General features: G+C 35.6%; 3 protein-coding genes and 2 long non-coding RNA genes across 25 annotated transcripts; 4 read left to right on the top strand and 1 right to left on the bottom strand.

Annotated features, from left to right (window-relative positions):
• Positions 1-1,035: 1,035 nt before the first annotated feature.
• On the top strand, positions 1,036-2,049 carry LOC130054768 (uncharacterized). The gene is made up of 2 exons (XR_008803098.1): positions 1,036-1,608; positions 1,701-2,049. It is a non-coding gene; the product is annotated as an uncharacterized LOC130054768 (long non-coding RNA).
• Positions 2,050-25,629: 23,580 nt separating this feature from the next.
• On the bottom strand, positions 25,630-96,207 carry LOC125650127 (tubulin polyglutamylase TTLL5-like). 21 transcript variants are annotated; one of them, XR_008803097.1, is made up of 38 exons: positions 96,095-96,207; positions 92,602-92,772; positions 85,127-85,239; positions 81,748-81,830; positions 78,522-78,692; positions 76,384-76,450; positions 72,545-72,627; positions 72,326-72,395; positions 70,054-70,138; positions 68,725-68,826; positions 63,239-63,330; positions 62,886-62,993; positions 61,534-61,615; positions 59,605-59,666; positions 59,382-59,470; positions 58,672-58,701; positions 57,116-57,151; positions 53,937-54,118; positions 52,131-52,193; positions 51,043-51,105; positions 49,298-49,321; positions 49,165-49,191; positions 45,490-45,535; positions 45,141-45,243; positions 44,337-44,560; positions 41,654-41,829; positions 41,183-41,297; positions 40,916-41,062; positions 40,380-40,516; positions 39,803-40,167; positions 38,958-39,146; positions 36,046-36,081; positions 35,716-35,763; positions 35,143-35,232; positions 30,530-31,373; positions 30,209-30,232; positions 29,288-29,376; positions 28,378-28,452 (listed from the first exon to the last, which is right to left on the bottom strand). XR_008803097.1 is itself a non-coding variant. In XM_048878107.2 (37 exons), the coding sequence occupies exons 2-36, from the start codon at positions 92,712-92,714 to the stop codon at positions 29,950-29,952; spliced, it is 4,284 nt and encodes a 1,427-aa protein (XP_048734064.1). In that variant the 5' UTR covers positions 92,715-92,772; positions 96,095-96,207; the 3' UTR covers positions 25,630-28,452; positions 29,920-29,949. The 21 variants fall into 21 exon arrangements, 20 of the variants coding, with proteins under 20 accessions (XP_048734064.1, XP_048734054.1, XP_048734061.1 ...); XM_048878107.2 differs by lacking the exons at positions 29,288-29,376; positions 30,209-30,232 and adding an exon at positions 29,920-29,968 and having other exon boundaries at positions 25,630-28,452; XM_048878097.2 differs by lacking the exon at positions 30,209-30,232 and having other exon boundaries at positions 25,630-28,452.
• Positions 96,208-100,546: 4,339 nt separating this feature from the next.
• Positions 100,547-130,210, top strand: LOC125650771 (uncharacterized). Its single transcript, XM_048879303.2, has 5 exons — positions 100,547-100,928; positions 103,055-103,118; positions 106,823-107,445; positions 118,610-118,672; positions 127,729-130,210. The coding sequence occupies exons 1-5, from the start codon at positions 100,839-100,841 to the stop codon at positions 127,855-127,857; spliced, it is 969 nt and encodes a 322-aa protein (XP_048735260.2). The 5' UTR covers positions 100,547-100,838; the 3' UTR covers positions 127,858-130,210.
• Positions 111,177-115,518, top strand: LOC125650782 (uncharacterized). Its single transcript, XR_008803096.1, has 2 exons — positions 111,177-114,733; positions 114,773-115,518. It is a non-coding gene; the product is annotated as an uncharacterized LOC125650782 (long non-coding RNA).
• Positions 130,211-131,632: 1,422 nt separating the features above from the next.
• On the top strand, positions 131,633-132,385 carry LOC125651013 (uncharacterized). The gene has a single exon (XM_048879615.2). It carries the CDS (start codon positions 131,633-131,635, stop codon positions 132,383-132,385), a length of 753 nt encoding a protein of 250 aa, XP_048735572.2.
• Positions 132,386-144,179: the final 11,794 nt, after the last annotated feature.

Raw genomic sequence — 144,179 nt, 5'->3', positions numbered from 1 at the left:
CTCAGCTTTTCTGGCTCAGTGGTTCTTGAAAAGAAGATTTTTAAAGATTTTCCCTATATATTTGTATGTAAAACTTTGATCCCCTATTGTGGCCCCATCCGACCCCCGGGGGCCATGATTTTAACAATTTAGAATCTGTACTATATCAGGAAGCTTTCATATAAACCTCAGCTTTTCTGGCCCAGTGGTTCTTGGGAAGAAGATTTTTAAAGATTTTTCCTATATATTTGTATGTAAAACTTTAACCCCCTATTGTGGCCCCATCCGACCCCCGGGGGCCGTGATTTTAACAATTTAGAATCTGCATTATATCAGGAAGCTTTCATATAAATCTCAGCTTTTCTGGCTCAGTGGTTCTTGAAAAGAAGATTTTTAAAGATTTTCCCTATATATTTGTATGTAAAACTTTGATCCCCTATTGTGGCCCCATCCGACCCCCGGGGGCCATGATTTTAACAATTTAGAATCTGTACTATATCAGAAAGCTTTCATATAAACCTCAGCTTTTCTGGCCCAGTGGTTCTTGAGAAGAAGATTTTTTAATAACCCTACCCTATTTTTACCTTTTCTTGATTATCTCCCCTTGGAAAGTGGCCTGGCCCTTTATTTTAACAATTTAGAATTCCCTTTACCTAAGGATGTTTTGTGCCAACTTTGGTTGAAATTGGCCCAGTGGTTGTTGAGAAGAAGTTGAAAATGTGAAAAGTTTACTGACGGACGGACGGACGCCGGAATACGGGTGATCAGAAAAGCTCACTTGAGCTTTCAGCTCAGGTGAGCTAAAAATGCTTTGTGTTGTATTGTGTTGTTGCTTGATTGTTGGGTCTGCCCTGCTTGACGACCCATTGCTGCTAATATATTATGCCACGACCAACAACGCCAAACAATAAATGTTTAGATATGTTTTTTTCTTCATTTCCTATTTAAGAAATAAGATATCATTTAAAAATATTTATCGGGATATAAATACGGGTTGGTCACGTGATCAAATTCCATAAAGCCCGAAGGGCTTTATGGAAAATTTGATCATGTACCAACCCGTATTTATATCCCGATAAATATTTTAAAATGATACCTTATTACTTATATTTACATTTTTGGTCGGCAACATTGCTGAATTGTGTTAACAACACGTTTCCATACATTTCAAATTGTTGACATCCACAACGAAGCGTCATAGATGTTCAAAATGACGACAACACAAAACAAAGTTCTATAAAATGAAGAACTGTTTTAATTATTAAGACGCTAGAAAGCAAGTATATCAACATATACTTATACATTAACTCGGGAGTATATAATGGAAAACTCTTCCATATGTCTAATTTTAGGGGGTGGGGGGAATTATGATTTACACGGGGATGCGCAGTGTTACACTTAGAGTTGTGATGCGCTTTGACTTTTGAAAAGTGAAGACGTTGAAGACCGACTTTGAAAGATATTCTGTGGATATTACGGAGTTAACAGAAGACTGAGATGGAGGAACATGAAGAACAGGGCGGCAGTCGTCAGGTGTAGGCAAATTATTTATAGACAGGACAGAGGACGCAGCTCAGATGAATCTCCGGAAAGAACTGAACATCGCAGAGAATGTGGAACTGCACGAAGGTAAGGGACGGTTTGGATTTGGATATGTAATTGTTGATAAACATGATGAGCTCACTGAACGCTTCTTTTGACTCGATAATTTTTTGTAATAGGTTTTTAACGACGCCTCGCTTCGATGTCCCGACATAAACTTGGAAACCGACATCAAGCACTATGGCTGCTGTGGCACGGAAGCAGTGTGGTGTGTAGGTCTTAATGCACTTTGACGACTTATCGGCCATACATCCTGTGAACGACCTTTTTGCTAAAGCCTAATGTCATCGTCTAGCAGTAGGTACAATTCCGCATCACCGATGACCAGGGTGAAGTTGTAGCAGACGAAATTTTAGACATACATTAGGCCTAGTAGGCTAGTAACTAAAGACATTGTTTACGGTTATGCTTTTATCAATTATTGATGAAAGTCCACTGCTTGGAATACAAATAAAACCGTCAATACATTTTGTGGTGTTGATTTCATCTATTGAAAGATTTCTGTAGTAAGTGAGAGCGATTGCTAGATGTGTATTGCCTTAGTAAAAGTAGTACCTGTTACCTACTTTTAACAAATGTTCATACGCACAACCGTGACCTCTGTTGAGCCCGTAGTAGATTTATCCAAAAATAAATACGTATTGCTCGTAATAGTGTTATGTAGGAGAAAACAGTTGCAAATGTAAATATATATAGATAATGGATTGATAATATCAACAATTGAATTGATGTGCACTATAATTCAATTGAAGAGAGCAATACTTTAATTATTGCGCGCATCAATTCAATTCGACATTTCGATAAAGTGATGACGTTTTGTCTGTTATCAATAATAAATTTCATTCATATGTCGATTTGATATATCCCTGTGAGCTCGAAATAAAGGACACCACAGAGTCGTCCACTTCTGCTTCATACTTAGATATTTTATTGAAAGTAGACATTAACGGCAAACTGACAACTCAACTGCATGACAAACGGGATGATTTCAGCTTCTCCATCGTCAACTTTCCATATCTATGTAGCAATATTCCATTATCGCCTGCATATGGTGTTTATATATCTCAACTGATTCGAGCTTGTTTTGCGTATAGTCAGTTTTGAAATCGAGGTAAGCTACTGACAAACAAGTTAATGGTACAGGAGTTTCAACAGTCTCGATTGAAGTAAGCATTTCGCAAATTCTATAGTCATTATAACGATCTAGTTCGTCAATACAACCTATCATTGGGTCAAATGCTGTCTGACGTGTTTCATACCGATTGCTAAGCCATTCTTGGCACACTGATTTTGACTGCGGATAACTCCGTTTACCTGATCAGGATATGGGGCTCACGGCGGGTGTGACCGGTCGACAGGGGATGCTTACTCCTCCTAGGCACCTGATCCCACCTTAGGTATGTCCAGGGGTCCGTGTTTGCCGTGTTTGTATGATTTGTTTTACCTTGTTTTATGTTATAATATAAAACCTTTTCAAACAGAGATACATTGTAGGATTAAACAAATTTTTTTTACCAAGCCCCTATTTGTACTCACGTAAACATCACTGCTATGAAGGAGAAACTCCAAGCGCATTGTTCCACAACACATCAAATGTGGATTCTCCAAAATTACAAATAACTTTAAGCACGTTTCAAATTAAAAAACAAAACAATTCCCAAATCAACAGCTTTAAGCCGTACATGTACGAGTTTTCAATACATTTCACCACCATTCCTCAGGGTCAGACCAGACTTTTTGATATCATAGAAGTAGTTTCTTCAATGAAATGGAACATGGGAATATTGATATCTTGTGATCAGTCATCCAAAAAATTACTAAGTTAAACACCACTGACTCTACGCATAAGTACTCTGAAGTTGATATCAAAAAGATGCTGGAGTTCCTCATTGACAATATATACACTGTCTTTGGTGATCAGATATTTAAACAGTCTGTTGGAATTTCCATTTATATACATATTGTGATCCAATATTAGTTGACCTATTTTTGTATTCTTAGGAGACATATTTCATTCAAAAGCTTCCACATGAGGAAGAAAAATATCTTGCTGTGGCCTTCAACTCGACATTCAGATATATCGACGACGTTGAATCTATTAACAAGATGAATTCTCATTCTTATGTCGATTCGATGAAGGGCGAAATATCCCAATGAACAAATACACCACAAAGCCTCCTATACCTGTATCTGCTTCACATTTGGATATTGTGTTAAACATAGATGAAAACTGCAAACTAACAACACGATTTTATGACAAACAAGACGACTTCAGTTTCTCTGTCGTCAACTTTCTATATTTGTGAAGCAATATCCCATTACCACCTGCATATGTTGTTTATGTCTTTCAAACGAAATCATGTTTTACATATGATCAATTTTTAAATCGAAGAATGTTACTGAAAAATAAGTTGATGTAACAGGCTTTCAACGGTCACGTTTAAAGTAAGAATTTCGCAAAATCTATGGTCGTTATAATGATAAAATTTCAACTACAAACTATCAATTTAACTATTATATCAAGCGATTAGTGTCCTACATAAATTCATATGCTCTACTTGTATATCTTATTTCCACTGCTGATTGATTTTCGCTATTTACACTGTAGGCCAAAACAGCAGTAAATGTTATCAAACTATAGGATACACTAGTATATAGAATTTATATAAAAACCGTAATTGAAAACAGCATGTAAACGCATTCAATCAAGAAACGGTAAAATTTTCCAAAAGCGAATTTGAAGTTATGTACAGTATATGATGCGTTGCGATCCCAAACTTTTGCTTCCTCGTGCGAGAAATCATTGTAATACTCATTCATCTTCGTCGAGTTTGCTTTTCTTTTCTTCACACCTTAAATAAAATTTCATCAAAGGTATATTTTCATCAAACTTCATCAAAGATAAACTCTGAAAAGGCACTGAATGCAAACTAAATTCCTAATCAATCTAAAATAATGAAATTGTTTCCTCGACGGTGACATTAATTCCCGTAATAACACTCCACTAGCGCTTAGAGTACACGGATTCATTATGTTGTGTGTAGCTCTTCTTTACGATTAAAATCAATCATTTCCCAATTACTGATCCAAGAATATTAATCTTAAAACAGACAATAAGTTGACAAATGAAAAATCACCGTGTAAGCGGCTTCACGACAGTTTTCAAAGACTCCGTGTCCCGTTTAATGAAAGCATTGATAGTCTTGTTTCCTTTGGGGTCTTTCTGGAAATAGATACGTTGACCTCCGGCTTGGGATACAAGATTGGTTCTGACTTTTAGAAGTAGTACGCTGAATCGTGAAAAAATATTTAAGATACATTGCAATCAAAGTGATAATTGTACATGTATAATATATTATCTATCAACGTTAACCAAATTATGAATATCCAACTGTGACAAAAACATTTGGTGAAATTTCTTTTGATGACTGCAATTCCATAAAAGGACACATCCATTTTCATAAAATTTGAAAAGTAATCCATCGGATCTGATACAGATTGTCAATCCGTTAATACCCTTGAAGTGGTAAATGGCAATCCGTTCCCTGGAATAGGGGATTTTTTTTTAGTTCTTCCATGTCCTTGAATATTCTACATTTTGTCACTATTACGTAATATTTTTTAACAAAAAAAAATTGCTAAATCAACGTGACTTAGGCAGATTCTAAAACACAAACTACGCACGGAACGGAAGAACTTGAAAATTCCGTATTACGGTTCCGTCGGATTAGACAATCTACTCCAGTTTATATTAGATTCATTAAGCGTTCACCCGACATTTCAATGCAAATACTAATTCTACGCTTTAATTCACTTCGCATTTTAAAATATCTCCATGTAAACGCGATGCAAATTTAAAATAGGATCTGATTCGTTTTACTTCAATGGCATGACTTACAGCGAGGTTTTATACTTCGTTCACATCACAAGATAGATTATAAATACATCGTACATTGTACACTAATCGTATACTAGTCACATTATCACTTTCAAAATAATATTTAATTTTGTGAAATAATGATGTCATCGGAAGCGAAACGCATAGTTTTTATTTTACTTTTTGCTGTGGCGTTTCGAAAACAAAACTTGGGAATGAAATATCAAGCTCCACCCTCAAGTGACGTCATAGGTTTTTACAAAATCTTTGTTCATGATATAACTATATTTTTGGAGGAATTTTATTCACTGGGTATATCTAAAAAAAAAAAAATTGTAAAATATTTGATATTGAAAAAGTTTATATTTTTATAAAGAAATCAATTTTCTATATATTTTCAAAAATATTGTTAAGGGTAATAAGTTCTTCGCTGGATTTTCTCTACTGTGTGTTTATTATACAAGGATTTCCCTGATATCCACAATTAGGTCATATATATTTATAAAGTAGAATTTTTTTCAAACAGTTAAATTGAAAATTGAAAATTTTGTCATGTTAACTAATATTCATAAATCTGTTTTCCGAAAATGTGCGATTTTCTAATGCTGACTTATTATTATGTTTATGTATATTTGACATCTTTAAAAAGGTGGCAACATATACATTTTTTTTTACTATTGATTAAATTAAACGATATTAAGTGGGGAATTTAAGTTTTTCTACTTTCAACCAATGATATTGATAAATCACATGAGGGTGGAGCTACCTTAAATCCAGTTCGTACACTGTATGCTTAAAGACGTAAAATAACGCTAAATAATTTTTTTCCGATTAAAATGTTCATTTGTTTTTCAACCTTATATCATATCAATATCTTTACATTCCAACATGATTTGGCAATGAAAAAAAAACTCTAAATAAAAATGCCGTGGATTATTTGACAACTAGCTAAAAATTACAAAATCCATTTCCCCTTGAAAATCATGCTATAAAAATAATCATATCCTAAAAAACTTTTAATCAAATATGACATAATGGGCCCTAACAATGAAATTTTCTCAAAAGAGGTAGAACTGAAAGTGCATTGGGGGTGGACGATTGGGGGGAGGGAGTTTTACTTGACCTTGATACCAATTTGTAGATCCCATCCGCCTTTTATTTCTGAAGATCCCATCTCTTTATCTGACCTAGTTCTAAGCAAAACCAAGTTTATGATCTAAGGTTAGAGGTCAAGGTCACTGGAGTCACTTGACCTTGATACTAATTTGTAGATATCATCATCCTTTCTGAAGATCCCATATCTCTATCAGACCTGATTATTAAGTATTACCAATTATATAGTCTTAGGTCAGAGGTCAAGGTCACTGGAGTCAATTGACCTTGATATCAATTAGTAAATGTTATCATTTTCTTATCATTTCTGAAGGTCCCATGTCTCTATCAATTCCAGTTCTAAAATTATATGAGTTTGTATGTTCAAGGTCACAGGTCAAGGTCCCTGAAGTCACTTGACCTTAATACAATTTGTAGATCTTTATCATCCTTTCATCATTTCTGAAGACCCAATGTCTCTGTCAAACCTGGTTCTTAAGTAATACCAGTTTTATGTTCTAAGGTCACTGGAATCACTTGATACTAGTTTGTAGGTCCTGTCATCCTCTTGCCATTTCTGAAGATTCCATGTCACTATTAGTCCCAGTTTTAAAATTATACCAGTTTTTATGGTCAGAAGTCAAGGTCATTGGGGTCACTTAACTTTGATACTAATGTAAGCCCTATTATTCTCTATTAATTTCTGAAGACCACTGGACTATATCTATCATATTTGTCAAGTTATATCTGTTGAATTTTGGAATAAATTTCCCCCCATAGAGTTCTAAGTTAAACTCCACCACATTTGATCCCCCCTAAATGTACCCTAACCCCCTTCAATCTGAAAACAAAAATATTTCTGCACATCTAGATACATTGGCCTATTATCTATTACTTTCATCAACTGGTTACGGAGAACGGTGTCGGACAGTCTTAGCCACGAGAAAGAAGCGGAGGAAGAAGAAGAACCGAGCAAAAACAATAAATCTCCACCCTTCGTTTGGGAGACTTAATAATGGTGGTAACCAAGTTCTTTACAAGCACTTTTATTCCTCTGACCACTCCATCTTGTCGATGAGGGTCAGAATTCTAGAAAAAAAATTACGATCATGTACAAACAATCCAACCTTAAGTACCAACAGGGCCGTAAATTAACCTTCAATTTGGAGAAGGCAGGAAATTAGGCGGGGGTCTGGGGGCCGCCCAGGCCCCCAGACGCTGAGCACATTTTGTGCACACTGAACACGTTTCGTGCAAAATCCTTGATTCTAGGGCCTTCTAAGATGTTACTTGACTAACTCATTCTAAAAGAAAGATTTGGAATGCTTTTTAAGGGAGGTATCATGTTCTTAGTTATTGGAAACAACATAAATTCTAATGAACTTTAAATTTTAATTTTTTTGGGCTCAAAAGTTGGAGGAGGCAGCTGCCTCCTCCGCCTCCATGTAATTTACGGCCCTGACCAATTCTCGTAGACAACGAGAAGATCACTGGTTCAGGACCCTAGGTACTGCATTTCCATATGGATGCAATGATAATGTATATGATGTGGGAACGTTGACTAGTCCACATGGAAATAACGTGTATGTGATGGGACTCTTTCCATATACTCAAGGACGGAAACGCAGTCATGGACATCGTTCATATAAAAGACCAAGTATAAATGATCAATCTCTACCCAGAGTTGTCGTTCCTTGCTTGTAAGGAACGATAACTCTGGGTAGAGATTGATAAATGATGTCACGTTTGATTCACTTTTACCTTACGTCAACAGACAATTAGGTCCACATCATATTCGTACAAAACTTTTACTCCGTTATATTGAGAGTTTTACGTGATTTACAGCTAGTCTATACTTGTATTTGTTGCCAATCACCAATCACAGGCTCTTTCAACCACCGCGGGTCATGAATGATATTCCTTCCGAATCATGCCACCAGTTCCTTAAGCTTAGATTTACAAACAAAGGAATATATGCCGTCAACATAAGCAACATTCTTCGTCTAAAAGAGTTCAGTCTTGTTTTCCAACTTATTTCAAGTTCAAGTCTACACCCTGTATTTCCTACAAATATACTTCTACTAAATTGCATTCAAACTTTTTAATTATAAACAAACTTTGCAGTGCCTAGACATTGACCATCTTATACGTAATCCACCTACTACATGCATAGTCCAGTTGGACATGTCATTACTGGTGATATTGATATAGTTGAAAATAGGATTTTCTAAAAGGTCCCAAATACAGAGAACTTCGGTCTATGCCAGACGATGGACTAAATATGAAAAAAAGAAGTGTTGGAGAAGGAAAATCCTGGTTTTGATTTAAAATTTGAATTGAATGATACCGTCAGCACGAAGTATGAAAATTCGGGCTTAGATTTTAAATCAAACCCACAGAGACGAAAAAATTCTCAGACCCTCTGTCAGAATTGGACATAAACTCGCTTATCATTTTCGTACTTCGTGGTGACGGTATCATCCAATTCAAATTTCAAATTAAAACCAAGATTTTCCTTCTCCATGTTGATGATATCATCTATGATACTGTCCGTATCTATATCAGATCCACTTATCTGAAAGTGTTCCGTGTTAGAAATATTTCTTCACCACTGTCCAATAATAGTTTCTCAAATCAGTACGAATTGATTTAATAACAAAAGATATGATGATGATATATAATAAGTACATGTATATATGCCAAAAATATGCAAATTTGGATAAAAACATGATTTTAAAAAAATGTATATTTCAACATATATGAACAAAAGACACTGGCGGATTTGAACTCGAGATATGCGGCCCAATGCTTTAACCACTGAGTTACGATGTGATGTCGATCGATACAAATAATTTCACAAAATATTTCAATCGCCATTTTGTGACGTAGTCTCATAAAGTGTAGTGAGCTGCCTTAATTAAATGAATGAAATGAAATATTACAGTCAAAAGACAAAAATAATTTCTCTTCCCTTTTGTCCACTTATTAGACAGTGTCCGGTGGAAAAATCATTCCTGCCTGAGTTCCCATGGTGTTATTATTGGACTGTTTCAGGTAAGTTTTGGACATTTAAATGGCAATGTTTTAAGTAAGATATACATGTATGCCGAATATTGTTCTATATGTAACGGGCCTCAAACAGTCTGATGATTTTACATATAGAACAGTATTCGGCATATATCCGTTACACATACACTGTACTTTACTCGCAGACAAACCAATGTGTTTTTGTTAAAAGGACTCGTGCTTTTCAGCAGTGAATTGACATATTCATTGGATTTACATACGAAAATAATTACCTCTTACGTTTCTACAGGAGCAGCAGAATTTGACTACAGTATTGCTTCCTTTCTAAGACTTGTAGGGAAAGCACAAAGATGATCGACACTTTTGTCATTTTCTGTAAAGAATAAAAATTGAGGGACAAAACGAACGGTTCACTATCAAAATTCAGTTGTTCTAAATTGTACAGGTGTTTTTAGATTAATGGAAATTAACAAACCGTAAACTGGTGTCCCGTGTCCTCGGTCAATGTCAGGGAAGTGAACGCCCTTCTCCTGGCATCGACATCATCTGTTCTCTGGACGCTCTGTCGCGAGAAGCTAACACGGGAAGTGGCCAAGTGCAGTGTTCTTTAAGAAAAGACTTTCATCATTTTGAACCTTTTTTGTCTTTACGCATATAATAACATACAAAAATATTTTTGATATATGGATTGTATAGAAGTAGATAACATTGTCATTATGAAAAGGGTGTTTTCATAATTATATACAATGTAGGCTATTTAAAATCTGTCATCTTATTTTAATAGCCTATGTTCAAGAGTTTGATCTTTTATGCAAAACTTCAGTATATACATCATTTTGATTTGGAAACGTGAACAATTTGTATTTAATTTTGGGTATAATGCTGCTGTTTATTTTTGCATTTAAAGTACTGATAATCAATTTTGTACATGTCTAAAGAAGAAAACAAGATGTGTTTGTGAAACACAAATGCCCCCGATAATGGCCAATTCCAAAGATGGCCAATGTCACAAGGACCAATGTCTTGGTACCAGTAGAAAGATATTGTCACAAGAAATGCTTATGTGCAATATGAAAGTTCTAATATTTACTATTTAGAAGTTATGACCAATGTCATTTTTTAAAGTAGGTCAAACTCCAAGGTCAAGGTCAAAGGGTAAAACATTTGGTACCCACGGAAAGGGCTTGTCACAAGGAATACTCATGTGAAATATCAAAGCTCTTCAAAAGTTATTAACAAGGTTAAAGTTTCAGACAGAATGACAAAATGACAGACAGGACAAAAACAATATGCCTCCCGATCTTCGATCTCGGGGGCATAAAAAGTCCTCATGATATTTCCGCATGCAAGAACTCTGCATGTTGAAATCTGACGTTTCAAGCAGACGTTATTTTAAATTAACTCCTTCAGAGTTGAAAATATGCTACACCTACTTCACAGAATTAATGAGGGAAACAAAATTTTCAACTAAGATTATCAATCGATTTAAAACCATACTCTGCGTCAACCGATACTAACGAATAAAACTCTGATTTATAACAGTACTTAAATTTTATTTAAAACATTTCTGTTACGCAATCCTTTGTCTTTTAGGCTTTTATATAGAAGAAAGTCCACTTGTAGTGAAAAGGTTACCTGTAGGTGTCCAATAAGTTGACAATTACTGTCCATCATTTTTAAGAATGGACAGATACTGTCCGTTCTTAAAAATAATGGACAGTAATTGTCAACTTATTGGACAGTGCCAGGTAAACCCAATAACTTATTAGACGTCTACAGGTAGGCTGGAAATAAAAGAAAGACAATACATTTGTCAAAGAGATACAAATTTAATTTTAAATTGAATCAACACCGATATCGGAAAAATCACTGGACTTTCTTGTATATAAAAGCCTAAAAAGACAAAGGATTGCGTAACAAAAATGTTTTAACTATGATTAACAATTCTACACTATCATTAACCCTAGCTTACAGTACCGCTATAAGTATTGAACATGGGGTGATGAAAAAAAAACCACTAATCAAAAGACATCACACAGAACCCTAAAAAAGGTCATGTCGGGATTTGATGACGATGGAGCTCACCTGCAAGTTCACCACTTTACTTTTCATTGGGTCATAAGGAAAGTTGATGACAGTTTTGACCAGTCCACGATAAGAGCATCTAGGCAAGGTTGGGGACCCCGTGGACTATCAATTCCCACCCTCAGTTTGGGGCTGTAGGACTACCACCTGGCACCTCCCGAAGGTGGTGTCCCTTCCCATGCCTTTATAATTATTGATTATGAGGAGATGGAATAAAACAAAACTAACAGATAGAAAACAATGCAGACTATCATATACGACCATTGAAAGTAGTCAAGAAGCCTATGGGAGCAACTGGGCTCGCCTGGAATTTCCTAATTTTACATCTCACGGGGTCATAATGGATTGGATGTGATATCTCCTAAATTAAGCTTTGACAAGTCCACGAAACGAGTGTCGAGGCAAGGTTTAGGGACCCTTTGGACTATCATTCTCCGCCCTCAGTTTGGGGCTGTAAGGCTACCACACGATCCTACTGAGGGTCACTTTTCATATTATCAAAATAGCGCGGTGGTGGGGGGGGGGGGGCGATATGTACTGATAATTATCTGATTAGCATCATAAGCTCCGTCGGTTGATGCTGACGGTCAGATTAGTCACATGACAAAGATCTAAATCTTTTACATACGCGTATTTCGTTGTCCACTGTCTATGACTAATCTAGCATAATCAAAGAAAGGTGTAAGGAGTAGAACATTGTTCATTATTAACGTTGTTAACTGGGTCCTTATTAACGTTGTTAACTGGGTCATTATTAACGTTGTTAACTGGGTCCTTATTAACGTTGTTAACTGGGTCATTATTAACGTTGTTAACTGGGTCCTTATTAACGTTGTTAACTGGGTCCTTATTAACGTTGTTAACTGGGTCTTTATTAACGTTGTTAACTGGGTAGGAACTTCCCTAATGGATTTTTCCTTATGTCTTTGAGATGCGTGGACGAAAGTATTTACATCATTTCACGACCCTCAGAACTTCTATTAGGGTATAAACTATATATATATATATATATATATATATATATATATATATATATATATATATATATATATATATATTCTTATTACTTTCTAGAAATATATTTTTTAAAAATTCAAGTTAAAGGGTCAGTTCTGTTATTGAGAAACAAGTACATTGTAACAGCATCAATTTTTTACTGACAAAATTACAGTAAATATTTACAGTTCTAATGTTTTTTGCTTTTGATATCTTTACCTAATGTACTTATTGCCATTTCCTCATGAATGCGAAGTAAATATGAAAAATGTGCGTATGAATCTTGATAAATATACAGTGTATGTAGCACGACTATTTCAACGACTGAGAATTCCGACAGAAGTGGAAGTAGAATGTAAATATAACAAGAGGCCCATGGGCTCACCTGAGTCACCTTGGCCCATATTTCAAGATTTTCCCTATATATTCATATGAAAAACTTTGATCCCTATCGCGGTCCCAACCTACTCGCGGGGGCTTTGATAATCTTGCAAGTATGTCCGGAAGCTTTCATGTAAATGTAAACTTTTCTGGCCCAGTGGTTCTTGAGAAGATTTTTAAAGATTTTCCCTATATATTTTTATACAAAAATTTGATCACCTTTTGTGGCCCCACCCTACCCCCGGGATGCATGATTTTAACAAACTTAAACTTGCACTATGTCAGAAAGTTTTCATGTAAATGTAAACTTTTTTGGCTCAGTGATTCTTCAGAAGATTTTTAATGATTTTCCCTAAATATTTGTATGTAAAACTTTGATCCCCTATTGTGGCCCCATCCTACCCCTGGGGCCATGATTTTAACAAATTTGAATCTGTACAATATCAGGAAGCTTTCATGTACTTTCCTAGCCCAGTGGTTTTTAAGAAGATTTTCAAAGATTTTACCTATATATTTCTATGTAAAACTTTGATCCTCTATTGTGGCCCTAACCTACCCCTGGGGCCATGATTTGAACAAACTTGAATCTGCACTATGTCAGGAAGCTTTCATGTAAATTTCAGCTCTTCTGGCCAAGTGGTTCTTGAGAAGAAGGGTTTTTAATGACCCCACCCCATTTTTGTGATGATCTCCCCTCTGAAGGGACATGGCCCTTTATTTGAACAAACCTGACAGCCCTTCACCCAAGGATGCTTTAGATCAAGTTTTGTTTAATTTGGCTCTGGAGAAGTCGAAAATGTAAATCTTTTACAGATAGACGGACAGACGACAGACAACAGGCGATTAGAAGAGCTTTCAGCCAGATGAGCTAACAAAACCTCAGTTTTGAAAATACATGAGGGTATGAACAGCAACGTTTCACGCCAGCCTACCTAATGAACTTCATGATGTATGCTGGCATAAAATTACTATTTCTCACCTGATATTATCAATACAGGATGACAAATTTTGGAAAGTGAATTTTAAATACTGTAGATATCTTAGAACCTACAATATACATAGATTATTTATGAAGGGTTATAAGTATTGTGTAATATACAAATATATTCCTGTCGTATCGTGGAGACCTCAACGTGAGTGACCATCGTTTAATACAACAATACGCATGACTACATAGTTACCGTTTCTGTGTCCCTTTGGACGCATTATGTGCTACCTGCTCCTGCCGCTAGCAACTTCAACCTCTCTCCAATAATCTTAGGATCTTGCTTTTCTTATGTATTTGAAGGTAGGCCTCCAGCTGTTTTCTAAGCAATTTGCGTTTCCGCTTTCCCTCTCAGGAGTTCACGTGTAATAGCGTGTAATAGCGAGATTTCAGGCTATTCATTGTGGTCGCTTCCCAGAAATAAGATATTTCCAGTTACTTTGTAGGTCACGATTTCGTGTTCTCCAGAAAGAAGAGACGAATTTCAAAGAAAACATGAACATATATCATGATATATATGCGAGTTCAAATGGTTTGTATCTTTATTAACCTTGAAATGCCTTTTAATGATTTGAAAAGAAAATGTCTCACCATGCCAATCTAAACTAATGTTTAAAGATATGTGGGACGATGTGACCCCACCCCAAAAAAAAACCCACTAAAAACTAATCCAAACTACTAATTAATTTTTTTTTCATGAAGCAACATCGGGATTGTATAAATTTTATGGCTACTTTCTAAGTATGCACACCACCACGGTGGTCTAGAAGTTAGAGCGCGAGCGTTCACCCCGCATGCGGAAGGCCGGGGTTCAAATCCCGGCCGCGACACACCTAAGTCGTTAAAACAGGTAGTGGCAGTTCCATCGCCAAACGCTCGGCATCAGGTGTGAATGTAAGTTACGGATCCTCGGAGATGACCTTAAAAACGGATATGTCCCCTGTCACAGTAGGTGTGACACGCTAACGAACTCTCACTGCTCAATGGATGTAAGCGCCGAGCAAAAGCCTAAATTAGAAACCCTTTACTGGTCTTGGTGACGTCTCTCCATATGAGTGAAATATTATCGAGAGTAACAATCAATCAATCTAAGTATGCAAGGGTGTTAATAAGTTTTGAATTAACCCCCCCCCCCTTCGAAAATTGTGAATTTTCCAAAATCATTGTTGAATTATGCTTTGTAAGTTTGACCTTTCTGCACTTAAAGGTCATGTACATGTAATAAGGAAACCACCCTTGATGACTATCAGGTATATGGTCATGTGGACTGACTGACTATCTCTCTTCTCTCTCTTTCTCTCTCATCCAAGCGATACAGTTGCATGTGTAAGGAGGGAGTTAAATTGAGTCTTTCGCTACTATTATTACTTGGAGTTTAAGGTAGCTCATTACACTAAAATTTTATTTAATGCCTCGTTAAAACACCTCTCATGAAGTATGATTTCACTATCGAAAGAGTGATACAAGCTCTCAATTATTTTATATGATTTTTTGTGATTAATCCCGGAATGATAAAAAGGGTGCTTTGTTTGCAAATAAGATACTCTAGAGTCCAAATTTTGCTGTGATTTGATGCATGATATGAATATCTCAGGAAACATCCCAAAGCGACTCAGATAGGCGTTCTAATTTTTTAAATAATAAAATATTTATGAAAATTAAAAAAGTTATTTGCTAATATTTTTTTTTAATCCATGGATAAAATCTTCAAAAAATATGTCAAATAGAAAAAAGATATATCGGAGAAATATGTTTTAAAAAGAAATTGAAATGAAATGATCAAAATTCAGAAATATTACGATTTTTCAAATTTGAACCAAGCCCGATCGGAATTATGAAAAAGTAGTCATAGAGAATATTGTAACCAGAAAACTACATTCCTTTGATGTAAAATGATTTACAAATTGAACAACTTTATAAAGAAAACTAATTTCTTGATAAAACAGTGCATACAATTGGAAACGATATGATTATTTTAGTAATTTCTATCGATTTTGATCGGGATCGGTACTTTTTTCTCTCGTTTGAATAAAGTGATTATATCTGAAACTTGGTCATTTCGTTTCAATTTCTTTTTATAATATATTTCTTCGATATATCTCTTTTCTAACTGACATAATTTTTAAAGATTTTATCCGTAGATTTAAAAAAAAATATTAACAAATAACGTTTTCAATTATTATAAAAAATTTTCTATAAGAATAGAACGTTTTTATCCTAGTCTTTTATGAGTGTTTTATTAGATATTCATATCATTCACCAAATCACAGCGAAATTTGGACTCTAGAATCTCTCATTTGTTAACAAAACACCTTTTCCTTCTAATATATCACTTATTTGCATTACAAAATCAAAAATAATGCACATTGTAAAAAAAAAAAAAAAAAAAAAAAAAAAAAAAAAAAAAAAAGAAGATCGTAGTGGCTATGTGGTGCTATGGACGAACATCTAGGCTAGCCCTACGTATGGATTACAAGCGTTAATGCTTTCTAGATACCTAGATATGTAGCCTATCAGCTAGACTACATGGGCTAGCCGCTACGCTCTGATAACGGGTGAATGATTGTATCATAGATATCATGAGATTCGCAACCATCATACCGCATATCCTTAAAACTGTTTTAAATTTATCAATTACTTGTATATTTGAAAACTAAATTATTTGATCCGCCAACTTAACTGAGTACAGCACGAAGCCACATGAATACATAATAAGTATCTTTAAGATCTGTATATCTTTCTTGGAAGAAAATCACGCCACTATCTTGTACTGTTATAAGATTTCTTTCCACTTAAATGCCTTATATGAAAATGTACACGTGATTTAACTAGATTATTGATTGATTGATTGATTAATTGTATAGGACTACAAAACAAACTAAACTAACATGAAAATTTTTGAAATGATTGATGCTCAGAAATTAATACCAGTAAGACAAAAGTAGTCTTTATATATATATATATATATATATATATATATATATATATATATATATATATATATGTTTGGTAATACATGTATTCAACGTGCTAACAAATATAAATATCTTGGTGTAATATTATCCTCCTGTGGTTCATTCAGGGAAGCAAATTCTGATTTATACAATAAGGTCTCATTCAAACTTTATAAAGGCATCAAATCTAAAGATCCACCCATTAAAACATTTTTACATCTTTTCGACCATTTGGTAAAACCTATTGCTATATGGCTGTGAGATATGGGGGATAAAGTATCTCCCATACAAGGGCGGATCCAGAAATTGCAGTTAGGGGGCGCAACTTTTATGAGGCAAGGGGTCTGGGGGCCGCCTTAAGGCCCACAGTGGCGAAAAAAATTAGCTACCAAAACAAACAAACAAAAAAGAGAAAGAAAACACCCACTGCGCTTTCTCAATAAATCTACGTTTAGAAAAGGAAATAATACACTTGCCGAACACTGCCGAAATACTTTGGACGCATCCAATGATGTACAGCATTTTGCAGTGTGTAAATGTTTACGTGGAATTTTCTATTATTTGACCGAACTATAATGTTTTATCAGTCATTAACACATGAAATGCGCCGATAGTTTTCTATAAATAGCTCTCGGGTGGACAACCTTGGTGCTCGGGATGGTGGTGGTGTTAGTTTACACTTACAGTGTAAACCATTTCCCGGTACATGCTCTTTCTGCTTGTCTAGTTTTTGCATTAAAGTTCAAAGGATAATTAAGAATTTTCTCAAAGCTCCTGAATTTATGCATTGAAATTGCAGGTAAAATGTAGGGAAAATAATCCTCTGAAACAACATTCACTGGCTAGGACTTGTCCCAAGGGCGGATCCAGACCCCCCCCCCCCCCCTGTGCGGACCGAAAAGTTTAAGATTTATTCAATTTTAACGAGTGGTTCCAAAGGTTGTCATAGCCGAGGGGTGGTGATGGGGATAAGCTCCAATTGTCTATAAAATGTTCCTCATGACGTGCGCCTCTAATAGCCCCTGACAACCAAGTCCAGCTCCTAGCCTGCTCGTGTGGTTTGCATCAAGCCCGGCGGAACTGCTACTACTGATAGGAGAAGGGGTGAAGGCGGGTTACCTGGCGCCTGAAAATCAGTGCTTTGTGTAGATGGGGCTCATCAGTCTGGGAGGACAGCTCATCTAAGAGAAGGAAAACTCTGATTCCAAACCTCTGCTGCCTTGCGACCATACCCACTTATGGGAAAGGCTAGGTGAAGGAAATCACTGATATATATCCAGGGATGGAAAGCAGTCTAGGAAGGAAACTCCAAAATTAAACCACCTTTCCTCGAGGTTATTAGAGGTTTGCGCAGGGCCAACAACCCTACCTATAAAAAAGTCAAGTTACAGAAGCATCAACGACAAACCAAAACCAACATAACCTGTGCCAGATTGGGTCTACTTCAAGGGGAACTCATCTTCACAAGTCAAGGGTTATTGATTCGTTACCTCGCACTAACCCTTGACATCAGTCGCTATTTAAAAGTTGGGCTCGAGAAGAAGGATGACGCAATACGCTAAAATTAATCAGCCAATGGGATTTCTTGTTTCAGATGAAAGTTTGGTAAGGGAATAAACAGAAAGTAAAAAATGGCGCCCGTTGACGAAAAGATATGTGAAAAGCATCAAATCGATCATTTGACTGAAAACCAAAAGCTTTCGATATCATGTATCAGAGAAGGAAAATATGTTTTTATTGGGACTAAAACCGGCAGTGGTAAATCGCTATCTTACGAAGTTGTTCCCATTATTTTGGACAATTTGTTAAAACATAGTCGACAAACGTACTTCGACAATCCATCATTTTCATTCGGCTCATACCCCAAAACCTCGTCTAATTGTTTCTTCAAGCAAAACGAACTCCCGAAAACCAATCGACGGTATCTGTCTTGTACTAATTGGCCACAAATTCTACACCATAATACCGTCGCCATGTGTGTTTACTGTTTAGTTTTGTTTTCGACCGATTATAAAAGCCGTTGTCTGATTGGTTTGCAGCTTGAGGCTGCAAACCAATCATGTGCTTCTTCTCGAGCCCAACTTTTAAATAGCGACTGATGTCAAGGGTTAGTGCGAGGTAACGAATCAATAACCCTTGACTTGTGAAGATGAGGGGAACTATGATGCTGTGCAATGAAAGCCGAAAGGAAGCTGCAGGGCTGACTCCCTTTCTGACACCCAGGAAAACCATCAGACTCGCTACTTGGAACATCAGAACAATGTATTAAGCAGGAAGAACAGCACAAGTAGCAAAGGAGATGAAGCACTACAACATTTGTCTCCTAGGACTGAGTGAGACGAGGTGGCTACAGACAGGACAGTTGAGGCTGACCACCGGAGAAACACTGTTGTATTCAGGACATACCACGGAGGGAGCCCCCCACACTGAAGGTGTAGGCCTGATGGTATCCCTGAAGGCACAACGCGCTCTTATCGGATGGGAACCTATCAACTCACGGATAATAACAGCTAAGTTCAGCACCAAGAAAAGCAAGATCAAATTGAACATCATCCAGTGTTATGCCCCCACCAACGACTCTGATGATGACAAGAAAAACGCCTTTTACCAGCAACTACAGGCAGTCTTGGATAACGCAGGGAAGAAAAACATGACAATACTTATGGGCGACTTCAATGCAAAGATCGGAGCTGATAACACTGGCTACAATGAAGTCATGGGCACACAGGGACTGGGCTACATGAACGAGAATGGCGAGAGATTTGCAGACTCCCTTAAAGGACACAACGCATGTTTCTAAACTTTTTCATTTTTTCAGCAAAATTAACTCTTTTTATGCCTAAAACTACTTTAAATGTGTTTTAAATGAAATATTTTGTGTAGTTTTCGAGTTTGAAAGCGATGAAATTCAAATCTTGCGATATGCATATTTTCTTTCGCTAGTTTACGCGCCATTTTGTGTGACGTCATATGCGCCCTCGGGTTTGAAAACATCTATTAGCCATTTCATAAACAGATTAGATTTAATCGACAAAAAACCAATTGTCACGTTAACGGCTTGTAAATAATAATGCATTAAGATGTTTTGTGCCGTGCTCGGGTGTACTAGTTGTCGGTAGAAAGGATTTAGACTGAGTATTTTTCAATTTTTCGAAGGAAAGTACGAGAAAAAAGACGTGGATAATTTTTTTGTTGGAGCAAGAACTTTACCTTAAAAAACACACCCAGTCACCTTTTCAAACATCGCTTGGACAGAGACCCTGATAAACTGCGAGAAAATGGATATATCGAAGCTATAAGCACTGGTAGGCCTATAGCATACATTCTGTTTTGCTCTTCAAATTCAATACACACTCGGATCAACTGACCTTCACCTTGTAACAACATATATCGACGATACAATGTAACTTCTACCAACTGGTAGATTTACAAACAAGAAAAAAAAATTAAAGATACAAAATAATTGAACTTTTAATTATACAAATAATAGAATATTGTATTTCCTAACTTTAAATTGAATTATAAAATTATTTCTTTATTGAACTCGTAGCATCTCGAGTGCGTCAGTAGGCTATAACGCCGTGCTCCCACTTCGTACTTCCTAAAGACGTGCCGATCACAATTCAAAAATAGTAATAAGATTGCTTTATCAAAATAAAATAATGTGATTACCACTTTAAATTTGAATATTTTTATTGATGTGTGTGTGTGTTGTCTTTTTCTTTCTTTCCGAAATGCACGCGTGACAATAGCTTGGCATAGGGCCTAGTTGTCAACAATTTAACGTATCATAATTTGTCTAATCCAAAAATAAATAATGATTGCACTGTTTATTTTAGAAAAACATCGCCAATTACAGATGAATAAAGGAATAACATCCCCAAACAGTTTGTAGACAGCGACCCATATAAACATTATTTACTCACAATTTTGCCGATTTCATACACGCTTTACTCGCTATGTTTGGGTATTTACATCGTTATTTGTGTGCACTGGTGGCGAACACATATAAAAGTCGGACAATTTATCAACATCGATTTAAATGTTGCCCATGGTAAATTAATTAGGCCCCTAAAAGTTGAGTTTTTAATAATATCTCGCAGTACTTTCACAATCCGAAGGGCGCATGTGACGTCACTGTATCACGTGACTACTTACCTAATTAACTTGACTTTTTGAAATCGGGGCTTAGATTTAAGTCTGTATTGTGGTTAATTATCGCAAAATTTCGGCGAACGAACTATTAGAATTAATTACTATAAGCATAAAGAAGACAAAATGCATGTAATATTGTATACTTTGAAAACATGAGATGTGTCCTTTAACCAGCTGGTAATAGGAGGAAGCATTTTCCCTCATAAATGGATTCACAAGGCCACATGGAGATCCCCTGACCATGTAAAGAGAATCAGATCGACCATATTTGCATCAGCAAGACATTTCGAAGAGCATGGAAAGATGTCAGGGTGATGAGAGGAGCAGACATTTCATCAGACCACCATCTATTGACGGCAGTAAGACTACGCCTCAAAAAGTTTAACAACACGACAAACATGAGGACAAGGTACAACGTGACTGTACTCAAAACAAAGGAAGTAAGGACAGCATTCCACCTCAGCCTGTCCAACAGATTCCAGCCGCTACAAGACCAGCTAGAAAACAATTATACCAACATCGAGAGTCAATGGCAGCACATCAAGAAAGTGTGGCAAGACACATGTGAAGAAGTTCTCGGCAGAAGAAAGGCACAACACAAAGAGTGGATATCTGTTGATACCACGAGGAAACTGGAGGTGAGGAAGGAAAAGAAAGCGGCACTGAACACAAGCCGGACAAGAACAGCAAAGGCAAAAGCTCAAGAGGACTACACAGCCACAGATAAATAAGTCAAGAAAAGCATCAGGAAAGATAAACGGGATCATATAGACAATCTGGCCAAACAAGCTGAATAAGCAGCGGGACAGGGAAACTTGAGAGAACTGTATATGGTCACAAAGAAGCTCTCAAACAAGTTCCAGCAAACAGACAAGCCAGTGAAGGATAAGAACGGGAATCCTCTCACAACAACAGAAGAACAATTGAAGAGATAGGTAGAACACTTTGGAGAGCTATTAAATAGACCAACACCAGATATGCCTCCAGACATACAACCAGCCAATACAGACCTCCCGATCGACAGCGACAAGCCAACAAAGACAGAGATCAGGGGAGCAATTACCACACTTAAGAATGGAAAAGTGGCAAGGCCTGACGAGATACCAGCAAAAGCCATCAAAGCTGATCCAGAGACAGCTGTTAACATCTTGCACAACCTCTTCAAGAAGATCTGAGAGGAAGATAACGTCCCGGAGAAATGGAAAGAAGGCATCCTCATTAAGCTACCAAAGAAGGGTGATCTGAGGGACTGCAGTAACTACCGGGGAATTATGCTCCTGTCAGTGCCTGGCAAGGTCCTCAACAGGATCCTTCTTGAAAGGATGAAAGAGGCAGTGGACCCAAAGCTCCGTGACCAGCAGGTTGGTTTTAGACGCAACAGATCATGTGCTGACCAGATAGCCAGTCTGCACATCATCATCGAACAATCACTGGAGTGGAAGTCACCCTTCTATATCAACTTCATCGACTACGAGAAAGCGTTCGACAGCGTGGACCGTGAGACACTGTGGAAGATACCGAGACACTATGGAGTACCCGAGAAGCTCGTCTCCCTGATTCGTAACACCTACCAAGGCATGACATGCAGGGTTGCCCATGCTGGCCAGATGTCCGAGAGTTTTGAGGTCAAGACAGGAGTTCGACAAGGATGTTTGCTGTCACCATTCCTCTTCCTTTTGGTTATTGACTGGATCATGAGGACTACCACATCAGGCAGGAACAATGGTATACAGTGGACACTCCTGACGCAACTCTACGATCTCGACTTTGCCGATGACCTGGCTCTCCTTTCGCATAACCACAGTCAGATGCAGGACAAAACAACTCACCTTGTAACAACATCAGCAGGAACGGGACTCAAGATCAATTTGAAGAAAACAGAATTGATGAAGATCAACACCACTGTCCAATTGCCAGTCACAGTTGGTGGTGAGCCCATCAAAGAAGTTGAGTCTTTCATCTACCTGGGGAGTGTGATGGACAGACAGGGTGGTACAGACCGTGACATCAAGTCAAGAATCGGCAAGGCACGAGCAGCGTTTACCATGCTAAAGAACATATGGGCCTCAAAGAACATCCGCATTTCTACCAAACTGCGGATCCTCAACTCCAATGTTAAGTCCGTCTTGCTGTATGGAGTAGAGACATGGAGAATGACCAAAACAACCCTGCAGAAGATCCAAACATTTTACAACACCTGTCTCAGGTGCATCTTCAACATCCGATGGCCTGAAAAGATCACAAATGAAGAACTATGGAAGAGAGCAGGACAGGAACCTGTAGACATACAAATCAGACGTAGGAAGTGGGGCTGGATTGGACACACCCTAAGGAAGCCACCTTCCAGCACCACACGCCAGGCCCTGACCTGGAACCCGCAAGGCAAGAGAAAGAGGGGACGTCAAAGAAACACCTGGAGGCGTGACTCAGAAGTAGAATTAAATGGCCCATGTTCCTCGCGGAACAACAGGCCTAAGTAAGTAAGTAATTTTAACGAGTCTTTGAGTCCCAATAGATACTTGCATTACTCAAATTCATCAACACCAATATATCTTTTAATTCTACGATAAATAAGACCACTGATATATATTTACGATATATTCTTAAATAGTATATACATTTAACATAAAAGTTTGTTTACGAAGTAGACAATTTGAACGTGAAAAAGAAGTGTCAGGAAATTCTCAGAATGCAGGATTTTGCACAAGTTACCCCAGAGCTTCTGGGGGTCTAAACGGCCCCCAAGGATATTGGGAGAAACAATCGGTATGAAACACATCAGACAGCACCTGACCCAATGTCTATCAATCTTATTAGGAAAGGTACAAGCATCTTCTTCAGAGCCCCCCCCCCCCTCACCCCCCTTATCTTAACGATAAAACTTCTCATAACGTAAATAAAATAACCACATAAAAAGATTTTGTTTTACTTTGAAAGATATATCTTTGACAGAAAAATTGAACGGTTTTTGTTCTCGACCTTTTGTCTTCTCGTTTATTGTCTCTTACCTTTCTTTTTCATGTTTGATAATTTGTTTCAAATTATCAAACACTACATTGGGTGGGTGTGTTGTGTTGGTCTTACAGTCACACGTTCATTGTGATAAAATTACCACCACCACCACCCCCCCCCTCCCCACCACCCACACCGAACCTGCACTTTGAATATTTTCTCTAACGGAAATAATACACTCACAAAATATCATTGATGTAATATGCAAATCTTGCACCTGGAAGTCGTCAGAGGTCAAACGTTTCAAAATTTATCAGCATATCAATGTTATGAACAGAATTCCTAAAGAAATTAAAATTGTTCCATTAATTACAGAAAAATAGACACTGAAATTTATTGTTATATGAGGAATAGCCGAAAATATAAAAGATTACCATAATATATAGTTTAGAAAAAAATGACCTTTTAGAGTGAATTTGTTGGAAAATAACTCCAAGGTCACGATATTTTGTTGAAAAATAACCACAAGGTCTCAACATTTTGTTGGAAAATAAAAACCCAGCCCGAAGCGTGGTGACTAATTTTTTTAAATTTTATTTTCAAACAGTAATTCCGAGACCGTGGGTAGGGGCATTTCTGCATGGTAAACATGACGCGCAGAGATTCAGTATAAATCGTCTCATCTAATTACCTTTCACACTGGGGGTGGGGGTTAATTTGATTATTTACCGAGAAAATCTTCAGAAAAATAAACAATTTCGTTGAAACTTATCTATAAGTGTATATTTGTGCGCGATTGGTTTTTCTTCAGTCATTGTAGAATGAGTACTACTGGTGGTTTCCAAGCTTATTAGTTGCGTATTAAATAAAAATCCCATGCGATTTTCCATTCAAACACATTTTTCCGGGGGGCTTCGCCCCTATCAGGGCAAAGCTTTTAACTCATTGAGGGCTTCAAGGCAGTCCCCTCCCCCTGCAGGGGGCATTATAACCCCCTTGAGATTCCTGAAGCCTGCCAAACACAACGTTGTATTTCTATCGCTTGTTGGGAAATTATATATTCAGTTTAGTAAACATAAATTACAGTTCACGAATTCATATAAATTTTCTTATGTGCAGGAAATTCTCAAGTTATTGTCTTCATGGTTCAAACTTTTCTTCAAAGTCTTCGACTTTTCCAAAACTCAAGACCTTTTCATTGGGACATGTATATCATTCCCATATACACGGAACGTCACTTAGCAATGTAATGTATACAAATCTAATTAAAACAATAGTTCGTTTTAAATTTTATACACTATACAAATGAGAATTTCGTTTAACAATATCAACAGACTCATCGGAAAATGCATTAATCCAAGCATTTTTGGGGGGTGACAGAGCCTACAATTCAATGACTTTCAAACACCCCAACCTAAATTTCCGCGACTTATCTATTCCACACACAAGTGAATTCAAAGGCTTTCATGTTTTGTACGAACCATGTTTTTATTCACCAAATTTGGGTCGAGCAATAACCTGTCAAATGACAATACGAAACAAACTGCAGATTTAATAATTTATTAATCACATTTTTATACGGAATGTGAATATAGAACATAGAGGTATCGAATGTGATTAGAATTATCCTCCAGAACTTGTCAATAAAGAAGCATTTGAGCAGGAAATGGGGTTTTTTTTCTCAGCACCAATAGAATCTATTCACATAATGCAATTGATCTAGAAAACACCTTGTAGCAGTAAATCACTCTTGGTTTCCTATTAACACCAGAAACCTGCTATTTCAATATAAATTTATGTCACTCTTTTGGGCGATAAACCACAATCTCAATAAAAGTACAAAGCAAATGCTTTAATTAATGCCTACATTTTAATAAATTGAACATTTTAATTGCAATTCCAACACCTTGTGATATAGGCATGGCCCAGAATGACATGCAACCAGATCATATTTATATGCAGAACAAACATAAATTTGTTGAACTCGCGTTTTAGTAACAATTTATGATATTACATAAAACTTCGTTATTTTTGAAAGCTGATCTTTAATAACTATAAGATTTTAATGTCAATGACTTAATGATAATGAAAATGTGTGATATTTCTATTAAAACATAAAAACAATAGAGCCTCAATCACTTTTTGTGACATGAAAGACTGTAAAATTTGTAAGATCTATTCAATTTTGAACCGATATATACATATACATGTAGCTATATACCGGTATTTGATTCTAGCAAGGTACTGTAAACTTGTAGAACTTAATATTCTAAAAGTGGCTAGTCCTTGTAGTCCTCAGACAATGCTAACTAATACTGCTCTCCCCCCCCCCCCCCCTCTCTCTCTCTCTCTCCCTCTATCTCTTATAAGTCACCAATTCTTAATCATCAGTAATGCTGGAATGAACCAAGAAAAAATTCAGATTCATACTCTGAAGGCAAAATTTTCAAAATACAAGACCACAGAAATAAATTATATTAATGCTGTATATATGTAATAAAATAATTTTCAAAAAGATATCTAAAGGCATCCAATTAAAATAATTAACAGATAAAAAACAGAATGAAGGGACTCCTTGAAGAGGGCTGCAATGTAGCCCCTTAAAATCTACTTCTGTTTGTACAAGTCGTAGATTTCAAATTATTTTGTAAACAAAAATAACTGTAGACATGCTATCCCTAGGAATATGGTGCATCAAAGGTTGGCCTCAACAGTCTAAACAGTTTCAATTAATATATAAATCAAATAGATGAATCTTCAATGATAAAAAATAATCAAATTTTAGGATGGCTACAGACTTGACTTGAAGTTACGTTTAAAATGGAAGAATCAACTTATTGTTGATTTGGAAAATGACTTTAATATGACTTAAATAATGACTTAAGATAAATCCTAAGAAAGTTTTCATAGCATGCTTACAAGTGACTAAGTAAATAAAATCCCCACCAATCAGGAGCATTGAGACTTAAAAAAAAATACAATCAAAAAAAAAAAAAAAACAATAAAAAAAGAACAAAATAAGATTATCACAGTTGTTATATAACATCATAAAAAAACCCAGCTAGACAATAAAATATGCATGTACTTTTTAAGCAACAAACAAGATATTCTTTGTATGAATTAGAATGCATCTGATTAAAATATCAAAGTTAATTGATAAAATTAAACCTGTTTTCAGTTTGACATAATAAATATGATTTATTTATGATTTGAAGATATTTCCGTGCATAATAAAAACCCTGCCATGTCATACCATTCTATTTCCTTGGTTTAACCTTAGAATAAGTTATTTCACTTACTACAAAGACACATACATTATTTCAATCTACGACAAAGAATCAAAAGACTATATTTGGTACATTACTAATATCTGCCCCTGAAAACATAAATTTCAAATGATTTAACAATCTAATAAACTGTCTGTAACATGCATAGGTGTTGATAACAATGTTTGTTTATGACTCTTCTATGACGTCACAAAATGAATAGATTTTCATTGATTTCTCTAAAATAGTCCCAAATATTACCCACATTTTGATTAGAAAAATCACAGCTCGGGCATCATTAGACACCAATATCATTAATTAAACGTTTCTCTCATTATAGTGTAAAACGGCGTCTATCAAGCTCAGGCTATATATGATTCCCCAAAAAAAATCAACAAGGAAACATTTTTACTGAAATATTGTAACAAATAGAAAATTACATCACTTTCAAGTCATCATATAAACTATATGAGACATCACAATAGCAATGAATTTATACTGCTTTGAATCAATGTAATATTCTAAAGTTTCACATGGAAATTATATATAAATTTCCATCTCAAAATGTTATAAATGGGGCAGAAAATAGTCTCTCTTGCACAATGTTCTTTGCTTTTCGACTTGGGCAGCATTTCCATGAGAAAATACATTTCCTCAAGTTACATTTACTACCATATATATATATATAGTTCAAACCACATTTCTGAATCTCTCAATAAATAAAATTGATACACAAGACAACATAATTATGTCAACAATATGGACGGCTTTGTTTTGATAAATAAAATATCTAAATCACACTACCTTCAATTCTCACTCATATATTACATAATAACTTTCCACATAAAACCCAGGCAATATATTGTGCACAAACATACAAAAAATAGCTTTATCAAGTTTTCCACATAAAGTCTCTATTTTATACCCTAAATCACACAAACTGTATATTTTTGATATTATAAGTATATGTATAACATACAACAGAGCCAAAACCAAAGCCAGTCTTCTTCAAAACTTCCTTGATTCTTTTATTTATCAGTTCATCTATTTTTAGGAAAGTATAAATCTAGGATCTGCTCCAGAGGTTGAAGACTCAATACCCTGCAAAGGCAATCATGTCAGTTTAACACAGGTATGTGTATAGTAAGCAATAAAAACTTTTCATCATCTCCAAGAATTTTCACGAATTTCACATAAAACTGGTCTATAAATATATATACATATATATTCTAATAAGCATCTACAATATCTGCTCAAGCTACACAGAGCATATGATACAAGCCTCTACGTCATGCATATAATACTTTATTATTGAAATCTATTTTACCAAGGATAATCATGAATTTAGTATAGAATCTGAACTCATTGTAATACAAGTAACTTATGAAGTGAGTATTAGTACACAGTCAGTGTTACATCATTGCTGGCTGGTATCAGGAAGTGTTTACACACATACATGTATATAAATCAAATAGAGAAAATAAAATTGATAACAAAGCATTAATTTCCGATTAAATCATAAAGGGGATTTGATCTGTTTGGTACAATTTGATAAGCATTGTTTTGTAGTAATTTATATTTCCAATAAAAAATATGGTATACTTCACACAATATTGGGAAAACACAAGTTTTGGAGTTTGGAAATTCTTTAGAACAGTTATCCAAATTGCTCTTATAATGAAACTTGTTTGTTGATATTCATCACAAACATATTTCTCAATCATTTTGTTAAAAAAAAAAATGCCCTGACTGATAATGGAATTGTCCTACCAATGGATTGGCATTAAATCAATATCGAAGCCATTCCTCATAAAGTACCCTGTATACATGTATCAGTATACAAAATACATAATCCAAAACCTCCCCCACCCTAAACAATTTTGTGGTCTATTTTAATTAGTAAAACTAAGAGGTGGTGATAGTGTGTGTAGGGTACCTGGAGTAGATCTAGTGCGCCCGGTGTGTTGGTCAAACTGCAAGCTGTTGTAGAAATTGAAATTTAAAGATTCATCGGGCACTGCAGACCTGTGATACAAAATTAAACACTGTGATACGGTGCTGATAATATGAAGCTATTACCTACAGGCACTGCAGAGGTAAAGTACAGCAAAAATTACCCACATCACCTCGATACATATTGTGTAGGAGATAAAGCCCACATCACCTCGATAAGTGTCATGGAAAAGATGTAGCCCAGTACAACAAAACTGCAGTTTAAATTTTAGGATAGAAGCTCTATTGAGTAATTTTATGAAATTATCTATGTGAAGATGACAACAATTTGGTTACTTGGAAGTCATGTTTTGAAGTTTTCAGGTTACTAAATTTATGAATATTAGCATGTATTTTCTCTACAAAAATAGATCAGTCTTAGTCTAGTATTCACGATATAAAAGATTTTAGTTTTTCCCTGAATGTAAAAGAACCTTTTGCTCTGAAAAGTCTTTTAAAGATTAGTTCTGAGAATAGAGCTGAACACAGCAATGTGCTTGAAAAATAACAAAACGCTAGCAGCTAAATTGCCACACCCAGTTTCACTAGAAATGAAAGAATTCCATGTTTTCGTACATTACACAAAGCTGATTATACTTTGGTACTTCACAGTATCTTGATTGGGCTAAAAACAAATAATCAAAACAAAGAAAGATAACTCTAATTTCAAAATTCTCCACCAGAAGTTGTTAGAGTTGGAACATGGGTAATTGCATTTCTCTCATACCCTGACAGGGCAATCACACAATGTAACATGGGAGGGTTAATTAAAACAATAAAAACTCATATGTATGTACATTTAAGGAAAGGGTATCAAAAGGAAACAGAAAAGGTAACACATAAAATGATTAAATTTGACACTTACATTCAATATTGATATGGCACAGTCCTAAATGCATTAATTCAGTCCATTCATTCATCAAACAATTTTCAAATATCATACTAAAGCAAACACACTTGAATATCATGCAAGACAGGTTCACTCAAAATAATCATCCAACATTAAATTGCATTCCAAATTCATTTGTCTGTCAAACTGTTTCAAAGAGGAAATCTCAAGATACGGATTGACAGACTTGAACCCGCACAAGCTTGCACTTTTCTGCTGACCTAATAGCTTTTAGCAGCTCCCATTTACAGTCAATTTCAAACCCCTCAAAAGTGTCAAAACAGCCACCCTGCTTACCTTTGGACCCTGTGTGAGCTGGGCAGTTTCCTAGAGTGTGGGGGCTGGACCGGGGGTTTGGGGGCGTACTTCTGTATGGTGCTCTCTATGTCCTGGTCCAGCTTCTGTTGCTGTTGTTGGACGGACTTCTGCACCGCATGAGCTTGAGCAATCATGGCCTGGTGTTTGGCTTTGCTCTGCTCCAACATGACTTTACTCTGCTGTTTCAGAGCAGCCTGCTGTTGCATCAATTGAAATTGTTTACTAGACTGAGATGCTGTGTGATAGTTGCTAGGCAACACTCCTGTGACCTGGTTATAAGCACTTGCAAGGTCATTTTGCCAGGTCGTTCCACTAGAGTCTTCAATAAAACTATTAAAAGTTGCATTGGCACTTCGTAGGTTCACATTTGATTGGACAGGTTTCCTTGACCCTGGGGCCGATTTCACCTCCATCCTTCTACGACCTTGACCAGAAGGGGGCCTGTTTCTTAAATCCTCTGTGATCACATTTGATGAGTTATATTTGAGACTTTCTGTGGGTCTGGAGTAATGATCACCCCTGGATTGTTCTGTGTACACCGGTGTATTTGTCTGCACCCTGTCCCCTCCAGTGCCAATATACCCAGAGTTAGAAGGAACCTCTTTATCATAGCTACCGGGTTTGTTGACTGTGTATGTAGCATCTACTAATGAAGAAGTACTGCCATACTGGGGGACGTCACCCTGCCCAATTCTCTGAGAGGACGAGCTGCGCACCTCCTCGTTAATCATACTAGTCCCGTTAAAGGCCGAGTACTGCCGTGCCTGTTGGCGGAGAGCCAGTCTCTGAAGAGCATCATGGATTGCCTGGTCATTGTAGGAATCTGTCAAAAATGAAAAGATTGAAATAATGTCATTGTGTAAATTTGTTTTAGCATTGTCACTCATCTGAACAAAAGACCCATGGTTCACTTCCCTCAACAGAATTTTACATTTTCCCACAATAATCATTAAATCCCAATCATAGCCCCCTGGTGTGAATGTCATGGTATACAATCTTGAATCTACACTACATGTGGATGTTTGTATATCAAATTCACATAGAGATTTCCTCTATATATTCCTGAGTAAAACTTTGGTTCCCTCTAATGACCTTGCCCTGAACTCAAGGGTCATGATGTGAGCAGCTGTAATAATGATCCTTACACAGATAATTTTGTTACAAGCTTTGTCAGCTGCAACTAGTACATACACCTCATGTAACCTATATAACTCTTTCATTACTTCTGGTTTACTAAACACAGAAGGATAGATGGTTTGTATTTTTGTTCCAATGTCAGTGTGAACATTAATTGTAGGGTGAGCCAAAAGTGTCATTTTTCTGTCAAATAACATGCACATAAAGCAGTGTTTGAAACTTGCTGTAAAATTAGCTAGAGTAAGACATGCAGGGCTGACTGCTTGTAAAGTTATCAGCCCTGCCAAGATCTACTAGCCCTGAGGAAATAACTGTCATTTTTAAAATTACTTTTATTACTATCTACTTATTAAGGATGACGGGCCTAATTTATTTTACCATATTAATTAAAATTTTGATATACAGTGAAAAATGCATTAATGAATTAAAATCAATGAAAAAACATATGGTCAACTTTGATTTTCTGCAGGCATGGGTTGCTTCAAATGTAGGCAGTAAAAAATTATTTGAAATGAAAAAAAAAAAGAAGGAAAAATTTCCCATTTCAATATAAATCATCATAAGAAGACATTAATCTTAATAAAGAGCCCATGGGCCACATCGCTCACCTGAGTCACCTTGGACCATATTTAAAGAGTTTCCCCACATGTTAGCATGCAAAACTTTCATTCCTATTGTGGTCCCAACCTACCATGATTTTTACAAACATGAATTTGCACTATGTCAGGAAGCTTTCATGTAAATGTTAACTTTTCTGGCCTAGTGATTCTTGAGAAGAAGATTTTTAAAGCTTTTTCCAATATATCTGTATGTAAAATTTTGATCCCCTATTGTGGCCCCATCCTACCCCCGGGGGCCATGATTTTAACAAACTTGAATCTGCACTATGTCAGGAAGCTTTTGTATGAATTTAAGATCTTCTGGCCCAGTGGTTCTTGAGAAGAAGATTTTTAAATGACCCTTTCCTATTTTTGCATTTTTGTGATTATCTCCCCTTTGAAGGGGGTATGGCCCTTCATTTGAACAAACTTGAAAGCCCTTCACCTAAGGATACTTTTGGCCAAGTTTGGTTATAATTGGCCCATTGGTTCTAGAGAAGAAGTCGAAAATGTAAAAAGTTTACAGACAGACGACGGACAACAGGTGATCAGAAAAGCTCACTTGAGCTTTTAGCTCAGGTGAGCTAAAAGGTACAAGATAATTAAGAATGATTACTATCAAAACAGAACAGCTCATTTTCAGATAATAAGTATCGATCTTAACACAACAAAGTGCTGGTAGATTTACGGATTTCAGATAACCGCTCATGCAGTCTGGTATGCCACTGAAACGAAACCCAACTGTGTGTCACATGTAATGTCATGTCTAAGGCACTCTACGTAGATCAACCAGCACAATATCAGTATCCACGCCCATCTGGAAGTTATTCAAGTGACCCAACACCTGGGCTGCAAACCACACCACGATTTTGTTTCTACGGTCTTGAGGCTGATGTTCTTCCGTACAGCTGGAGATTTTGGGGTTAAATATTGTTTGAATATGGATATTTTGTCACATGTCAGAGAAATTTTTGTCCTGATGTGCCTTATGAACATTGAGCAAGGCAATTACATGAGTCTTACACAGATCACCTACATGTAGTAAGGATTTGTTTGTAATTACATGTGGGTGTATAAATGACAGCACTCTTCATCTTACAAATGGTTTACAAATGTTGTCTTCATCTTACAAATGGTTTACAAATGTTGTATGTGGGTATTGTACCGTTATTTTAAGCAAGTTAGAATTGCAGATAAGCGACGTTGTTTATACTTCGTATGTACAATATGTGTAATTTGTAAATGGTCCACATGAAATCATGTTCACAACAAAAACAACGAAAATTAATCCACATGAAATCATGTCCACAACAAAAACAACGAACATTTTTCCTAACAAAATTAAATACCTCTACAGTATATCAGGAAGCTTTTATATATAAATTTCAGCTCTTCTGGTCCAGTGGTTCTTAAGAAGATTTTTTAATGACACCACCGTATTTTTGCATTTGTCTCCCCTTTGAAGGGGGCATGGCCCTTCATTTGAACAAACTTGAAAGCCCTTCACCCAAGGCTGCTTTTTGCCAAGTTTGGTTGAAATTGGCCCAGTGGCTCTGGAGAAGAAGATGAAAATGAATAGACCCATAAGACTCATTTCCCATAACTTCGATCCCGATTCGTTAAAAATACCTAGAGATTGTTTTTATGAAAAACAAATGACTCCCCAGCTCCCCAAATTGGAAGTGCACCAAATGAACCTCCTCCCCATATTGTACTGCATTGTATGGAGGAGAAAGCATGACCAGGAACATAGACATTACGAACTCTGATAAGCCACATAGGAGAAGTGTTCAAAAACTGATTTACACCCTCCACCCCTCAGATCCATTATAACTTAAAGGATAACAATTTGATCCTCCTGTTCCTACAATATACACATCTACAAATGGCATTTAAGCATTGTACAAATTCTCAAGCCTCATAGATAAGCCAAATAGAAGAAGTGATCACAAGTTATTTTAACATCCTCCACCCCTCTTAGATCCATTATAACTTTTAAAAAATAATTGGATCCTCCCGTCCCACCAATATGCACTTCTACGAATGGCAATGAAGCATTGTACAAAGTTTCAAATCTATCAGATAAGCCATATAGGAGAAGAAGTGTTCACAAGTTATTTTACATCCTCCACCCCTCTTAGATCCATTACAACTTTTAGGAAGATAATTTGATCCTTCCATCCCGACAATATGCACATCTACAAATGGCATTGAAGCATTGTATAAAGTTTCTAGTCTACCCGATAACCCATATAGAAGGAGAATTGTTCACATAAAAGCTATTTTAACATCCTCCACCCCTCTTAGATCCACTTTAACTTTTAGTAAAATAATTGGATCCTCCAGTCCCAACAATATTGACATCTAAAAATGGCAATGAAGCATTGTAAAAAGTTTCAAATCTATCAGATAAGCCATATTGGATAAGTGTTCACAAGCTATTTTACATCCTCCATCCCTCTTACATCCATTTTAGGAAAATAATTGGATCCTCTTGTTTCGACAACATGCACATCTACAAATGGCAATGGAACATTGTACAAAGTTTCAAGTCTATCTGATAAGCCATATTGGAGAAGAAGCGTTTGTGATAGACATCCGGACGGACAGACAGAAAGTACAATAACAATAAGTCTCCACCTGGAAGAGGGGAGACATAATGACGAGGTCTGAATCTTGGCTTGTTACAACTTTGTTACCGATTTACAATAGATTTTATTTAGCAGAAATTTTAACACCTCCTGTCAGGCATCTACACCCAGAAATTTGTTCACCCGTGGCAAAATTCATGCGTCTCGAGTGGTCGGACGCATGGTTATTTCACACACTGCATAAAGTATGAAAAGTTCTACCTACCAACAGTTGGGTTAGTTGTAGCATAAGGGTTGGCTGACGATGGACGGTTCAGGGCGGACATAGGTCGGGTGAAAGGCTTGGTCATAACACCTGTAAACATGCACAATCTCTTAATATTTCATAATATTTCCGACTGAATGTAAAACATTTTCAAATGTTAATAGAATTAGCATTCTATAAGCAAATATATGTAAAATTGCATGCACTGAAGTAATTTTTCAAACTGTACCAACAGAAAAAACATTTTTTAATACAGAAACAGTTACTGGAAAAGGCGAATTTGAACTCTAAATGTAACCTCTCAAAATGGAAAAGTTCAAGAACAACAGGAAAGAATACATATATGCACAATTATGAAGTCAGTGCTTGAAAGGAAAAGGTTCAGGCATCAGATGAGAACATGCTGAGAGGACTTCTGTTAAGAGAAAACTTGGAAAGAAAACAATAGACATTTATTCCAAGAGTAAAATAAACATGTCAGGATTAATGGGTAAGTATAATTGAATATTTATTGGCTAATTATAGCCCAAAAATCAACAGAATTCTGCAGGTAAATGGTCCAATCTCTCCTACCTGGCACAGGTATATAGTTTGTAGGTGTGGGAATATGTATGTAATCCTCTATAAACAAACAGAATTTTAGAATTTCATATTTCTCAAAACATTGTGCAGAGAAGAGAAACTTTCATAGAATCTAAAGATTTTTTTAATATGAAATGTAAATTATTTTTTTAACCTATTAAAATACTTTGAGCTCTCCTATGATCATCATGTCCAGTCTATCAGTTAAAGCTCCATTTAAGTATTTGGATTAAGAAACAGAATGGAAATCAACAACAGCTCCTTGCTGAAAGAGAATTGAAGAACAAGAAGACAATCTCCATGACAATATTTATTGCCTACCTGAAGGGGGGTCTACAGAAGGTATGGGAGGTGGAGCTATATGGAGGATCAAAGATAAATATCGGGATCAATGTTCAAATTCAACATCTATGTACATTCACATTTCAAATACAAAATGAAAAAAACTCTTACACTAATAACATATCATTTTATACAGATTTAGTAATCTTTTAAGCATAAGCCATACCAATTTAATATACATGTAATAGAATTTGTCAGATTCACAGTATCTGTTTTTCGGAATTCAGATCAATTATATATTTGTAAAATATTTCAAACATCTCTAAAACCATCTAAATATTTATTTGAATTCAGTTTCTCTTAAATTTCTAGAAAATATAAAAAAAGTAATCATTTTTCCTGACTGAGTTCAATAATGAAACATTTCAATATGGAGAGGGCTTATATAGGCATTACACTAGCTTGCTGCCTAATCCTATTTATGTATGAAAGGTGAATATAACAAACTGTGATCATACAATCTCATAACTCTTATAAGCAATACAAAATAGAGAGTTGGATGTATTTTCTATATATTAATGAATAAAACGCTCTTAAAAAAAAAAAAAAAAACCCATTCAAATCAAATAATATCGATATATTACCTCCATAATATGAACAAACTATACATATATTTCTCGAAAGAAAACAATTTCACTGGAAGACCTACAATGTATGTCTGTCTCAAATTCCTTTTGATGTTTTGGGCAAATCATGTGGTACATTCCAAACAATGTATTTATTTTATCTACGGGGATGTCAATGAAGTATATCACATTAACAGCGACATTTTTCAAAAGCACTATGGGTAATCCTTATCATTTTTCAGCTGATGAAGAACAAATCACACGACTCAATTGTGTATAATTATTGAAGCAAGCTTGTCGCATCGCGAATTTCGCTTGCTATAAATAGAAGCATGGGGTTATTTTGTAAAATTGTTCAAGTTTCCATAATCCCTATAACATATATAACCAGCACAATTATTTCTTATTTTTAAATTCTGTAATTAATTGACTTGTTTTTACATCAAGTTAAAAAGCCAGTGTTTGCTTTTTACTGTGAAATAAAGTATGTTGAAACAGCATTCTAGTATCATTGGTAAAACAATGGTAAAATATCTTTAAATCAACTCTGCTAGGTTGATATCTGAACGAGATATGATAAAGTTGCCCAGGTTCTGAAATTCTAATATGTAAAAAATGATAAATTGTTTCAAATTGCTATATAACAGCCCATGAGAAATAATAATTCACTATTATTTGGCCAATATTAACTTTTGAAAAAAATATTCAAAACAGTTTCTTATGGACATACTTTCTATAAAATAACTTAAGCTTTCTCTGCCCATTCAATAATGCATACATGTAAATAGTAATAATGAAAGAAATGGGGGTTTCAGTTTTTTATTATCAATCTTTTTAACCTATTTTTTTTTTAAAATATATTTTTCATTTAATTTGATGAATACTTTTACCTTCTTCTCACTCCCCACCCACTGACTGAAAGTCATGTAAAGACAAGTCGATATGCACATAAACATTATATTTATTGTATGGTTTCTGCATGTCCATGGTACAAATATGTAAATATGTACAAGACAAGCATGTTTAGCATGAGTAATGCTTCCATCTAAACCAATTAGGTGCAACTTACACAAGCATGGGAAACTTTCAGATAATTGCAATGAAATCAGACTTGTTTGAGGCATATAGAATAATATAGAATATGCGACTGAAGACTGAATGGGGGGGGGGGGGGGGGGGGGTGTCTTTCGGATGAGACCGCAAAAACTGTGACCCCATGTCACAGCAGGTGGGGCACAATAAAGATCTCTCCTTGCTCAAAGGCTGTATGCACTGAGCATAGGCCTAAATTTTGCAACCATTCACCAGCAATGGTGACGTCTACATATGAGTGTAAAATTCTCGAGAGGGATGCTAAACAATTTACAATCAATCATAAAATGCATAGCTACCAAAGAAATGTATTTAGCTGTCAATCACTTAACTAAAGTTATTCTTTAAGAGACATTAAAATAGATACCCCTTTAAACAATTTGTATATGTAAATTTCATCTTGGGTCTATAGAACCACAAGCAATGGTATCGCTTGGGTTCGAAATTACTATTAAAGAGTACTAATAGTCAATTCAAACCCAAGCGATACAATTGTCAGTATATAGAACATATAGTTTACAGATATTGAGTCCATGAGACAAGATAATTGACCCTTATTTGGACCACTTTAGACCTAAATCAAAATTCCATAACTTTAATGCACATTTACGAGATTTGTCCAATCATATGCAAACAAAATGTTTTGCTACGGACAAACAGACAAGAAAATGTGAAAGGCGGACAAACGCAGGCAGATAACAACAATGCAACCCAACCCAAAACTTTCTTTCAAAATTGCAAATCTTGAACACTTTCTCTGGTGATGTTCAGCCAGCTAGACATTCAGCAGTGATACTTTTAGTCTGTTATATTTGTTTTCATTCTTATTATATATAAGTTTTTATCTCATTCCATGTTTTTTAATACACATATACATAAGGAATGTAGGGATGTTTTGGGGTTTTTTTTCTCTCCAAATGTCTTGCAATATATCTTATTTTGAAAATTTTCATATTTGTAGAAATAGTTCATCCACCCAGTTTTAGTGGTGAAAATCCAAAGACCTATTGTATAAATTGGTATGGCTATTATATACAATATTATATTAGACAGGAATCAAAATAGTTGTGTTATGGCTGTTTAAGAACTACAGGGAAGGGTATATACATTTAGAAGTGATGATGATGACACAAATAACCTCTCTTCCTGTACACAACATATGCCACAGCTAGAAAATCCTCCTTCCTCTTATAAAGAAAATCATGTTGCCTACAGCACACTTTCTTGAATTACCTGTCCTGTGTCCACCAGAGGTCGCTGACCGGGGTCGGTTGGAGGTTAGTTTCTGTGTGTATACCTGCACAGCATTAGCATATGAGGATTGAGAAGGTGTGTGGTACACGCGTGAATGTGGTGGCTCGCCAATCTGAGCGGTAGATCGAGTGTTCGTTGTGGTGGTTGTGGTTATGCTACTCTCGCTAGCTACAGAAAAATTTTTACAGGTGCCAAAATATGCTTGTTGTCCATCACAAAGGTGATCAAAGCTTAGTGGACATTTATCTTACATAGCTTGTCTTCTGATTCAATAGTGTTTTTTATATTTTCCTGAATTGAATAAAATACAGCATTTAAATTCAACACAAAAAGCCAAACACAAATAACCTTTCTCACTTCATCTACAAAACTTTATACATATATTTTTTAAGTGAAGACAAAACCAGATGTGTAGACAACAAACATTTTCAATATTTAATACATCTTATAACTTTCAGCAAAGCAATGGGAAAATGTCAGTATGAAATTGGAGTTTGCTAGAACAAATTTTTATATCAAAACCACGTCGAATTAATAAAAAATGTTTTAATAACACATTCAGGTATATGTGCATCTATATGCTACATTTTCAAAACTGTCAATCACTTGTGAATTACATTAAATTACTGTAGGAATTTATTTTTAAAGCCAATGCATAATAAGGAATGCATACTATATGAACTAACACTGTAGATAAAAGTAGCTAGAGTTATGTTATCTATAGTATACATCATACTGCTGATGATATTGTTATTAGAGAAGACAGGAGAGCAACTAGCATAATGCTGCATGTATTAGATAAGCTTAAAAACAAGCTGTCTTACCAAACTTAGGCGTGTCTTCCCAGCCATTTATCGTTTTAGGCGTCACTTCAATTGTCTCCTCGCTGTCTTTTTTCTTCCCAACATTTGAATCAGAAGTTGACGTGTTAGCTGACCGAGCCAAGTTCCCAGAGCCTGGCCTGTTTTGTAGTATGGAGCTCTGTCTAGAGATGGGCGGCCGGTTGGGGACAGCATTGGAGGAACGAGTGGGGCATCCAGAGGGAGGTCTAGAGTGTTGAAATGTTGAGGCAGGACGAGACTGACCATTATTATCAGTGACAGAATTCTTGGGATGACCTCCCAGAAATATGCTAGCTGATTTGTTTATCTTTGTGTAGGTTGTCAGGACTTCCTCCAACTCTCCTTCACTAAAAATCAAGACAAAAGTTACTGGAATATTTTGTGCCAAGTTTGGCAACAGTTTTGTCTCTATTATTTAGAAGTCATTAACAGTCAAACTGGTGTATTCCAATCACTCCAAAAAGAAACAATTCTTCCTCAGACTAAATGAAACTGGAGTCAAGTTTATGCACTAGAACATAAAAAACACGACACCATCATTTCCAACATAAATACTTACCTGGCGATATTGACGAACTTGTCAAACTTTTCCTCACACACAACCTGGGACTCCGCCTCTGCAGTTGTGGGGTGGACCTCTGCAATCTTACCCTGCTGTCTCTCCTGTTGACGCTTCAAATTCAACTGCTCGGTCTCCTGGCAGAGGCAAAGAAATTTATTTTTAACTACATCTAATAGAGTAATTTTCTATAAAAAAGAATTTTACTCAAATCATATAAAACCAGATAACTGACTAGTGCAGATCAGCAAGCTGTCTATTGTGATATGAGTGACTAATCCACAACAGGAATTTGTTTGTTTGTCGTTACTATCATCAACATCAGTAATCTGCTTATTTTGTTCTGATTGACCAATCCACAACAGTAATATTTTTGAATTGCATTTAATAGGGCTGACCAATCCACATCACTCATCTTTTTAAAGTTTTATATTGACCAATCCACATCAATACTCTGTTTACAGTCTTATATCGACCAATTATCATCAGTAATTTTTTTTTAATCAGTATTCTGTTTATTGTGTTTTGAGACCTACTTTGTTGTAGATATGGACAAAATCTCCGAGCTGTTTGGCAAGTATCCTTCTCCTGTCTGCAAGAGGGAGTTTCCGACTGGGAACTACCACCTTAAATGGCTGTTGGAGATTCACTGCTGCCCTCTTCAGAAACCTCAACACTAGGTCCTACAACAGTTCAACATAAAATGTTATATCCCTTCATTCTTCTTCCTTACATTAGTAGTACTTTGCAGGCTTTCAAAATGAAAAACAATATTTGAACCATAAAAACAAATTTTGGGTTACCATTTGTTCATTGAGAGCATCCGAGTCATCCTGATTGGATGGTCCTGCCTCCAATATCAAGCGTTGCTGAACCCGCACGAGATACATTGCAAACGCTCCTCTGGCCTGACATTTACTGCAAAAACAGGACCCATGAAAGATACAATAGCAATGAAAGCTACAATAGCAATGGAAGATACAATAGCAATGGAAGATACATAGCATTCATTCTAAATTCCAATGATACTGTGAATCACCCTCATTCATTAACTTGTAGATAACAGCCTTTCTGGGCTTCATTACAACTCAAAAATTTTAAACTTTAGAAAATATACTAAATTCTTATTTATTTCATAAAAGAGATCGTATCCAATACAATTTCGCATAACTTGGCTCGGATATTTACAGACTTTTACTATCACACATGTATGTCACAGTAACAAATTTGACAGGTAAAATTATGGAAATAAAGCCTGATGAGATGTTCTATACCTAAGTGTCCTGCCTTTCTGTAACAGTTCTACCACATTATACTTGGGTTCTGGAGGAGGGGATGGGAGTTTGGGGGGAGCCTCAGGTTTCTCCTCGGAGGGATTCTCCTGTGCCTTCTTAAGCGGCAATTTCACCTGGACTCGTTGGGGTTTGGGAGGCTTGTCCTGTTCTGGTTTCTGTAAAAGAAATATGCTAATATTAGCCTTGACTGAAGTTTTTGTGTGTGTAAAATGTACCACTGGTCATGATATACTCAAACAACACATAACTAATCTTTAACACATAGATAAGCAAACTTCATTTAGAAATACAAGTATACAATACATATAAACTAAATTTTAACATAGAGATGCAGTATCCTTCATTTACACAAGTAGGTCAACAACTCCATACCTACTCCCTACTGGGAAAAGAACTGCATAAAAATATGCCTTATATTTCTCTACTGATTTCTAGATTTACATAAAATGATCAGGAATAAATTGTACATGTAAGATGCAGACATTGAAATCTCTGAAACCCATGAGCATTGCTGATTCTTCTTTCTGTTTTGTTGTTGTTGTTGTTGACTTTTTGTTAGCGTGAGATGAACAACAAACAAGTGGAAGATCTGCAGCCTGTCTTTATACACAGTACCATATGACCCATGTATTATTGTATGTGCAACCAACATGATCTGTATGAGTTCCCTGCCATGGCTACAGTCCAGCATGATCTTAAAAGGGCCGAGTTAACATATCCGATACAGCATTGGCTCTCAAAAAAAGTTTTTATCAGAAGGAAACTAGATGTTAAAACTCTGGTTTTACATTGAAGGGCATCAACATAGAAAATAATTCTCCAGGCGAGTTTTGAATTTTTTTTTACCGGTATGTACTTTCAAATATTCACTAATTTACCCAACATTGAACCCTCTGGGCTAAATGAAAATAATACGAAAGACAATTATCAGCAACCTCGTGGTGAAAAGGTACCTAAAACAACGGTTATTAAAATCTATAACCAAAACTCTTTAAGCCAATTCAACTTAATTGATAGATTATCATCCCTGCCCGCCCCCTAAAAAATCGGCCCACCCCATATTTTTGTATTTTGCAAAACTTGCACTTTCCGGAAAATTTTCATGTCCGACTCCGGTATTTAACTTCTTCTTTACATTTCTGGTATAGCAACGTAAAAAGCCACGTGAAGAAAATAAATACGGTTTCCTTAATTTCTAGTGGTCTTAAGGACACAAATCTTGAAGAAGTATGGTATCTTTCTGTGTTTCAAATTAAAGCTTAAAACTTGGAATTCGTCTGTGAAATAAGCATAGATGTGACATTAAATGATGCACTTCTGGTGACAAAAACTCAATTGTCATTAATATATTTTTTCAGAAAATAGAAACTAAAAAATAAAATCCTCCCACCCACCCCATACTTTTAGGTGACCCTGGATGATAATCTACTAATTAAGTTGAATTGGCCTCATCTCACCAGACAAAATCAAATGAGATTTAATTTTCTCCATTCTGAAGCAAGGGACATTACTCCATACAAAATTGCTTCCATTCAATTATAATTATACATTGAATGATCAGAATATATACAATTTACAATTTACCAAATACATCAATCATCTGAAGTGTAAGAAACTTTTAATATTATGCATCCGATACTTAACATTAAATGGCATGTTCATGATCTGGCCTCTGATTTAGCACTTGTTCTGTGTTTGATTACGGACAGAGATTTTCATCATTAAGTGCAATGATAAATTAACGTTATGCTTCACCACCAAAGGCAATACAATAAAGTACACATAAAGGTCACTGTACAAAACAATTCATGTGGGAATTTTTAACAAATCGGTTTAAATTTTCACACATAACGTTTTCACTTATACCTAAAATGTTTCATAAACCTGCTAGGGACTGCTCTCAAGTTCGTAAAAACCGATCAATGCCAGGCCCAAGTTTTGCTCTAGACTCATTTCTATGATCAGAACAAACAATGAAACTCATTGTGAGTTTTACAGCTGTAAAGCACAAGTTGAGTAAAGTGAAAATTCACAAGATAACTCTGTTGTGAGGATCTTTGTGGCCCTTGGGACTTGTGAAGCTTGAATTGATCAGAGTGAAGTGAAAACTTACTAGATAATTTTGTACTGTGGACCTAATTGACCTTGGGACTCGTACAGCTTAAACTGAGGTGTGTGAAGTGAACGCTTAAACTGACGTGTGCGAAGTGAAAGCTTAGTAGGTTTATTACAGCTTAAACTGAGGTGTGTAAAGTGAAAGCTTAGTGGGTTTATTACAGCTTAAACTGAGGTGTGTAAAGTGAAAGCTTAGTGGGACTAGTACAGCTTAAACTGAGGTGTGTAAAGTGAAAGCTTAGTGGGACTAGTACAGCTTAAACTGAGGTGTGTGATGTGAAAGCTTAGTGGGACTAGTACAGCTTAAACTGAGGTGTGTGATGTGAAAGCTTAAACTGAGGTGTGTGATGTGAAAGCTTAAACTGAGGTGTGTGATGTGAAAGCTTAAACTGAGGTGTGTGAAGTGAAAGCTTACTAGATCGCTCTAAGCTGAGGACCTTTAGAGTAATACAGTCTATAAAGCTTGGATTGAGCACTCTGTGCTGACGACCTTTAAGGTCCTGGAGTCTGTAAAGCTTGAACTGAGCTGTGTAAAGTGAAAGCTTACTGGATCATTCTGTGCTGTGGATTTTTCCTGAGGGATCTCATCCCCATCTGTCACAACATCCACCTCTACCTCCACTTTATTTTTCTCCTCCTCCACTGGCGAGGAGCTCCGAGATTCCTTCTGCTTTTCCTCTTTCTCTTCATCATTTTCCTCATCAGATTCTTCAGCTTTATCCTCAACTTCATCATTGTCTTCAACAACACCCTGAGCTAGCTTAGGCCTCCCTGAACACAAGATGAAGAAATTGATTATAGCACACCTGAATGAGCTTCCCACTAGATGTAAAGTATCATTGCTTAGATTATCATAGCTATTATGTTCATATACACTACATGTGTTTAAAACAGAGTAACCTTTTGCTTTATCCCTTTTAAGCAACCACTAATTGGATAATCCCTTTTTGTATACACATACCCAAATGAGAATATTTTTTTTTTTTTTGGTTTTATTCCACACCAGATTACCAATAGCCTTATTTACTGTTTATCTGGAGGTTACCTTTCCCTTTATTTACTGTTTATCTGGAGGTTACCTTTCCCTCTATTTACTGTTTATCTGGAGGTTACCTTTCCTTTTATTTACTGTTTATCTGGAGGATACCTTTCCCTTTATTTACTGTTTATCTGGAGGTTACCTTTCCCTCTATTTACTGTTTATCTGGAGGTTACCTTTCCCTTCATTTACTTTTTATCTGGAGGTTACCTTTCTCTTTATTTACTATTTATCTGGAGGTTACCTTTCTCTTTATTTACTATTTATCTGGAGGTTACCTTTCCCTTCATTTACTGTTTATCTGGCGGTTACCTTTCCCTTTTCGTTTATTTTTCCTTTTTCCTCTCCTTGCTGTTCCCAGTTTTCTCTCATACTGTTTTGTCCTGTTGATTGCTTGGGCATAACACTCAGCAAACTGAAATCACAAATTTCAGTTCTATATCAAATTCTTATCTAATACCTAAGTTATCTGTTTCAGCAGCAATTAATTCTGCCATTACTTTCAAATTAATAAAAATTGCCATTAATATTGAGAGCTTCTGTTTGGCATTTTGAAATTGTTCTTACTCACAGAGGGAAACACAGGTTTTCCAAATGTATCTTGGCCAATAGATTTGGATAATTACACGAGTGTTTAACGATGTGAAATGTTGCTAATTACCTCTGGGTCTGACTTCATAGATCCTCCAATAGATGCATAAGCACTCCTGTAAAGATCAAAATCACTTCTCATGACAATATTCATCTACATAATTCTGTATTTTCCTTGAAATACTTAATAAAATACTCTAAAATTGGATATTCTGGTAGGTTTTAAACGATATCAAACATTTTATAAAACGTGTGTGTTGCCCGTGAATCTATAGTCTGAGAGATGGGCTGTTGATCTGATAGATGATGGACAAAATGATCTGTAGGTGATGACTGGTGTACTGACGACAGTCGGATCATTGGAGGATCAGAACGGACTGGTGTACTGATGACAGTCGGATCATTGGAGGATCAGAATGGACTGGTGTACTGACGACAGTCGGATCATTGAAGGATCAGAATGGATTGGTGTACTGACGACAGTCGGATCATTGGAGGATCAGAACGGACTGGTGTACTAGCTGACGACAGTCGAATCATTGGAGGATCAGAACGGACTGGTGTACTGACGACAGTCGGATCATTGAAGGATCAGAACGGACTGGTGTACTGACGACAGTCGGATCATTGAAGGATCAGAACGGACTGGTGTACTGACGACAGTCGGATCATTGAAGGATCAGAACGGTCGACAGGATACCTGCATCTCAATATCACAGCAAACTTCCTTTACAACTAGCTAACCTTAATCTGACTTTTTGTTAATAATTACATCTAAATCAACACATTACTTCAAATCTATGTTAAATTCATAAAAACAAAGTAAAAGAGTTATAAAAGAAATGAATTATTAAATAAAGTTCAAATTTATTAAAAAAGAAAAAAAGAAAGAAAGGAGATTACAAATTTTCATGCTCATTTACCAACATAATGTACACATTCTAGATAATGGTAACCACACCTCATCAAATGTACTGAGATAATATACATGGGTAATATATGTAAAAAATAAATTCTAAGAGCTACTTTGTGATTGGTCAATGATCCATGCTTGCACTGATAATATATATATATATATATATATATATATATATATATATATAAATCTTCAAATGATGACAGGTACAGTCAACAACCCAGTATGATAGATCACTTCTTCTGTCTATTTATAAATGATAGCCCTAACATTCATTACTATTTACTCTTATCTCATGTGACTGCGACTTAACTCGCTGGATGAAGAAATAAGTAACATTATACAATCTACGAGTACAGAGTATAGCGTCACAGTCAGGAGGACCAGGTTCCATTCTCAATGCTACATCAGACCCAGGGCGTTTAACATAGGTACTACCAGGTTCCATTCTCAATGCTACATCAGACCCAGGGCGTTTAACATAGGTACTACCAGGTTCCATTCTCAATGCTACATCAGACCCAGGGCGTTTAACATAGGTACTACCAGGTTCCATTCTCAATGCTACATCAGACCCAGGGCGTTTAACATAGGTACTACCAGGTTCCATTCTCAATGCTACATCAGACCCAGGGCGTTTAACATAGGTACTACCAGGTTCCATTCTCAATGCTACATCAGACCCAGGGCGTTTAACATAGGTACTACCAGGTTCCATTCTCAATGCTACATCAGACCCAGGGCGTTTAACATAGGTACTACCAGGTTCCATTCTCAATGCTACATCAGACCCAGGGCGTTTAACATAGGTACTACCAGGTTCCATTCTCAATGCTACATCAGACCCAGGGCGTTTAACATAGGTACTACCAGGTTCCATTCTCAATGCTACATCAGACCCAGGGCGTTTAACATAGGTACTACCAGGTTCCATTCTCAATGCTACATCAGACCCAGGGCGTTTAACATAGGTACTACCAGGTTCCATTCTCAATGCTACATCAGACCCAGGGCGTTTAACATAGGTACTACCAGGTTCCATTCTCAACGCTACATCAGACCCAGGGCGTTTAACATAGGTACTACCAGGTTCCATTTTCAATGCTACATCAGACCCAGGGCGTTTAACATAGGTACTACCAGGTTCCATTCTCAATTCTACATCAGACCCAGGGCGTTTAACATAGGTACAACCAGGTTCCAATCTCAATGCTACATCAGACCCAGGGCGTTTAACATAGGTACTACCAGGTTCCATTTTCAATGCTACATCAGACCCAGGGCGTTTAACATAGGTACTAGGTAGTAACTATTCTTTCACCAAAAACCAGACATTTAGAAATGAGAATCACGAGTCTTTTGGATATGGCCTTTAAAATGGAAGTTACGTGTCGCGGCAGGCGTTGGCATGATAAAGAACCCTCACTGCTACGGCCCAAGCACCATACATAGGCCAAAATTTGCAGTACTTCACCTAAAGTTGGTGGGTGGGTGAAAATTTCTCAAATGGGACGTAAAACAATATACAAACAACAACCAACTCTATTAAAATCATTGATTCACATGTGTTTTACTATGATGAAAGCAAAACTCTTCGATTTATGCCCTGTTCACATGGGAAATTTAAATTGCATTAAATGTTCAGTTAATGTGCATTAAATCTTACTGCCTTCACATGGTAGCTTAAATGCATATTAGTTTAATTTGAACTAAAATTTACGTAGCATCTTTAATGCACATATAATTTACTTCGCATAAGCTCCATGTGAAAGCAAAGCATAGCTAATGCAGATTACATGTAGACGCATGCGTAATGGCAAATTTGGATCACATGCATCATAGCCATTGATAAGTTATAGATATTTAAGTTATTTTTGAGTTAAAAACTAAATAAAATGATCTTAATCACCAAATAACATGTACAAACATGATCTCATTAGACAATGCCAGATGTAAATCTATGCTCTGCATTTGCATACCGAGAGAATTGCTTTAATAAATACGATGAAAATATTGATTTTCATGACAATTTGGTTTTTAACAAATATGCCGATCATTGGTTAAACTTCGTATCATATGACATCATAGTAGACTTATAATACATAAAAATATCATGTCATTAGTCGGCATAATGGCAGAATGTTCCTAGGTATTAACTGGTCCCATGAAGAAACAATTGCCATGATTGAATGCTGGTTGTCTGATCAAATAGGAAGTGATTTTTTGAGAACTTACAGGAGCATACAAGATCAGTTATTTAAATGTACATTATATACAGGTGCATGTAGTACAATATATATATAGTACTTTGAACAATAATTTCTGCATATATTTATACAACATTCATTAAAATATCTATAAAAACATTTTTCATTTATTTAGTCCATTTCTTTTATTTCTCGCACCTATAAAAACATTTTTCATTTATTTAGTCCATTTCTTTTATTTCGCACACCTATTAATTTGGAAATGCACATGAATGTAATACACATTAGTTCACTTCACATCACTGTTGTTTGAAAGCTATTTAATACTGATTAATTTAATGCATATCAATTTTATTTAATGCGAAGAACTATTCAAAGCGCATTTGTGTGAACAAGGCATGAATATCTCTACGTCATATTTAAATCAAAATACATTTCCTGTTGTTACAGTGGTACAAGAGATTGTAAGGAAACGAAATCCAACAAAGACTTTCAGTTTCACATTCATTTACAAGACTCTAGGGGGTTGACATGCTGAAGACGTACAATTACCACAGGACTGACAACACTGAAGCCTCCATGCATTTAGCATTCCTATTTGTCTACGTGAACATGGTCTTACACTGTATGTTTCACAAGTTTGGATTTCCTGTATATACAATAGATAGATTATGATACAGAAATCTACAGCAGTCTAGGTCAGATCTACTGAAATAGCAAACTATGCACAAGAACAGCTCTGGTGAGGTACTCACTTGGTTCTGAAGCTGGGACTTATCCTGAAAACATCAGGTACACAGTGAGGGCACAGAGATCCAATGGTTTCGTTATACATGCAGAGCTTGTGTGTTACATAAGTTGTAATTCAATACTTAAAAGTATCATATCTCTTCTAATACTGTATAAGAAGAATTTTTAGCGAGGATTTAATTTTGGCATTATTAGCAAGAGTGATGAGATCGCTAAATTGAATATCGCTAATAATTTATTCTATATCAGAAGTAATAGTTATCTTTCCTGGAATTATAAAGTCGCGAAAATTAGCTCTCGCTAAATATATATACTCATATTTATGGGAAAATCACTAAATTTGTGTCTCGCTAAAATTTCCACTTACATTGTATGCGGTATAATCTTGTAAATGTACTCAACATCTACAGGTTCATCGCTGCATCTTTTGGACAGAGTCCAGGTTCTCCCAGACTAAGAAAATTAATGACATTTTTGGACGGATTGAGGTAAAATTGAACTAATTCTTTCAATTCTCTGAATTTCAGAAAATAGTTGAAGTTCATTCAATCCTTTAAATTTCTCTCACATTCAAAAGTCTCACTCCTTGCAGACAATTCACTAAGTGTTGATATGATAAGTGTGTTCATGTAAAAACAAAAGAAGGATTAAATGTGTAAACGGAAAGAGTCCGGCTTACTAAGACTTAAATCCAGAATTTCCCGTTCACTGTGCAGACATTGGACTGAGCTACCCGTATGACATATCACATGCCCGTTACACCCTAAAACCTCTATGAGACATTTCTCACTGCCCATGGGTCACGTGTATTTCGTTGGATGTCAAACCTTAAAAGCGGTAGAAAACACCAGACTGGGATTCAAACTGCATCAATGAACCCTTGAAGTTACTTACATATGTGTACTATCAAAAATTTATTTCTTGTTTTTTTTTTTCCTTAGATATCATATCATCAAATAATTCATTCTATAATATTAAATTAAAAATTTATTTGGCCCTTTTCATCAAACTTAAAGTAAATCAGCCTGTTTTATCCAATTGAGACAAAAAATGACCAACGACACGAACAATATGAAATTGTCAAATTTTCGGGATGATCTTTAGGATGACAGAAGTTACATAGATGAAATGAAAACTAACTGAATAAAATAAGAATGCAAACTATCACTAAAACTATACTGCAAAATCTGAGAACAAACAGAACGTCTACATATTGAAATTATTGAGTGCATTATAGGGCAAGAAAACATCTGTTCTGGACGAGAGTCAAGAATTCCGTTACGACAATTTCCTATTGTTCGTGTCATTGGTCATTTTTAGTGCTTTATATATACTAATTTATTTGACCTTGTATCTAAATTCTGATCTGACACTTTGGATGTTGAGTGTTGTTGGTTTTTAGTGATTAATTCAGGGAACCTGAACCAAATGATTTCATCAGATTTGTTATTTGGTAAGCGTATTGTAGATAAAATGAAGGGAAAATAAAAACATCTAAATTTACATTTATTTGCAAGGATGTTGAACCAAAGTAAAGATGTTCTTTTGCAATTGGGCACATTTTCACATGAAGATCAGACAGCGCTCTGTGAACTACAAGAACTCCTTCAGAATTGAATACTTATACAAAAACATGTAATTTTAGGCATAGAACTGGTCTCATGACGCCTCTTTACCCCATGATTACAGATTCACCAACCACGACGACGACTGAAGTGAAATACTTTAATATGCTTGTCACCCTACTTACTTTGCCCTTTGACCTGTTGATGTCGATGCCACACTTTTCGCATGCTGAGAGCCTCCTTTATGTCTGAAAAATCAATTTTACATTCAAAATTCCTTTAAAAGCTGAATTAATTATACATGTTATAATAAATATGTTTACATGTGTAAAGATAATCTAGTGTACAGAAGGTGGTAATATCAAGCAACTGTCAGTCCTCTACCTCAGGGTCTGTAAAACTGCTCTGCACAGCATGGAATAGCTTTATACATTTCATCAATTTGTCAGCAGAGGGAAAATTTCGTTTACAGTTTCATTTCACATTATACACTTACAATAGATCCACAGATCACATTACAGTACCAACAATACAATAGATCCACAGATCACATTACAGTGCCAACATTACAATAGATCCACATATCACATCACAGTGTCAACATTACAATAGATCCACATATCACATCACAGTGTCAACATTACAATAGATCCACAGATCACATTACAGTGCCAACATTACAATAGATCCACAGATCACATCACAGTGTCAACATTACAATAGATCCACAGATCACATTACAGTGCCAACATTACAATAGATCCACAGATCACATCACAGTGCCAACATTACAATAGATCCACAGATCACATTACAGTATCAACATTACAATAGATCCACAGATCACATTACAGTGCCAACATTACAATAGATCCACAGATCACATCACAGTGTCAACATTACAATAGATCCACAGATCACATTACAGTGCCAACATTACAATAGATCCACAGATCACATTACAGTGCCAACATTACAATAGATCCACAGATCACATTACAGTATCAACATTACAATAGATCCACAGATCACATTACAGTGCCAACATTACAATAGATCCACAGATCACATTACAGTGTCAACATTACAATAGATCCACAGATCACATCACAGTGTCAACATTACAATAGATCCACAGATCACATTACAGTGTCAACATTACAATAGATCCACAGATCACATCACAGTGTCAACATTACAATAGATCCACAGATCACATTACAGTGTCAACATTACAATAGATCCACAGATCACATTACAGTGTCAACATTACCTTTCTGGATAGAGTCGACTGTGCACCATCAAGTTGTGAGTTGTTGAAAACTGGAGAAATGCGCTGAAACAAGGAAAAGTCAATCAATGACAATGTACTTCTCCTGGGAAATACGCCAGTTTCGAGATATGTTCGAGGTATTTCCCTTCGGAGAACTCTTGTACATAGTAAGGCACGAAACAATGTGTTTACATTTGGGAGTGGGATAAATATCCATCACTACTAAGTGAATGTGCTCAGTAAGCTTCTCATACAGTTTCATCACCCAATTTCGACTGATACACAAACTATGTAAATCATAAGTATTCAAAGAGTTATTAAATACTTGGAATTCTTATTATATCATGTTATTTCATTGTTCCTACCCATCATATCTAGGATTTTACTTGCAAATATGGCATTGTATTTATGTTCCCACTTTATTAAAACATTTTTTTATGGTATTTTATATTTCCTACATTAAATATTCAAAGAGAAGTCGGTTTTAATACATTTTATCATCTTTCTCACTGACTGTAAGATCCACTCTGTCCCACTTACGCATTCAGAGTTTCACTAAATGCATCTCCTACACAGGAGAGCTCTAATCTCGAAACTGGCGTACTGGTACAAATATCATAGTAGTTGTGGGTAGGAATACATATGTGTAAAAATTGCAAGAGTCAATGGTGGGGAACATATACTGTAGAAGTGATTATTTAGGCTGGGGATTAATTATACATGTTTTTCCACATCCAACGCTTGGGGGGAAAATACACAGTAATTTAATACTATATCATATCAAATATCTATAACTTTATTATATACTTTCAATTTCATCTCTTCTTTTTTCTTTAAAAGTTTGCGGGCATATATCACACGATATTTGCCCGGAAACATTCCGGCCCGCAAACATTACGTCACAATCAAATTTCTATGCTGTTAAAATTCAAATTTTTCGTGTTTTTCATCCTTTACTCAGTTAAAGCGATAAAGTTATTGTTAAAAATAAAATTATTGTTAGTTTCTAAATGAAATTGAAAGTATATAATAAAAAGGTTATAGACCTTGTATGGGAAATATGACGACCTCGTTTTTTGTCGCGAACGGACCTCGCAAGCTCGGTCCGTCTACGCGCCAAAAAACTCGGTCGTCATATTTTCCCATACAAAGTCTATATCCTATAAATACGTGTTGGGAAATTCATGTGCTTATCAAGTGATCACGTAATTAGTGCAAATTTAAACCACGCATACATAACCATTTTTACAGTATATACACTACTAAAAATTCCTGGAGTCAGGGGTGGTAAATATGTAAAAGTGAGATGTGGAGATCATAGGAATCCAGGATGGAGAAAATCTTTGGGGTCAGCAGTAGGGAATATAGATATAAATAGAGATCTCAGGAATTAGAGTAAAAACGAATGTATAGAGATCTCAGGAATTAGGGTGGTGAAAACAAATGTGTAAAGATCTCAGGAATTAGGGTGGTGAAAACAAATGTGTAAAGATCTCAGGAATTAGGGTGGTGAAAACAAATGTGTAAAGATCTCAGGAATTTGGGTGGTGAAAACAAATGTGTAAAGATCTCAGGAATTTGGGTGGTGAAAATGAATGTGTAAAGATCTACAGAAATGGGGGTTGGGGTGGGGGTGGGTGGGTGTGTACAAGTAGAGATCCAAAGAGACAATGATGAGGAATGCAAGTATCTGTAGAGACCTCGGAAAACAATAGCAGCGGGGGGTTCTTGTACAAATTAAAGGAGTCGGAGTGGGGATCCAAAGAGTGACCAGTGGGGAATGAATGAGTGGCGGGGAATACGTACGAGTAAAGATCCCAGGAGTCAGGGGTAGGGAATATCCGGACCCAGCCCCCCTTCCGCTGGTCCTCCTCTTTCAGGCGTCGCAAAATCTTGATCTCCTCGCTGTTTAGGCCAGCCATGCCACGTGGCTGAGGATTTCCTGGTCGACTTCCAGATGAACTTCCCGCAGACTGGGGCCTCTGTTTCTATTGGAAACAAATGAAATACAGTTCATTAGTGCAATTCAAGTTGATGATGCTTTCTTAATTACCAAAATACAGTGAATTAAAATCTCAGCAATTCCAGAATTTTAAACATATGGTTTTCATATCTATTTTGCATATTTTTCACAAAACTTAACTTTTATCTCTTTTGACACACAAGCTATAAAATATTTCTACAACCATAGTAATAGAAACAATCTTTAATCTAGTAAGGTTTTTGCAATAAAAAAAAAAGATAAAGAAAAGCCAAATTTTTAAAACAAAGGGAAATATCTAAGCCACAACAAAACTATTAGGAATGGAGCAATCTGATTGAAACCAGATCCTGACATCCGCTCACTTAGATCACTACACTAGGATCTGACGTAACCCCATATAGGGTCACGTCCGCATGACCTTTCGTTAAGCCAATCAAATTGACCCTGTCGATTTATACCAACGATAATTTTTCTCCCATGAACCTTTGCGTCATTATTTACGTTAGAGATGCAAAACAAAAAACAAAACAAAAAAAATGGCTGCGCGTTTGACAGACGACTGCACACCTTTCAAAACATGCGATTTAAACGTCTGTTTTCTCTGCAGGTTTTCTTTCATTCAAACGCTCAAAAATCCCGATGGAGTTCACAATTCAAGGAAAATGGCTGCGATTGTTTGGTTTGAAAGAAAACATATCGCAGCTAGATTCGACGTCACAATGCACCGTTTATGTCGACTGGCGTTATATTCCTCGCGTTATTTAAGTAAACCATCTTGAAAACTACCGTATATACTCGCCTATAAGTTGGTCCGCCTATAAGTTGGTTGTATTTTTTAAGGTTATTTTGTAGGAATTTGCCATTGACCCGCTTATAAGTCGGTACAAATTTTTGTCAGAATCGGTTGACAATTTCAAGTCAATGCTCTAGTGTTTTTACCTATGTTTCAAAAAATATTTTGAGAAATTAATAATTATGAGGTGCGCAATATCCAAGTCATATCTGTTTGGTGTTTAAACGCAGCCCTTGATCTATTATGGACAATGATCCCTTGTTTACCTAAGCAAGTATGGTCTCCTAATTACCAGTTCCTGACACCGTGTTTACTTAGTGGCACGCGCCTCGCGAAAACTGTTATTGTGGGATTCCGGTATAATTCATTGTATCAACAATAGAGTTTTTAAGAGTCAAGAATGATGATCTAAATTATCTGTTAACAATATTCAATCTTTTATGAAATATATTTCAGCCGGTATACATATGAATATTTCAATATTGAATCGGGTTCGTAATTCAATTTTACCGATAAACGATAGATTAGTTAACCGGCATATGTAAATAATTTCTAACTAGATAAAAATATGTAAAAATATAAAAATATGTAAATACTTGTACTTTATACATAATTTTCAAATACATAAACAATACCATATATCTAGATATTTGTGAACAATAATCATTTGTGTGGTAGTACATGATAATCGTCGGAGTTGTTTAAAAACACTACATTACGCCGCCTAGAAAAATACCAATCTTCTTAGGACGCGCCTATAAGTCAGACATAGAGTTTTGGACCAAAAATTGACTCCCAAAAATCCGACTTATAGGCGAGTATATACGGTATTCAATTCGTACCCGTCCCTATTCATACATAAATCTGAATTCACAATTAATTTAATGATATTGTACGTTTTGTTGTTTGAAAAAACGGAATAGATTATGCATTATTGCGAAAGTTTAAAATTAGTTATGCGAGAATATACAAATTTACAGTGTGGAATAAACTTCGTGGGAGAGAGATTACAGCAATTTGTTTACAAATTGCCAGGAACCGCCTAAATAGCCATCATTGTCTGTATGGCACAATCTGACTGGCTGATAGTTCTCATGAATATTCCAAGCGAAAGGTCATGCGGACATGACCCCCTATGTGGTTACGTCAGATCCTAGTGTAGCAATCTAAGTGAGCAGATCTCAGGATCTGGTTTTAATCAGATTGAGGAATGGGGCAATGTGATGCACATTCCATTGTTTAATTAAGAACAGCTGGAGATAGGGCATCAAAACCTCCATGTAACACTGAACAAATGATATCTTGGTGATCATAATCTCTACTGTAATGTTCCATAAATACGAAATCTTCGAAGCCCAATACATTTACTTATTGTCCAGTGGTATATAGCTTACTTCCATTTGACAACCTGCTCCAATCTTTAGTGTGGAATTTTAATTTCCTTGTCACAAGTCACTACAGTTCTCATCATTTAAAAGTACTGTGTGTGAACTTATTTTAGTAGGATTCAAATTTTTGCAGATTTGACTGAAATTCATAGTTGCTCTAAAATATGAAATTCTCTATTTATCCATTTTTATACACAGAAGAAACACTAAAACATGATTGCGTTAATAATATATCAGCTGCACCAAATTTTGAATACGCTAAAATAAGAAAACATCAATTATATCAACAATACTGGATAATCGTACACTCTTTGATAGCATGTCAAATCACAGATACAGTTAATAACTGTATAATGTACCAACTCACAGGTGCAAAACAACAAGCTCCTCTTCTTCAAAGGGATACATAGACCACTGATTATTAACTACTTTTCAAATAATTACAAGTAATCATATCGGCATTAGATAGATAAAAGACAGGTTTCAATTTTCCCCAGTCTTTGATGCACCACAAGATTTCATATTATCCTTGTACATAATTGGTGTGTAGTGATCATTCAATATTTTAAGCGATAGCTATAACACTATTATCAGAAATCATTAATTCTAAAAACAGCACAGAATTCAAACAAAACACCATATATGATCATGTATTACACCTCAAACACTATAACTGTTAAAAAAAAATCTGATAAGCATCTGTTTATAGAAATAGAACAAAAAATGTAGATCCATATACACAAGACCAAACCAATCCAAACTTGATTACAGGGACCCTCTAAATGAGAGAATGATTAGTGATAAGCAATGAGAGACTTACCACTGATGATGCAGAAGAGGGTCTATATCGAGCAGACTGGAAATATACAGTGTCGTGAAAATGAAAATGAAAATAACATGGTGCAGAATCCCTATCAATCTTGTTAAATATGGATTAGATCCATGAAAATGAAATGGTTTCTATTAAACATTTAACAAGATTTCAAGAAATATCTCTGAAAGCACAGATATTTGCTACATATGGTATTGCATTTAAAACCCACAGACTCGCGATCTGGCCAATCAAAATGCTCTTCCAATTTTCACCCCAATTGTTGCCCTCAAAGTCACTCCACCCTGTGCTTTCAGATGAAGTTCTGACTTTGTTCATGTATCATGCAAATCAAAGATTTCAGGCATTTGAACCTCATAATCATATCATGCAACTAACATTCAAACGATCTAAAAACATGCAAAATGTTTCATTTTTTAACAAGTAAGTCACAACTGTGAAACTCTTGTATTACAAGACACACCCACCAAATAAAAGTAACCCTTTCCAAGATCAGTTGTCAAGTTCAAGTAAATCTAGTATAATAAAAAGTATAAATAAGCACTCAAAACAAAACAAAAATAGAGAAAGTGACTAATCTTCCATCAAGATCCAACACCATACTATCAACATTTAGTGGTTTATTGCACATATGTTAAACTAACTACCACCATGACACATAGCCAGGAAAATCACATATCAACCAATGAAAAAGTCAAACAGAATGTGCAATGTACCATGTCAAGAATCGAGACTTCATCAGAATTCAGGCGTTTCTCCGCCTCAAGTTTCCATCGGCGTCTGTCCTACAGACAGTATAGCACAATTTCATTATCTTGTGAATTTAATATTTCATAGAACTTGAAACTAATCTAATGACATGAATGTTCAAGAGGTTGTAACATTATCATTCACCCAGTTAGGCAAGAAACTATATATATATATATATATATATATATATATATATATAGAATATAAATAATATCAAACCACAAATCATGGGAGATTCTAATCACATGTTACCCCCCTGCCTTCCTCTCCTCCTCCCCCGGTTATTCATTTATGTCCCAGCATTGTTGGGAACTTTGTTTCCTAACATTTTGTAAACAAACTACATAACATTGATGTTTGTTTGTGACTTCACAATTAGCATAGGAATACACAGTGTAGTAATTAAAATTTGTGTAATAGGTGATATCCACTGGATAAAGGAGTAAACATGTGATAAATATATTTATACATATGCATCTATCAAATACATATTTCTATGGTTTATAAGACCATGATACATATAATTGATGTTGTTATGTGTCAATAGAAATTATAAAACTAACGGAAGGATTCCAATCCATCACTGTTACAAAGAGAACATGAGACATGCACTAAAGTTTTCATGTTAGAATATCAATTTGTAAATATAGTAAGACTATAGAATGTTAAAGGAACTCAGACAATGAGTATACTTGAATAAAAATCAAAGAGAACAGGAAATAATTGGAAAAAGAACATTGTAGATAACAAAGGCTCCATTACATAGAATATCTGGATTACAAATTATATCTCACCGAGATCTTTTCATGTATGGTCCGCTCTTTCTAATTAATACAATTAAGTTGCATGGATAAATTCATGAGTAAAATGGAAACCTCAAACTATGATTTTTAAGCATAAGGAGTTTAATTTCATGCTTTTAATAAACTAGTACTTTGCATATTAATGAAATATAATATTTTGCATAAATATGTCCCACAGGAATTGTATCGTTGACCTTTGAAACCATCATAAATCAGCCCCTTCACTTGAGACTGTGACCTTTGAACCCCTAAATTAGTCCTCTGTCCCCCAAGAATCTCTATTACAATATGAGATTAAAAGGTATTTATACCACAATTCCAACCCCCCACCCCCACCCCACCCCCCACCTCGTTGCAAGAGCAGAATTAAAAACTAATGCCAAATTCTAGCATTGTATCAAACGATAAATTTTCCTTCACCATAACTGCTTGTTGTTCAGTTTGCAGGTTATGATTTTTCACAAGTTCATTCTTGGTCTAAAATATAAAGGCTTTATCAATGATGAAATAAAGATTAGAAAGTACAACTCCGTCATATGGCAGAGAATAGATGAGAGACCTTCTACGTTGTACTAAATGCAATCTAATATCTAAGACCCAAGTAATTTGAAAATGTTCAAGACATACTACTGAAAGTTTGAGTGTTGGTGCCCGACAGCCTGAAAGGGTCTCTGTGTCAGAATGAGGCTTTGTTCACTAACCTTGGCACGTGCAGCTATTTTGGCAGTGACTTCTTGATTGCGTCGACTTTGCTGTAGAGTTCTCATCATCGGATCATGACAGACTACGCCTATTAAAAATATATTGTATACAGTCAAAGAGGGATAACTCTTACTGCATTATTATCATTTTCAGCATATTCAATATCATTTTCAGCATATTCAAACTTAATGATACAGGTATATGATACAGGTATATATTTACCTGAGAGACTGAACACATCACACATCATATTTGTTTTAATCTTGGAGTCTAATGGGGAATCACTGTAAAAAAATAAATAAATAAATAAATAATGTCATTTATCTTTATTGCACAATTGCATAGAAACAAAAAAATCAAAATTAAGAAGAAATGAACAAACTTCAATCACAGTACAATATATAAGTGAAGATTTAAGTGAACGAATCATGTGAACTAAAATATTTGACCAAATACTGTCACAGACAGTTTCTAAAAGGGATCCACCACAGTTTTGTACAGTATTGTACACATAAACCAATTCATATCACCAGATTCGTGGTTTTTTCATCTATACCAAAATCCAGCGCATATCCGCAGACATGTGAACTCTGCAATTCTCTCTTGGGACACAGTGTGCGATAACCTCAGCTATTTGTCACATGATGTAAATCTCTGAAGTACTCGACTTATGAGAAAATTAAATTCCTACCAGGTATTTACTTTTAAAGGTGAAGAAAATGTGAAATACTCAGTGCACTAGATGTGTTGATATTTCATGAACGCCCCCGCCCATTTACCAAGAAAAAGGGTGTCTAGCTAATAGACATATCATTTAGAACCATGAATCCCCATCAGATAACCATGGAAAAGGGTGTCTAGCCAATAAACACATCATTTAGAACAAAAGACAATTTGATCTGTAGCCCGATATATTCACACTACCGTATATACTCGCCTATAAGTCGGATTATCTTCTTTTTATGTCATAACAGATAATTTCAATTTTTTGTTTATCAATTATATGTTACATGTACAAATCTGGATATTGAAAAGTAGATTTATATATCAATCAGTATAATACTTTTATGTGTTTTTTCTTTCGCGTGAACAGTAATTGGATTGTGATGACTGTGGTTGTCGATACATGATTTCTATTTCAGTTGTGTCTCATTTATTATCATATCTTATAGCATTTTAATATGCAACATTAATAAAATATTATTAGTTTATACAAGCACTTTTTATTTCATATCATGTATTTTAGAGTTGAAATAGTATCTACCATAAATGTAATTCTAAATTGAGATTTCATGTATATTTGCATGATAAAACAAAATAACTAAATAAATATTTAATGTTTATCATTTGAAACTTGGTATTTTTTTTAGGTACATTAACGTTAAGCTATAATTTAAAGTAATTGATTTACAAAATTAAGATTAAAAAGACAAAGAAGACAAACTATTATATATCCAGCAAAATAAAATTCATAAATAGAAGGAAAACAAACCAGCTCATTATTTAAAAAAGATAATTTTTAAAGTTATTTGATTATAGAAATCATAATATCATTAAATGAATTATTTAAAAAAGGGACAGAATCTCAATATATTCTATCATTATACATGTATATATCCTACAAAATATTCTTATTGCCTTATTCTGGTTATATCTGAAAACAGACTATAGCCTACCTGTAATTAAATTCTTTTGTTCTCTACCTGCACCCAATTCCCACTTAGCCAACACAGAGTTACCTGTATTTTTTCAAAATGTTGGCTAAGTGGGAAGATACCCTAACAGATAAGGCTTGGATATTGAGCACCTCATAATTTTTAATTTCTCAAAATATTTTTTGAAACATAGGTAAAAACACTAGAGCATTGACTTGAAATTGTCAACCGATTCTGACAAAAATTTGTATCGACTTATAAGCGGGTCAATGGCAAATTCCTACAAAATAACCTTAAAAAATACAACCGACTTATAGGCGAGTATATACGGTAGATCCCATGCAAATGGAAAAGCTACATACGTAGAAAGAGTGATCACTCACGGCCATTTTATAACACTCAGGATTTCTCATCTCTCTCAGCACAGAAAGGGCTAACATGCAATGAAGGACAGCACAAAATGACCAATCCTTCTGGACATGACCTGGACACTTACCATGCAAGGGATGGGGACAGATTGACCTCTAGCACCCATGGCTTTAGGTTATCATCGACTAAAATATCAAACCCATATAATTCTGGAAAAGAAGAACAAAAGATGGATTAACCATAGCACTTAAAAATGTATGTGGGAAATGGCTTGCCATAGAAAGTGCTAATAAGATAAACAACATGAGATATATCAGTTATCACTTCACACAATTTATTTTGATAAAAATGAACTTTCTTTAATTTCATGTAGTTTATCATTGATAAAAAAGATGAGTATTCTGAGAGGAAAAGTAAGGAACTAGATCAAGCGTTCCTAGAAACACATACCACCTGCTATGACTCCATCAATCTTGATACAGTGTGTATATTGGCCCTATTTATACATTGGACCAAATTCTAGTACACACTGAATTTTGTGATACTTAAATTTCGTTCCGCATACAGAAAATATGGCTTTACATATCAAATTTATTTGTAAACTTTTATTTGATACTTGAGTTTTGTTCTGTATATAGAAAATATGGCTTTACATATAAAATTTATTTGTAAACTCTTATTCAGTTTGGTGCAAACAAAAATCCATCTCAATCATGCAATCAAGGTTATACTAGTAGGCTCCTGCAGTTTTAGATATTTAAGTTAAGTACCTGTACCTACAGATAAACATGCTTGCTAACACGCCAAAGATAGAGTTTACAAATTCTAACGATTCTGTTTCCTTTGCCAGCAAAAATCACAGTCCAACAAGAGTACAGCAATAACCCACAGTTTACTGCAGAACAAAGTATGAGCATTACAACCCACTACAGTCCTAATCTATAAAAGTAATGTTCACAATTCACAACGCTCATATTAATTTCTGAGGTTTATGTGTATTTACTCTGAATATTCTCATGTCTGTCAATTCTGTAACAGCAACTCATCACCTTCAACTTCAGCATTAGCTAGAGCTTCCATTTAAAAATCAAGTACGCAAATAAGTGATGAACTGCTCTTTCCTACCAAAACTTTGGCAAAAAGTTCTGTAGAATTTGATCCAACTCCAAGATCATGCATGTATAAGCCATTCAAGACATCCAATTGTTCCTATCAAATTATGTCCATAAACCAATTTGGCAATTTTTGTCAGTGACCCCAATATTTGACCTTGAAAATCAATACAACCTATCCGATTCATATGATAAAACAGGCGAAGTTGATAACCCATGCTAAGATGAGATACCATACATAAATCAAAGAGTGACACAGAGAGATGGAGCTACATAAATCTCTCAATCTCTCTCTCTCTCTCTCTCTCTCTCTGAGATTGAGACTGTGAAGGCAAAGTAAAGAAAACAAGTGTATTTGTAACCATACCAAAACAGTTTCCTCGAAATGGCATGAACATTTTACAGGCAGTAGCTACTGGAACCTCCACAGAGACGATCGTCTTGATGATCACATCCTCAATCCTCATCATCAGAGCTGTAACAGATTTTAGACCATAGACAATCATCATTTCAGTTCCAAATAAACCTTGTTAGATTTCATCTTATAAACCAAAACACATCTGCTCTTTATTTTTAAAAAGTATACATACGGGACTGATATACTATAGGAGCTTTACTTTTAACATCAAAATTACAGGTTTAATATGATAGTTGACTGATGTCAGCAGATATGTACGTAAATCGTTTATTTTGTGACCACTCGTGTTACAGAATACAGACCTGCTGTGTCCCTGCCCCTTGACCTGATGTAACGCAGGAATGCACCCAGTGACCATTTATTGCCATAATCCTCTACATCCGGGTCATCATTCCTGGGATAAATAAAAGAACATTTTTATACATTCTAATGCTTATTTAGCACTAAAGGATGAATTGTAATATACACAAGGATCATTAATTAGAAGAGTGTTTGGATTTGTAGTGGTGGCATTCATGTTTGTATTGGTGTGAAGAGAGCAATACCACACTGGGGGTATACATGCATGTTGGTGAGAATGAAATGACATTAGAGCATTATCATACACATGTATCTTGACAGCAGAATATCTCATCCAACTATTGCATCTCACTGAAGACCAATTCAGACAAAAGAATATGTCTTTAATGTAAACCAAAAGAAAATAATGATTTAATTTCCATTGAGGGACCAATCTAGATAATTTGTTTTGGCAGGGTCATGTTAATACCAATGACATTTTTCTGTAAAGACAAGATGCCATTACTGAGTGCAGCATTCTCTATTGATTTGGATATTGGGCACAATAAGACATCTTCTCCCTATCTCCATGCAGCCCTCTGATGATATAACCCTGTTGTAATTCATTATAATCACCATGCACCTGACAGTTCCTGGGTTCTTACACAATACTTTCTCCAGTCTGTGAATCCAATATTGACAAGCCAGTCTCCGCCACCTTGCAATCCACTTAGGGAATTCTTGACAGGATCAGAATCAAGTTTCTCTCAAATTATAAGCCTTCAAGAAGAATTATGATTTCTATTCTGGTTTTGTTTTTGTTGTGTTTTTTTCCAGTGCCAGAAGACTTCTATTGATTTGCCCTTGTTAGCTTTGTAAAGAATTAACTGGTTAATGGACAAAAACCTGATGTGGTATTTACTATAAATCTCCCTGTTGAAGTAGGTGTTGTATTACCTATATATTCCATAGAGGTGAGTATTTACCACAGATCCCAATGTTAAAGTGGAGATAAGGTATTTACCATAGCAGTCTACCCCAATGTTGAAGTAGAAATAAAGAATTTAATATAGATCCCAATGTTGAAGTGGAAATGAAGTATTTACCACAGATCTAAATGTTAAAGTGGAAATAAAGAATTTAATATAGATCCCAATGTTGAAGTGGAGATGGGGGTATTTACCACAGCTGATGTTAAAGTGGAAATTAAGAATTTACCATAGACCCCAATGTTGAAGCAGAAATAAAGAATTTATTATAGATCCCAATGCTGAAGTAGAAATAGAGAATTTATTATAGATCCCAATGTTAAAGTGGAAATAGAGAATTTATTATAGATCTCAATGTTGAAGTTGTGGGTATTTACTAAATTAAGATTCCATTGTTTGTAAGGATGTGGTTTATTTTTCTTTCTTTTTATGCAGAAGTTTCTTAAAATTAAAATTTATTTCATATGCTTATACAATATATCTTAACAAGAGTACCGCAAACGGTAAATAATACGCCCGTGAAGTGCTTACATAGGGTGTTTTCTTGTGCTATAATTTGTATAACTTTGCTTCAGGTAGTATCAGCCATCATTAGGCTGTGACAAACTTTCATATGAACAAAGGGTCTTAGCTTAAAAATCGAGATTTCCTCAAAATGGACCAAGTTCAACAACCTGTAATTTTTTCAAAAATGGAAGAAAATCAAAATCTTCAATACCCATACAAACACTCCACAAAATAAGATGGTCCTCACTTGAAAACTGTGGGAGGAGTAGGGCAGACAAATTATGTACCCTCCATAGAATATTAATTTCCAAATAGACTAAGTTCAACAACCTATAATTTTCTCAAAAATTGTAGAAAATCAAAATCCATCCCACATGCACATCTTCAATACCCATACAAACACTCCACAAAATAAGAAGGCTCTCACTTGAAAACTGTGGGAGGAGTAGGGCGGACAAATTATGTACCCTCCATATAATAATTATTTCCAAATAAAGGGGCAAAACTCCTGGAAAAAAGGTCGAAATGGATCAAAATTGCAGTATGATCTAGAGTGACCCACAAAGAAGCTACACAGCAAGTTTAAGCATGATATGTGAAAGGGAAATGAAATTATAAAGAGAAAACCCCGAACGGACGGACAAATGGACAGTAAGACGGACAGACGGACGTACAGACGGGTGTATAAAAATGATTAAAATGTGAAATTTACTTCATATGCACATACATGTATATATCTTAAATATAATTAAAAAGTGAAATTTATTTCATGTGAACAAACAAAAGAAATTCACCATCTTTGCAATGCTGAAGCTGTATTTTATTTCCAGCTGTTTATATTGGAAAACATATTAGCCATATAGATGAGATGGCATGAGGAATACATGGTGTTTCATAGGTTTCACTCAAGTCCTGAGTGTATTTATTGATTTCATTTGTTTCAACTTGTCTTACACCTGTGAAGCTATCTCAAGATTAAATTCCACATGACTACAGACAGTGGTATACTGTAATTTTATTGGAATGAAATATAAAAATTCTCTAGTTTCCCGAGTTAGAAGGAAGCCATGATTATAACATAACAATTCTCATTACCTGCAAGTACAAATTAATAGGGTTCTTATCGGATATCACAAATTATGGCTGCCACAAAGTAATTTCGACAACCCTGACAAGTTCACTACCAGTTTTACTGTGTACTGCGGATTGAATGATTCTAGATACATTTAATTGTATGATTAATGCCAACATTCTAGGCATCAGCTTCTAATACATGACACATGAACCTACGATGTGTGAAACAAGAGAGGTTTGTAAAACATGTATGTCCTCATCAAATGACAGTATACAGCACTAATCACTGTAGAGTCCAATCTGTGAAAAAGAAACACAATATTAATGTCTCTGGTACATACTGTACACACATTGATGTGTGTATCAGCATGTAGTCTGTGAGGTAAAATGCTTTCCAGTTACCTACAGCATAAGATCCATTATACACATGAAATCTGTCTGGCCTTGTAGTGACCTTGACCAGGACACACTGACCTGCTGAGCACTAGGGGTCATCCGCACATTGATGTGTATCAGCCTACCCAGTATGAAATATGTGAGGTAGAGCAATCTCCTGGCAATTAATTGCACAAGATGTCAGAGACCAACACCCACGGACAAGTGCAAAGCAATATGCCCCTCCCTCTATGACAGAGGACAAAGATATAATGACATAATGGCTTATGGACCCCAGAATCAACTTTCACTCCGACTTCATCAGCAACAAAAACAAGAGGTCCATGGGCCACATCACTCACCTGAGTCATCTTGGCTCATATTTAAAGATTTGTCCTATATATTCGCATGTAAAACCTTGATCCCTATTGTGACCCCAACCTACTCCTGGGGGCCATGATTTTTTCAAAATTGAATCTGGACTATGACAGGAAGCTTTCATGTGACTATAAACTTTTCTGGGCCAGTGACTTTTCAGAAGAAGATTTTTAATGATTTTCCCTATATATTTGTATGTAAAAATTGATCCCCTATTGTTGCCTCATCTTACCCCCGAGGGCCATGATTTTAACAAACTTGAATCTGCACTATGTCAGGAAGCTTTCATGCAACTTTCAATCTTCCTGGCCAGGTAGTTTTTGAGAAGATTTTTAAAGATTTTCCCTATATATTTTTATGTAAAACTTTGATCCCCACTTGTGGCCCCATCCTACCCCCGGAGCCCATGATTTTCACAAACTTGACTCTGCACTATGTTAGGAAGCTTTCATGTAAATTTCCACTTACCTGGCCTCGTAATTTTTGAGTAGATTTTCAAAAATTTTCCCTATATATTTGTATGTAAAACTTTGATCCCCCCTTGTGGCCGCATCCTACCCCCGAGGGCCATGCTTTTAACAAACTTGAATCTGCACGATGTCAGGAAGCTTTCATATAAATTTCAGCTTTTCTGGCCCAGTGGTTCTTGAGAAGAAGATTTTTAAATGACCTCACCCTATTTTTGCATTTTTGTGATTATCTCCCCTTTGAAAGGGACATGGCCCTTCATTTGGACAAACTTGAAAGCCCTTCACCCAAGGATGCTTTGTGGCAAGTTTGGTTGAAATTGGCCCAGTGGTTCTGGAGAAGGAGTCGAAAATGTAAAAAGTTTACAGACGGACAGACGATGGACAACAGGCGATCAGAATAGCTCACTTGAGCTCAGGTGAGCTAAAAATAATACAAACACAACATCTTTTGACCATATCTGGAGATAACCTGTATAATAATTTCAAAGCAGATGATACAAGGAAATGTACAATTCAAAGTCAAAGGACGGCATATCTATAAGTTTATAACAACAGCCATTTCATATCCGTAACTTTAACAACGGCCATTTCATATCCTTAAGTTTAACAACAGCCATTTCATATCTGTAAGTTTAACGTACAACAGCTAATTCATATCTCTAAGTTTAACAACAGCCATTTCTTATCTGTAAGTTTAACAACAGCCATTTCTGACCCTGAAATTCACACACATTATTTGATTTTAATGCAAATCAATCATTTCCACATTGAAATAGTCAGAAGCTAAAATTTCAATTACATTTTCCTGAATTGATTGGTCTCCTGGAATATGATGTTATAAAGTTGGTGATTTTTTGCATGTTCCTTGAAAATCGTCAAAAATGACAACATGTCAATCAGATAGTGGACCACATATGTCAATCAAAACTGCAACATCAAGATATAAAGATCAATATCTATATCTCCAATGCTTTTGTCTTGGAGGTCTTTACAAATTGTATATGATAGTCATTTCCTAATGAATTCATTGCAGTGGTGAACAATGCATGTCCATACTACCTGCTCGGAATTCCAACAGAAATGAAAGTAGAATGTAATTTAATTCAATTTTGAAAATACATGAAGGTATGAACTGCAACTCCTCACACAGGCATACATTTCATGAAGTGCATTATCTATTTCCTCACACAGGCGTACATTTCATGAATCGCATTATCTATTTCCTAAATATATGCCAATTTTGTCATCGACACATCGCTCAAACTTTCTGAAGCCAAAGAGTTGTAGATGGAAAATGATTTTTGGCCACTTCATACTTGTCAATGCATCTTTATCGACCTCTGAACAGCATTAAATATGTTATAGGAAAACTCCTGCCTCACTGACCATAAGGTGAGTGTTAACTTCAAAGAAAGACCTTCTAGGATATGCATCCAGACTCAATATGATCTGCTTGACATGACACTTCTTATTATTCGCTTTCATTCTTGATCATTGATGAATGAATATTGTATTGAAATAACAATACACATATTGTAATCTAAATCTATACATGCATGTTGCTTTGATAACTGTTTCCAACTCTAATAAAAACCTACAGATCAATCAAGCGATATTTACTTAACCTAACAGATCTTCCGCATTGTGTGTATGGTCAATAAGGACTTGCTGATACTCTTCATTGATGGGAAGCACTTGTTTAGTTGATGTACTCACTTGACATAGTCATCACTTTTCTTGTTGACGCTGTAGTTGGTCAGATGCATACACTGATTCCTGATGTGCCGGTTGCTCTTCTCATATCTCACTGTGGCAAACCTGTTTATCACATACAAAAAATGGATTCGTTTATCAAGAACTTGCAATCTATCACTCTTACAACGGAGATTATTACTCCTCTAAATCAATTTTTATGAATATCTGTCATAAATGGCACTTTTTAAATTCAGCAGTGATGTGAAAACTATACAATTCATGATGACTTGGGTATTTAGTGCTCTGTATGTAACACTTACAAAATATGTACAAGACACGAATGAAAACAAAAACACCACTATAACCAGTAAATCGCATTACCAGTAAATCGCATTTCATCAAAAATCAAAAATACTGAATAGCACTATAAGCATGTAAATTCTGGCATCTACAAATCAAAAATACCGAATAGCACTAAGCGTGAAACACATAAAATATGGCTTTACTTTGACAACATGAACAAGGTGTAATACTGGTCAAGTGATTTTTTACTAGCAGTTCTAGATGTGCAATCCACCACTAACTAAATAAAGGGGGAAATGAATATGAGATATAATGTATGTTTCTGCAGACACTGGGTTTTCTGAAAATTCCCTTCTGTTGAATTTGGTCAGTTCTATAGATATTGACAATGGCTGCAGGTAACCCCATAAGACCAGGCTAAACTGGTTCCCTATTTGGTGTCTCATCTACTCCATTCATATCATCTTAAATTCACATGGCTAGGAATAGTAAACTCAGTGATTTTAATCCTATAACAGAAAGGGCTAAGCCAGTTATACAAATGGCAATGGGAAAAAAGCTGTTTACTGAAATCCAAAATCCAGTTTATGATGAAATAATAATTTCAACAATAATCACTTATTTCTAAAAGCGCAATAACTTCTGCAGAATTTCGCCTCTGAAGGGCTACACCCTGGACCAACAGTTAATCTGTTCCTCATTTACGCCATTGACACGTGCCATGATGAAGAAGACACACTATAAAATCATATTGATTTGTGGGGACCAACTTTTGTGGTTTCCTTAAAAATTTTCTCCTCATCTCCAGGGGACATGGATTGTGGATCATCCATGTTAAGCTTTCATTATTGCAAGGATAAGTTGTAATTTTTGCTACAAAATGATTTACTATAAGGAATACTATAAGGAAAAGTGTATAAACTTGCATTACATCTACAAATACTCAGAACAACATGCAACCTTACAAATGGTCATTCTAAACCTGTCAATTTCAGTACTCTGTCTCACTGTGGAGTGTACGATTTGATTAACCTTGCCCTGACATACCTAGTAAGTCCTTCTTCAAACAGGTAAATGCAGAGTGGGTCGTAGGAGGTCACACACACGTACAATCGGATGTCAAACTTGAAACCTATGTAAAAACCAAAATCATTAACATACTACTGATATAGAACACAAACCCACTCCCACACATGTATGTATATATTTAAGAAATAAATTTCAGGTTTGAAAATAAATGAGGGTATGAACTGCAATGCTTCATGCCAGCAGTAAGTCAACGAGAAGCTGTTATGCAGTCATTTATTTTCAGAAATGAAATTTCTTATATGAATTTACATTCTAATTTAAATCTATGACGTATTTCCCAGCTGTTAAAATAGATGTACTACTGTAGACAGGGAAATATTGCCTCCGTTTCATTTTCGTCCCTTTCACCCTCGTTGTCACTGGGCAAATTTGAGAGTAAGCAAAACTGTTTTCTCTTGTATCTCTCTTTTAACACAACTATATCTGGGCGAATTTAAAACACGGCAAAACTGTCTGCAAGTGTAGAGAGGCGAAAATAACACGGGGCGAAAATAAGCCTGTATACAGTACATCTATCAAGATTCATATGCACATTGCTCACCACTGCAGCACGCTCATGAGGAAATAGCCATTACAATTTGTAAGATATAAAAGGCAAAAACATTAGGAAAGAAAGAAAGAATATATATATATATATATATACATGTATATATATATATATATATATATATATATATATATAGGGCCTATATGTCTTACATTTTTCAATATAAATGTATCAATTAGGCCTTTTACAAAGTATATCATTTTTATGATATCTAGACTATATGTTCAAATTGACAGTAAAACTTTGGGGTTCTATAAGTAGAGTTTGTTTTGGTTTTTTTAATTTAATTTCCCAGACCTATTCTATAACAAAGAAAATATTTCTTTAACTAGAAGAAATGGTAGCTACCAAGGATGGGGCCCCGACTAAGCTCCATCTAATACAATGTTCAATGTATACATCACGCAGGATGCATAAATATTGATAAAGATATATAAAAGGTATATTAGATTCAGTAAATAATACTTAGTATATATAATTCATATCTGCAGTGAAATATGCATGTACATACTGGTATGAAAATTTCACATAAGCTGTGCTGCCATAAGGAGTCCAAGTCAAATCATATCGGACTCATTAGGCAGCTCTATCAAAAGGCTGAACCCTATTGATAGTGGCTTTGAGCATTACAAAAAGAAATGTTTTTTTGCATATAAAATATATGGTATATTACATGATTACATTCATGTTTGAACATAAATGAATATCTTATGCAGAGATACAAATAACTAATAAAATCTATCTTCTTCTTTTTTATCGAAAGCCTTGATAATTTTTTGAGAAATATATTTTTGAAAAACATGCTTCTTGAATATTGAATTCTTGTTTCAACATTATAGCTTCACAAATTTTTTGTTTTTAAAAATTTCATAGTAAAATTTGCATTTTCTATCCTCAAAGCAGTAATAATGGTTGCCATGAAAAAGGAAATGTAGACGGATATAATATTTGTATGTTTGGATAAACTAAAATCAAACTGATTTTTATATTTACTGAACATTTTCTTTAATATGAAGTATTCACAAATTATGTTGGTTTTTTTAGTAAGCATATTTGAAAAATATTCTATTGGTTTAATACCATTTTCATTTAAAATGTCTTTTACATATAGAATTCCAGCATCATACCAGTTTTAAAAAAAGAGCACTTTTTTTTTAACTGAAAAGTCCTGTTTCCCCATAAAGATTGTTGGACAAGAAGTCTGGTGTAGTTATTTCATCTATTTCCATTGAACACTTAGAATCACTAAATGCTTCAAAAATTTCTTTATAAAATAATGGAAGACATTTTAGTTGCATGGGAATGATTTTGCATTGCTAATTCATTCGTGTGTAATATGTAGAAAATGTCATGTTTTTTAATATCAAAATTTTCTAGAATTATTTTGATATTGTCTTGTTCGTCAGAAATTAACTTGGATATCCACGGACATTTAATTGCTTTTGACTTTACATCTACAATTTCAATACCACCCTGTTGAGTGGCCCCTGTTAAAGTTCTTTTTATTCTATCCCTTTTGTTCCAAATAAAATTAAAAATTACTCTATTAATGTTTTTTATTATATCAACGCTAGGGTAGGGTAGGAGTGAAAGTCATGTTAAGTTAACTAGGCCCTATAGATCCCAGATTTCAAAAAGTGTAGAAATATGACAATTGACATTCACAACAGATTGGATACTCACCATCAATTAACAGTGGATTGGATATATATTTACATACAATCAGGTTTTCATCTAATGGCACTTGATCAGGCTACAAAAAGAAAACAGTCAACTCTATTCACATGCATGAATCTGACAACAGAGACAGAATCTATACTCAGTTTGCTTGGGAAATTTTATGAAACTTCAGATTCCATATTTCATATTATGTATAAAAAGTGTATGATTAAAACTACTCACATGATTACACAAAAACACACCACGCCCACGGGAAGAGGCTACTGGCTTTACTATCCATAAACCCTTCTCCCTTAAAAAGGCAGCTAAAATATCAAATGAGATTAAATCAGAACCACAATCTTCAAACATCTTCCATCATTCAATACACTGTTTCAGAATCCTTTAACATGAATATCAACAAGAAAATGAGCTGCAGACCTGTAGATCTCTGGGGAAATACTGGGACACACCAGACCAAGACTTGTAGCTCTCTGGGGAAATACTGTGACACACCAGACCAAGACTTGTAGCTCTCTTGGGGAAATACTGGGACAGACCAAGCCTTCTAGCTCTCTGGGGAAATACTGGGACACACCAGACCAAGACTTGTAGCTCTCTGGGGAAATACTGGGACAGACCAGACCAAGCCTTGTAGCTCTCAAGGGGCATACTGGGACATACCAGACTAAGTCTAGTAGCTCTCTGAGGATATACTGGGACAGACCAGACCAAGTCTTGTAGCTCTCTGGGGAAATACTGGGACATACCAGACTAAGTCTAGTAGCTCTCTGGGGAAATACTGGGACATACCAGACTAAGTCTAGTAGCTCTCTGAGGATATACTGGGACAGACCAGACCAAGTCTTGTAGCTCTCTGGGGAAATACTGGGACACACCAGACCAAGCCTTGTAGCTCTCTGGGGGAAATACTGGGATAGACCAGACCAAGTCTTGTAGCTCTCTTGGGGAAATACTGGGATAGACCAGACCAAGTCTTTCCCAATATTTTCCCTGAGAGCTACAGATCTGCAGCTACAAGAAAATTTACTAAAGCATGGGTCAAAATTGTGTGGTTTGAACATTTTCATTAACTCTATAGACATCAAATTCATTGTACTGATACAATTATAACTTCAATGCATTGTATGTAAATTCATGAAAAGCCAGCATTTCTTTCCTATTAAATAAAAATTATCCTACTGACCATTTGCTCAATGTGTTGCTCAACCACAAAACACTGAAAATTGATATCAATTATAGCATCACATATGGCCTCAAAATAGATAATTTCTCTCCTTATTTGGTACATGTATCAGGTCCAACAAAGCTAGAGTTAGGACTTTTGGAAATGAATCAGTCAAATAAAACAAGCTAAAAGTCATAAATGTATGAACAATTCCAACATTCCTCTGACTGAATGATAAATGATAAATTATTATTATGTATTGTGCAGTTGAACACCAATATCTCGAATACTATGGATATGTCAAAGTGATTCGGAAGTCCCAACCACTTATTCTTTAAGTATTTTACCCTCGATATCTTGAATCCTTAGACATCTTAAAAGTTTTTTCTTGACCTCATTGAGTTCAAGATAACGAGGTATGACTGTATATTACTACCAAAATATATTTCATATATATATCTTCCACGGATACCTAAATATTGGACGATATACAGATAGGTGTTATATCATGATATCTCTGGCTCATTACCATATTGGAGCGTCATCAAGATCAAAGGGTGCAATGGATGTTCCATTTAAAGTAACAAATGGGTCAATGATATGTTTTAGTACTTAGATTCAGTATTAAAAAAAAAATTTAAATTCATAGAAATAGAAATATAAAAAATGAAATGTTTTTCTCTGTTGTTTTATCGGTTGATGAAGGCAGCAATCATTGCAGAAAAAAATGTGCAAAATGCGGGTTATGAATTTTTTTTCTGCAATGCTTTCATCACACGATAAAACAACTGTTACAAAGAATGCATTTTATTGTTTAAATATGCCATTCTGATTCATTCCACAATCTGTACTGTTGGCAATGGAACACTGAGAAGCATGTTGCATGGATCATAATACAATAAAACAAATCAAGTTTGGTCCAGGTAGGTGTTTACCTACACTGGAGTACTACCGAGTCTAACAATGAAACAAACCCAGCATCTGAAGCCATTCTACAGATTCTGACAATCAACTTTCATGCAGGTTTGTTCTAGAAGTTGGGAATCAGACTGAGTCTAAAACTTATAGCTGCATGTCAACACTGGATGTATAGCACAAAATCTCCCCAACCTCACTTAGGTGAGCTAATTGTTTAATTTTATACAGAGATAAAATTCCATTGGTAACAAACAAATTAGCCAGTTCATGTGCTCTTCATTACAAGGTTGCATTTACTACAACATCATATTAAGTACATGAAGAATTTGAATTTATTTAAGTCTGAACCACAAAAATGAAACTAGCTATAGACCACAGTGAATATTTGTGATTTCACGTTAATAATCTACGACCAGGAAGTGATTTATACCATATCCCATATCCTTTTAATCAGCCTTGAAAAAAAAGTTCTGTACCTACAAAATGTACATGAACATTTCAAGTTATACCATTATCATTAACCAGAACGGCTGCTAAGCCCATTTCATTCTATCAATTAGAAGATTTTATGGACCAAATTTCATTTGAAATATTGGATTTGATGAAAACCCAGAAGAATTGAAAGTCAACGCTGACTGAATAATGGTAAGGTGATGTTCATAAAACATTAACAAGATGAATGTCTGAGCAAATTTGTCATCTGATAAGCTGCTTTCATGAAGACCGGAAAAGTTGCAGTACAAGCTAAATAGAGGTGTATACCGGTATTAATAAATAATATCTGGACCTTTTCACCTCACTCCTCCTAAAAGCTTTGTACTCCTAACATAAAATGAAGTTTGCATAAAGAATTAGACAGTCTCTTTAATTCTCCTCACAAAAAAAAATGGATGTTAATTTTACTGCCATCTTCTAAATCTGTCGGGAATGTGACACAGATCTTTCCTTAATTAGAAGATTACAGGATAGGACTTTGACAAATAACAAACTCTAACCTGATTTCTTAATGCTACATCAAGAAAATTAATCCCCTTGACAAGATGACTTATTTGTCTATAACAATCTCGTTTTTGCCCTGCCTATATGTGTATGAGAATAGGAGGTAAATTGAACATCTAACTATATCATATCAACTAATACTGATTATTTTTTTTATGTTTGATTGTTTTTCAATCTCTTTAAAATACTATTTATCCATGATGGATCTTCATTCCATTGACAATACAACAGTGAAAACCACATCACAATTTCAAATCATAAAATATTAATCTTGAATTAAATTAATTTTTTTAATCATCATTCTCACTGGGATTTTCCACATCTTTTTTAGTAATGGGACCTGAGCTATTAGAATTTGGAATTTTAACAACAATTTATGTCACATTGGGAAATTCGTAGTGGATGGTTATTTAAAGTGACACCGAATAATATTCGATCTCTACTTTCGTTCCTCTGAGAGAACTTCTATACCAGAACACAGAGAAGAGAGGTAAAATTTAAATATGTCACAGTCTGCTCCCTGGTCCAGACTTATTCAATTCTTACTTTTAGCGTTTTGTTTTAACATGTGTCAGTAAAATCAAACTAAAACGGTACTTCCATTTTCAGAGAAACGTGTTTCGTTCGGGTTGACAGGCTTTATAGCAGGATTATTCATTTTATTACCAACATTTAACAAACTCTGTTCCCGTTCCCTTTAGTTGAAGAAAGTTTTCCAATAATACTAGGATTTATGACTAGACATGATCTATGATCCTTTTCTCTGTGTCCCGATTCCTATAAATATGTGCGCATTTCAATCCCAACCACATCTGGAACAGTTTGGTAAGTTTTAGCTCATTCCAATCCCATACAATTAAATTACATGGACAAATTTTGGGGAAATAGTAAGAATTTTTCAATTGGGAATGGGACTAAAATTCGGCCCAACAATGCAGGGCAGTGGAAAATCCCCAAGTCTCAAATGATCTCTTACCACAAAAATCCTGATATTCACTGGGTAGTATGTAGCTTTGGGGAATGAAGTCAAAATGTTTCACACCCTGAAATAATATAAGCAGTTGTTACAATATACAGTAAAATACACCTATAAACTGCAGCAAAGTGCTGGGAATCAACAATATTAGAGACCTTATAAACGTAGCTTGATATATCTAATACAATCATATGATTAAAAACTACAGGGAACAAAAATCACTTCACCGTAAACATGAATTCATTTATGTTTGCTTTGCTGTAACTGTGTTTTTTGGTCTAATTTTATATACTGGCCAGTATCTTACATCCTAAAATTAATGTTTGAAAAGGCATGAAATAATTACGAAATCACTGTCTAGTTTGTTGGATTTTCATTGTAACTAATGACCTCACATACCCAACAAACTAGATATTATATCTAGGGATTCCTTATATTCATATTTGAAATAAAATTGAAAACATAAAATTGTTACATCAAAAATACTAAAAGAAACTGAAATACACATGACATTCCATGTAAATTTCCATAGTCCCCGCCCACTGAGATCATGACACAATTTGCTTATTTACTTCCTGGTGTAGACAGTGACGTAGCTGCCATTTACAGTAGTGCCAGCAGCGCACAGAAATCTGGGTAGAGAATGTTGGCAACCTCTGCATCTAAAGATACTCCCCTCAAATACTTAAGTTTATTTACTATTGTGGACATGATTTCATCACTAAATTTGTAGTATGATAAACCAAATACATGTACAGTCATTAAATGAAATTTTGAGTTGAAATTCAGTTCTTTTTAAAATTGACAGAATCCAGGACCTTCCATGGGCTTTGTCCTCTGGAAACCCCTACCAAGGTTTTGGCCTGGACCCAATGAGGCCCTCAATGTGGCCCCAATATCCCCTGCCTAATTGGTATACATGTCAAATTTTGGTCAGCTATGCCACTGGTAGTATATAGAGAAACTAACACAGTCATTAGAACTTCAAAGAGAAACAGTTGAAAATATGAATATATAGGAACCAAGGATCATTCTGGCGCAAGAAAAGAAATGGATCAATAGAACTGGAATTGATTTGAAGTTTTGATAGATACAAACCATCTCAATGAAGATTTCAAGCCAGTCATTTTCAGACACAAAAGTATAACTGTTGTATATCAACATGACATTTAGAAAATATACAGTGGCTGGCATTCGGCAGAACATAAGATTATTCAGTGCATTGCATGACCCTCATTCATTTTTCACTTTTGAACAATGTTTAATTATCATTTAAATGGAAGAATAATTACAAGCAAGGGATGGAATTTGATACTTGATCGCTAACAGGTTTAGATATATACATGTATGTATTTCATGGCTTCAATATCCTTCACCTTTGACAGTCTCTACAACTTTGGGATACTGAAGTTCAAAAATGCACTCCAACAAATCACTTCTTTGCCTGTTTATTACTAAAGTTCATTATAGATCCATTCATTTGTTATCCCAAAGTGATCCTTTCACAAGAATTATGACAAAAAAATGGCTATAAAAGTCACAGCTTTGTTAAAATTCATAGCTTAATTCTCGCTCATCCCAAGAAACCCAGTACACTGGTACTGAATTATTGATTCACTTCTCATATTGTGTATCAAACTTAACAAAGATAAAACTTTAATAGATATTGGAAAATTCTGTATTCCTGCTGCCTTGGATGGAAGATGTGGGGTGCAATTTAAATACAGATGCATAATCCCAAATCTCACAATTTAACTTGTGGGTGGACAGTAATATCAAATGTCTCTTACCCATCATTAATTAAAACCGAGTATTGATCGACACACTATCTGAGGCTGACAATCTATTGAGTACCTAAATACATGCAATGTCTGCAGCCATGTCTACGCGGAATAATTAACAGTAAAGTGCAAACTATACGCTATGAAATCTATTTTCTTCTTCTGTATAGTTGCTATACAAATGCACTAGTCTGTCCTGGAAAGTTTTGAAAAATTAAAAGATGTCACTTGTATTTACTTAAACTCATATCTCATTCCCTCAAGAATGTATATATAGATATATGTATAGAATTTAAAATCGTCAAATATTTCAAAGGATTTTAGATTTCAAGAAGTGAATTTTCTGGTGATACTAACTTTAATTTGTTGCATTCTCTGGATGTTTTTGAAGAGTCTGTCTTTTCTCGTGATTTCGTAGGAACGAGGGAAATGATTTACTCTCTGAAACTCTGTCAGACTGCGTAAAGTGAATGGTTTAAGGTGGCCTCCTGTCCAGATGATGTTAAAATCAGAACTGTTGGGATGAACCTGTGGAAATCAAATACAATAGATTTAAATGCTGAAAAACATGGTATTTTAGCAGATTGTTGAAATTCTAGAAATGCTTGATAAATACTATTATCTTTTTACAACTGACATAAGGAAAAATTAATGCATACCACATTTGAAAGGACTTGGTTTGCATAAAATGGCCCAGTTAATTTCCATTTTGACCCAAACTCTGCTTGTGTTCAATTTCAAACATAAATATAAAGTGATATTTCATACTTTAATTACACAAGCTCTCACAAAAAATTGTCTTCCTGTATTAAACAAACTATTCACAAGGTACATCACACCGCCATCTTGGTTTGCTTTTTTACTAGCTGCATCGCTTCGGGGGAAAAGTTCAATGTAATATGATGATTAGACCCCTACCATTTAGAAGCAACCCTGTTAAGGTCTTACCCCTCGTATCGTCATGGTGAACTGGAAATAAAGTCTGATTATCAGCTATAATCAACCGTCAAACATTGCCTACTGCTTTTCAAATGAGAAAAATTGGTGAAAGGGGGACGAAAGTTGACATGCTTAAGCAAATAAGAATTTGCTTGCTGATGTACCCTCTGACGCTTGTGCGGGAAAAAAGGGGGTGGCACTGACTGCAGTGCTGTGCAGTCCTGCAAACAATAAAATTCAGGCACAATTGTGTGGTATTAGGACAGGCTGGCATGGGAGTTTAGTAAATCTACTGCAGTGCCAAAACAACATTGGGAAAGCTCCTGCTCCAACCCATGAAGTTTTGTCATCCGGGATATTGTGACAAACACTGAAACTTTAACATTTGGCTGTATAAATGTCACTGTGAATGTTTGAGAGTGCCCACATGTGCGGGTGTTAATTCAGTATTGTGAACTTTTCTTATTACATAATACATTTACTTTCATCTAATTTTGATACAAAGAATGTATGAATAAGTACAGTTAACATGTTTAACATTGAAAACGTTGAAAAACATAAAGTATATACCAAAATAGAATAGTGTTCAAGATCCTTTACCTCACTATGTAACATATCTACTGCTAATCATAATATTTATTTTTACTATTTCTAATTTGTCGACCATGAAAAAAGGGCTATCCCGAAAATATATGTCAACTTCCGTTCCCCCTTCACCGATTTTTCACATTTGAGAATCAGTAGATGTTGGACGGTTAATTATAGCCGATTAATGGATTTTATTTCCAGTTCACCATGACAATGCAAGAGGTGAGACCTTGATAGAGTTGCTTCTAAACAGAAGGGGTGGGTCTAATCATCATATTATATCGAACTTTTCGCCGAAAACTGCAAGCAGTGAGTAAACAAGAGGCCCATGGGCCACATCGCTCACCGAGTCACCTTGGTCCATATCAGAAGATTTTCCATATCTATTTGCATGTAAAACCGTAGTCCCTATTATGGCCCCAAACCTACCCCTGGAGGCCATGGTTTTTACAAACTTGAATCTACACTATGTCAGAAAGCTTTCATGTAAATGTGAACTTCTTTGGCCCAATGGTTCTTGAGAAGAAGATTTTTAAAGATTTCCCCTATATATTTGTATGTAAAACTTTGATCCCCTATTGTGACCCCATCCTACCCCAGGGGGGCATGATTTTAACAAACCTGAATCTGCACTATATCAGAAAGCTTTCATATAAATCTCAGCTTTTCTGGCTTAGTGGTTCTGGGAAGAAGATTTTTAAAGATTTTTCCTATATATTTGTATGTAAAACTTTGATCCCCTATTGTGGCCCCATCTGACCCCCGGGGGCCATGATTTTAACAATTTAGAATCTGCACTACCTAATAAAGCTCATCTATAAATTTCATCTTTTCTGGCCAAGTGGTTCTTGAGAAGAAGATTTTTTAATGACCCTACCCTATTTTTACCTTTTCTTGATTATCTCCCCTTGGAAGGTGGTCTGGCCCTTTATTTTAACAATTTAGAATTCCCTTTACCTAAGGATGTTTTGTGCTAACTTTGGTTGAAATTGGCCCAGTGGTTGTTGAGAAGAAGTTGAAAATGTGAAAAGTTTACAGACGGACGGACGCCGGAATACAGGTGATCAGAAAAGCTCACTTGAGCTTTCAGCTCAGGTGAGCTAAAAAGCATGATATACCTTGTAAATAATTTGCTTACAGGAAGACCAATTCTTTTAATTCCTGATATTTAAAATGTCGAGACTGTGTTTAATTATCTATAAAGTATGCCTTCAACAATTTATATAGTAATCAACAAGACGTGAATTTGTAAAGTTCTTGATTTTAATGGGAAAAAGTTGAACTTTAATGTGTGTAATTTACAAAGAATTTCAATATGAGAACAGCCTCCACCCAGGATACGAATATGTACCCTGGTAATGTAACAAATAACAGTTCTATCAATAACTATATCTATAATAATTAACTTGCACATTGTGCTCTATGTACATAATTTATTTATTTTATAAATTCTTGATATTTTGGCAGTTCTTAGAATGAAAAATTTGACAAAATGGCTAAAAAAAAACACATTTTGTGACATAAAAATGTACTATAAAAGGTTTTAAGATTACACTGTGGAATCATTAGATCTTGTGGGGCTCAATATTTATGGATTTCGTAGATACTCCTATCCAACGGATTTCAAACAGCAATGAAATGCACAATTCATTTAATGTTTCAATGTACAGAATTCATGTTTATGAAATTACTTCCTAAGAAAACCGTAAAATTTTAAAAATCCATGATCATAATTTAAATGATTTCTCAGAAAGAAAATCCATGATCATAATCTAAATAATTCCTCAGAAATCATAGATTTTTAAACACAGCTAGTGCATTTTCTAACAATTGTGTATGCCAGAGAGTTAAAATCGACATAATTTTTTTTTTTAAATATTCACACGACCGAATAAGGCTTATGTACAACTTGCATTTTGGAATGTGTAAATTTTTCATAACATACATTGTGCCTCAAGGTTAATGGGAGTCTGTGCCAGTTGTCAGGCACAGAATCTGATGCATCACAATAACTTACAAAGATTAATATAACAGGCTTTTAAAATCTAAAGCAAACCTCGTGTAATCCATGGTAGTTGAAGATGTTTCGGACAATTTTACATTCCGAGCTTCCAAACTTGTACGTCATGTGGTACCTCTCTGAATCAAAAGAGTACATGTCTTATTTCTTATCATTCTGAAAGTGACTATCTATGTGCAAGCACTTATTTTTGGTTTGATGAAAATACCAAAGTGCAAATTGTTGCCATACTCTGTAGACTATTATTGGGAGGTCGGGGAACATTCATTACACTTGCTTAATAATCTAGATAAACATCTTAATATTAGTATCAATGATTGACTGTTCACAAGAATGATTACATTCTCTCGTAAAATACACTGGAAATGCGTTGAAATTAACCAGTTACTTGAGGAAGTAATGAGTTTTTAAAATACTCTCATTCTGAGAAATGGAAAACTGCCACCATCAACTTCACAAAAAATGGCCCGACATACAATTTATATCAGTATCGTGTGTCAATCAGGAGAGATGGAAAAGATATAGCCCGAAAGCTTTTAGCAGAATGAGAGAGAAGTCAGTACATTTTACTCAGAGCACTTGTTAAAAATTGCAACAAATAAATAAGCAGGGAGGTCTTTGAACTTGAGTTAACCCAGCCTTTCAAATAAACTGTTATATGACACTAGGTCTTTTACTGACTGTCAGTGGCTGAGCAGCAGATTATAATGAATGCATGCCTAGAGAAAATATGCTATTCTTTAAATTGATCAAATGTCTAATGGCCTGCTCCTTTGCCCGTAAGGACTCTGCCATGATATATATCTACCCCGAAGTCAGCTCAACATGTATCATTGACATGCTGGAGATGAGCACAGAAGAATATCAATATTTTGCAATTATTTTGTGCGTAATTAAGTGACATAAACAGCTCCTTCAATCCCCTGTCCCTTCTGCTTACACTGATAGATCATTATCACATGTAATATTTCAAGGAATGACAAATTTGCACCAGGTGTTCTGGAGGGATGGCCAGCCTGATCAGATTTCTCATCATATCAGTCCTGTAGCTGCATTGAACATGACTGTCAATGTTTATGTTGGGGATATTCCATCTATGTCCACACTATATTGTGTACCCAGAATACAGCCACTTCAGCAATGGACCTCGAATACAGAAGATATACTATAACCTTTGAGAGGAGGAAGGTCATTGTGTATTGATCTGCTGGACAATCCAAACTCAGTGGTCAGTAATATGCTGTGGTCAGTAATAAGCAGACCAGCTGACCAGCATCCTGATCATGTCAGTATAGTCATGATTCAGTCAGCATGTTTTCATTGTACAGACATCCCTACATGTGATGTCTGTGGATGGATGGATGGAGGGAGGGAGGGAGGGAGAGAGAGAGAGAGAGAGAGAGAGAGAGAGAGAGAGAGAGAGAGAGAGAGAGAGAGAGAGAGAGAGAGATACAGAGATTAGCAACTTCCACAAATCTCGTAACATCTCATGGTCCCTTTTTTTTTCTTGGTAAAAATGAACAAAATTATTTAAATTACGTATACCAACTTTATAATGAAAGATATCAAGTTTAAACCTTCCAAATCTTATCACCAACACATTCAAGATACAATATTTTCAGAAGATGTTTCACTTCAAAGTAAAATGAAAGTGAAGTCTTAAAAGGTGACACATGACCCAAACTCCACAACATCAGCAAGATTTCAAAAAATGTTCACGATTTGCCTACTTTTTCATTAATTATATACTTGTCGATCATCGAATCATTTCAAAATTTGTTACGTTAGATTCCAATTTATGATAAGAGTGAACTAAATTTAAATGAGCATCAATTTATCAATTGAATGAATTTATAGGGGGGACCGTGACATATTACTACATGCTGCAGTAGGAGTTGCTTATAGGTCTCTGTTATGTCTAAATTATAGTTTTTCAGCTTCAATTAACTGTTAATTACAAGGTCCACAGTTGGAACTTTTGTGGGACCTTTTGTGTAACCTACCATGACTGCCATATTTACACTGCTAGTGGTAGCTTTACATACCTATAAATCTACTAATGAATGTACTCACAAGGAATGACATATTTGCACTGGTAGTATTGAGTAATGTCGTACATGAGCAACACGGTCGACATATGACATTATGCCATGGGTTATACATTTACAAAGTGCCAGACAAACTACAAGCTCAAGAGGAGAAAAAATAGCAAATGTAAAATATTCTGAGAATAATCTATTTTCTTAAACCATTATTATGTTGTGTGAGTACACTTTCTATGTAATGAAAAACAAACTGTTTGAAAATTCTTTAAGATGATATTGTGAGAAAATCTGCCATGTGTCCACAGTTATACCAAGCCCATACAGTAGATTAAAATAATAACTGGCCAGAATAGACACACCCAATATATATAATCAGATCATGTGAATAAATAGCATTAACACATATGAAGTAAAACTACATGTGTAGATTTACACAAATCCCTATGTCATGTCAGAAATGTAGATTTATACAAATCCCTATGTCATGTCAGAAATGTAGATTTATACAAATCCCTATGTCATGTCAGAAATGTAGATTTATACAAATCCCTATGTCATGTCAGAAATGTAGATTTATACAAATCCCTGTCATGTCAGAAATGTAGATTTATACAAATCCCTATGTCATGTCAGAAATGTAGATTTATACAAATCCCTATGTCATGTCAGAAATGTAGATTTATACAAATCCCTATGTCATGTCAGAAATGTAGATTTATACAAATCCCTATGTCATGTCAGAAATGTAGATTTATACAAATCCCTATGTCATGTCAGAAATGTAGATTTATACAAATCCCTATGTCATGTCAGAAATGTAGATTTATACAAATCCCTATGTCATGTCAGAAATGTAGATTTATACAAATCCCTATGTCATGTCAGAAATGTAGATTTATACAAATCCCTATGTCATGTCAGAAATGTAGATTTATACAAATCCCTATGTCATGTCAGAAATGTAGATTTATACAAATCCCTATGTCATGTCAGAAATGTAGATTTATACAAATCCCTATGTCATGTCAGAAATGTAGATTTATACAAATCCCTATGTCATGTCAGAAATGTAGATTTATACAAATCCCTATGTCATGTCAGAAATGCTAAATTAAAGATAATACATAGAATAGGGTGCCAAATCATTTTTTTTTTAAATTGTTATTTAAAGTTATTATTGCAAAACCTCTATGGAGAGTTAAATTGTGAATTTCAACTCCTAATGGTCAATATTTCAATGTTGATTATGGACATCGCCTGAATGCTTTTACACCAGCTGACCAGTGGGTAGTTCTTTTAACCAGTAGTGAGTAGCAGGTATAACGGAGACTGCGATTCTGTTCGTATTACATGTATATACATATGTATACCTCCAACAGTCTTCTTTGGTCCTTTTTTTGCCAGCATGGCCTCTGGACAGAAGAGAATGACAGGGGTTCTTCTGGCATATCCCGTCCATTGTATGTTCAGTTTCTCACTGTGCCTTATAAAGGAGGGAGGAAATGTGTGATTACAACAGTTGTAAAATGATAATGTGTCATTGCTTTATATCAATATCAGCAGCCTTAATTACACATCTATAAATATAGGTCGATTACAAGCAGTTTGTAATAACATTGTGAACGCATTCTTGTCTTAAACACTGAATAAGTGAGGTGTAAGATATGTGCCCTGGTACAAACATCATCAGATAACAGGTTTCATAGGGGCCTGTGTTATAAGTGTCGGGCAGTAAGGAATGACATTGTATTGTTTTATGAAATGTAATCAACAGTTTATATAAAGAAACAACACACACACAGATATACAGAGAGAACCAGAAATAAACACCAATACCTGTTCATCCGTTTTCTGCAATCAAAGTTAATTACAATTTTGAGAATTTTGTTCTAACAAAACTTTGGTGGTGGTAAATGTTGTGGTGTATTTTTTTAATAGTGCCATGAACAGTGATTGTTCCATTAATCAACATGCAGGTGAATACGGACTGATAATTTGGGGTGATGGAGGTGCTCTAGTTTTAAACATTCCAGTGACAATTGAACATTCCTAAATCAGTTTCCATGGAAATTACTACAAAGATAATGTACAAGATAGCAGCCCTCCCGTCACATGGCAGTGATGGGACACTATGGGCAAAAGAATGCAAAGCTGGCAAAAAATCTGTTATTGTCCAATGGAAATTTATGTAAATTTCACCACAGAAAAAAATGCAAATATTGACTACTTGTCTTGTCTGACGTGTTTCAAATTCACAAATAAATAAAACAGAGGTGAGATCAAATGAATGTGTGATGTACTCTATCTGCACCTGTCCATGCATCAATGACTAAATGATACCAAGAGTCAAAATGCTGACGAACTCCATATACAATTTACCTGACTCTGTTTATAGTCACTTTATACAGTCAAATATGACATAAATATTCTATATAACATGAATTACTTTAGTAAGCATTTTTCAGTCTAAAATATGCAGTATGAATTTTGAAATACAGTGTTCTACCATTTTGATGAGGCTACCATTGAGTGTGAAGTATAGGATAATAATGGCTAGTAATATTTTTCATTCCTTTGTTTCCCAGACTTGAGTAGGGAGATAGTGACAGCCTGACTAATCAATAGAAATTTACTAAGAATTCAAACTTTCTACGTCTACAGATATCTACTTTCACTCGATAACACGCATACAGTACCGTCTGATAATATACATCTGTACTAGCTTTTACCTTTTAGGTGCCTTGAGGGACCTGCATATTAAAAGATCAAGATCTGCTTTCTGAAGATGGTACATGAATCTTCTGACATGTTTTGTTGTTAACTCACTCCCCTAATATGAAGTGGGTTTTTTGTGAAACTATCTGTTCATGATGTTGCCATGATGAATGGGAGAGTGTTTGATTTGAGATTAGATATTCCCAAAATCAATTTTGAGCACATAGCATGCTCTTGTATTTCACTTAAAATGTTAAACATGTGAATACATGTATAGCCCTTTATGTCAGTCCCTAAAAAATGCAATTATTCTAATTCATTTAATAGCCCATAGGAATTCTATGCCTTAATTCAGAGTGGTGTCATGTGACAGGATGTGCAATCAATGTTTATTTAATTACAGAACTAATGATTCGGATGATACCAACAAGACAGTATTCATTTGTATTATTTTTTTTACCATGGTATATTACTGTGGAACATTTTTTTTTCAAACAAAACAGATTAATTTTTCATAGATGTATTATAAAATGTATTTCATTTTTTCCACATGAAAATCATACTTCATTTGTAAATTTATGAAAAGAATAGATCTATATGGCTGAAACAATATACCATCTTTCTAGTTTTGTTTGATTTTTGTGGTGGGTTCAGTATTTCAAATATTTTAGCTAATTCTGCTTTGGTTCATGATTAGACTCAAGTGGTTTATTTGGTTTTACTTAGTAATTTATCAAAAGTTTTTTCAAACCAGTCAATACAGTTTTCCCCACCAATAATTCCTTTTGGTTGGGTCGGATTGGGTTTAAAAAATGACAGCACATTTTATCGTTCCGACTGATGATATGTCCTACGTGTATACAACTTTAGTCAAAATCTCCCAAACTCTCATAATGCAGTGGCGGATCTAGACATTACTGTGGGTGAACCTCCTCCCATTGGGGGCTTCCCCGGGAATTTTAAAAAAAAAAAGATTTGATTCAAAATGGTGCATTTTAATGCATTTTCAACTGAAATTCTTATTCCTTCTTCCTTTCATTTATAGTGACCACATCCTTTATAGAATATATTAAACAAAAAAGAATAAACTTGACATTGATTCAAAATAATTCACTTTAATGCAATTCAGACTGAAATTCTGGTTCCTTCTTGCTTTGATACATAGTTATCACTATTAAAAATAATAGGCAAACAGGCCTTATCGGTCACTAGCTGAGTACAAGTGAAAAAGTATCATTACTCCCAAAGGCTATGAAATCTAGGGAAAAAAATTCCTGTTCTGAATATCTAAGCTAAATTCTAATGTTCAGCAACAGTATAAAACAAGATGTGTAAAATTACCATTTTTTTTGTACATGTATCCTTTTCTGCTATTCCTAAGTATGCATTTAGATTTTATACAGTATCAGCAAACTTACAGATAGATACTGTATACTAAGTTTGGCCCCACCCTGGGGTCAGAACCCCTACCCTGGGCATCATCAAATTTACAATTTTGGTAAAGGACTACCTGCTCTTTCTAAATATCCATTTAGTTTCAATAACACTAAAGATGTTATTTAAGTGTTATACACATAAACACTGTATAGTAAGTTTGGCCCCATACTGGGGTCAGAACCCCTACCCCGGGAATCATGAAATTTACATTTTGGTAAAGGACTACCTGCTCTTTCTAAATATCCATTTAGTTTTAATTTAGTATCAATAACATAAAGAAAATGTTGTTTAAGTGTTTTACACATAAACACTATATATAGTAAGTTTGGCCCTGCCCTGAGGTCAAAACCTCTACCCCGGGGATCATGAAATTTACAATGTTGGTGGAGGCTAAAATTTCTTGCTCTACATCACTAGGCATTCAGTTTTTCTTACACATATGTGGTTGTAGAGAAGATTTTTGAAAATTGGTCAATTTTGGGAAGTTTTTGCTCCGCCCCCAAGGCACCAGGGGTGCAGGAATCCTGAGATTTACAATTTATGTCTCCCTGTCCCATAGATGCTTCATACCAAATTTGAAAAGAATTGGAATGATAGTTATCAAGAAGAAATTAAAAATGTCTATTGTTCACACATTTAATAACTGACCATTTTGGTCCCACCCTGACACCAAAACCCCTACCCCTGGGATCATCAAATATACAATTTTGGTGAAGGACTACCTGTTTTTTCTAAATATCCATTTAGTTTTAATCTAGTATCAATAACACTAAAGAAGATGTTATTTAAGTGTTTTACAAATAAACTCTATATACCAAATTTAGCCCTGCCCTGGGGTCAGAACCCCTACCCCAGGGATCATGAAAGTTACAATTTTGGTAGAGGCCTTCCTGCTCTACATCACTATGCATTAAGTTTTTCTTACATGTGTGCAGTTGTAGAGAAGAGGATTTTTGAAAATTGGTCAATTTTGGGCAGTTTTTGCCCCGCCCCTAGGGCCCCAGGGGTGCTGAAGTACTGAAATTTACAGTTTATGTCCTCCTTGTCCCAAAGATGCTTCATGCCAAATATGAACAGAATTGGACAGGTAGTTATCAAGAAGAAGTTAAAAATGTTCCATTGTTAAAGCACAACGCACATCGCACGACAACCTATTGCAATAGGTCACCTGAGTAAAAAAGAAGAAGAAAGGGGGGGGGGGGGCAGTGTCCGCCACTGCAATGGTAGACAAACATGCAGATGCTAGCATGAGGATAAAAATGCCTCTGATACTAATTGCTCTTTTGTGAAGAGGTGCATATTAGTATTTTCAAATTATTTACATTTGATAGATGTAGACAAAATGAAAACAATAATTAGGAATTGAAGAGTTTAGTAACTTATTATTTGTTTTGGTTCATGTTTCAATGTCAAGTATTGCTCTTTTACTCTAGAACTTCTTTAATAATTGTCCAATAGTTGTTCCCCTTTGCTGAATATATATGTGGTAGTATCGGTCTATATTATCTCCATTTCATTATTTTCTACTTACTTGTCTACGTAAATTCCTATCTTCGTATTCGAGTTGTTTATTTCATGAAACAGGAAGAGAGTTATCTTTTATTTTCAAACGTATTTTATTACAAAACTTCTTATTGGTTACTTCTAGATTTATTATCAAATCACATTACAGGTGACTTTTACTTTCATTCTTTTGTTAAGAATAGTATTTAAACCCGAGCACAACCGTACTCGGGGCTTCTGCTGAGCCATTCCTTGCAACAAGGTAAATATCAGGAGTTGCCTCACCCTGTATTTTTGATTATTGTTTCTTTATTTTTCCTATTTAGTTATATTTTTCTCTCAAGCCACATTCACTCCCCGGGATTATTATTTTGGTATTTATCATATAATTGTTGAACTTTATTAAAGGTTTAAAACTTTATTTATTATTTTATTGCTAGCCTCACTCTAGGCGGACTCAAACTTACCTGGAAAAATCTAAAGGGTTGAATACTTTATATAACACCTATCATCATTAAAAAAAACACAACGCGAAGTAAAAAGAACATATCAATAGTAGTGGCAGAATGCCCAACTACTACATATATATAAAATTGAATTTTACCTGTAACGCACAATTTGATTGGTTCAAATATCAACATTCTTTATATCATATAAACAAGGTCTTGCTATATGACATACGTTCTAGAAATGACGTCACCATACATTTGGTTGTGCAGTTTCCATTTAGTTAGCAGCTATCACAACAGGGCCTATAAGCCCGTTTGGGCCCCGAACTCTGTGATTTATGGTATCACAGAGTTCGGGCCCAAACAGGCTTAGACCCTGTGGTATAATGTAGGCTTGGACAGTTAATTTACACTAATGCATAAACTGCCCCAATTTAGTGCAATTGCATAGCCAAAATACATTTTGTAAACACATAAACACCATTTTATAACAATACTACAGTATTTTAACAATTTTCATGAAAAGAATTTCTTTTGTGTTTTTAACTGAACTGTCCACTACCCTGTGTGTGTTGAATCATTGATAAGCATGGTGACTTTACAATGTGGAATCTGATTGCCAATCCATTATTCTGATGATCCTCCGACTTGGATGCTAAAGATTGTATAACTGTTAACAACTTTGAAATAATTCTAAACATTTGACAATTCTGAATAAATTTTAAGAAGTATTTTTTTTTTTTACAATATATTACCTGGAGTAAAAGGATGAAATATTTTCACTCAGTGAAATTAAATTTTTATGCTTTTAGAAATTGATTTGATAACATATTTGAAACAAGAGGCCCAAGGGCCACATCGCTCACCTGAGTCACCTTGGTTTATATTTAAAGATTTTCCTTATATATCTGTATGCAAAACTTTGATCCCCCCTTGTGACCCCATCCTACCTGTGGGGGCCATGATTTTAACAAACTGAAATATGTCAGAAAGCTTTCATGTGAATATCAGCTTTTCTGGCTCAGTGGTTCTTAAGAAGATTTTTAAAGATTTTTCCTATATATTTGTATACATGTAAAACTTTGATTCCCTATTGTGGCCCCATCCAACCCCCGGGGACCATGATTTGAAGAAACTTGAATCTGCATTATGTCAGGAAGCTTTCATGTAAATCTCAGCTTTTCTGGCCCAGTGGTTCTTGAGAAGAAGATTTTTAAAGGACCCTACCCTATTTTTGCATTTTTGTGATTATCTTCCCTTTGAAAGGGACATGGCCCTTCTGGAGAAGAAGTTGAAAATGTGAAAAGTTTACAACGCCGACAACACCAATGACACCGACGACGACAGACAACGGATAAATTTTGATCAGAAAAGCTCAATTGAGTCTTTGGCTCAGGTGAGCTAAAAACTAAATCAAGCTATTTCAAATAGCTTTATAAAGCTATTTAGTTTAATAAAGCTATAAAGCTATAAATATAGAGATGCTCATTGCTGCGTTCATATATATTGCCTAAACGATGGTTACCAGCTGCTATACATTGTACTACCACCCAATACATACGTTAATGGGTATTTAAGATTAAAATAGTTCAAACTTCAAACAAAAATTGGAATACACCTTTTTTTGTTAAAAGTATTGACCATATTGATGAGGAAATAATAATTACATACACATTTAATTCAATGACCTAATTCAGACAATCTATTCTTGACAAAGTGACTCTAATGTATTAACATGGTAAGTTTAACTTTGTATACTGGTTAGCTGCAATAATGTAGCTCTCTAAAAGTTGGAGGGGGGGGGGGGGGGGGGGGTTCAGGAGAAAAAATCGGGGAGGGCTACATTACTGCAGCTAACCAGTAACCAGCTTATATAAAAATTTCAAAACATTTATCATCATCTACATTACCAGTCTATGATCTATAAATATACAACTTGTACCCACCCAAGCGTTCAAAAGAATACTGAATACATCTCCATCACAGAAGAGCTGATGTCTTGAAAAGGTACTCAGATGTCCGACCAAAAACACTTTGGCCCAAAAGTTGGAAACTTCGACCCAGATGTTTTGACCCAAAAAGTTGGACACTTTGGCCCAAGTTTTTGAGACACTTCAGACCAACTGTTTTGACCGAAACATCTGGGCCAAACAAAGTGTCTTTGGATCGAAATGTCTTTGAGCTGAACGTATTTTTAAAAACTGTATCATGGGAAGGTGAATTATTTGAGCCAGAAGTTTCTTTTTTAATTACATTATAATTACATGTAATAATAACACCTTTAACTAACAAGAAAATCCAAAGATATCCTTTCAATATACCCTATTGTATTACGTTTTTAAAATTTACTGTTGGGTATATCAGGTGCATCTGGCCCCTGAAAGTAAGTCTAAATCAGTTACAGTTCTTCCTTCCGAAAACTGATATGAGTATCATGTTATGACCTTAATGTGATTCATTTCATTTTATTTCATCAAATGTCATACAATCTATTCCTAGCTAAACATCTTATTTTTTGTGGGGGTGGGGGGGGGGGGGGTCCAGGAAAAAAAACGGAGAGGGCTACATTAATGTTACAGGAGAACTACTGTGCAATATTTAACAATTATATGTCACTTTAATTATTGTGTAATGATATATATGCGACATTCAGATATATTAGTTACAAAAACACCTACCACCCTGTCTCACCTTTTCTAAAAGGGAGTGTATAATCGACTTGTAAATAATGAGAAACTTACTCCTCTTCCTCGTCACTCTCGTAATCTGAATCCCGGTCACTCCGATCATCCCCATCACTGGGCTCCGACGGAGTCAATGAACCAGCGTCGGAATCACCTGGTTTAGAAGCCATTCTTCCACTGATGCTGTGCCTCAATGTTCTAGGTCATGATTCCATCAACCATAATTCACTGTAGTAAATAAATTACTAAAATATCCATGTTTAACAATTGTGTTAAGTCTGTTCAGTTATTTAATACTTAAAATACTACTATGCATTTCTATCAATGGTCAGTGTATATGAAAAATATTCAGCACAACTAACCTGATGAAATTGAGAATGCAAAATTTAACATTATCATTCTTTTTATGCACAGCGAGCACTATATAGAGAATATTACATGTTAATCAATATCATGTCACATTAACCCGAGTAACCCCATATCAACCCTGAAAGCAAAAGGGCTAATATGACATATGATATGAAATTTGGCATGTAATATTCTATTTATCATATACTGCACTTTTTTATGCTTAAATAATGTATATGAATGGCATAACTATAGTGTTTTTGATGGGCTTTTTAAACTTGATACATAGTCCAAGAGCTGATTTTATAAAATATTAGTTTTATCACATACGGATTACTTTTTTGAATTTTAAAGGTACATCAAGGAATATTCAAAACATTACTTTACTATGGTAAAAATCTTGATACAATGATTTACTTCGTGATTTACGGGTGTCTGGGTAGCGTAGAGGTAGCGCTCTCGCTTCTCACCGCTGCGACCCAAGTTCGATCCCCGTGATCAGCAGTGGTTGTATGTGAGAGGGTATGGCGGTCGCCCGCTCAGACACATGGGTTTCCTCCGGGTACTCCGGTTTCCTCCCACATAAATGACCCCCTAGCGCAAACATCCGTGCATCAAAGGACCCCATTGCCATGATTGGAAATAAGCTTTCGAGCTTTCATGGGTTATCCTTGGTATCTATGTATGTATGTTTGTATGTATGTATATACCGTATAAACATTTATTTTATTTATTACTCTGGTAAAAACCTAAGTACATTGATTTACTATAATGGTAAATCTTTGATACATTAACTATGGTAAAAACTAAAAGTTGATACATTGATTATAAATAAATATGGTAACATAGTTTGGTAAAAACTTTGATACATTGATTTACCATCGTAAAATCTTTGATATCATATGTTGATTGCTATAAGCTAATACATAATTTCCAGATTGATTTGTACTTTTGCACACCAGTTTGATAAATTTTTGGACCTGTCATTGACATCGGCTATTGTGACATCATCATCCGTATTGTGCAGTGCAGAAATGGCATAATCATTATCAGGTATATGATAAAATTAAAGATTATTGACTGAATATCATGGGATCTGAAGTCTTTGCATATATCAAAGTGGACCGAGTTTGTGAAATTCAATGTATTTCTAATTTTAAACGTGCACATCAATCAAAGTCTTTGAAATCCACCAGTCCCAACAATTTTTTTGCATATAATCAGTCCAAATGACTGGTAATATGTAAATAATCACTTCAAAACTTTTACCCCTTTATGTGCATGCATGGTTTTTAAATGTAGTTGTAAAAATTGACTAAATATTTGAATCTGTGTTTTTAAATCAATAAATTCAAGTGCTTTTATGATTTGGGATTGTAAAGTATTTAAAACAAATGAATCGACATTGCAAGTGCGAAATTAGACAATTTTCATATCATGTTTTTCCGGATCATATTGTAATCATAAGCAGATATGGATGGAAGCCCTTGATAATACAACTTTTGTTAATTCGACTTTGGACAGATGCATCAGTGAGATTTAATGGAAATCAACATGCAGGCCATTCAATGTTGGGGATCCATTGCTGTTCGCACAAATGCATGCACCTTCGCAGCCCTTGGAGAACAAGTCTGCTTATTCAATAAGGCATATGAACCCACATGGATGGCATTAAACAGTCGGACTGTCCAAATTTATTCTTACCTCGGTCATATGTGCTTTACAATAAATTTTATTTTGTTGTTAATTTTTTTTTTTCTCAAGTAAATAAAATAGTGACTCACTGGTAAATATTTGTTCAGAACAATAAATTTCAGCAAAATTTTCTTTATTTCAAAAGCTCTGGACACGTTTTGTACAAGACTAGCAGACAAAACATTTATATCCATTATCATTGTATGTAACTACATGTACACTTATGAAGTCACACTATTGAGTTACTTAAAGTAGTCTCCAGCATTTAGGCCAATTCAACTTAATTAGTAGATTATCATCCAGGGTCAGCAAAAAGTATGGGGCGGGTGGGAGGATTTTATCTTTTAATTTTTATTTTCTGAGAAAAATATTAAAGACAAACGAGTTTTCCCTCCCCCCAACAGATGCGCATCATTTAATGCCAGATGGATATCAATCTACGCTATTTTCACAGACTAATTCCAGATTAAACTTTAATTTCAAACAGAAATATACCAATCTTCAAGATTTACCAAGATTTCAAGGAAACCATATAGATCTATTTTCTTCACGTGGCTTTTCACGTTGCTATACCGGAAATGTAAACAAGAAGTGTAAATACCAGAGTTGGACATGGAAATATTCCGAAAATCGCAAGTTTCACAGAATAAAAATAATCGGGACGGGCCAATTTTTGAGGGGCGGACGGGGATGATTGATAATCTATCAATTAAGTTGAATTGGCCTTACAGTACAGGTTGAGGCTCAATAAATGCCTGAGTATTCTATAAAGAATATATAGAAAATGTTCCTTTAACGAAATTTTGCTGAAAATTGAAGAATAGTGTATGTATGCATTATGTCCAATATTGGTCTAATACTGAAATGTATCATAACAATAAACATTTAAGATATGGTGTGTTTATTTTATGAAAATAAAATTTAAATCTAAATAATTTTACAGTGACCTGCATCTACTTTTATCTATTCACATAATAACAGAAGATACAGGCCCCAAGTCCCGAATAAAACGATTGTTTAGAGAAACTACATATCTAGAAGTAAGTCATGCAACTCAAACTAAATGTTAAGCAATTTCTTTCAATAAAATGACATAGTGTATACCAATATATGATTTTTACTGAATATCAACAACGTGTTTATCTTTAATCTAGGAGTTGCCAGCGTGTGGGAACACCAGTAGTTGTCATGGCATCGGTAAACTATCTGCACAAAGCATCGTTACAAATGAACTTCCGGTTGAACACACGGTTGTTGTCATATACACAGTAGCGTATCTAATTCACTTAAAGAAAACCTTTACATGTGACTTTATAACAAATTCACCCGTAATTATCAAACCAAGGCATATAATGTCATGAAAGTATGTAAAATGTAAACAAAAGCACAGTTGACCTATATTTTCCATTACCGTGAATGAAAAACAATACTTGAGCAAGTATGCCAGTAAGACAATCAATATCTTACAGATTTGTGATAAAACAGACATATATTTAATCAAACAAACCTTATACAGCATCAAACATCCATAATATTGTTCAATTTACAGGTTCAGACAGGGCAAGCAGGCGCGATGGATACACGGAATTGTGGGTAAGTCGAAAATAATTATGAAATATTAAAGAAGAGCGCAAAAAAATCCGGATTGATCATTTAAATCGGAGAGAGACGAGGCAAAAAGTGTAAAATGAGGACAATACAATCTTAACCATTTGACCTGCGTTGAGGGGAAAGAATGGCACCTTGAGGGCAGAAATGTTATCCTTACAGTTACGTCCCCATAAATGTGACCCACAGATTGTGAAAGGTTTGTTCCTAATGTTTTCTCTCTTGGAAAAAAAAAACCATATGGGGGTAGGATCAAAATTCAGTGGCGGATCCAGAGGGGAGTCCAGGGGTTGGAACACCCCCTCCTGTCATCAGAAAATTTTGCTTTAAAAAAGTAAAAATAACGCATCTTGAGAGGGGACCTCCCCCTTTGAAAACCTAAATTAATGGTCTTTTAAAAAAAATCCTGGATCCACCCCTGCAATATTAACTAGACCAGAGACACATATGTCTCTGATAAGACAGCAGGGGCGGATCCAGAGGTTGCGGTTAGGGGGCGTAACTTTATGAGGCAGGGGCTGCCTTGAGGCCCCAGTGGGTCAAGGGCGAAGCCCGGGGGTGGGGTGTGCAGGTGGCGAAGCCCCCAGAAGCTCTTGAATTTTACAGATTTTATAGGGCTTGAAATATGTCTCCTATATACTTCATTTTTACTATTTTTGAAATTAATAAAATGAACATATAGGGTTTTTGCTTCTTTTATCGCTTACATTTTATATACAAGAGACCACAATCCCCCCCCCCCCCTTTAAGTCCGCGACTGACAGCGCCTTAACAATAACGTGTAAATTATTTTCTAAACATTGGGATGACATCTTCACTAAACACATTTCAGAGAGAGAGAGGGGGGGGGGGGGGAGAGAGAGACTCGGGCGAGAAAAAGAGCAATCTACGTATACAGTGTTAAGGATGTATGCTACACCAGAGAAATTTGATGTAGATGAAAAGTGTAGGATATGTACAAAAATATTTTGAATTTGAAAATTTTCAAATTTACTTTATTTTGTCAAAAAATACAGTTTTAGTAGAAGGTAATCTGAAAAAAATTTAAAACCCCTGCTGGACTCGAACCTGCGACCTACAGGTTCTAGCTACTCGGCTAGGTATTTAAATGGAAAAGGAAAAGTCAAATATTGCTGATATCGATTTTGTCATCCATGTTTTTAAAGGAAGTCAGCCATTATGACGATGTAGAGTACTACCTTAATTCCTCCTACGAATAATGATAAATTGTAGTTGTAGGGGGGGACATCTGAGCTTTTCCAATATCTAGTTTTTGTTCTAGAATTTTTCACTTAGCCTACCTGACGCTCAAGGTCGTAGTAGCTAGGCTTCTCTTGTTCCTCCGTTTTCAAGGTTACTTCGGAAAGACCCGAAACTTTTACTTGAATATTAATGCTGCCCGGGGCGCTTGGTGATGGAACACTCACTACTCACGGTAACATTTCACGCCTTAGGTTCCACTTATGCATGTATTTGTAAGAATGTGTACTGTTTATTCATCAGAGACATATATATACATGTATATATCGGAATGTAATATTGGAGCCGAAGATCTTATCTGGTTGTGGAGCAATCGCCCTATAGTAGACACTCATAAAATAGATTCAAAAATGTATTAAATTCTGCATGTATTTATATGAATTTAATTGTACTGTATATATATCTTATGTATAACATGTATATCTGAATGCAATATCCGATTGTGAATTGCCGAAGACACGAGTTCACAAAAAGATATGTGAATATACAATATGATGTGTTGACAATATACATGTACATGTACAAACTGCAGCAATATAAACAAAGTCATCATAGAGGAGACAGAGTATGGTGGATAGCTTTTAAGAACTTCTTAACGTGACAATATTGTCAGAATTAGGATTAGATTTTGTTGTTAATACATTTGGTGGCGCCCTTTTCTCCACTTAATACATTGATTTCTAACTCTAGCAAATTTACTACATTTAAACAAATAATGGTATTCATCACCAATTTCATTGTCATTACACTAGGTACACTTTCTTTGCCGTACCATCAGCCAACTTCAATAGGTAATCGATTATTACATGTACGAAATCTATACAAAGCTATTCTGTCAGAAGGATCAAGTATATCAAGGTATTTCTCAAAACAAAACATTACTTTTATTATACCATAGAAAAATCCTTTAGATGAATTAAATGCATTACTATACCATCTTTGTGCAAACTGGTCACAGATTCGTTGCTTAATAGTATGTTTGAACCATTCAAAAGTAAAACCTCCATTCGAATCCCACATATTACCGAAACCTAAATTATTTAGATTTTTTTCTCACATAAAGCATCCACTTAGAAAAGCAAGAATCTTGTGTGAATTTGCATTTACAAAATGCGTACATAATATTTAAAAATTTATTTTCTCCTGCAGCAACCTTGCATCAATAATTGTGGATCCTTGATTGTACATTAACATAAAGTGGATACGCTCCCAATCCACCATATATCATATAACTTGGTGTTGAACGTTTTAAATTCAATAATAATAATTAGCAAAACTTTAAATGAACCCTTTCTAAACATTCATAATTACCAGTACCCAAACTTCACACCCATATGCATACAATAAGATCGGCTTTACAATGCTACAATAAAGACCGTACTGACAGTTTACCGATAGTTTATGTAATCTTCCCTTCTTTAAAATCTCATAAACAGCCTTTAATCCTTTTTGTGCATTTCTCTTAATAGTGCTTACAAAACCACCGTTTCTATTAAAAATTACACCTAGGTACAAAAATTCATCAACTACCTCTACATCATGGGAATCATATTTGAAATTATAATTTGGTGGCCTTCCTTTTGAAAATACAACTACTTTTGTCTTTTCAGCATTTACCTTTAGTTTCCATATGTTACAATACTCACTAAAATATTTAGAACTGTTTGTAATCCATCTTGAGTCTCCGAAATCAACACTGTATCATCCGCGTATAACAGAATAAAAAGTTTGAAATAAATGCCCAGTGTATCCCTAACATCATAATTTAGTTTTCTAAACCTGTGGCATTATTCGTTACGAAAAATTCCTCCACATCATTCAAATACATGTACAATGAAAATAAAAATGGTGACAAACTTGTTCGAATTTACTAAAATTTAAAGAGTATCAAATTCGAAACTCAAGCAATATGATTGCCCGTGAGTTGTCATTTGGGTAACGTATTTAAGCTTATCATTTTTATACAGAGGACAATTATAAATATTTCGAAGTTCGGTTCATATTACAGATCCATCTAATTAAAATTATCCGCTCGCAAATCATGTATGCGAGATAATCTCGGTTGAGATCCGGCTCCGCTGAATATTTGGACTGACGCCTTCACTGATCCAATAAAGGCATCAGTCCAAATATTTAGCCGAGCCGAATTTCAACCGAGATTAGTTGCGAGAATGCGGGTCGGACCTGAAATCTAATTGTATTAAATCAGAGAGAAAACAAAGCTTACAAAGACAAGACTCTTTCGTGTGGATGCTCTAGAGTATTTCTTTGAGAATGTGCTGACATAGAGTAATTCTTTGAATTTCCTGGGTGGACGTAAATACAAATCTAAATTTATACTCACCCAGTAAATTAAAAAAAAAATACAATGTTAAAATATCACTGTGTATCAAAAGATAAAGTTTTACATAACTTGTTGATTGTCATCGTTCACATCCTGGCTAGCAATTGTCTTTTTTCTTATTTTTTCCCAAATGTTTAGTAAATCATATAATTGCAAGAAATCTCTCTCTCTCTCTCTCTCTCTCTCTCTCTCTCTCTCTCTCTCTCATCTCATTTTTTGTTATTGTTTATATATAACGTGTCGTTACTATATGTTGGCTAATAGCCAACCATGCAACAACCAAAAAAAAAAAAAATAAAAAAAACACCGAGAACTGCCTAATCTATTTTTGCCGTTTCCCAATGACAGTGTTTGCATCTTCCGTGAATCATGTATGCCTAACGATATGAATGTATATCATTTAATTGAACATGTAATATTATGCATAAAAGTTATGTGTAAGAAATATTGGCCATGGGCCAAGAAAATAAATAGGTCTACTATGCCATGTGTTATACTGAGCTTACTGCAAACCAATCAGAATTTGGTGGAGTCTAAATCTGGCTGCGACGTCGGTTAATCAGCATTATTAGGCATTTATTTGAAAATAATATTCTCTCTATCTATAAGCCCGAAAGAAACAACCACCAACTGTAGACTCGTTAGATACAAAGAAATCATCAAATCAAAAAATAACGTGTGAATTATTTTAGAAACCTGAAACCGGCATCTTGACCTAGATTTCAGGCAACTTGTCTTTCCCACCACTTGGAATCGCCCGGTGATTGATAAACACTGACATTTCATTTACAACGGTAGTACGAGAAAAGTATTAGTGTTTGTGTCGAAAGAAACTTATTTCTAACATATTACCAATAGAGCAGAGGTGAATGATACAGTGTTCCCAAAATATGGAGGATTTTGAGTGTGTTTTTGTGTTTAATTCGTGTTTTTAAGTGTTTCTTCTAATGCTGACTGGGGTTGTATTTTGGCAAGTCGCCAGTGTTGGAGGATCGTCAGTGTCGTGTCTGTGGGACCCGGGCGCTGGTCTAAATGTTTAATGACGACCCAGGGAGTCGACATGCTGAGGTACCTCACACAGAAATTCAGATCTCAGTCTCTAAACGAAATCCAGCCTTTTCAAAATAAGGTGAGGCTTCATCTCGTCTTTGTTCCTCAACTGTCAAGTCAAGTAGGTCCAAACTAGGCAACATAGTTTTGTGTGTGTGTATATATATATATATATATATATATATATGTATGTATGCACGCGTAACAATTGATTTTTTTTTTTACAACTTGCAGATTGGCCAACTTGTAAAATTTCAGATATTTGATTGCGATAGGGGTGAAATGACTTCATTCGTGGATATTTTTATAAATTTCTAAAACGAGTTATTTTTATGATCACAATTTTAGTTATCCATATTATACGTCAAATGAGCAATGGCAATATGTTGGTTAGACCCTCGACCAGCGTGTAATTTCTTATAGCATTAGGCAGGTTAGATGTACGATAGGTAATATGGCCGATGTATTACTAAAAACACTATGATATATGTGTGCGGTGGTTGCCTGCACAATGTTTCGTGTAATTTATACAATAGATGTAAGAATAATAACAGTGGTTAATTAATGACAATGTAACTCCACACACCATACCGAAACGCTTCACCGTCCGTGAAAAGATCAGAGATCACTATATGATATAGTATATCATGTATATTGCACGTTTTAAATAAGTTTTTAAGCTAAACCGCCATGCTAAACGAATATATAGTCATAACAACATAATTTGTTTTCATAATGTAAAATGTCTGAAGATTTTTTTTTTTAAATGAAAGCGCTTACGTTTTACAACGTGGTGTTATATTGTATTTGTTTCCCTATATATATTCACATTCCAATATCAAGTAAATGCACTCAGTGTAGGGACCGGTATTTACAAGGTCTTGTCACGAAAAATAAAAAAAATGTTGATATCACTAGCATAAAAGTCCCTATTGATTATCAAAATGTACATATGGTGGAGTTTATTATCAGTTCCAGAAAAAAAAAGTTAGCAGACTACCAATTTAGAACGGGGATCCGCCTTTTGTCTGTAGTAACAATAACACCCCGGGATGCACGGCAGCTGCGGACCAGACGTGCAGTACTAATAGTCCTCGTCAGCTCTGACGAGCTCTCTGAATACTTCTCAGGCTGCATTATAGCGATTGAATTAACGACCGGGGTAGTACCTTCATGAGATTTTTTTTTTTTTTTTTTTTTTTTTTTTTTTTTTGACGTTTGGTTTCACAATAACCTGGGTTAACGTTTCGTCCCTCCTTGTGAATAAATCATCTGAACGTAAGAACCTAAACTACATATTACATGATAGCATAAAATTAAAGTGTTATTACTGAAGCCCTAGTCAGCTCGAGGACAGATACTTGTATACAATATCACACTGTTTATCTTGATCAGGAAGTTTGTGCAGTATTGTAGTACTAACTATACGTCTTGCACGACGTGCAGATGAACTAACGACAAAGCCTTAAAGGAAAATCTTGCATGATAAGAAGGTACTATTAATGTTCTGTGTTGGATAAACCGACATTTTTGGAAAATACTATGTACTATCCTTGCATATTTTGAGAACATTTTTAGATACACACAAAATATGAACATGAGAGACAATTTTGGAAAGTCTAAATTTTTGTAGGTGATATTTATAACTGTCTATTGTTCCCTCGTGCTATTCACTTTGTAACAGTTTTTCCAACAAATATCATTTTTCATATTTATATATATGCGCATCAATATGCCATGTTTCAAATGATCAAAAGAACGTATTTCTGGGTAACATTTGGTTTTGATTTTGATTTGTACACTAAGTAATATTATCATTAGAATCATTTAATGTTTTATCCGTAACTTAAGGTTAAAACCAAAAAGTTGTGATTTTCTAATTTCTCAAAGGCCACCAGGGCACTACTAAAATTCATTTTGACTTTGACCTAAATAATCTGGGGGGTGGGGGTGGTTTGTGTTAGAGAGGAGGCGTCATAGATTGGTTTTACGGTACATGTGTATTTGAAAATAAATGTCAATTTCTCTTTAGAAGTAGCACACAAACTGGACCTTGCCCTTTATTGACTAGCTCATCTATGGGCTCATATTTTTTGTGGAATTAACTTTTTTTTTATCTATATGCAATCACCTTTTTAATTAAAAAAATCATGGGGAAATTATACGTCTTCTTAAAATTCACTCGACGAGGCGTTATTTTTGCAGGGTGACGAGAACCACGATTCGGGAACGGAGTCGGACGAGGACATTCAAGAATTGGACGATGTAGGCAAGTAGACTTTCTTTGTCATGCATGTCTCATTGAAATGTCATTTGTCTTAAAATTAATTGTTTACGTAGCATATTCTGTATAAACACTTTGTTGCGATGCGGAACGCAAGGGTGGAACTCGTCATAGGTGGGAAGTGCTAATTTCTTGCAGGATCGCTGCCATTTACTCATGTCAAATTTCCGCTGTTTAGCTGGGATTTTTGAACTTCAGGGAAATCTTCTAATTTGACATCCGAAGTGTTTTTTTATGAACACTATAAGATTATGTATGCTTCTTGGTTTGTCTGTTGTTGTTGACACAGTTGCACTTATTTTATGCGTTTTATCAGCACTAAAAATAGAAAAGCTATTTTGAAATTAGGTGCTTACCGAGCTGATATTTTTAGAAAAAAAATTGACATTAGGGGGTGGGGGATCAGATTTGAACATGTCAAACCCAAATCTTGTTTTCATATTCTTTTGTTTCCATTGTACTGTATTCTTATTTATTTCTTTTTGTCCAGAGTGTACAATTTATCGTCTGTGACATGCTTATGTCGTATTAATTAAGGCGCTGCCACACGGGTTACATCATCATTACCCAGCTGAAGAGTAGATGTACCCGTTATTATTAAATGCCGATCTTTTATGTGGTGACAATGCCTAGGGCAAATCATATAGAAAGCAAATAGCAAATATTAGTTGCAGACTAGGGAAGTGTTGATACTAGGGAATAAATCCCTTAATTTCCTCTAATCCTGAGTCATTCCGCTCCGGGGTCAGTTTTATACCATGATGGATTGGACCTTATTATTTGTGTAAGGGGGAGGGGATATTTCTGTCTCGGCTTAACTACCAGTAAAACATACCGACAGCAACATACCTGTAGCCGTTGTATGGAATGGGAGAGGGTCTGCAAATAGGCTATGCCTGTTGCCTGATTCTTTTTAGTTTATCAGTAAAAATGAAGTTAAAGTAATTTAATGGAATGTTCAGAGAATTGTTAATATATGCACACAAAAACTAGTTTTGTAGTCCACTGGAAGGGTATATTTAGGTAAAACAAACTAGACATTTATGACACTATTAGTCTTCTCTCTCTCTCTCTCTCTCTCTCTCTCTCCATTAAACTTTCACTCTTTCATTTCTTGCATAACTTGCCGAGATTGACAGTCGAGCAGTCTTATGTACTGTTAAAAAAAATGGCTGTATTTGAGTTCACTCCCGAGCAGGAGTAGAAAGTAGGAATGAGAGAATTTCCAGGCATTGGATTTCTACCGATCTACATATACATGTAAACACACAAACGGTGAATGCAAATCCATTTTGTTAATGTGATGAAACCCTACAGTGACTACGTATATACCACACTTGAGATCATTTGTCAGAATGGCTCTGGATTTCTAACGATGCGTTAAATTTCCAAGAGTGTGGATCGCAATTCAACCTTGTAAGCGATAGAGCAGATCCGAGACCTGGCGGCAACAACGTCCGTACACAAAGGGCGAACTGACCGTCAGCGAACACGTATTAGTTTAGATCAAATGCACGATTTGTTTTACATACATGTGTATATTGCATATAATTATAGGGAGGGATGATAAAAGAATTTTTATGTTTGCTTATCCAAGAAAGCGAGAGTTGTCAGCAGATTTCAGTGAAATGTAAATGTAAACAAACACGATAAAGGGTCGTTTGTCCTACAAAGCACATGATGGTTCGGAAGAAGAAACTTTGCTGTTGTATATCAGTAAACATGTCGAAGCGTTCATGACCGGATGTTTCCTGATGTAAGCAATGTTTGTGATATTCATTGCACATGCATATGTCATTGCACTGTCATGGTACTCACTAGTAGAAAAAGCTTTAGAATATATTAAAATTGGACATCCGTTAAGAGATTTTAGTCAGTATAGATTTAAGAAAATTGTAAAGAAATTACTCTGTGATAAATACACTGAAACCTGGTACAATAATCGAAATAAATTAATTGATGGGAAACTGTGCACTTATTTTAAGCTTAAGGAGCACTTTGGTTTTGAGAACTATCTTAATAAAATTAAAAATTTTGATATTAGACGATCTATTTGTAAGTTACGGATATCAGCTCAAAAATTAATGATTGAAGTTGGTAGATATTCTGGTATTACTAGGAATGAACGAATATGTAACAAATGCAACTCCGGTTTATTAGGTGATGAGATCCATTTTTTGATTAAATGTGAAAAGTTTGCTGATGAAAGAAAATCTTTTTGTGGTGCTATAGAAAAAACAGTTAAAAATTTTACCAAACTCAATGATGAACAAAAATTCATTTACATACTATGTTCTGAAGAGCCATCCATTCTAAATATAACTGGAAAATTTATTTTGAACAATATATGACACTGTATTTGTATATAACTATGTGTTATGTAATCACTTCTTTCTTTACTTGTATATGTACATTATTTGTATGTATTTTCATGCTGCCCCTTGAGGGCCCTTGATTGGAAATAAATATATAAGAGAGAGAGGGGGCATGTTAATATTCAAGTGTACATGTTATAACCACACGTGTATGTCGTATAAGCATTTACCGTATTACAGACACTCCCCAACTGCTATAATCTTCTGAAGTCAGTTTCTCTTTCTTACTGCTCTCAAGTCTGACTTTCTTCTTTTGCATGGTGCTCTTTACTTGTATGCCCTCAAGGGCCCCAAATTGGTTTCAATGAATCTATTCTACATATAGACCTTCAGTTGGAGAGATGATTACTTGATTTGACATTTTTAATTTGACATTCTGGGGGGGAGGGAGTGTATCGGAGAGGCCGACCCTCTCAGATACACTCCCTCCCCCCAAAAATGTCAAATTAAAAAAAAAATCCGGTGTGGTCTACATTATTGGAGCTATCGTGTTCCTTCGCCAGAATAAGCAGCATTATTGACTTCAAAGTACATGGAAATGTCGAGGTTAAAGGTGTCGCAGTATAGAATATCCAGGACTTGGGTGAAGATTTGTCACTCAGACAAGACTTCTTCAATTTAGACTACATATACAACGATTAATTTCCAAAGGGAAAATATTGCTCACAAGAACATTGCCTGTCAATTTGCCAAATATAAGCCAAACGTATTAATGTATAGTATATATGTGGTTAGGAAGAACTCTCAGATTGGCCCTTACGATGTTGCAGTTAATATCCCATCATTGATTCCAAGTCTCCCGAGTCCAGACACGGTCGAGATTTGACGGCTGGAAGGAAAACACAATCCCAGCAATTGTATAAACAGAAGGACCTTTCTTTTCAATTATTCATATACCATGGACATTGGCAGTTCACTGTCGGCATCTAGGGAAGTAAAAAAAAAAACATACATATTATATGCCTGTGTGTATTAAATGCAATCCAAGCACTGCGCGTCCTATACATGTACTTTTGTATATGTAAGTTACAACTTTTTAACTTCACCAATGCCAGATTTAAAGAGAGACAGTGGGCCCGCCCCATATTTCGCTTTAAATTTATTAGGCGATACCAGCAAATGAAAACTCCAGATTTGGCACCCAAGATGACTGAGTATTTTGGCTAATACTTGACTTTCACATATCCCCCCTTTCCGGAAATCTTGGGTCTGCCACTGTTCATTGTATATTTCTTTACACATTACGGTGCCAGTTTTATGCTACCATACGGTATTATTGAAAATTACCTCTAAGTGCGTTTATTTTCGTTTCAGACGACGCTATTCCCATTTGTTCCCACCATTTTTGCTGCTCATGCAACCAAACATCCATGTCAAGAACAACACACGAAATCAGCGAACATAGTCTGGACAGCATTAGCTGTTCTTCGGACTACGAGCGACAGAGCCTCGACTTTGAGCGACACAGCTCGGAAGAGGAACTCTCAACCATACACAAAGAACTCGCTTCTGAAAAACGGAAGTGGTCTCAGGTGCATTCCGTTAGTTGCGACAGTACGGGAAGTGTTGATGAAGAGGTCAAAGAGTTGATGTTGGAACCTCAGCCGGTTATGTTTAGTTCTTCGCCTCCAAAAAACGATTCTGAATGTAGTGTTTCGTTTGACCATAATAATGAACATGCGTGTGATGAAACAATACAGTTAATTGTTGGACCAGAGTCTCAAACTTCTAATTACCCATGTGACATAGTTTTAACAAAGGAAAACAAAGTGTACAAAACTTTTACACCTCACTCTAGGCTGTCTTTTCCAAAGGGTCCAGTCCCAGCATTAATTTCACCCAGAAAGCGACATCGTAAGATTTCAGTCTCAGAAAGCGGGAACGAATACCAGTCATCTGCTATGAGACGACCGAGTCTCGACTTCGAGAAAATGCAGGTTTGTTTGAATATTTCATTCCATTATTGATGATACCCCTGAGTTGAGCTAAAATGATGGTCCCCTATGATCATATTACATTCAAAATGACATCGAAGAACTAAATTCTTCAGTTGCGCAATCATGTTAATAAGTAAAATTATATCAGTATGTACTTTCAGACTACTAATGTATCTATAATGGCGTTATATGGCAACTTAAGCAAATGACTATTTGATTTCATCCCAGATGTAAGGAATGGGACATATAAATTGAAGTCCATTTTGGCCGGGCCAGCCTTATTGGCATAATGTATGCAGTGCGCGCGCCTTCCTCACACTGGTCGGAAAGAAACCAAGGCATCGACAAGTTTTGGCATCGAGTTCAATCATCTTTCTAATATATATAGGAATAAGGACATATCGAACTAAATTCATTGTGCTAGGTCTGATAAAACACTACAAGGTAATTAAATAAGCACATATAGACAAGGTCAACAGGGGATGCTTACTCCTCCTAGGCACCTGATCCCACCTCTGGTAATGGCCGGTATATCCAGGGGTCCGTATTTGCCCAACTCTCTGTTTTGTATTGCTTATAGGAGTTATGAGATTGATCACTGTTCGTTATCTTCACCTTTCTTAGAAGAAATTGGTAGAAAAATTTAAATGTCTCGCAGTATGCTGTTAAGACAGTCACGTGGTCAGCATTCGAGATTGTTAAAAACACTATTTTGATATTTTGAATATCTCTATACCCCCCCCCTTTTTTTTTTTGGTGTATGCATTTTGTTTTATTACATTTACAGAACACGGTAGTACATATAATTTTAATCAATTGTACCGTATGGGAAAGATGTATGAAATTAGTAAGTTATAAGTCTCGAACTTGTATTTTGCACTTTCTTTAATATACCTGTCGTTTTAATTTGTGGTTTTGAAATTGAAAAAGGATTATTGGGATACGGATTTTGTCACTGGTATTAAGAGTATCAGCGTCCGAGCGACCGGGTGATTGGTTCAATAGGTTTTCGCAATTTTTATCGTGGATCATGCATATGTAAGCGATGATAGTTAGCTATTTCATTTTTCGTACAGTAAAGTCAGATTGGGAGTGATTGTCAGATCACTACGCAATACCAGATTCTGTCGTTTTCAATGATTGGAGATGGGAGCCACAATGGTTGTTTTATCCACCTTTAATACGCAATAGACGCGCCACGTGAATCAAGAGCACGTGATTAACCGCGATCGCAACAATATTCACGTGTATTTGATTAAACGTTTAAATTTGCAAGTATTGCAGATTTTAATCTCTGTGGTACAAAATATATTGCCGTTTTAAGAAAAAAAATACCGGCAGTAGATCACCGGCTGTTGGTGTATAGGGAAAATGATACGTTTACATTCCACAAGAATTGTCCTTTTCAAGTGAAACAAACGATAATTTAAATATAGGTAAAATGAATTGGCTTCTTGGAAATAAAGACGACATGTGGAAGCAGTTTTGGCAACAAAATCAAACGTCGGCAGCTGTTGGTGGTTTTTTTTTTTAAAGATTTATATCAAAAGAATATATCAAACATGTAGTTTTCATCAAACGAAAAAGTTCATTGTCCGGTCAAATTGTTTTTAATGAATTCTTACAACATTGTTTGTAGTCAAATAAATATATATACACATGTATAATACAATGTTGGATTTGTAACGAGTTTCCTGTTTTAAAAGTTTCATTTCGTTGAGTCAGCTTATTGTTTTGTTAATTTCATCAAGTGTATACGACAAAGCACTTAACTTACACATTTGACACACAATTGTGAGTTGCTTTATCAACTATTTAATAAAGATCTGCTTTATTTGTAAGTTCATTTTAATGAATTTCAAAATCATATCACTGCCAATCCTAGAAAGGACCAGAAAAATAATTGAATGTGAATAAAAAAAATGTTTTCGATACACATTGATAAGGAACATGGATTGTCCTTTTATGCTTTTTATACTTAGACCATATGTCCTTGTATGCTTTTACATGTGTATATTTAGAACTTAGAGTTTTGCAAGAATATGGATGCGACAATATGTAATTATTAAGTGCCGCCCGTTGTCTATTGGTCATGGACCAAGGTCACTGTACTGCCTTTAAGTATTCATAAAACTTCAAACGAAGTACTTCAAGTCCCTGCTAAGCACATTAATCCAGATGAGATAGAGCAGTATGTCCACACTCACGACTGTAGGAAATGAAGCCCATCAAATACGGACCAAATAATAACTGTATCCTGTATGGTCTGTATAATGATATTCCATTGTTCTAGCCAAGCGGCATTTTCAAGGGGCACTTTTTGACAGGAGTGTAGATTATTCTCGTCGGGCTTTCTTTTTTGCAAATACTGATAATAAAACAGGTAGATGTTTGTGAATAAAAGTAAAAACCCATAGTGTAAAGAACACAAATAAGACATGTCTATTTCAAAATACTGTAACATGACACAGAATCCGCTCGCAAAAGGGAATTGCTGTTGCCGCTTTGTAAAACTAGTCCCATGAAGCTTATGAGACGTGTAACAATGCTAATATTTATAGGATGGCAGCAAATTGAGCTCGCCACATCAGACTGGCTTTTGTTGATGAGTGGGGTTTCTGTCTTGGAGTGCCGTCTCACCGTGTCTTTTGTCAACATGTCTGAGTTTTAGCCTAGCTTTATAGAAAAAAGCTATCGACGTCTATTAAACGATCAGCAGTTCATTGTATCTCTCAGCGCTTCTAACACGGGACATGCAATCTAATTACATCGTCACCTTGTAACCACCAACTTTGGTGCTGAAAAAAAAAGGACCACGGCCTCATGTTCTGCATAATTCGGTCTCTGCAAGACGATCCTTTTAAAAGACGAAACCTGCTGACCAGCGCAATCTGTTTCAAGTATGACCTTGATGAATCGAAGCAAAGACTTGTTGTGACATATTGTACTCTTTGGGCTGTGAATGACTTAGATTTGCGTCTAAATGATTGAACGGCCTTCGATAAAGGTATCGATCACCTACAAATGAATAATTGTTGGTCGAGGAAAATCGGACTAGCATGCAATGCAGTGTGTATAAAGTATAGATCTAGTCAAACAATTAGTTGGCAATTTCTGATTGATCTAAATGCTCACCGTAAGCCTTTGAGTGACGAACAGAACCGGGAATGGAGTTCGTTTTTCACATAGACAAGTTTTTATTGCAGTTTGATTCTTTATGTTCAAGGGGGGCTCGTTATCAGATCTTTCTAAGAAATTGCTTTTTTCTCTTTATATATATATCTCTCTCTCTTTCTCTCAATTTATCTTTCACTCACAAAATAAGTCTTCCGTTCTACAAAAGTCAACAAAAAATAAGCACTCAATAGTAAACTTGGCAATATTGAATTCAAGTTTCTGGTAATAAAACAGTTTCTTTCTAAATGTTGATTCTCAGAAGAAAATGTTGGTTTTTTTTGTTTGTTTTTTTTGCTCTTAACTTGAGACAGAAAACGCTTTCCTTTTGATGGTTTGAAAGGTTGAGATAGAAAATACGATAACATTTGAAGAGGGTCCACTCTTTAAACTTTCTTTCCACCGACATATTGTAAATAATTTTGATATCTTATGATGAGGTGACACGTGGTCCGCTTCAGTTCTGCCGTTCTCGAGTTATCGGCGTGAAATTTCCAAGAAGCTGGGCAACTCTTTTGAAATCAAGAGTATCGCTGGCTCTCCATGTGGTAAAAATATTTTTATTACTCCTAAATGTTTATCGCATTATAACCTAAATAAATACCATTAGCCGTTTGTAATATATGTATAGATTAAAGTGCACGTATTTCTTGCAGAAAAAGTCGGTGTTATGTTTTATGATTTTTTAAGAATAACTAAGAAATCGGATTTCTGTCCTAGGGAAAAGAACTCAGATTTGAGCCGTTTACATGAACAATCGAGGAGAGAAACACCTGAGCAAATGCTCTAGATTGGTTTGATTATGGGTCTAATAAATATTTTACGTATTGCGTAGCAGGCGATTGACCGCTATTGTGCAGAAGAACAGCGGTGGCTGTTTCTGCTGAATCAGCGGCTGGCGACGCGCCAAGGTTTTGATGGTCATTGCAGCTATCAATGGATGGTCATCCAGAGGTATATTGAACCCAACAAAGATCGAAGAGGCGAACTAATGCTGAATTATACATAAACAATGGAATGATTGAAATCAGCTTCTTGTTTCGATTAACATTGTACCTTAATTCATTGATATCAACTATTGTTTTGAATACATTTTGTTTATATAATTTACTTTGTCTATGACTTGATCCTTCAGTACTATGAGGTATGTCTATGACTTGACCCTTCAGTACTACGGTGTATGCTTCGGTAGTTATGATATGTTTGGGTGTTTGGAAGGCAGAATATGAAAGCATACGACTTGTACATTACAACTGAGTTGCTACATGTCCTGTATATTCCGAATCTGCCGACATTTTGACCGCTATATTCACGTAGGTTCCGCTCGATAGTTCCTTGTGCATTGTCAATGTGCACGGAGTCGGGGACGTTCTCTCCCGAGTATAAAAATCGGAGAAAAATTTTTGTGAACTGGTTTTGTTATCAACAGATATGAAGATTTACAAATTGGAGAGAAACGCTAATTAAATGAGCCAAAGGGCATTATATTTGACCTCTATATATTTTGATATCAATATCTAAATGTTTTAAATTAATGCTTTTGATTATTAGCATGAGATTTAAATAATTCAAAGTCATAAATAAACATGTATATCTATATGGGGTTCATGAAATTATCGAGCCAGAGATATGCAAGTGCTATTTAAGGGTAAAATTTTACATGAAGCTTACTTAGACTTGTCAAAATATTTATCTAGTAATACTTATAAACACTCATCAATACATTTTTGTATCAATCAAATAAGAATATTTGAAATAGAAATGGCAAACAGGAAGCAGTTATGAAAGAGAAAATTTTACCCATCCCTTTAAAGGTACCAGTGCTCCAATTTTTATGTTTTTTTTTTTATTAAAGTTATCAATACTACGACATTCTATGATTAAAATGGATATAGAAACTACGTTTGTAGAGATGTAAATGAAAATAGTTTCAAAAGATTTTACACACTTTCTTCCTAAACCCGAACCGAATGCAGACCACGTGACTATCCTATGAGCATACCCCGTGCTATTTTCCCAGCAATTGTTGGATCTGTGCATATTTAACTACCCTTTAGTGTTTTATACATGAGCTGACATAATGAATTTAGTCTGATATGTCCTTGTTCTTAATATACAGACAGTCAATGAACTCACCAACGCCTTTGGTTTATTCCGACCGCGTGTGAAGAATGCACGCGCAATGCCATACATTATGTAAGCTAATTTAGTTAAGAATGAACTAAAGATTTAGACCTGATCCTTTCATCTGGGATGAAATCAAAAGTTTTACGATGCATGAATTATTATATATCATATACATTAGCTATGGTTGTTTGGAACCAACAACATTAACTTTTTGTACGTTTGTGAAATCTAAATTTAAAAAATCTACCAAACTTTACGTTTGGGGATTAATTTGGGACCTGTGTAAGTTACTGTATAAAATGTTCGCACTTTTATTCAGCTTGTAGGTAAAATGTCCAGAGTTTACAAATCGATAAATTCTTAAAAAGAATGTTTAATCCTATATTGTTTTATTTTTTTTATTCGATAAGGTCAAAATTACCCAATATGAATGTGGTTCGGGGGCATGTAATGTCCTTGAGATCTGATATACATAATGGGGTATTGTATTGATCTGTTTCAATCTTCTTTGGTCTGTAACTTTGACCTTGGTCATAACATTTGAACTATATTCTCTACAATAAAACAGATTACTTTTTTGATGAATTGTTAAGGTCACGTTCATTGTTGAAGGTCAAGGTCATCCATCAAGAATGTGGTCAATCTCGGGGACATTGTGTTTTACAAACACACCTTGTTTTTTATCAGTAATTGGTTTGAAAGTACTTCCCTTTTGACTTTCATATACGTGTAATTGATGTAACACAAAGAAACGAAATCATGTGTCAGAGGTACTTATGCTTAGCCGCAGCTCCTATTTAATCAATAAAACTGAAGATAGCTTTAATACAAAATTTTGTCATATTATCTTCTTTATAGATGCAGATCAGTAAGGGATGAATTTTAACTAATAGTCCTGGAAACGTTTACCTCGGAAGAAATGAAGGGGGAAAACCGTGAAATTCTCGATAACAAATTAATCCCATTTTAAGCCTTCTCCTTTGATTACGTTAAACAAACTAGGAACCGGTATAATTAGGTATTGATTAGGCCTTCTATAAAAATTGTTCCTGTAGGTAATAAAACAAATGTCACTCGTTCCGTGCACGTCGGCCGCAGTGCAGTAGAGCATGTTTCTACAAAGAGGTGTAAATATTTGATATTCAGAAGGGATCCAACACGAGTCTGTTAAATTTCACACACAATACGCTACAAGGTGCTTGTAAGATAAATCATATTAACTTGGCTGTTACAGAACAAGTCTCCTCCGACATTGATTTTAGGTGGTGTGTATATATATATATATATATATATTAACACTGTTTAGACATTATATGATATGATAATATAACTTCATATATATTGAACTCATGGCCTTGGGCTTACCACTGCTTTTTGTCAGAAATATAAATGAACTACTGTGTATATGGTGGTGAAGATTTATTGATGAAAAGTTACCTCAGTACCCCTTGCTTGTTGTAAGAGGCGACTAAATGGGATGGTCGTTCAAATGAGACCGCAAAAACCGAGACACCGTGTCACATCAGGTGTGGCACGATAAAGAACTCTCCCTGCTCAAAGGCCGTAAGCGCTGAGCATAGGCCTAAATGTTGCAAGCCTTCACCGGCAGTGGTGACGTCTCCATAAATTATGAGTGAAAAATTCTCGAGGGGGACGTTAAACAATATACAATCAATTTATATACAAACCTTACAATCAAATATATCAAACTCGGCAAATTATGTAAATTCGGTTATCTTTGAAAATAATAAGTTCAAGACCCTCCTCCAAAGCCTTCTTTATTTGCAATGGCTGATTGTAGTTGATATGAGTAGTGAAAATGGGGAAAAATTGAATTCAAGAGAAGAGTAGTAATTCAAATGAAGACCGCATACACTTTGTACTCCGGATGATGTACTAATGTGACCTTCATGCATGTAAATTTATTAAGGTTACAATTACTTTGAGGTTCAATCCAAGGTCAGTTTGTACAGTATTGTATGTTAGAGTTGTCAGTTTGTACAGTATTGTATGTTAGAGTTGTCAGTTTGTACAGTATTGTATGTTAGAGTTGTACAGTATTGTATGTTAGAGTTGTACAGTATTGTATGTTAGAGTTGTGGTTAACATAGAGGCCTGGAAGGACATGTGAAGTGTAGTAAAAAAAAAAAAAAAAAAAAAAAAAAACAACCATGAGAACTCCCTGATTTACAAGCGAAGCACATCATCTAGATTAGATCCCATATAACACAGTCATACTTCGGTAATCAAATTGAGGCCGTCATTCATAGTGAGAATATTTTCTATACAGATTGTGGGCACAAATTTTCATATATTTGCTTCTGTCAGCATCGTAGTATCGACAACCATACAGAACAGGAAAGGGTTATCTAATGCAATTACGGCGTGTAGAAATACTCGGGTATAGTTTTAATACAATAATTTGATTGCATCGCCACTTCTTATCAAATTCAATAGATTTTCTTTTTTCTTGGAGACGGAAAAAGAGGATTTGATGGTTCAGATGAATCGAACTCGGAATGACAAATCAAATCGGCGAGAGGCTGCGTATTGTGCAATGTCGTTGGTACAGTAATGGTTTTTCTGTACAATAAATCGTGGAACCTGGTCGATCAGCAGCGTATAATTTGATGTCAGTAAAACCATTAAACGAAGAATGAATGGTTTTAATTTCATTCATAATGACACAAGATTACAGTGTTTCAACAGAATTTAACCAGGTCTTGGTAATTACAATCGGCTCGTTTGAATATTAAACCAGAACCAGTATTGGTGAGTGAAAGTGCATGCAGATGATTGACTTTTATGTAAATAGAAATCATTTCGCGGTAAAACGGTGTCAATTCATAAGCAATGCAAATTTGTATCGGTAATAAAGAAGGGTGATGGAAGTCGCGAGTTCACTCAGCGGGTAGTTTTCGAATGCACTCTCGGATGACCCTCGTGGAGTCTCGTAGGATCTCGCCTGTCACCCGCGAGAGATTAGTTAGCCGCTTGTAGCGGGGAGGTGTGATCCTTGTCGTGCGGAGTGTCCCAGAGCTGGACAATTTCCCGGAAACCTAGGGTTGTAAATGACAAGGCCAATGATTAATTCCTACGTATAGTAAATGAGAAGAAAAAAATACCAGGAGGATGCCAGGGGAATATATGTAGTTTTGTAGTTGGTTCATACTCTCTTTATTTCTACAATATTAGTAGACTTTTTTGTATATGTGTATGGAAACTATATTTTCTTATTGTAAGAAGGATTTGCAGAAGTTCATGATATCATAGCTTCACGTTCATAATACTTGTCCACAATCAGCTTCATGGCCGATTTGGTACGGAGAGCTCCACATTTGTTTGCTCAGATGCATGACCTTTACGTGACCCAGGAAATAAGACCACAAAATGGCGACATTATTAGAGTTGAACAAATTGATAAAAATACTTGCTCTGTATTCTTTCTTTACAATAACCCACACAAGGAATATTAGAGTGTCTTAGAAATTTTCAACGATGTTTATCGACTTCGTTGTGCGGCATCATTCATCAGACAGTATGTGAAATGACGTGCGGAGATCAAATTTATGTCATTTGTTCATACAAAGGAAAGGGATTTCGCAAAATATATAAATTTTTCAGTAAAATATGCCGCAAGGTTTAATTGACACCTCTGGAGAATAAAAACTTTCGAGGATCCCTACATAGTTTAGGAAGATTGAAGAGTAAATTAATCACTCTCAATTTCTGGATAATTTACTCAGGGTTGATATCTTTTAATTAACGCTAAGACAAAGGCAAAGGAAAATTAGCCTCTCTTCTATTTCTAATACCCTTACCTATATCAGTAGAAGTAGAAAAGGATCAAGTTAAGAAGATGGAGATTTCTTTGTTCTTGAGAATTTCAGATCAGAATAGACTAATACGTTATTGTCTTATACTAAAACCATCGGTCACTGCGACTGTGTCAAGTAGCCAATGAATATACCGAGTATTTTTGTAATGACTGGCAACATGAGTGCAGAAGTATAAGCTTCAAGGTCTGTTAATGCCGGCAAATTCTATCGTCACTACTGTTCTATTCTGCGAAGAACACCCCTTCACAAGGGGAGGTAAACCTGAAAATATATCTCCGTAGGAAGATGAAAGGCGCTTACGTTATAATTACAGGATTTCGGTTTATTAAATCGTGGATCGGATATTCGTCCTTCATTTATCATAAAGTAATATCATTCATAAGATGGAGAGCAGGGGAAAAAAGCAATATTGTGTAATAAGCTCAAAAACATTTCTTTAGCTCTTGGATATAAAAAATGTTAATGGTTGGTTCTCGATTAATAAGCTGGTAACGCCCCGCGCGACCTGCACTGATTTACCGTCGTAAATAAGGTGTAATGATATATTTTATGTTGAAAGAAGTTGCTAGGAAGAGTCATTTGAGATCCGCAGGGGATGCGCAGGCTTACAACCCGATAAAACTAAGCAAGATAGTTTTTGGTCCGCCGGGGTTCCCAGAGCCACTTTCGAGGCCTGACCTCTGTTTAATGATGATTGAAGCGCTGACTGTAAATGGAATATTCCCGGCTTGAATAAAGGGAATTTCGCCCAGTCCAAAATAGTTGTTTTCAGCGGTATAAATGGAAGTTTTATGGAAGATAAATTCCAAGCGCCCAATGAGATTTCTCATTTCAGATTCTATTCAATTCTGAGGCTTAGCAGATAACGGGTTGAAATCCGTCTTAGGACTAAGATAGGCAAACGCGTCTTCGTCGTCTGCCTCATAGTGACTAAATTTACTCCGAAACATTAAGTCAAAATTAAGTATCTTCTCTTGTCAAAACGTGATCGCCTTGCTATGTTAACATAAAATAATTAGAGAGGAATTTGATATAAGTGTATATGCACTTGTTTTCCAATCTCAACAATCCCTAATGATATGCACTTCAATCATGTTTTAGTTTCTTTGAAATAAATAAAATTTAACCTAAAATACGTATCAGTCTAATAAATAAATATTGGTTGTATACTTTTGCCTGTTTAGTTTTTGTTGCACAGCTCAGTGGGTTAGATCTAACGCATATAACTAAAAAAATATATATAAAATAAAACAATCTGCAGATTGTGCATTCGAGTCCAACCTAGGTTTTAATATTCCGTTTTTAAAGAAGTTAGAATTGACAGAGACTTGTGTTTGCACGAAGCACTCTATACACTTGAAATCGCTAATGATGCTGGTCTTCGTCTGTCGTTTGTTTGCTGAAACCTGTCCGATACTTTGTTGTATAGTTTTTGTTTCGTTTAAGAGATAAATATTTAGAATTTATATCAACCAACAAGCCTTTTGATGACAGAAAAACCCTTAATAAGTCCCAACAGACGTTAGACTCGTGTCTGCAATAGCTGCCTGACTCGGCGCTACAAAGCTCTCGGTATCGTTAGTTTCTTGAAATTGATAGAAGTTTTGTACATCCACACGGTTAAGCTATCAAAGTCCTCGTACTAGCGTGCCAACGTAAAATGGTTTAAGGAGGAAACATCTCTCATCAGTACATGCAATAAAAGTCTCATTTTACTGGTATATAAGAAGTCTAACGAGAGTTATCAATGGTAACGCCTATTTTATGTACAAGTTAGTTTTCATCATTCTTTGTTTATATACACGCGATTTATCTTTGTTATTTTAATCGGAAAACGACTCATTTACATAGGTGAAACAAAGTTCCCACCTGCTCTTTGTCAAACATTCTTTGTGATTTTATGTGCGATACTGAGTATTTCAAGTGGCATTGCAATATATTCCTAAAACATCTATCATATCTGATAATTTGAGTTTTGGCTCAGTTAGAGACAAATCAATCATTTGGTCTTTTATTCTTTTCAGAAAAATGCGGTGAAAAAACAATGTGTACACAGTGTTGGCAAAGCAAAAGTCGTAAAAATCAAGGTAAGCGACATACATCATTAAGCAAAGAATTATTGTAATCACTGAAATGGCTCCTGATGGAAGCTAGAGTCGAGGCCAAAAATATTGGCAATTGCAAGCAGAAATTTCCTTTTGGCCATTAAGTGTTGAATGAGGCTATTAAAGAAATCCGTATTCAGCAAAGAATACGGGGACCTCTCACGTCTGAGGTCTATGTGCTGGGGAACATTAAGGTGTAGACACTCGATATAATCCACCGAGAGCAACATTCGAACACGTGTTAGCGAGATAGCAGGATGATTGCCCAGAATTTTACCTTTTACCTAATAAATTTAATCCGATAAAATCTCTCCATATCTTCCCCCTCAATCAGCATCGTGCAGTTGTTGTAGATATCTGAGGAGTACAAGAGGGCTAGGTAAACCGCGACGATGCTATTGGAGAAAACCTGCTGCCACGTGTTCTAAGAAACGTGGCCTGTTTTTGGACAATTAGCGTGTTCTTCAAATTAAACTAGTGTCAAGACCTTGAATGTATGCCCTAGAGATAACTGGCATGTGGAGATGTCTGAAGGCAGACTGTACAGGCTGTTCTGCTGGACAAGTTCCAGACCACTGTACAACTGCTTAAAACATTAGTCAGAAATAAACGTGGCCGTAAGTTAACGTTACGTTGGTAACAAAAGGTGGGGTTTTTTTTCAGCGTTAAATGGAAGTGACAAGTAATTTAACATTTATTTTATAGAACTGTACAATACGAACTTCACAGCATTCACGCTCCGATATGACCGATTTCTTGTTTTTGTTTCTGCGAAATGTTGAATCAATTTGATAGTTACTCGTTTGGAATTCGATACAAGACAGATATTGGTCCCCTAGTAACAGTTATGTTCCATCCAGTCATACTCCACTGTACTAATTTCAGGACAAGATACTTCCTTTGTCTGGTGTTTCTGCAAAAGTATATAATTTTCGATAACTCAACTACTCTGGGAATGGTCTTTAATATTAGCATAGCCACCAAGTTCTTTGTAGTAAAAGTACAAACAATGATGAAAAAATACGTGCATGCCACACAGGAATAAATTGTAGTCTTTTTGGTGACCCATGATTGAGAGGGAACGATTACAAGTATATAAGGAAAATCTTGATTGTAAATCTCTGTTGATAAGTCGGACTGTCCATGCTTTCGTCCGTCAGCTTTTTTCCCCGTGCACTACTTTATCTATTGAATGTAACCGTCCAAGAGAAGGAGTGAGAACTTATTAACAGTATGCTGATAGCATCAGAACCACACTGCCAAAACATGCAAGAGCAATGTGCCAATATGATGTTTTGTAGATGTTCGGGAGCAGTTTCCCACGCTTCTTGCTGGCAGCGGTTCAGGTTATTATGGCGAGTCGGGAGGGAACATACATAAACCCCCGATTTTTGACAATCCTACCGCGTGCAATTAATTAATATAATCAACAACGCTTTGCTTATTTTTTCTAAAGGAAAGCGGTTTGATGTATCGTAAGTATTTTAAACTCTTCTGTCGATCCCGCGATGTCTTTCGGGTTTATTAGCCCAATTTCTTCCCGGCGGTGTTTAAAGCTTCGTTCTGAACATAAAAATATTTTCCAAGATTGTTTCAAATATTATGAAATTGATAGAAGAAGTTTGATAATTTAATACGTTTCAATATATAAAAAATAAAATTCTCGCAAGCTAAAGTTATGATAATACTTTATTTATACTAGAGGCTAATTATATCGCTCGAGTTCGAATTTAATAGTAAACGATATAATTGTCTGTAATTATGTTCCCCAAACAAAGTTTGGGAACATATTGTTTTTACTCTGTTTCTTATTATTATTATTATTATTATTATTATTATTCTTTTTCTCCGGTACTTTTTTGTCCGGTAGTGTTCTCAGAAACTACAAAAGGGATCGATATGAAACTTTCCAGGATGATAGTATAGCGTTTGTAGATGTGCATAGTGATAGTCATTTTGTTTGCACGTGCATGCACGCGCGCGCACGTGCATTGCAATTTTGGTACAAAAAATGGAAAATCAGAATATTGAAGGAAGCGATATAAAACCTAAATAGGATGATAGTATATCATTTGTACATATGAAAAATAATAGTTATTTTGCCAGCACGCGCACGCATGCGCGTGCACGCGCATTACAAAATTTGTACGCTAACTTTGGAATCAGTCTAACTTTTTTGTTGTTCATTGAAATGGCTTGAAATTCATATCATAGGTAGATATTGAGACCCTTAACTGATTTACATGGTCAAAATTACCAATTTGCACGCGCATGCACGTGCGCTTCATTTTGATTGGATAATGCTAAAACGTGTGTAACTATCTTATTTATGAAGCGAATGAGATGATATTCACAGCATATGTAGACAATATGTGTATCTATATGTTGGTGTATTAAAAAATGCCAACGCACACGCGCATGCGCGTGCAACGTTTTTTAAATGTTCAATTTTTAAAGGACGATAACGTTTTTGTTTTTCATCAAATTCTATTCATATTAGGGGTTTAGATGTATCTTGGTACTCCTTACAAATTGCTGTGGTTAGAATTACTGCTCAGCACGTGCATGCACGTGTGCTGATTTCTGATTGGACGATTTTAAAATCGCTATAACTTCCTTATATTTGGTGGAAACGTTATGAAATTCATACTGTGGGTATATGATACAAATGCCTGTTGAACGACATCAACAAAAATTCGGAATCATACACGCGTGCGCGTGTATGCACGTGCAACGCTTTCTTTCATTTCTTGGTACTGAAATGACCATATTGAACGTACTACATGTAATTAAAGGCTAAAATAAAATGATTTTTTCCTATAGATTCACAAGGACATCACTTTTTAATTGGGGGAGGTTTGGGGGAACATCTGTAACGGTCCCCGTTACAATTAGAACTAGTTTAAAGATGGTTCAAATAGTGCATTACATTATACCTCGCATAATAGATAGGCGTATATATATCTAAATATAAGGTGATGTGAATAAATAAAACCTTTAAAAACATGTCATGCAAGCTTTAGATACGGTAAACTGCACGGGATGAAATTTGAGTGCTAAAATCGAAGTGAACATATTTTATTGACATTAAAACATGAAAAGGATTAGGCACAAGTTCAAAAATTTAGATAAGCTTCTCCTAATATAACAATTATATGATATTCATACCATACAATATATTAAGTATTGATTGAATATTTATTGATAATTGAAAGCCAGCCTTATATATACAAGGAGGTTGTAGTATATACATCAATGTATGAAAAGTAATTATTTAAAATTTCTAGAAAAATGTCCTCATTCGTTAAGAAAAGATTGAATAACTTTAAACAGTTTTGTGTTTTGTGCATAAACGGTAAACTGCACATAATAAAATTTGAATTCTACAATCATGACATGGAGACAAGCCTGCTGTTTAGAATAAAGCATTTGACATTCAGTTTAAGATGCTATACCACGCGCCATAATACATAGTCACAGTAAAGAATTATATAAAATGACATGTCAGCATAAATATACAAACGTATCGTATATGTGTTAACACTCTGTGAACAAACAAGAGCTGCACCAAAAACAAAAACAGAACTCTTGAAGCTAGAAGATTTTTTTACTTTAAACCCAAGAATGAAAAACACTTAACAATATTTTTTACCATACTATTAAACCAATCTTATTGTATGGTTTGGGAATATGGGGTATGTTGAATAGTGAGAGCAACCTGGTGAGAGCATTACTAAATTAAGATGTGAACTCTTACATCAAAATTTGGCAAATGTATATTCAGAATATTTTTTTTAATCTGTTAACCATGTTTCTCCCTCTGAGTTGGGTAGACATCCTCTGCATTATGATATAGTGGAGAGAATGTTCAGATACTGCACTATACCTCAGATTAGAAAATCGGGATGAATTTCCACCTTTGATAGATGCATTTCTATGTAGTAAAGAGTTACATCATAATCATAAAACATTTTGGTATTCTTCAATTGTAAAACCTTTTAATACTTTTCTATGTTAATGAAAATATCATGTTACTGGGCATGAGTAATTATCAGAGAGAAAAAATGCTGTCACACTAATATTCAACAGATTGGAAATGTACAAATAACAAGATTTGTTATCAAATGAAAAATGCCTTACTTTTTTCATTAAGCATACACAGAAGCTCTCTTTGTAGATTCAGTGTAGCGTAACACACAGTTCGTGGATATTACCACAGGGACTAAGCCCGTTTTGGGCCCAAATATCTGTGATATCATAAATATAGATATCTATAGTATCGCAGAGTTCGGGCCCAAAAACGGGCTTAGCCCCTGTGGATATCACAATGTTCCTAGATGACAGAATCTGCAGAAATTATATGGGAAAAGTTGACAATGACATTCACTTCCTTATTGACAAATATAATCTACAAAGAGAGAAACTACATGTAATTTCACTCATTTATCTGATAAAGAAAAACATTTTTGAATATTAAAATTGTGAAAATGTTGGAATTTGTACTTCTGAAGCAGATTGCCTTAAGTTTGTGTATGGAACAAATTATTTTAGCCCCAAGAGCTCCATTTCTTTACTTAGTATATATTTGAATATCATTATTATATAAAGTGCAATGGACTTGGACTCTCAAGGAAGTCTCCTTTTGCCCTGTTTGGATTCTTCGTTAGAAAATAAAATCTATTTTATTCTATTCACATAAACCATGCAATTTGCATCTTTTCTTGTTCCCATCTATTAAAGTGTATGTTTGTTTTCGGCTCCCTTAGGTTCCTGGATGTTGGATAGAGTATGGATCGTATTGTAAATACCAGCTTATCAGCCACTCTCTATCAATTGCAACTCCTTAAATAAAAAGTTTGTTGAGCTCAAAATATGTTGATATGTTGGATGTGTATTATGGCAATGGGAATCCAAAGAAGTGAGCGGTCACTAATTGTTGTCATGTCTGTGCGGTTTTTGGCTATCGGTGCAACCAACAAAGTGCGAATTGAAGAGGTTTTTCCTCGTAGTGAATTGCTAGGTTTTATCTGCTATCATTATTTGTACTACAGAGATGATCGGACAATTTCCATCCTAGTGATTTTATTATGAAAATATGTATTCTATCAAGTGGGTTCATTTCTTTTCATTTAGCCTCAGATTGCCTCCTGCTGTTAAAATACGAAGGTGGCTTTTGGAAGCTTGTGTAAATAGTGTACTGTAGGAATTCGACTTCTGTTTTTGCATATATTGTTCTAAAACAAGCATATCTATATATCTTCATGTTATCTGGTATCTTTGCCTTCATTTTTATGATTATATACATATATCTAGTGGCATTTAAACCTTCTGGCGAATCGCCCAAATACTTATCATTTGTGTACTGGATTTTACAAATGCAAGACATATTGAAATAATTTAACGTTCTTTGAAGCTGAAGATACTGCTCTTCCTATCAAATTTAAAATAGTTGAATTTATATCGATGGCCTACTCTGGTTACTGTGTGGACGCGTGCCCTGCCCGATCTGCGATGTGCTCTCTTCCGTTAGCTGTAAAACAGTTTAATGAGTGTATTCAGACAGTTTATTGATATATTTGCGAGAATACCACTTTTCAAATTGACAGCTCAACTGTGCAGTTTGGGTTGAAATATTCTTTTGAAAGCCTGTCGAAGGTCACGCTGTTCCCTGAACCAAAATTCGTAAACAGACTAAATTTATGTCGTTTACCGTTGTGTAGACCGTTCTTCTGAAAACAATCACCATTATAAGAACAATATAAGTAAACATTTACAGCGTATGTCATTTACATTCAAATTATGTCAATGTATTGTTTAAATGTTAAAGGACAGCAGCAGTATTTATAGAAACTAAGATGTCTGGGGGGACAAAAATGATATGCATGTACATTTCAATGACTTCGAGTTTCCCCCACAACATTAAATAAGCGACAAATATCTTGACCATTATTAAAATCGTGTCCTCTTCGCTACCAAGTCCCATGTGAAGTCCGACAACACGCTGGCGTGATTTTATTTGACTATTACAATGTCCACTTAGTTTCCGGGGTCCGCACGGAGTGCTGCGGACGGAGCTGATACAATGACCACGACCTGTTAAGGAGGTTTTATCCGGCTTCCCTGATTAAGTTATGAGGAGCGCCGTACTGTGGCGCACGCCGAGATGGCCATTCTCCGTAAATGGTCTGTAATTGGACAGGCAACGTGAAGGCTATCTCGAGGCATTCCGAAAGGACGACTGTCGTTATCTACCAAATAAGCTTAATTAAACTATGATAGGGTACGAACACAGGAATAGTGCACGCAAACAAAGAAGAATATGTCGGAATCACGTCAAGAAATGTACTTACACAGCTAAAGTAAATGGGTTATGCGTTTAACGTAGGGAGTCAGGGAAAAGAAAACTTCGTCATCACTGTCCCCTTTGTTCTTAGTTGCTGAGAGCAAGAAAAGATAGCTAATGTAAATAAACACAGGATTGCATTCACAAATCAAGAATCTCGCGAAACGGATTCAATATCAAATAGTATTGAAACGCCTTTCGCCCCGCTCTCTATCTAGTTATTTTGTAACTGTTGTTTTCACGAAGCAAATTGCAAACAATAATGGTTGTTAATTACGATAGCCATGGTAACCTTGAACTGTAGAAGGCATGAAGAGTACCCATTGTGTGCTCCGTGATAAAGGTCTAACCGGGCACAGTCACGAACAGCCGTCTGTTGACCGGATGTTAAGACGGAAGGTCCCGGACGTTTGGCCGCGGTTCTAGTGAGAGATTCTCCGATAGGCTACACTGTACATCACTGTTACTGTCCCTGGGATGGAGAAACTCTGAATTATGAAGAATAAATTATGATTTTTTGCTTTTATGTTTTTGATTGGTTTCCGGTAACCGATTGACTGTTTACTGTAAATGATTGTTGATTACGGGTAACAATACTAATAGCATTCTTTCACCTTTTTATATCAAAACCATAGCTTTACCATTCACGTTTCTTCTAGGCATTTATCGGTCAGATAAAGAGATGAAATGGAGACCGTGCCTGGTACAAGTGTTACAGAGCCGTCAGATATTAATTACCATTGTCCGCAGAACAATTGGAGAATTTTCCTCTCTCAAGAAGACATTTCCATGAATTTTAATGATCGACTACGTATCGAAAAGCGTTGTGTAAAGACACGCGAATGATTTGAAAGGCCTCCATCCTTTTATTTCTGCATTGTACTTTAATTATAGGTGTTCATACATTTCAGCAATGTCATTGAACAGAAGTACAGGTGTTTCCCAAACATCAACAGGGATGAATGTTTATTTACATTTTATGTAATACCCGCCCGACAGATGGTCCTTTTAGTAATCGACATGAAATATGTCAGTGTAACAGGGTCAAATCAACACCAGCACTTAATGTACATCACGTTTAATGATCGTGGTTTGGCTGTCACGTAATTTCAGAGGAAACACTCTTGAAACATGCGAAATGCATTGATAATGTACTTTTCATAGATTTTATTGTGCATTTATGCTTCAATCGAAATTTTCTCGTCTCGAAATAATTTAATGAGAATTTTGTTCGCGATTCTTTACTACCTTGTTACCTGCAGGGCAGAATTATATATCTGATGTGATATTAACCACAGTCGGGATAAGCCAAAATGATTCCAAAACATGCAAATGGAGAGGAAAATAACTCAAAAGATCTCTCCCCAAGGCATGTCGCAATTTTACACCGTGCATGGTGCAAGTTAAAGAGCAGGAGAGATTGATTCAGAGAACGATTGAGAAGGGCCGCGCGCCAATCAGTGCTCCAGCTGCAGGAGTTTTCTTCTAAATTCTAGTACACGGGGCCAGCTTGCGACAACTTTCTCACGACTGTTGCTCGTTTCTTCGTTGTAAAATACATTTATAATCTTGGCAGATGTATTCTCATTACTACTCGCCTGGTGTTGATGCGAGGAAAGCAAGTCTTTCTGGCTCTTTGAAAAGTTTCATTAGGTTAGGTGCAATCATGTTTGGTTTTTTTTTTGGTGCGAGGTGTTAACCGTTCGCTCCACCCCACCCCTTTATACCACCGCTAAAACATCCTCACTCACTCAATTAATTAAAAATTAATTTGTATAACAAATTAAGAATCCCTGGGATATGTTTTTCATGGGTAGGGTTACTTAGCTGAATGAATTCTCAATTACATAGCAAATTAAAAACAATTCTGGTAATGTGGGCAATTGTGTGGCAGACATTGAAAGACGACCCCCGGGGGTGTTAATTTAAGTAGCTTCGTCAGTCAGTTTTCGTCACATGTTATAAATACCAACGTGAAGCCTCACTATTTGTGTTAAAACAACGAAAAAAATCAATTATTATAATCGTTTGTCTTTTAAACAGCTCTCTTAAGAACGATTTTACATAACCAATTCGATTTATAGTACCTATCGACTTGCGTAAATTAATTATGTTGACGGATTAGTGCATAGAAAGTTGTTATTTCTAGTAAGGTATTACTGGATCGTAAAGGTCATTTTGTTAAAAAAAAAATAAAAATTCATAGAATTAAAACGAGTCCAAATGAACTGTACACGTCATTTCCTATGAATATAAATAGTAACAATGTTATGCATTTATCTCCAAGTTTGAAACAATTATAATCTCGAAACTACATCCCCCCCCCCCTGACTTGTTTTTCTATCAGGACAAAAATCCAATCTGCTTTCTGACATAAACATTTAATTATTTCAGAGTTAATAAATATCATTCATTATCTATTTTATGATGTTACAAAGAAATTATAAGATGATTTGGGGTGAGAGAAAAGGGTCATCTGAAAGAGCAATTCGATCTCTTTAAATACATTTGTGTTATCTCCTACTGGTTCTGCATGAAACATTCTTAATTTGGATCGTAAAACTACTCACACACAAAATTAACCCCAGCTAATTATTTTGTCTTATTATAATTATTTGTATTCTGTCATAATCGATATGATTTTGAAAATGCCAATACATACTATTGATAATACTTTTTTCCCGTTTTTTTTTAGACTGTTAGTGGAAGTAACGCTGTGACTTCTAAATGTTTGTCGGACCCTGCAATTTTCTCCTTCCGGTCCATTAGCAGTGTCCGGTTTGGTCAGCTCACACCCGTAGAACAGCCACCGTGTGCATACTAGTGACCATGGGAACTCGCACATGAAACGGCATACCATGGTTTGTTGGACGGAGAAAATGACGAACCCGTGTGTGGTAAAGCCGGGACACGAACGTGTGATAGCATTGCACTACGAGAATTGCTTTAATTTTCTCAGGCAAAACTATATTTCTCAGGACAAGTTGGCAAGAGCAACGCTAATGGGGGGCAGAGTGTAGCGGTATGAAAGAGTTCGGAAAAGAATGAAAGGTGCAACACTACGCAATGAAGAAAACGAGGCGCTGTGTTCAAGACTGCTCGTTTCATGTTTTGTTATTTAGAAGAAATTTTCTAACTAAAGTGACAACAAAAATGGCAGACCATCATTATAAATGATATTCTTTACACGCTGTACGTTTCATGGAGTTTAAACATGTCATGTTGCATTTATTTTCATATTGTCTATATTTGGTCATGGAAAATATACGCACAGAAATTTAGAACATTTACACTGGCGAATGTGTGTAGTAACGTAGTCCTTCCCACATTTCTACCTCCGATATTAGAGATTAGATCATGTCTTTCGACTGTTGTGTAATCACTTGGTCACATTTATGTGTTGTTCTAAATATTTATATATACTTTCTAAAGTTTTATTCCATTGTCATGGTGTCATTTTTTTAAAAAGTTTTTTTTTTCAGATGGGTGCAAATACAAAAAAAAGTTTTCGTGTTGTAATTTTTGTATTTACATCCACTGAGTAAATGTGAAAACTTACAGTCTAATACGACAAATGTCCATTATATGTTTAATGTATAACGTGACGAGATGGCGTCGTTTTAATTTATGAACGGCATGCCCCCGAAAGATATAAACTCCCATGTGTTTTAAAAACTTAGGGATAATACACTTTCATCAATAATGCAATGCATATTACGGTCACAGGGCGTCCTGTCAGAGACGTGCGTGTAAATTACAGGTTTCTGGCCATGAATTGATGATTTGACTGAAACGGACGGATTAATTTGTTCCTTTTATAGATACGATAACTTTAAACATTGTTTGACATACATAGTACATTTACATTAGCATCTCCATATTAGTTTGTGCAATATTAGATCTTTTTCAATTGAATCAATATTTTTTTTATTACGCAGGAGTTGAGATCGCTGGTCGATCACTTATTAACATAGTAAGTTTCACGTTTCTTTTGAAATGACATACAGAAGTGACATACGCACAACGCGCACGTGTTAAAGATGGAGTGGCAAAATATTTCATTTTCGACGATATTTTTAGGAAGCCGTTGTCAAATGTGTTAAATACGTTAATTTTGATGTTGTCAAATTATACATATAGATGGGTCGGTGGATCGCAATCGACATTTATCATCATGATCCGACGCAGCTCTTCACCCGCAGCAGGAAACGAAATGTGTCATTGTATATACCCGAAATAATTGAAAGAATACCTTACAATTATATACGTCATCTTAATCTTCAGCATTATTCTCTGTTAACTAGAATAACGTAGAAATATTGTGATCAAACGACTGTCGGCGACCTGTAAAAAAAATCTCTCTTTTGCATATCAAAGGAATGATTAGAGCCAGCGACAAGCTTACGCGTCATTAAATCCAGGGAATAAAGCGGGAACCGGCAATCAATAACAATTTTATGTTTAATATACATGAATTAAAGTCCATCAAATACAGGTATGACAAGCTTTGAAAAATCAGATATCAAAAATAATATCCCCACCAACCGCACCACGGGGGTGTCAGACGCGGAGGAACAATGCACGGGTAATTACATTTAACCTTGACCTTAATTGGCGGTTCTGGTTTCAAACATATTAAGAAATGAGGTGAATGAAGTAAAGTAAAAACATAAGAATTATTTTGAAGTATGTTTTCCTGTTATGTGTCAGTTGATGTTTAATGTGTACGATTCAATTACTATTGTATAAGTGCATTCTCATGATCAACATTTACATTTGGATCCAGCATGTCTACCTGTTGAACTATAGGCACGTGACAGTGCCCCTCCCCTATTTTGACAACGTATCCCCCCCCCCCCCCCGTTAAAATTACATGCAAAGTTGAATTCATTGGCTGATTTCTTCTTCTTTTTTTCTGAAGAATTTTCAGACAAATGTAACGTCTCTGGTCCCCCCCCTTTAAAAAACAAATGTTACGTGTCCGCGAACTATTCGTAAGTAATATATACATGTACAAGCACACAAGGGCTACGCATGTATCGTCGCCGGAAGTCTACTTACTATAATGTATTAGGAAATACGACATTTGGTGACAAAAAAGGTCATAGTCCCCGTGTTTATGAACGATGTTTTTATCTGCAAGATGACTGAATTCATAATAAACTTCAAAAGAAAAATAGTCTTGTGTTTTCCTTTAATGAGAAAATGTTTTACATCGCATCACTCTCAGGAAATTTTGAAGATACTAGTCAGCTTTAACCTCGGAGTCTTCGATATTTTTTCATTTTGGACAATTCAACACCTAGTCATGCGTTTGTACACCAGACATTCCCGGTCTTCATCATGCATGACTGCATTGTGACCAATCTAATTAAAATCAGATCCTAGAGTACGCTCACAATCGCTACTTAGGCAGAGTATACGGCGCGGATCTAAGAAGTTTGATTTTAATTAGATTGCATTGTGAAGCAATAGAAATATTTTCTGTGAGGGCGCTGTGTAAGAGAACCGGCGTTCTTTTTGTAGCATCTGATGTGTAAAAGACTCCTAAATTTGAGTTTCTTATGTCGTGCTGGCAGAAACTTTACCCATCAGTCTCTTCATACCTTCAGCACACAAAGTGTGGGTGGGGGAGGGGGAAGACATCAGTAAATGATGTCCCCTCCTCCATGCTGTGAATATTTTTGTAGACCTAAGCTCAGGTTATGCGAGAAAGTTTGGTCATTTCCAGATATGTTAATGTCACAAAGGTGAAATGTTCAATTCACATACTTACTTTATATAAGTGTTTCCTGGCCCCAATTTGAGGTCATTTGGGAAATGTCAAGGGCAAAAGGAAAAGAAACGGTTAAAATGACAAACTGAACTAAATAATGAAAATAGCCTTTATTTACTGTGGATAACAAATTGAAAAAAAGCTAGTTGTGGTCATGCGAATATGTAGAATTGGGTACATAATAAGACGAAATGAAATAACATAATACCTTGGCACAGAAAAATAAATTTCATTAAACATTCTGTCAAAATCTTTCCTAAGACACTTGACAACCCGTAATTGTTGTAGTTATTTCTAATACTATCAGATCATGACTGTACCATGAAGGCGCCTTTTTTCTCGTAGAAAATGTACGTACGTTTGACAACCTGCTGCTAGAAATTATCATTTGATTTATAATTAAAACGTTTGAATAGGAAAACAATTTTTCAGGCCACCCCCCCCCCCTATTGGCATCCATTTTCATGCCGTATATGTAAATCAATCTACCTGGTAATCAAAATCAGATCTATGAACAGAAGGATCCTTCTCAAGTGTATCCATCTCAAAATGACAAGGAGGACCCCTTCGTTACTGTATCCATCTCACAATGTCAAGGAGGACCCTTCTCTAGTGTATCCATCTCACATTGTCAAGGAGGACCCTTCTCTAGTGTATCCATCTCACAATGTCAAGTAGGACCCTTCTCTAGTGTATCCATCTCACAATGTCAAGGAGGACCCTTCTCTAGTGTATCCATCTCACAATGTCAAGGAGGACCCTTCTCTAGTGTATCCATCTCACAATGTCAAGGAAGACCCTTCTCTAGTGTATCCATCTCACAATGTCAAGGAGGACTCCTTCTCTAGTGTATCCATCTCACAATGTCAAGGAGGACCCTTCTCTAGTGTATCCATCTCACAATGTCAAGCATGGCCCTTCTCTAGTGTATCCATCTCACAATGTCAAGGAGGACCCTTCTCTAGTGTATCCAACTCACAATGTCAAGGACCCTTCGTTAGTGTATCCATCTCACAATGTCAAGGAGGACCCTTGTCTAGTGTATCCATCTCACAATGTCAAGGACCCTTCTCTAGTATATCCATCTCACAATGTCAAGGACCCTTCTCTTGTGTATCCATCTCACAATGTGAAGGAGGACCCTTCTTTAGTGTATCCATCTCATAATGTCAAGGAGGACCCTTCTCTAGTGTATCCATCTCACAATGTCAAGGACCCTTCGTTAGTGTATCCATCTCACAATGTCAAGGAGGACCCTTGTCTAGTGTATCCATCTCACAATGTGAAGGACCCTTCTCTTGTGTATCCATCTCACAATGTGAAGGAGGACCCTTCTTTAGTGTATCCATCTCACAATGTCAAGGAGGACCCTTCTCTAGTGTATCCATCTCACAATGTCAAGGAGGACCCTTCTCTAGTGTATCCATCTCACAATGTCAAGGAGGACCCTTCTCTAGTGTATCCATCTCACAATGTCAAGAAGGACCCTTCTCTAGTGTATCCATCTCACAATGTCAAGGAGGACGCCTTCTCTAGTGTATCCATCTCACAATGTCAAGGAGGACTCCTTTTCTAGTGTATCCATCTCACAATGTCAAGTAGGACCCTTCTCTAGTGTATCCATCTCACAATGTCAAGGAGGACCCTTCTCTAGTGTATCCATCTCACAATGTCAAGGAAGACCCTTCTCTAGTGTATCCATCTCACAATGTCAAGGAGGACGCCTTCTCTAGTGTATCCATCTCACAATGTCAAGGAGGACCCTTCTCTAGTGTATCCATCTCACAATGTTAAGGAGGACCCTTCTCTAGTGTATCCATCTCACAATGTCAAGAAGGACCCTTCTCTAGTGTATCCATCTCACAATGTCAAGTAGGACGCCTTCTCTAGTGTATCCATCTCACAATGTCAAGGAGGACCCTTCTCTAGTGTATCCAGCTCACAATGTCAAGGAGGACCCTTCTCTAGTGTATCCATCTCACAATGTCAAGGATGACCCTTCTCTAAGGTAGAACGGGTAGAGAAGATCTCATTTTAATTTTATCCGCCCAATATATTGTCCAAGTTTAATTTGTTTTGTTCATTAGACCAAACGGTACAACAGCACATACAACATGGGGAAACACAGCTGTTAATAACCTTAATTGATGCATTATCTACCTCTTTTGAACACACGTAGGTGGGTTTTTTTTTTCATAATCGGGACCCCGCAATCTGTGCATGTGTCCATTTGTGCAAATACTTTTTTGGACTTTTATAGCTTACCAATAAACATAAACAATGTTTTGCTCCATTCATTCTGTACTAAGCTCTAGGTCTTCATGGAATTTTTCCTTCAATCACTTCAACAGATGTATCGTTAATATCTTGCGAAGTATCGTCTGCATAAATTTTAGCTGCATAACTGTAGCTCTGATCTCTGATTTGTTTCAATATTTTGTCAGAGAGCTACGGTTCTGCAGCTACATAAATTTGTAACATTGGAGTGTTTAAGAGTTGGAATGACTGTTCATGTGCGAGAATAAAGGACCAAAAAATGTGTTTGTGAAACACTGATGGCCCCGTATGAAAGCAAAGTGTCTCGTTGCGAGGAATACAAATGTGCAATATGAAAGCCCTTAAAAGTACTGTCCAAGGCTAAAGTTTTAAAAAGGAGGTAAAATTCCAAGGTCAAACTCCAAGGTCATGGTCATGAAGTCAAACATTTAGGCACCAACAGAAAGGTCTTGTCACAAGGAATACACATGTGAAATATGAAACTCTCACCATCCATTCAAACGACATGAGCAACCAGATCAAAAACAACGATCTCCGATTACATGTACAGGGGCGTAAAAAGTAACGGTCTTAAAATTGACCTTTGAGGAGTACCTATTGATACTAATTCACATCTCTCACTAGTAACATTGCTTTTGATTAAAAAGTAAGATTGAAACCATAAAGATGTATCGTATAATTCCAAAAGCCCTGAGTTTATGCAATAAAACTGCTCGATGATCCGAAAGCCTTTCGTAAAATTCCATCTGTGTTTTTAACCATTTGTCAGAAGAACATCGAAAGCCGTCTCACAAGAATTTTTTTGGCCGAAATCCTGATTGACTCTTTGTAATCGAATTGTTATTAGATAGATACAATTTTCTAATGGTTGGTGAAATAGACGCAGGCCTGTAGTTCACATGCCTCAACAACTGTAAACGAAGAAATTGATATGTTGAAATGCACAATGTCACATATTGTTCAATTCAATTCAATTCTAGAAGAAAAACAGTACAGATCAATCCTTAATTGATTACGCTATTTTCATAATTTCATTTGCAATTAATCGAATTGTTATTTCAGGAATTCTAGAAATGAGACATGTTGTTTTGATCGTATGTTGCTTTATGTCCAATTTCTGTTCTTGTAGATACGTCACCAGCTCTATGATTTTAATACAGCTCTATGATTTTAATACAGCTCTATGATTTAATACAGCTCTATGATTTAATACAGCTCTATGATCTTAATACAGATCTATGAATTAATACAGCTCTATGATCTTAATACAGATCTATGGTTTTAATATCCATGATTTAATACAGCTCTATGATTTTAATATCTATGATTTAATACAGATCTATGATTTAATACAGCTCTATGATTTTAATACAGTTCTATGATTTAACACAGCTCTATGATTTAATACAGATGTATGATTTTAATACAGTTCTATGATTTTAATATTTATGATTTAATACAGCTCTATGATTTAATACAGCTGTATGATTTTAATACAGTTCTATGATTTTAATATCTATGATTTTAATACAGCTCTATGATTTAATACAGCTCTATGATCTTAATACAGATCTATGGTTTTAATATCCATGATTTAATACAGCTCTATGATTTTAATATCTATGATTTAATACAGATCTATGATTTAATACAGCTCTATGATTTTAATACAGTTCTATGATTTTAATATCTATGATTTAATACAGCTCTATGATTTAATACAGCTCTATGATTTAATACAGCTGTATGATTTTAATACAGATCTATGATTTTAATATCTATGATTTTAAGACAGCTCTATGATTTAATACAGCTCTATGATCTTAATACAGATCTATGGTTTTAATATCCATGATTTAATACAGCTCTATGATTTTAATATCTATGATTTAATACAGATCTATGATTTAATACAGCTCTATGATTTTAATACAGTTCTATGATTTTAATATCTATGATTTAATACAGATCTATGATTTAATACAGATGTATGATTTTAATACAGATCTATGATTTAATACAGCTCTATGATTTTAATACAGTTCTATGATTTTAATACAGCTCTATGATTTAATACAGATCTATGATTTTAATATCTATGATTTAATACAGCTCTATCATTTTAATATCTTTGATTTAATACAGCTCTATGATTTTAATACAGCTCTATGATTTTAATACAGTTCTATGATTTTAATATCTATGATTTTAATACAGTTCTATGATTTTAATACAGTTCTATGATTTTAATATCTATGATATTAATAAAGCTCTATGATTTTAATATCTATGATTTTAATACAGCTCTATGATTTTAATATCTATGATTTTAATATCTATGATTGAGTACAGCTCTATGATTTTAATACAGCTCTATGATTTTAATACAGTTCTATGATTTTAATATCTATGATTTTAATATCTATGATTTTAATACATCTCTATGATTTAATACAGCTCTATGATTTTAATACAGCTCTATGATTTTAATACAAATCTATGATTTTAATACAGTTCTATGATTTTAATATCTATGATTTTAAAACAGCTCTATGATTTTAATATCTATGATTGAATACAGCTCTATGATTTTAATACAGCTCTATGATTTTAATACAGCTCTATGATTTTAATACAGTTCTATGATTTTAATACAGTTCCATGATTTTAATATCTATGATTTTAATATCTATGATTTTAATACAGCTCTATGATTTAATACAGCTCTAAGATTTTAATACAGCTCTATGATTTAATACAGTTCTATGATTTTAATACAGTTCTATGATTTAATACAGCTGTATGATTTCAATACAGATCTATGATTTTAATATCTATGATTTTAAGACAGCTCTATCATTTTAATACAGCTCTATGATTTTAATATCTATGATTTTAAGACAGCTCTATGATTTTAATACAGCTCTATGATTTTAATATCTATGATTTTAATACATTTCTATGATTTTAAAACAGTTCTATGATTTTAATACAAATATATGATTTTAATACAGTTCTATGATTTTAATATCTATGATTTTAATACAGTTCTATGATTTTAATATCTATGATTTTAATACAGTTCTGATTTTAATATCTATGATTTTAAAACAGTTCTATGATTTTAATACAGTTCTATGATTTTAATATCTATGATTTTAATATCTATGATTTTAATACAGCTCTATGATTTAATACAGGTCTATGATTTTAATACAGTTCTATGATTTAATACAGCTGTATGATTTGAATACAGATCTATGATTTTAATATCTATGATTTTAAGACAGCTCTATGATTTCAATACAGTCTATGATTTTAATATCTATGATTTTAATACAGCTCTATGATTTTAATACATTTCTACGATTTTAAAACAGCTCTATGATTTTGATACAAATCTATGATTTCAATACAGTTCTATGATTTTAATATCTATGATTTTAATACAGTTCTATGATTTTAATATCTATGATTTTAATACAGTTCTGATTTTAATATCTATGCTTTTAATACAGTTCTATGATTTTAATACAGTTCTATGATTTTAATATCTATGATTTTAATACAGTTCTATGATTTTAATATCTATGATTTTAATACAGTTCTATGATTTTAAAACAGTTCTATGATTTTAATACAAATCTATGATTTTAATACAGTTCTATGATTTTAATATCTATGATTTTAATACAGCTCTATGATTTTAATATCTATGATTGAATACAGCTCTATGATTTTAATACAGCTCTATGATTTTAATACAGTTCTATGATTTTAATACAGTTCTATGATTTTAATATCTATGATTTTAATATCTATGATTTTAATACAGCTCTATGATTTAATACAGCTCTATGATTTTAATACAGCTCTAATATTTAATACAGCTCTATGATTGAATACAGCTCTATGATTTTAATACAGTTCTATGATTTAATACAGCTGTATGATTTCAATACAGATCTATGATTTTAATATCTATGATTTTAATACAGCTCTATGATTTCAACACAGATCTATGATTTTAATATCTATGATTTTAATACAGCTCTATGATTTTAATACAGCTCTATGATTTTAATATCTATGATTTTAATACATTTCTATGATTTTAATACAGTTCTATGATTTTAAAACAGTTCTATGATTTTAATACAAATCTGTGATTTTAATACAGTTCTATGATTTTAATATCTATGATTTTAATACAGTTCTATGATTTTAATATCTATGATTTTAATACAGTTCTTATTTTAATATCTATGATTTTAATACAGTTCTATGATTTTAATACAGTTCTATGATTTTAATATCTATGATTTTAATACAGTTCTATGATTTTAATATCTATGATTTAATACAGCTCTATGATTTAATACAGTTCTATGATTGAATACAGCTCTATGATTTTAATACAGCTCTATGATTTTAATATCTATGATTGAATACAGCTCTATGATTTTAATACAGCTCTATGATTTTAATGCAGTTCTATGATTTTAATACAGTTCTATGATTCTAATACAGCTCTATGATTTTATTCTTGTAGATAAGTCAACAGCTCTAAGATTCGAAGAAACAAGCTGTTTGCCAATTCCATGTCCTTTGCTATAAAATTAATTGTTATAACAAATTGCCATAGATACGGGTGATTTGAAAGTCTCATTGTCATTTTGTATTTCGGTATATGAAGGCGATGTCTGCACTGAGCGTATAGGAATACGCCAGTTGTTTCAGTTTGGATGCCTCTCTGACGAGTAGTGTTTTGTTGAGAGCACAGACTCCAGTTCCGCTTTGCCTCTCGGATAGCATGCATTATAGTGCGATTTCCTCTCGCCTTGTAGAGGCCCATTTCCCTTGATTAGATGTTGCTTTTTCGTGAAGGTGGTCGCGATTATGTATTTCAATACTGTACATCGCTCCTTGAAACGTATATGCATGGTAACATTAGTTTTAAATATCTTGAACTGAATGTCTTCCACATTTAGTTTACATCAGCTAAGAGTTTGATGTCTTTTCGATCGCAGGAATGAAGATCCCGCCGGATTTGGTCTTCGTCTAAGTTCCGGAAGTTACGATTTTTCATGTTCACATGACAATTTGAACTAGGTTTTAAATCTCCCATAGACCGTTAAAAAGGTGGTGGTCGCTAATTCCGATATCTAGAGTACCAGATTTGGAGATGCCCCATGGTTCGGAAACATGACTACGGTCAAGGAGAGTGTTGGAGTCTTTTGATATCCTTGTAGGTTCTGTGTTAATTTTGGAAAGTCTTTGAATTTCAGTAAGTATTTAAAGGGTTAATATCATCCATGAAAATGACGTAACTATTCTCTGGTGTTGGTGACTCCGTGTGGTTCTTGCAGTAGATATAGTGGTGCGGGCGATATCTTCGGAAGGCCCCTGTTCGATTTTCGACCCCGACAGCCGCGTTATATGACTTTAACATGTCTAATGACTGTTTCTTCACCAAGCGCCCGGTATTAGAAACGAAAGTCATGGGTCTTTCAAACATGACCTTGAAAGCGGAGGTTCCGTGTCGCGGCAGTCGTTGGCAGGTTAACGAACCCACACTGCTACGGTATTTGCAGAGGTCAAAATCGTGGTACTTCCCCATAGCTGTGGTGACGTCCCTATATGAGTGAAACATTCGCGAATCGGAGTAAAACGACAAAGGGCTCAGCCATTCATATGAAACTGCATGTCTTGTGTGTGTGTGTCCTGTTCCTATCCCAGAGTTGCCCTGATCCTCACCAGATCAAGAATGTCAAGGTCTCTAGGAGAAAACTGAACATTCTTGTCCGAGCAAATAGGCCCCCTTTAACACCCGTAATGTGAGATGATCCAATGGTTATTTGGACAATTTCAATTCTTGTCGAAACTGTAAATTTTCAGTGTTGAAATATTGCATGTAGATGCTTAGTTTTAACTCTAAGATACAAAATACTAATGGTCTCACATGACGCTCTCCCAATGTCATTTTAATCATTATTTTATTATGATAATTCATAATAGGATCGGACAGCAGGCACTGCCTACATGTATATAAGTCCTCTCCGCAGAATGTGCAAGGCCATACAAACTTTAGAATAATTATATGTATATGAATACACAAAGAATATAATAATTTGAAAATTGCAATGATATAGGTAATTTGTGTGACGGCAGCTTATAATTAGTTTATAATAAATCGATATACTACTCCCGATGATTAGGGTTTTGAGTCCTAACTGCTTTTTTATGAATACAGTTTCTTTTCCTCATTAACCTTCTTTTAAGGTTGTTCATAATCCTTATCTCCAGTACATGCACTTATGTAGGTATGATTTTAATTGGTATATTTTTTCTTCGGTGCTTGCATTTATTATATTAATAAAGTTTTCTATATACATGTACCTCATTAATGTTCTGCAATTTGAAAACTTTCCCGGCCAATTTAACAGAGACTATAATTCATCTCAATGGCTGCTACATGTATAATTAGCATTGTTGTAATCCCTTATCTCCCTTTTATATGCATATTGTTTCATTGTCTTAAATTTCAAGTTCAAGGCCAGTGATGGAATGAGTACCAAGGTCATTGGAGAATTGACACGTTGTTCAAGGATATACATACAATTTAAGGGCATCGTTTCCCGAGGATAAACAATCACCTTTAGTAGACTAGTTATTTCGTCGATGCAGAGTTGGGGCGGGGTCCTACTGGTAGTCACTTGATCAGAGTTGGGGCGGGGTCCTATTGGTAGTCACTTGATCAGAGTTGGGACGGGGTCCTACTGGTAGTCACTTGATCAGAGTTGGGACGGGGTCCTACTGGTAGTCACTTGATCAGAGTTGGGACGGGGTCCTACTGGTAGTCACTTGATCAGAGTTGGGGCGGAGTCCTACTGGTAGTCACTTGATCAGAGTTGGGGCGGAGTCCTACTGGTAGTCACTTGGTCAGAGTTGGGGCGGGGTCCTACTGGTAGTCACTTGGTCAGAGTTGGGACGGGGTCCTACTGGTAGTCACTTGATCAGAGTTGGGGCGGGGTCCTACTGGTAGTCACTTGATCAGAGTTGGGGCGGGGTCCTACTGGTAGTCACTTGGTCAGAGTGGAGCGGGGTCCTAATGGTAGTCACTTGATCAGAGTTGGGGCGGGGTCCTACTGGTAGTCACTTGATCAGAGTTGGGGCGGGGTCCTACTGGTAGTCACTTGGTCAGAGTTGGGGCGGGGTCCTACTGGTAGTCACTTGGTCAGAGTTGGGACGGGGTCCTACTGGTAGTCACTTGATCAGAGTTGGGGCGGGGTCCTACTGGTAGTCACTTGATCAGAGTTGGGGCGGGGTCCTACTGGTAGTCACTTGGTCAGAGTGGAGCGGGGTCCTAATGGTAGTCACTTGATCAGAGTTGGGGCGGGGTCCTACTGGTAGTCACTTGATCAGAGTTGGGGCGGGGTCCTACTGGTAGTCACTTGATCAGAGTTGGGATGGGGTCCTACTGGTAGTCACTTGGTCAGAGTTGGGGCGGGGTCCTACTGGTAGTCACTTGGTCAGAGTTGGAGCGGGGTCCTACTGGTAGTCACTTGATCAGAGTTGGGGCGGGGTCCTACTGGTAGTCACTTAATCAGAGTTTGGGCGGGGTCCTACTGGTAGTCACTTGGTCAGAGTGGAGCGGGGTCCTAATGGTAGTCACTTGATCAGAGTTGGGGCGGGGTCCTACTGGTAGTCACTTGATCAGAGTTGGGGCGGGGTCCTACTGGTAGTCACTTGATCAGAGTTGGGATGGGGTCCTACTGGTAGTCACTTGGTCAGAGTTGGGGCGGGGTCCTACTGGTAGTCACTTGGTCAGAGTTGGAGCGGGGTCCTACTGGTAGTCACTTGATCAGAGTTGGGGCGGGGTCCTACTGGTAGTCACTTAATCAGAGTTTGGGCGGGGTCCTACTGGTAGTCACTTGATCAAAGTTGGGGCGGGGTCCTACTGGTAATCACTTGATCAGAGTTGGGGCGGGGTCCTACTGGTAGTCACTTGATCAGAGTTGGGACGGGGTCCTACTGGTAGTCACTTGATCAGAGTTGGGGCGGGGTCCTACTGGTAGTCACTTGATCAAAGTTGGGGCGGGGTCCTACTGGTAATCACTTGATCAGAGTTGGGGCGGGGTCCTACTGGTAGTCACTTGATCAGAGTTGGGACGGGGCCCTACTGGTAGTCACTTGATCAGAGTTGGGACGGGGTCCTACTGGTAGTCACTTGATCAGAGTTGGGACGGGGTCCTACTGGTAGTCACTTGATCAGAGTTGGGGCGGAGTCCTACTGGTAGTCACTTGATCAGAGTTGGGGCGGAGTCCTACTGGTAGTCACTTGATCAGAGTTGGGGCGGAGTCCTACTGGTAGTCACTTGATCAGAGTTGGGGCGGAGTCCTACTGGTAGTCACTTGGTCAGAGTTGGGGCGGGGTCCTACTGGTAGTCACTTGGTCAGAGTTGGGACGGGGTCCTACTGGTAGTCACTTGATCAGAGTTTGGGCGGGGTCCTACTGGTAGTCACTTGATCAGAGTTGGGGCGGGGTCCTACTGGTAGTCACTTGGTCAGAGTGGAGCGGGGTCCTACTGGTAGTCACTTGATCAGAGTTGGGACGGGGTCCTACTGGTAGTCACTTGGTCAGAGTTGGGGCGGGGTCCTACTGGTAGTCACTTGGTCAGAGTTGGAGCAGGGTCCTACTGGTAGTCACTTGATCAGAGTTGGGGCGGGGTCCAACTGGTAGTCACTTGGTCAGAGTTGGGGCGGGGTCCTACTGGTAGTCACTTGATCAGAGTTGGGGCGGGTTCCTACTGGTAGTCACTTGATCAGAGTTTGGGCGGGGTCCTACTGGTAGTCACTTGATCAGAGTTGGGGCGGGGTCCTACTGGTAGTCACTTGATCAGAGTTGGGGCGGGGTCCTACTGGTAGTCACTTGATCAGAGTTGGGGCGGGGTCCTACTGGTAATCACTTGATCAGAGTTGGGGCGGGTTCCTACTGGTAGTCACTTGATCAGAGTTGGGGCGGGGTCCTACTGGTAGTCACTTGGTCGTTCTTTGGCACATTTGCTTGTTCTTTGATTCGACCTTGTTGTGTACAAAATTTAAGTCGCATCTTTTTCTCGATTTTCAAGATTGATAACCAGTATAAAGGTGTCGATGTAATTGGTTTTTCAGTATGCAACAATCGTGTTTAATTTTTTACGAGGTGAGAAATGTATTGTATGAATAAAGGCTGTTAGATAAGTATCGTATTACTTGTATATATATCTAACTATTTTTAACGAAATCTTGATAGCCTGTAAATGTATTTGTAGTATTAGTAATTCATTCCAAGTGAAGCAATGAAATTGATTTCTCCTATATCATGCTCAATCATTTCTTGTTGCCATCTGTCAAGAGACAGAGAAAGAATTTTCTCCGGTTTTAATATGGTACCAAAAAAAAAAAAAACCACCACGTGCCTCCGATCTGTGTAATTGTCATTTGGTTCCTTCAAGAAACCATCATGTCAGGTTGATATATCAAATGTTGGCAGAAACCAGTGACATGTGGCTCAAACAAGTTTCTATCCCTTAAGACAGGTCTCTTTTTACAATTTTTCTTCCTATTTAATCAATATCATATAGCTTGCCTGCACTGAAAGCGTATCCATCATCAATCTGTCTGTTTTTCTTCTGAACCACTGGTCTAATTTCAATCAAACTTGGTGTGAAAAATGGGAAATAAGACTGAGTATTGTTTGTTTGAATCGTGGCCCCGGGACACCGGATTGGATCTACGTAGAGATTCAGATTTCACTTTACCCTTTCAGTAAGTCGTCACGACACAGTCTGTAATAGCTGTCCATTATTGGGTCTTGATGCACTCCCAGACACGTGCACCTGCAACATCAAATTGAAAGGTGTTTCAGGTGAGTATTTTGGCCCATGGACCTTTATTCTTACCTATATCCAAACTCTAGATTTCAAATGAACAGTGTTTCCTTTCACCAGTGATGAGCAAAGTTTTGTAATAATTATAGGGAAGTAACCGTAAATGTCCGGGTGTAACCGGAGGGGACTAAACGTTTTCTCTCCTCTGTAACGCTTTGTTTTCGTAATGAAGAACTTTGCTGTCGGTTGACCCAGTTTCACAGATATAATATTGCAGTCCTTTGTTTGAAGATACTGGAACATAGCTTCTTGATTGACAGTTGCAGATTAGATTTTACTTTCATCATTATGAAAGTTATAGTTCTGTGGACAAAATTGAAATTCTACACCTGATACATGTCTTGAAATCGATGCATATTTTTCACTTATTATTATATCTTACTGAAATATTACAATGTGAACATATGGATAATTGAATTAAGTAAAAAAAAAAATCCCTCTTTTTTGTATATTTTCCCGTTTAAATATATTTTATTGAGATTATATATATATATATATATATATATATATATATATATATATATATATATATATATTTATATAAGAGTTCAGATTACCTTCAATATTATAGCACGTGGAATTTCAAAACTGGTGTATTACGGATCGTTGTAGTCATGCATTACGGATCCAAGATGACCCCCCCCCCCCCAAAAATAATAATATGGGTACTGTAACGATTCTCGTATGGTGCATAAAAAAAAAAAAGACAACAAAACAAAAGCACAAAAAAAAACAACGCGTATACATAAATGTTAAAATACTTTTGTTCTTTAGTAATTTAGAACTGAAAATTCGATAAAAAGGAAGAGAGAAAAATATTCATGTGCAAAATTTGAAGTTTTAAGACAGCCAGGCTTTTATAGTTGAACACTTCGGTAATGTAGGGCAACGCTACTCTGCAATGCAGAAAGTAAAACGTCATTAAGATTGGGGTCATCCTTCCATATGGTAATTAATGAGAGTATATCGACAAGGGTATTTTTATTAAATGCAGAATTCGTGTTCTGTTGTTTATAAGTTCCCGCAGTGCTGGGTTACCAAGCTTTCCAATCAAACGCGTCACGCCTTTCGTTTAGTATTCACGCAAACCTCTTTGTTAAAATGACGGTTTTATCAATATCAATTTAAAAATCAAATATAATTATAGCATATGGAATTTCT

This window comes from Ostrea edulis, chromosome 5 (assembly GCF_947568905.1).
Source record: "Ostrea edulis chromosome 5, xbOstEdul1.1, whole genome shotgun sequence".
In the NCBI taxonomy this organism is placed as follows: domain Eukaryota; kingdom Metazoa; phylum Mollusca; class Bivalvia; order Ostreida; family Ostreidae; genus Ostrea; species Ostrea edulis.
The sequence above is the reverse complement of the archived record's forward strand: the minus strand, read 5'-3'. Positions and strand labels throughout refer to the sequence as shown.

Coding starts and splice junctions, on each gene's coding strand:
- LOC125650771 (XM_048879303.2), top strand. CDS start 100,839: ATGACGACCCAGGGAGTCGACATGCTGAGGTACCTCACACAGAAATTC. Junction 103,119..106,822: donor TCAAGAATTGGACGATGTAG/GCAAGTAGACTT, acceptor TTTTCGTTTCAG/ACGACGCTATTCCCATTTGT. Junction 107,446..118,609: donor TCGACTTCGAGAAAATGCAG/GTTTGTTTGAAT, acceptor TATTCTTTTCAG/AAAAATGCGGTGAAAAAACA.
- LOC125651013 (XM_048879615.2), top strand. CDS start 131,633: ATGTCAAGGAGGACTCCTTCTCTAGTGTATCCATCTCACAATGTCAAG.
- LOC125650127 (XM_048878094.2), bottom strand. CDS start 92,714: ATGGCTTCTAAACCAGGTGATTCCGACGCTGGTTCATTGACTCCGTCG. Junction 52,194..53,936: donor GACTCCTGGGATCTTTACTC/GTACGTATTCCC, acceptor TCCTTGTTTCAG/CGCATTTCTCCAGTTTTCAA. Junction 51,106..52,130: donor AGTCGACTCTATCCAGAAAG/GTAATGTTGACA, acceptor TTGATTTTTCAG/ACATAAAGGAGGCTCTCAGC.